Genomic DNA, 144,179 nt, shown 5'->3' with positions numbered 1-144,179 from the left:
AAAAATCAGAATAATTCGTTTGGATAGCAGCGCAGATTGTTGTCAATCTAAAGGATGGTTAAAAACGCGTCATATTCCTACGGGAGGCAATACTGGTCAAAACTAGAGGAATATTTCCTGTAGTGGTATGCCCAGAAACCATTACCTATTGATACATGAGCTGTTGAAGATCTCCATTTCAAAGCCTGCATTTTATCAGAGATGAGGCGGGATCCACAAGAGATGGAGTAATAAATTATGTAACACGCAATTGTGGGCAGATGCAAATCTTCGAGTAATCATGGAAGTGAGGCGCCAGGGTCGCTTCAGTATAGATGTCGCTTCAGTATAGGTGTATGGCAAGAACTGGTGACAGACTGATAGGCCCATACACTTTACCAGATTAACATGAGATGTGTATCACAGATTTCTGAACGATTAATTACCAGCGCTATTGGAGAACGTTACCCTTGCAAAAAGACAACGACAGTGGTTAATGCACTACGGGTACCATCCCATTTGCTATGGGTCGTGAGACAGTATCTTATCGCAACGTGTCGTAGGCGGATCTTGGAGGTCCGGTAACATGGCGTCTCCGTGCACTGGCCTTTTAATCCTTTGGATTTTTGGCTACGGGGTTATTTCAAGGCATTGGTGGATGCCCAACCCACCGATAATGTGCAGACGCTACAGGTGAGTGTGACCAACGGATATGATTCGATCCTAAGAGAGCCATGTTTATTTAACAGAGTGTGTGATTCATTGCGCAGGAACCATATGCGGCACTGCTTAAGATGCAGATGGGAGTGAGAAGACAGATTGGCCAATATCTCAACAAGTATTGCTTTGCCGGTGTATCGTTATTAGAATGAAAAATGTTCGCATCATAGCACAAAAAAGGTGAACACGTCCTGGGCAGTGTAAAGGATGTAAAAAAGACGGAAACTAACTTTTCGAGTTATCTGGCAGCTTCAAAACATTTAAATCAAAACATGTTGACATTTTCGCTTGTTTTCTTATTATTATTAGTACCCGTGTCATGTAATATAATGCATAGTGTCAAGTAAAGTAACATGATACATTATATCATGTCGTATAACATGATACATGCCATCATGTCATCCCAGATATCATTTCTCATGTTGTGCGACATGACGACAAGTCGTTAAAGTTTAGGATGCATGCATCCCAATTCTGGGCTACTTCCGTTATAAATGCACTCCCACTCTCGGATAATTCCTATTCTAGATGTATCCCACTATCTAGAAGGAAATAAATTTGCGTCCTTTTGATCTTACACTCCTCGCCACTCATGTAACAAGGTTTGGGTTTGGGGTCCCCTCAGAGAAAAAATCAATCCCCCCCCTCCCCATCCATAAATTAAAAAAAAAAAATGTTTTAGCGTCCCCCCCCCCTCAGGAGCAAAGCCACCCCCACAAAAAATTTCTTAGCTATTAAATCTATGATTTTCAGCCATATAATATCATTTAGTGTTTACTGTGGCTGGCGAATCTTCTGGATTTTGGGTACAGGATCAGGGACTTTAGCCTATAAATTGCAAGTCCATGCCCGAGGCAGGATTCTGTGTGTGTGCGTGTGTGTATGTGTGTGTGTGTGTGTGTGTGTGTGTGTGTGTGTCTGCGCGCGCGCGCGCGTTTGTGTGTATGTGTCCACTGTTGACGATGGCCTTAATAGCCGAAAGCTTTAATTGTGAGAGTCTTTTTATTCTTCCTATCTGCGACTCAGCATCTCCGCTGTATGGTGAGCAGCAACTTTCCTTCTCATAACATTGTTACATTCCATCCTGGATTTTCCATTGTTTGAATACATTTTTTGTCTATTTGAATCGCTTTAAACCGTTTCCGCCAATTCAGTTGACGTAAGAACGAAGTTTATATGCTACATTTAGCTCGATTTTAAACCATAGTACCGTGACAACGGATAAAGATTAGTGAATCTAAAAAAAAAATCGTTTTGCTTTATCCATTTATCTATCTTCATGCAACATTTGAACAGACCTCGGCATTGTGAAGGTTTTTTTTTCTCGTTTTGACCAACACTAGCTCTTGTAGAAACGTGGCATTTTCTTAGACACCCTCTATATCTTCCCTTCGAAACACTCCTCAAACCGTTAAAATCCTTTACAAGTAAGTACGAATTGAGACGTTTTATGTAACTAGTCATTTGTCAAAGCCATAAGCTCATCGCAAGATAAGACCTCGATCCAACCTATATGTTTCAAACTTGTAGTAATATCACTAGACAGTGTCATCTGAATTCTCAGGACGATACACGATGTAACCAGCCAGGTACTGGAATCCTTTTGCAGAGCAGTCAGCTTAGGGTGACCAAACGTCCCGGAAAACCGGGATTGTCCAGGTTTTCATCCCTGTGTTCCGGTGTCCCGAAAATTTGTTTCGGGACGGTCGTCCCGGAATTCAGTTTTTAAATACATTTCGTGAAGCTTTCTCAAAGTTTGGGATTTCGCTATATTAAAGGAAATACAAGAAATTAATATATTTTAGCTTATTTGTCTAAAACCTCCATTGTCCCATACTAGTAATCACAGTATCAATATTGATACACTCAGGCAATAATTTACTTTGAGCGGTACTTTGGCCAACAAGTAGTAAGTTGTATTATTGTAACAGAGCTATGAAACCGTCCGATTGTCACGCCACTTACACACTCATTGTCAGAACAGTGTAGTAGTTGATGTTTTGTCAGACAAACTGCAATAGTTTTTTCTCATAGTTGTGGTATTATTGCTGCAGTACTGTGAAACGCAATGCCGAAACCTGCCTGCAAGTTCAGTGACTGTTATTCCAAGGAATCGAATTTCGTTAAGAAAGGTCGTTTTGATTACGAAGCAGAGTGTTCCGTATGTAACTGTTATATTAGTATAAGTCATGGTGGACGTTCCGACATAGTTGATCACATCAGGTCAAAGAAACACATTAACAGATACAGTGCACCGAGCTGCAGTAAAACTCTACAAAATTATTTTGTGAAACATCAGTCAAGTGAAGAGATGAAAGTTCGAGATGAGCTTACACTAGCCTACCACACGGTAAAACATCACCAAACTTATAGATCTAGTGATTGTACTAATAAGCTTAACAGCATTATGTTTGATGATTCTTCCATTGCAAAAAAGTTTAGTTCAGCAAGAACTAAAGTGTCAGCCTTAGTGAAAGGAGTTATTGCTCCCCAGAGTGTAAAGGAAAGCCTTGAATACATCAGAAAGTCTTCTTTCTACGGGATATCTACTGCTGCCAGCAATCATAAGGCCACTAAAATATTTCCGTTTGTTGTTCAGTTTTTCGATATTAATCAGGAAATTCAGACCAAACTTTTGAAGGTGAGTTCCCTACCTAATGAAACATCTGACGAAATTTCAAGATTTTGCAAGAATACTATCGAAATGTTTGATCTTGAGAAAAATAAATGTGTGGCATTTTGTGGAGACAGCACCAACATAAACTTTGGTTGGTGTAAAAAGACAAGGCAAATGCAACGTATTTACCAAATTAAAGGCAACATTGCATGAGAACATTGAAGGCATAGGGTGCGCTGCACATGTTTTACAGACATCTGCTGACAGTTTAAGCTGTGTTGAAACTATCGTCATGAAGGTATACTCACACTTTTACATATATACTGTTATAACAGAGAGGCTTAAGGAGTTCTGTGATTATGTCGGAACTGAATATATGAATGTAATGTGTCACTCGAAAACTCGCTGGTTATCACTGTTTCCAGCAGTTGAAAGAGTAATCCGCCTGTTTGAACCGTTAAAAAGATTTTTTCCTAAATGAAGACAAAGCCCCCAAAATATTGGTTCAGTTTTTCAGTAACCCTTTAAGTGAAGCCTACTTGTGGTTCATTCACAGTCAGCTTAGCACTTTGCAGCATGGGATAAAGGAAATTGAGGGAAGCACGAAAAGTGTAATAGAGGTAAATAATGTTTTGAAAAATACTCTGGAAACTGTTACTAAGAGGAGAGAACAGCAGTTCATTTCTTTTAATGTTAAATCTGTCCCTAAAAGAGCAGAAGTATCAGAAGCAGCGAAAAGGAGTTTTAGAGAAGAAGTTAACAAGTTTTATGACACTTGTGTAGAATATCTCAGCAAGTGGAGCGCCTTATATTTACCCTCAGCGCCGGTGTTTGATTGGATGTTACTGAAGAGAGTGCCAAAATGGGAAAGTGTTAAAGAGACAGTTTCTTATTTGAAGAGTAAAGAGATTGAAATCGATGATTCCATTCTCTTTGATCAGTTCGGCATACTGACAAATGTTGTTGAAGAAAGTCTTCACAAGTGGAATGACGAAAAAAAAAAAAACACCATTGGAACGTCATGAGAAGTGGGTGAGTTTTTTTAAAAGCTGTGACTGTCTTCAGCATTACTCTGAGTTGGTAATAATTGCAAGGTATTTATTTGCAATCCCAGACCATAATGCCAATGTGGAAAGAATATTTTCGTTCATTAATATCCAGTGGACTGATGAAAGAAACAGAATGGAGGTGGACTCTCTTGAAGCAATCCTGCAGATCCTGTACAACTACAAAATGGATTGTGACGAGTTTTATGACTGTGTCTCAAAGAACAAAGACATGATCAAGAAGGTTGGAGGCAGTGAAAAATACCCTTTTCTCCAAGGACAGTCAATTCCATCTACAAGTGCTCAGTAATATTAAAGCTCATGTTAATATTAATTGATTAAAAGTTGAATGGCTGTAAAATTTTGTAAAATCGTAATACATTTCTTTATTACTGTATACGTTTATTAAATGAGATTATATCAATCTTTTGTATCCTCTTATTAGTTGTAATAACCGGGTTAACAAAATGTATCAACAAAACATTAATATTTAAAATTAAGAAACCTGGGTACATGTGTAATGAGGTGTCCATTGGCACCTGGGTGAATGCGTCCCGGTTTTCACCGAAAATAATTTGGTTACCCTAAGTCAGCTTCATCTCTGACAGCAGTTTCCTTTAGTGCAGATTGAAGAGGAAAGGTAATATACTGCAGCTCCCTGTCATTTCCAGTGTCCACCCCGATATCTGAGTGGTCAGCGTGGCGGATTGCCGTCCTATGGGCCCGGGTTCGGTTCGATTCCCGGCTAGGTCGCGCCCATCCGGCGCGCGGGTCGCCCAATGTGGCGTCGAATGTAATAAGACCTACACCAAGGCAGTCGGACCTGCCCCACAAGGGGCGGCCCGGCCCAAGAAGCCAAACGCTCATTTCATTTCCAGTGATTCGCTCATGATGGGTAAAACACGAGGTGTTTACCATTTGCTTTCGAAACAACGATATTGTTACCTTCAGAATAGTTCCCTTCGGTAGCAATACACAGGCGGAGTTGTTATTCCCAGTCTTGGTAGCAGCACTGAAATGCTTCAGCCGGTAGAGCCTTTTAACATGCTACTCAATTCTTTTGATTGTTCTTAAGAGCTCCAAAATGACATCCTTTTCAGTCTTGTTTCAATTTCGGGAAAAGATCAAAAAGACTCAAGGACTCAGATCAGGTGAATATGGGGGCTGTGGAATAACAGGAATGGCGTTTGAGATCAAAAGTTCCGTGGTGGGAGTGGCCGTGAGACATATGGCTCGTCATGATGCAGCATCCACTAGTCTGCAATGTACAAATATTCAGTCAAAATTTGATGTACAATGGAACTGTTTAACAGGTCAAGCACATCCTTATTGTTAGCCGGCCACTGTGGCTGAGCGGTTCTAGGCGCTTCAGTCTGGAACCGCTCGACCGCTACGGTCGCAGGTTCGAATCCTGCCTCGGGCATGGATATGTGTGATGTCCTTAGGTTAGTTAGGTTTAAGTAGTTCTAAGTTCTACGGGACTGATGACCTCAGATGTTAAGTCCCATAGTGCTCAGAACCATTTGAACCTTATTGTTATATGTCGGTCTGATCTCACAAGAGCACGGTTTTTTAAGTGTTCTCGGCCTTCCAAAAATGACTTGTGCCAGCTAAAACTTGTGCGCTTCATAAGGAATGTTCTCCATAGGATGTTTCAGGTCACACGCATTGATTCTCCAAGTAGCATAATGTTGCTACAAATTCCACTTTTCAATTTTCCCTAACACACAACAAAAACACAACTTCACTGGTGGCGCTCTCAAAATACACGTGATGGCTGTACGTAGCTGAAACTCGAACTGAGCATCTGAAAGGGATGAACACACTGATCTACACAAGTAGGACAACACGGTGTTACCAGATCGCTCGCATTGTTCTCAGTCTCATTACTTTACTAACACACTTCGTACCTCTAAACCAGGGGTAGTCACCCCGCAGGGTACTAATTATTAGCCTACGGAGCTGTTTCATACGAACGAAAAATAAAACTTTTATTTCACTTAAAACTCTCAAAAGAAAATTCCGTCAACCATCGTTTGTATCACATCCAATTACAAAACGAATATCTCAGTTCGTTGACTTAACTATCGTTAGATTTTCTTCTATATACGTTTGAAAAATAAATCACGGTGTTGGGTTTATTTAGAAAAGCCCGCGCGCCTCTCTTGGCGACATACAACGAACAGACAGCAAGAACATGAATTGCGAAACAGGATACGTCTGTCGCACTGCCATCTTACTGCAAAACCTACGTACCTTTATGTTTGTGCGTATGCGTGGTGCACATTCGATCGCTACAGACCTATTATTAGTTCAGCTAAGTAAAGTCAGCTTTCATTTTTTTCAATTAATCTGTGATGCTTGTAAGTAGCTTTAGCAGGCTTGCCTTTTTCTGTGCATTAAGTTATGGTGGGTAAATAAACCAACCGACATTAGCGCTGATTTTTGTACAAGTACCTACATTTAAATTTATTAATAAATAAAAACTTAATAGTAAGAATATGTTTTACTAGTGATGGTTAAAGATTCTGCTCTAAAAAGGTAGAAAAGGAACCCTTCTAGTACGACTTCATCCATTTGTCTCTTATTTTCAGCAACTAATAATGCTATCGACTTGAAATTCAAAATAGTTTCAAAAAACATTCATTGCAAAAATAACCGAAGTGGGATTCGAAATTTTACAGTAAGGTAGCTAGGCAAGTGAAGCATTCTAAAATAGTTTTCCGTTTTCTTTTATGCTTCAGTCTCAGGGATATGTCAAAAAAAGTCTTTGTTTCAGTTCAAAATGAAAACTTGGAATGGCCTCAGCTAGTAAGACTTCGAACTTAAGGACAGGAAAGTTGCAGAAGAGTTGCGAAGTGTCCAAAGCAGGTGAACTGTAAACTATTTTTGTGTAGCTTAAAACAAAACCGATGTACTTGATGTGCAAAGAATCTGTCTCGATTTCAAAAATGGTTCAAACGGCTCTAAGCACTATGGGACTTAACTTCTAAGGTCATCAGTCCCCTAGAACTTTGAACTACTTAAACCTAACTAACCTAAGGACATCACACACATCCATGCCCGAGGCAGGATTCGAACCTGCGACCGTAGAGGTCGCGCGGTTCGGACTGTAGCGCCTAGAACCGCTCGGCCACCTCGGCCGGCTGTCTCGATTTCAAAACAGTATGACAACAAGTGTATTTATTAGATTAAACATGCGATTCTGTTTGATAAGTAGAAAGGACAACTCTGACAAGATCTGGTGAACGACTTATGAAGGAAACCTTCTGCATAACAACAAATGTTATAAATAAACAGGGTGTGCTCCCTGCTGCCGTTGGATAAGCAGCTGCAGCAGCAAGTCGTATACTCCTAGATCACTCATTTGTTACATAGTTTAATTCTTAATTTCTTTGCGTGTTTTTGGTACTTGCATTGTTTAATTCATAAATTTCGTGCGTATTATAGTATTTGAGAGTTGTAGCATCGCGTTTTAGTACCTGAATAGTGTAAATTCGCATAGTCGTCTGTCTTCCGTTTTTGTTTTGAACGTCCAGTGTCGGTTGGTCACAGTCAGTGTGCTCCCTGCCGCAGTTGAATAAGCAGCTGCAGCAGCAAGTCGTATACTCCTAGCTCACTCATTTGTTACATAGTTTAATTCTTAATTTCTTTGCGTGTTTTTGGTACTTGCATTGTTTAATTCATAAATTTCGGGCGTATTATAGTATTCGAGAGTTGTAGCATCGCGTTTTAGTACCTGAATAGTGTAAAATCGCGTAGTCTCCTTCCGCCGCCGAGCAGTGTGTCAGCAGTGCGCAAGTAGCAGCATTACTGAATTTACTAGGCAATCTTGTATTTTAATAACCGTTTAAATTTTGTGTCGATTTGTTTGCGCTCTCTGTAGATTAGTTCAGACGTTCTTTGCACAACAGTCCCGGGTTCGATTCCCGGCGGGGTCAGGGATTTTCTCTGCCTCGTGATGGCTGGGTGTTGTGTGCTGTCCTTAGGTTAGTTAGGTTTAAGTAGTTCTAAGTTCTAGGGGACTGATGACCATAGGTGTTAAGTCCCATAGTGCTCAGAGCCAGCCAGTTTGCACAACAGTTTTTAGCATGGATAGGGACTGCAACTGCTGTGTTCGGATGCAGGCCGAGTTGGCATCCCTTCGCTCCCAGCTTCAGGCAGTGTTGGCTTCGGTCACACAGCTTGAGGCTGTTGCCAATGGGCATCACTGTGGGGGTCCGGATGGAGGTTTGTCGGGGACGGCCAGCTCGTCCCACGCATCCCCCGATCAGACTACGACTGTGGTTGCCCGGGATACTGCCCGCATTGAGGCTAATCCCTCACCTGTGGTAGAGTGGGAGGTCGTCTCAAGGTGTGGCAGGGGGCGAAAGACATTCCGGATGGCTGAACGGAAGGCCTCTCCAGTTTGTCTGACGAACCGGTTTCAGGCTCTGTCTCAGGCTGATACTGATCTTCGGCCTGATATGGCTGCTTGTCCTGTTCCAGAGGTTGCCCCTCAGTCTGCAAGATCCGGGCGGTCGCAGAGGGTGGGCTTACTGGTAGTTGGGAGCTCCAACGTCAGGCGCGTAATGGGGCCCCTTAGGGATATGGCAGCAAGAGAGGGGAAGAAAACCAATGTGCACTCCGTGTGCATACCGGGGAGAGTCATTCCAGATGTGGAAAGGGTCCTTCCGGATGCCATGAAGGGTACAGGGTGCACCCATCTGCAGGTGGTCGCTCATGTCGGCACCAATGACGTGTGTTGCTATGGATCAGAGGAAATCCTCTCTGACTTCCGGCGGCTATCTGATTTGGTGAAGACTGCCAGTCTCGCTAGCGGGATGAAAGCAGAGCTCACCATCTGCAGCATCGTCGACAGGACTGACTGCGGACCTTTGGTACAGAGCCGAGTGGAGGGTCTGAATCAGAGGCTGAGACGGTTCTGCGACCGTGTGGGCTGCAGATTCCTCGACTTGCGCCATAGGGTGGTGGGGTTTCGGGTTCCGCTGGATAGGTCAGGAGTCCACTACACGCAACAAGCGGCTACACGGGTAGCAGGGGTTGTGTGGCGTGGGCTGGGCGGTTTTTTAGGTTAGATGGCCTTGGGCAAATACAGAAAAGGCAACAGCCTCAACAGGTGCGGGGCAAAGTCAGAACATGCGGGGACCAAGCAGCAATCGGTATTGTAATTGTAAACTGTCGAAGCTGCGTTGGTAAAGTACCGGAACTTCAAGCGCTGATAGAAAGAAAATAAATCGAAGACAGTTTAAAAAATCGTGCGTAAGTTCATATTTTAGTATCTAGGGTTGGATGAATCCACAGATATGACCGATACAACCCAAGTGGCGATTTATGCCTGGGGTGTTGATTCCCATTTTAATAAAACAGAAGCCAGAGATAAATTCTGCTGAAATTTTTACAAAGGTACAGACGGTGTTTAGAAAGGATAGATTGCATGCAACCGGTGGTGGAGTGTTCGTCGCTGTTAGTAGTAGTTTATCCTGTAGTGAAGTAGAAGTGGATAGTTCCTGTGAATTATTATGGGTGGAGGTTACACTCAACAACCGAGCTAGGTTAATAATTGGCTCCTTTTACCGACCTCCCGACTCAGCAGCATTAGTGGCAGAACAACTGAGAGAAAATTTGGAATACATTTCACATAAATTTTCTGAGCATGTTATAGTCTTAGGTGGAGATTTCAATTTACCAGATATAGACTGGGACACTCAGATGTTTAGGACGGGTGGTAGGGACAGAGCATCGAGTGACCTTATACTGAGTGCACTACCCGAAAATTACCTCGAGCAATTAAACAGAGAACCGACTCGTGGAGATAACATCTTGGACCTACTGATAACAAACAGACCCGAACTTTTCGACTCCGTATGTGCAGAACAGGGAATCAGTGATCATAAGGCCGTTGCAGCATCCCTGAATATGGAAGTTAATAGGAATATAAAAAAAGGGAGGAAGGTTTATCTGTTTAGCAAGAGTAATAGAAGGCAGATTTCAGACTACCTAACAGATCAAAACGAAAATTTCTGTTCCGACACTGACAATGTTGAGTGTTTATGGAAAAAGTTCAAGGCAATCGTAAAATGCGTTTTAGACAGGTACGTGCCGAGTAAAACTGTGAGGGACGGGAAAAACCCACCGTGGTACAACAACAAAGTTAGGAAACTACTGCGAAAGCAAAGAGAGCTTCAGTCCAAGTTTAAACGCAGCCAAAACCTCTCAGACAAACAGAAGCTAAACGATGTCAAAGTTAGCGTAAGGAGGGCTATGCGTGAAGCGTTCAGTGAATTCGAAAGTAAAATTCTATGTACCGACTTGACAGAAAATCCTAGGAAGTTCTGGTCTTACGTTAAATCGGTAAGTGGCTCGAAACAGCATATCCAGACACCCCGGGATGATGAAGGCATTGAAACTGAGGTTGACACGCGTAAAGCTGAAATACTAAACACCTTTTTCCAAAGCTGTTTCACAGAGGAAGACCGCACTGCAGTTCCTTCTCTAAATCCTCGCACAAACGAAAAAATGGCTGACATCGAAATAAGTGTTCAAGGAATAGAAAAGCAACTGGAATAACTCAACAGAGGAAAGTCCACTGGACCTGACGGGATACCAATTCGATTCTACACAGAGTACGCGAAAGAACTTGCGCCCCTTCTAACAGCCGTGTACCGCAAGTCTCTAGAGGAACGGAAGGTTCCAAATGATTGGAAAAGAGCACAGGTAGTCCCAGTCTTCAAGAAGGGTCGTCGAGCAGATACGCAAAACTATAGACCTATATCTCTGACGTCGATCTGTTGTAGAATTTTTGAACATGTTTTTTGCTCGAGTATCATGTCGTTTTTGGAAACCCAGAATATACTATGTAGGAATCAACATGGATTCCGGAAACAGCGATCGTGTGAGACCCAACTCGCTTTATTTGTTCATGAGACCCAGAAAATATTAGATACAGGCTCCCAGGTAGATGCTATTTTTCTTGACTTCCGGAAGGCGTTCGATACAGTTCCGCACTGTCGCCTGATAAACAAAGTAAGAGCCTACGGAATATCAGACCAGCTATGTGGCTGGATTGAAGAGTTTTTAGCAAACAGAACACAGCATGTTGTTATCAATGGAGAGACGTCTACAGACGTTAAAGTAACCTCTGGCGTGCCACAGGGGAGTGTTGTGGGACCATTGCTTTTCACAATATATATAAATGACCTAGTAGATAGTGTCGGAAGTTCCATGCGGCTTTTCGCGGATGATGCTGTAGTATGCAGAGAAGTTGCAGCATTAGAAAATTGTAGCGAAATGCAGGAAGATCTGCTGCGGATAGGCACTTGGTGCAGGGAGTGGCAACTAACCCTTAACATAGACAAATGTAATGTATTGCGAATACATAGAAAGAAGGATCCTTTATTGTATGATTATATGATAGTGGGACAAACACTGGTAGCAGTTACTTCTGTAAAATATCTGGGAGTATGCGTGCGGAACGATTTGAAGTGGAATGATCATATAAAATTAATTGTTGGTAAGGCGGGTACCAGGTTGAGATTCATTGGGAGAGTCCTTAGAAAATGTAGTCCATCAACAAAGGAGGTGGCTTACAAAACACTCGTTCGACCTATACTTGAGTATTTCTCATCAGTGTGGGATCCGTACCAGATCGGGTTGACGGAGGAGATAGAGAAGATCCAAAGAAGAGCGGCGCATTTCGTCACAGGGTTATATGGTAACCGTGATAGCGTTACGGAGATGTTTAACAAACTCAAGTGGCACTCTCTGCAAGAGAGGCGCTCTGCATCGCGGTGTAGCTTGCTCGCCAGATTTCCAGAGGGTGCGTTTCTGGATGAGGTATCGAATATATTGCTTCCTTTTACTTATACCTCCCGAGGAGATCACGAATGTAAAATTAGAGAGATTAGAGCGCGCACGGAGGCTTTCAGACAGTCGTTCTTCCCGCGAACCATACGCTACTGGAACAGGAAAGGGAGGTAATGACAGTGGCACGTAAAGTGCCCTCCGCCACACACCGTTGGGTGGCTTGCGGAGTATGAATGTAGATGATGTAGATGTTTTACAAGCGCGGATTTACAGTCAACATGTTATGTAAAAGAGATTTATGCAGTAGCTATGCAACTGACGAAAAATCAAAGGCATATTCAGATGGCGAAGTGGTTAAGAAATCCTTAGTGAGGGTGTCGAAATTGTGTGTCCAGAAAAGAGTAAGGATTTCTTAAAAATAAGGCTGTCAAATTATTGCTAGATGTATCGACTGCAGGGGAAAATAAATCGAAGACAGTTTAAAAAATCGTGCGTAAGTTCATATTTTAGTATCTAGGGTTGGATGAATCCACAGATATGACCGATACAACCCAAGTGGCGATTTATGCCAGGGGTGTTGATTCCCATTTTAATAAAACAGAAGTGTCTAAACAGATGTGATGTCAAAAACCAGTCATTGTCATCCGGCTCCACCGAAGCGTCACTCGACAGAGGGATACCACAGGTGTTGTTCCCAAAGAGTAGCATTCGTTGGAGAAGGGATCAAGTGAAAGTAACCAATCCCCCTTAACATGCGAGAAAAAATTTTCCATTACGTCTTGGTTCAATCACGCACTTACAATATAGTTCGTATGCGGTGGCTGAGGATGTTGAACTAGTCTGAACACAGGGCGAATAGTTGTAATGAATGGAATGGAAGCAAAAGATTTGTGCAGCCCACGCACATTTTCTGGGAGCGCGTATGTGTATAAAGTTGCCTCAAAATTCTTTCCCGAAAGTCCTTATGCATTCCATAACGACATGCTAGCATGTTCTTATCATTGCATGCGCAGCTCAGTTTAGCTTCACACTGTGAATAAGGAAAGCAGGAATTTGTCTGTCACATTAAGAACTTTCCAAACAGATCGATTTTTTGCGCTGAGATCGCATACTAGCGCAACAGCATTGTAGCCAAAGGTTTTACATGGCGCAGATAATAGAATTTAACTGATCAGCTGTTATCCCCTGTACACATCAGAATTGCAGTAGAATGGTTGCTACAATCCTGAAAACAAACGCTTTCATTACAAGTGGCACATTAGTGTCCGAGCCTACAACGTAACCTTCAACGAAACCCATTGTGACACTGCTGTCTAGATTCATTTCGTCAAATGAGGGCGCACATACACATTCAAAGTTTTGGCAGTACATATGACTGGGCTTACAAAATCTGCAAGCACATCAGGAAAGCATCTTATAAAATTTATTATCCGTCTTTTCAGTGTTGTTAGTCCTGGAAGTAAGAAACCACACTTGTTCTTTAAAAATAAATAGCCGTTCTTAGATACAGTTGAAGTGTACTCACTTCGTAGATGTCTTCTTTTTGCCACCTGCTCGTTTCTTTCCACCCAACACGCAGTTTAAGTTTTCTTGAAAATATTTTCCTGGTGTTTTATTTTCTGAACACAATTATTGGCATTTACTTTCAGGCACGTTTTAGTGTGCCTCAGATTTGCAAACATAGCTACTAGTCTGCGGCTTCTGTTTTCTAATTCTTCAGCGCGTGTACTAAGTTTGCGAAGTTTGTTCACTAGCAATGTCATACTCACGGGTAGTTGTTTGATATTTTTTTAGACACATTAGTCAAATGTCCTTGGTCTTCCTTAACCTTTCGTACATTCAAATCAGATTCGTTTTAGTTTGTGTTGGCCGAGCCACACCGCAACATTCTGACACAGAGGGAGAAGTTACAAGTATCACATTATCACACATTTGCTTTTACCAAGAACATAGTTCTCTTCCTAATGTATCTTAGGTCGGTTTCCTGCATTCTGCACACAGCGTATCCTATTCACGTTAGCGTCTACAATAGATAAGTGACTTAAAACTTCCTTCTGTCAACAACACTGATGAGCCAGAACTTTATGACCACCGACCTACTATCGATATAATCCCGTCCAGGCGATAGCAGCGTCGCCTGGTGAGGAATGACTGCTAGCCAGATACAGGCACGGCGGGTGTATTACCGCTGATCATGCTCTCCGTGCGTAGAATGGGGAAGGCGCGCGATCTGTCTGAGTCTGACCGAGGTCAGATTGTGATGGCCCGCCGGCTCGGCACGAGCATTTCGGAAACTGCATGACTTGTCGGGTCTTCGACGAGTTCTGTGGTAAGTGTCTTCGAAACGTGGGGAAACCAAGGTGAAACCACCTCCAGACATTATAGGGTCGGGCGGCCACCCCTCTTTATAGATGGACGTCGTAGGCTGGGCTGACTGGTAAAACAGAATAGATGTCGAACTGTGGCGGAACTGACATCAGACTTTAATACTGGGCAGAGTACAAGTGTATCAGAGCACACAGTGCACCGTACACTCCTAACGATGGGCCTCAGCAGCCGACGACCCATGTATGTGCCAATGTTACGACCACGACATCGGCAACTACGACTGAAACGGGCGCTTGAGTATCGGTACTGGACGTCGGCTTCGTGGCAGAGCGTTGCATGGTCTGTTGAATCCCGATACCTTCTTCATTATGCCGACGGGAGGGCGCGAATCAATCGTCTTCCAGGGAAACAGCTGCTTGACACTTGTACTGCGAGACGAATGTGAATGTTATTAGCTAGTAACACTAAGTCATCTGCAAACCCCAAACAATTTAAGTTTATAAGACCTTTCTTGGTTCCATTGCCTATGTTTTTAGGATTTTCCTGTACCAATCCCTCACCGCGTACACCAGAGCACAGCTGTAAAGTAATTCTAGTAGTTAGCAACTCAGACATTTCTTCTCTGAACTTTACTTTAGATTTGCTGTTTGTTAGCGCTAACATTTTATTAATTTGTGATGGAGTCCGAAATTCCTCAGTATTTTCATCACTGAAGAGCTTTGGATACAATCACAAGCTTTTTTGAAGTCTACAAAGGTTGTGTCTTGTTTTTGTCTTCTTTTGTAGTAATCCATTACTGATTTCAAATCGATTATCTGTTCTCCTTCGCTTCTAGTTCCAATTCAAATTGATCTTTACAACGATTGTATAGAATTCTTGATATGAGTGTATGTGTGATATTTAAAAGGGAAATATTTGATTTGTTTGCTTTTTTGCATAAAGGATCGATTACAACTTTAGTAGTGATCTGGCAGTTCTTCTCTGTTCTAGATTTTCGCTATGCATTGGTGTACTGGTATATTCACAGGTTCTACTCCATATTTCAAAATTTCCACAAATGTTTGACTTCTCCACTTGCTTTAGAGTTTTTAAGCTCCTTCAAAAATTTTAGGCTTTATGGGTTGTGGACGGGTTTATATTTTCTGCTGGCGTTTTAACAGGGGTATCTGTGTTTTTTTGCAGTAGTTCTGGGCGGATATTCGCAATTTAGTAATTTGCTAAATGATTCGGCTAAGATTTCCGTATTGCTTGAAACGTCTTCTTATTTTTATCGCCGCGCAGGGTAGCCGTAAGGTCTCGGGTGCCTTGCCACGGTTCGCACGACTTCCCCCGTCGGAGACTCGAGTCCTCCCTCGGGCATGAGTGTGTGTGTTGTGCTTAACGTACTTTAGTTTCAGTTAGGTTAAGTAGTGTGTAATCCTAGGGAGGGATGCCCTCAGCAGTTTGGTCCCATAGGAACTTACTACTAATTTCCAATTTCCTTATTTTTATCCATTAATGTTGAAGGGTCACATCTTTGTAACTGTTTGCTAAATATTTTTTAGTACGCCGTCAAATTACTTTCTCGCTATCGTGCATCTTCATTGTAGAACAAAACATTTTTAAACCTAATTAAGTGATAAATCAATTATTTAAGCAAGCAATAGAAGCAGGTGATATGGCAAGCCATCGTGGGCTTAAATTTCAGCAAGATAATGGTCAGCAAGGTCACCGGATCTCTCACCAATTGAGAACGTTTGGAGCATTATGGGCTGGGACCTCCAATCAGTTTGGGATTTTGACAATCTAACGTGCCAGTCGGACAGAATTAGGCACAACGACATCCTTCAGGAGGACATCCAACCACTCTGTCAATCACTGCGAAGGCGAATAACTGCTTGCAGAAGGGACAGAGGTGGACCAACGCGTTACTGACTTGCTCAATTTGCGAAGTTCTTTCTCTTGAATAAATCATCCAATTTTTCTGAAATCGTACTGATTTGCTTGTCTGTATACGTACATCACATCTACCGATTTCCGTCCCATTCGGATAATTCCTTCGTGGTGCATCGTTCTTTTTTTGTCTTTGTTGTCTATTGTCTACTGTGTATTTTTGTCTTTATTGCGTACTGCGTATTTTTGTTTAAATGTGTATTATTCGCTGACGATGCAGTTGCGTACAAGAAAATATCGTCATTGAAAGATCGTGAGAAACTGAAGAAAGATTTGGGCAAAATTTGCACTTCATCTAAATCTGTACACAGACTCGGCAGGCCACCGTAAGGTGTGTGGTGGAGAGTACCTCGTACTAGTCATTTCCTTTCCTGTTCCACTAGCAAAAAGAGTGAGGAGGGAAAAACGACTAAATGCGTCCGTATGGTCTCTATTTTCTCTTATCTTCGTGGTCCTTACCCGAAATATGTGTCGGCGGCAGTAGAACTGTGCCGCGCGGAGTGGCCGCGCGGTTTGAGGCGCCATGTCATGAATTGCGCGGTCGCTCCCGCCGGAGGTTCGAGTCCTCCCTCGGGCATCGGTGTGTGTGTTGTTCTTAGAGTAAGTTAATTTAAGTAGTGTGTAAGTCTGGGGACCGATGACCTCAGCAGTTTGGTCCCTCAGAAATTCTCACACATTTGAATATTTAGTGGAATTGTTTTGGAGTCAGCTTCGCATGTCGGTTGTCTGAATTTTGTCAATAGTGGTCCTTGAAAAGAACATTGCTTTCCCTGTAGGGATTCCCATTTGAGTTCTGGAAGCATCTCCGTAATATTTGCGCACTGATCGAACTAACCAGTAACAAATGCAGTGGCCCGTCTCTGTAATGCTTAGATGTCTTCCTTTAATTCGACCTGATGGGGATCCCAAACAGTAGAGCAGTTCTCAAGAATGGATGGCACTAGTGTTCTATACGCTGTCTGTTTCACCACACTTTCCTAAAATTCTCCCCATAAACCGAAGTCGGCCATCGTTTTGCAAAGTTTCTCCTAGACATTTATTCAAGCAGCACACTACTAATGTTGTATTCGAACATTTCGGGATTGTTTTTCCTCCTCACCTGCATTAACTTACATTTTTATATGTTTACAGCTAGAAGCCATTCATCACATGAACCAGAAATTTTGTCTGTCATCTTGTGCCCTTCTGCAGTCACTCAACGACGACTCCTTCCCGTAAACCGGAGTATCATCAGCAAACAGCTGTAGATTGCTGCTCACACTCTCCGTCAGATCATTTATGCACGTGGAGATAAAAGCAGTCCTACCATATTTCCGTGGGGCACTTCCGATGATACCCTTGTCTCTGATGAACTCCCGCCGTTGAGGACAACGTATTGGATTCTATTACTTGAGAAGCCTTCAAGCCACTCACGTATCTGGGAACCTACCTCGTATGCTCAGACCTTCGTCAGTAGTCTGCAGTGGTCATCGTGTCAGACGGTTTTCGGAAATCTAAGTATATGTTGCTCTTCATACAGGGTTCACAGGGTATCATGTGAGACAAGGGCAAGCAGAGTTTCGCATGAGCGTTGCGTACTGTAACCGCGCTGATTTGTGAACAGAAGCTCTTTCATCCCAAGGAAATTAATTATACTCGAACTCAAAATGCGTTCAAGAATTCTGCAGCATAACGATGTTGAGGATATTGGTCTGTAATTGTGTGGGTATTTTCTCTTATTGTTCTTATACAGGGTCTTACAAAAAGGTACGGCCAAACTTTCAGAAAACATTCCTCACACACAAATAAAGAAAAGATGTTATGTGGACATGTGTCCGGAAACGCTTAATTTCCATGTTAGAGCTCATTTTAGTTTCCTCAGTATGCACTGTACTTCCTCGATTCACCGCCAGTTGGCCCAATTGAAGGAGGGACGAGGACACCTGCAATAGACGAGGCAATTCTTCGTGCAGTTGACGATAACCCTAATGTCAGCGTCAGAGAAGTTGCTGCTGTACACGGTAACGTTGACCACGTCACTGTATGGAGAGTACTATGGGAGAACCAGTTGTTTCCGTACCATGTACAGCGTGTGCAGGCAATATCAGCAGCTGATTGGCCTCCACGGGTACACTGCGGCGAATGGTTCATCCAACAATGTGTCAATCCTCATTTCAGTGCAAATGTTCTCTTTACGGATGAGGCTTCATTCCAACGTGATCAAATTGTAAATTTTCACAATCAACATGTGCGGGCTGACGAGAATCCGCACGCAATTGTGCAATCACGTCATCAACACAGATTTTCTGTGAACGTTTGGGCAGGCATTGTTGGTGATGTCTTGATTGGGCCCCATGTTCTTCCACCTACGATCAATGGAGCACGTTATCATTATTTCATACGGGATACTCTACCTGTGCTGCTAGAACATTTGCCTGTACAAGTACGACAAAACATGTGGTTCATGCACGATGGAGCTCCTGCACATTTCAGTCGAAGTGTTCGTACGCTTCTCAACAACAGATTCGGTGACCGATGGATTGGTAGAGGCGGACCAATTCCATGGCCTCCAAGCTCTCCTGACCTCAACCCTCTTGACTTTCATTTATGGGGGCATTTGAAAGCTCTTGTCTACGCAACCCCGGTACCAAATGTAGAGACTCTTCGTGCTCGTATTGTGGACGGCTGTGATACAATACGCCATTCTCCAGAGCTGCATCAGTGCATCAAGGATTCCATGCGACGGAGGGTGGATGCATGTATCCTCCCTAACGGAGGACAGTTTGAACATTTCCTGTAACAAAGTGTTTGAAGTCACGCTGGTACGTTTTGTAGCTGTGTGTTTCCATTCCATTATTAATGTGATTTGAAGAGAAGTAATAAAATAAGCTCTAACATGGAAAGTAAGCGTTTCCGGACACATGTCCACATAACATATTTTCTTTCTTTGTGTGTGAGGAATGTTCCCTGAAAGTTTGGCCGTACCTTTTTGTAACACCCTGTATACACGAGTTACCTGTGCTTTGCTCCAGTCGCTCGGGACTTTGCGCTGGGCGAGAGATTCGTGATATGTGCAAGCTGAATGGCAGCTTTGTTTAAATGTGAATAGATGTAAGATAATGCCTACGTGTAACAAAGACAAAGAAGCTAACTGATTGAAAGATGAGTAATGAACATGTCGAGCACGTCACATAGTGATATGAAATTCGACGATCACGGAGAATCAGTATTAGGGAATGCGAACGGAAGACGTAAATTTGTTGGAAGGTTTATAGGAAATACCACTGCATCTTAAAAGCATTTTGAAACTGAATGTTCGTGTAAGATTTTGAACCCGGTTTCTGCCCTGAAATATACACCCAGGCATTGAACATGACCCGTTAATAGCGCAGTCTGACTACTAACATGTAAGTTACGGAGATGCTTGAACTTTCTCACAGCGAATGCAAAGAGAGGTATTACTCGGAAACAATGTTTGAGGTCTGAATTTAGAAGTGACTGCAAACACCGTAGCGTATTGCCTGAATGTGTAATAAATTGCGCCTTATAGGTCCAGTTTGTACAGGAAAAATATGTTTGTCATTTGTAGCCTAGACTGCCTGATAACCTGGCAAGCTAGGAGCTTACGTGGTGGCAGAAACGAGTTTCTATGACGTAGTTTCTGCCGCAGTATATCTCTTAGTACTGCATTTACGTCATCATACCTGAAGCGCTGTAAAGTTGTTACGTAAGATCGCTACAAGAGCTGCTGATTTATGTATTTTAGAATCTTATTAGATTGTAATATAAGTGAATGAAGGACATTTGATGAATCTAAGTATTCATATATTGAGGTTGGGACCGGTGGTGCAATTCGTGGACAAAGGAATAAGTGTAAGATAATAAATTGGCGAAGACCAAACGCACAGGGTGACAATTATTGAACTGTATCAAAAAAAGGTAAACTAGTTACAAACTATTCCGTGCACACTCTTTATTCAACATGTAAACGTAACTACGTGTATATTCAGATTTAGGTTACGACATGTTCGATATGCCTGCCACCATTGGCGATGAAGTGGCGCAGACCAATACCGAAATTCTGCCTGACCCGCCGAAGTGTCAGAACACCGTTGCTGCCGATGACTTCCTGAATGGCTCTTTTCAGCTCATAAATGGTTTTCGGGTTATTGTTGTACGCCTTGTCTTTAATATAGCCCCACAAAAAGGAATCGCATGTGTTGTTATCCGGAGAATATGGCAACCAATCGAGGCCCATGCCAGTGGCCTTTGGGTACCCAAGAGCCAGAATGCGGTCCCCAAAGTGCTCCTCCAGGACATCAAACACTCTCCTGCTTCGATGAGATCGAGCCCCGTCTTGCATGAAGCACATCTAGTCGAAATCAGGGTCACTTGGTATAATGGTGATGAATTCATCTTCCAAAACCTTCACGTACCGTTCGGTAGTCACCGTGCCATCAAGGAATATCGCACCGATTATTCCGTGACTGGACATTGCACACTACACAGTCAACCGTTGAGGGTAACGTGACTTCTCGATCCCGAAATGCGGATTCTCAGTCCCCCAATGCGTCAATTTTGCTTATTGACAAACCCATCACGTGCAAATGGCCAACAACAACATGCCTGTACGCCAATTCCCATCATGTCTCGCGGCCAACAGTGCAGTTTGAACGTCCTATAGCAAACCGTTCAGAAGTTATGACAATTTTATTTCATATAATTCAATAATTTTCACCCTGCATGATAAATGCATCATCGTAAATCACTTGAATTTACTGGTGGTTATCTCAGAAACGGATACCGACCACCATGTGTTCTGATGAGATCAAAATAGAACACAAAAGCATAACGTTTTCCAAGAGAAGTAGGAATGCAAAATGCAACACGAAAAGGACATAATTCGACAAAACGAAACACCTGTTAATACAATCTCACCATAGTGCTGTAAATTGTCGGTCGAATGCGCCCATATCGAAGGCAGAAGACAAGAGTCTAAATCACAACCGCTCGATGGGCTGCCAGGAATTAGGCTTTGTGCTTACAAAAAGTCCCAAATGAAATCTGGGTAACCAGCGCTCTGATTATTCAGCATTGGTCAAAGCTTCCGCAGAGAAAAAACCTACCTATTGTTATTGCCAAGATGTGCCAAGTTTATGGGCGCAACCAAAGAGGTACCCTATACGAGGGCCGGAACTTAAATAGTGGCAACTATTTATTCACAACCGATACAAAAGTGTTACATGTTTACACCTGTTACTGTCCTTCAGAGTAGTTATTCGCAACCGATACAAAAGAGTTACATGTTTACACCTGTTACTGTCCTTCAGAGTAATCACCGGCGTTGTGTAGGACCCGTTACCAGCGATGTGGAAGGCGAAGTATACCGTTAGCAGAGCCTGTTCTGTTGATGGTGCGAATGGAGCGGTCTACTGCCTGGCGAATCTCTGGAACAGTTCTGAAGCGAATGCCACGAAGTGGGTCCTTCATCTTCGGAATCAAATCAAAGTCACAAAGACTTAAGTCCGGGGAGTATGGTGAATAGTACAGTACTTCCCAGTCTCATCGACCGAACAGAGCAGCCACAGCTTGCGCTGTATGCGCCCGTGCATTGTCGTGCAAAATGATGGGTGGGTTGCGCAGATTCCTCGCACGCCTCTTTAAGCTTTAAGACCCTGATGACACTGTCGTGCTGTACGACTTCTGGCACATTCAGTTTTGATCCAGCTCCGTTGTTTCTGTTTCGAAAACATAGTGACACCGTTAAGTTAGACCGCTCGCTCACAAGTGACTGTTTCCCTCGATTGTGCGCACGCCGGTGGCGTGGGACGAGCAAGTCCATTTGCTCGGAGTTAAGGTAGGTATATGAGGAACGTGTGCTGTCGGCGGCAATAGTAGATTCCATTGCACAGCAGTGTTACCACTATTTAAGTTCCAACCTACGTATAACCAACGTGGATTGCATTAGCAGCGCTCTGGACGGCAGCAACGAGGAACACTGGCCTCTATATTTTCACCTGTAACGTCAACACGCAGAGCAAATGGCTCTGAGCACTATGGGACTTAACTTCTGAGGTCATCAGTCCTCTAGAACTTAGAACTACTTAAACCTAACTAACCTAAGGACATCACACACATCCATGCCCGAGGCAGGATTCGAACCTGCGACCGTAGCGGTCCCGCGGATCCAGACTGTAGCGCCTAGAACCGCTCGGCCACCCCGGTCGGCAACACGCTGAACATATTAGTTAGGTGGATGCAACAGCAGCTATGTTTTTTGTTCAAAATCTGACGTAGAAGCATTTTTCTGAATCATAAATCATGTCCAGTTTATGTTCAAAGTGGTTGAAACGATGTTAAGGAATTGTCCAACAACAACAGGGAAGAATAATTTCCTCTTAAGATTATATGTTGTATTCCATGGACCGAGTTTATTCACTTTATAGTTTTCTCTGAATCTGGACAGGAATGTAATTAGTGTATTCTGACACCGTCGTTGTTAAAACATTACTTCACTAGTAGCTTACAGTATTTGTGCAAAATTAAATTAATGGAGAACAGAGTAAAACAGACCAGAGAAATGTACACAAAGTTAACATTTAATTGCGTAGGCTTCCGCGGCCAGAGGCAGTCGACATAAAGTTTTCTGGGTATGGTGCCGCGTCATATTGCATAAAACTACTGCTGGAGAAAACCAAAGTTTCGACCACGGTTGCAGTGGCCTTATTCTGGGTCAACTCAGCAGACATTGGTTTCCTCCAGCAGTAGTTTTATACAATATGACGCGGTACCATACCCAGAAAACTTTTATGTCGAAAGATAATATTGTTTAAAGGGCAATGATGGGCCTTTCTCATAAACGGGCCTACTTAAAGTAGAAACAGTGTCTCAGCAAGAGTCTGATATCGAATAACTGTAGGCCAAGGTAGCAGAAAACTATTATTAAACTTGTCAATTACTGTATAACACAAACGTATTTTATTTCATTTCTCTTCATTCCTACTACTTTGCAACAGAATTATTAGATTGTCAGTAGAGATTTCTTTTTTAGCTCTGTGCACAACATACAATAATATGATTCAGTTGTATTACATGCATTATCAAGCGGTTCTTGAAGGCCTGCGACTGTAAAAACGATGACTTTGCTCGTTAAATTAAAACTTGCTTTCACGTGTATACGATGATAGCAGCGGGTTGACATCACAATTGGCGTTTTCTGTAGGATGTTGAATCATGCAGCATGTTACACAAATTATGTATATTCAATCTAAATGAATTGCTTTTAGAGCATCTGTTAATTGCTCTTTTCCGAGAAACAAATATCTTGAAGCAATTGAGATAAAACTTGACAGTTTTGGCTTCCTTTAGAACTACTCAAAACCACACAAAAACAACACAACGCAAAAAAAGACTAGCTTACATATCTGGGATTTTCCGCAACAGGAACGATAATTAAGACTTCGAACCACGGTTTTAAATGTTTGTTTACTTGACTGTTGTTGCCTTTCACTGTGTTAAATGTACTTCTAATAAAGACGTAAGGCAGCACTTCCAAGCGTGAAATGCCATTCGAGTCAGAAGTAGAATACCGAATGCAAAAGTTACAAACGAATTCCACTGTATCTATAGCGAAAGATATATAAGTAGTCACAAAAATCGGCTTGTTTACATTATAGTAAAGTCACCAAAATAATGTAGCAGCTCTCACATCGCAAATATCACGCTTAAGATGACACAGTACATGGACTTCAGAATAGGAATTATATCCCCAAACGCTTCGTTTCTGTGACAGGCAGCAACAAGTGCTACCGTGTAACAAAAATAATCGTGTGATTCCGTGATAAAGGACGATTAGTATCAGCCAATCTAATGTTGCAAAACATGCCGGCTGAGTTTCTAGTTGGCTTCAAATATGGCGGCGCTCCAGTAGACTGTCGGCTAGCGTCGTATCGTCTTTGAGTTACTCGTGGCGTGCGAGTGCGCTATTATGAAAGACGCTCGCACTAAGGTGGCTCAAGTCTTTAAAAGTAATCACATACAAGACACTAGTGCGTCCAATTACACTGAAGCGTCAAAGGAACTGGTATAGGCATGAATATTCAAATACAGAGATACGCAAGCAGGCAGAATACGGCGCTGCGGTCGGCAACGCCTATATTAGGACAAGTGTCTGGTGCAGTTGCTAGATCCGTTACTACTGCTGCAAAGGCAGGTTAACAAGATTTAAGTGAGTTTGAATGTGGTGTTATACTCGGTGCACGAGCGATGGGACACAGCATCTCCGAGGTAGCGATGAAGTGGAGATTTTCCCGTGCGACCATTTCATGAGTGTACCGTGAATATCAAATCTCCGACTTCGCTGCGGCCGGAAAAAGATCCTGCAACAACGGGACCAACGACGACTGAAGAGAATCGTTCAACGTGACAGAAGTGCAACCCTTCCGCAAATTGCTGCAAATTTCAGTGCACGGCCATCAAACAAGTGCCAGCGTTCAAACCATTCAACGAAACATCATCGGTATGGGCTTTCGGAGCCGAAGGCTTACTCGTGTACCATTGATGACTGCACGACACAAAGCATTATGCCTCGCCTGGGCCCGTCAACACCGACATTGGACTGTTGATGACTGGAAACATGTTGCTTGGTCGGATGAGTCTCGTTTCAAATTGTACCGAGCGGACGGAGGTGTACGGGTATGGACACAACCTCATGAATCCATGGACCCTGCATATCAGCAGGGGACTCTTCAAGCTGGTGGAGGCTGTGTAATGGTGTGGGGCATGTGCAGTTGGAGTGATACGGGATCCCTGATACGTCTAGACACGACTCTGTCAGGTGACACATACGTAAGCATCCTGTCTGGTCACCTACAACCATTGTGCATTACGACGGACTTGGGCAATTCCAGCAGGACAATGCGACACTCCACACGTCCAGAATTGCTACAGAGTGGCTCCAGGAGCACTCTTTTGAGCTTAATCACTTCCGCTGCCCGTCGAACTCCCAAAATATGAACATTATTAAGAATATCTGGGATGCCTTGCAACGTGCTGTTCAGAAGAGATCTGCACCCCTTCGTACTCTTAGGGATTTATGGACAACACTGGAGGGTTCACGGTGTCAGTTCCCTCCAATACTACTTCAGACATTATTCATGCCACGTCGTGTTGCGGCACTGCTGCGTGTTCGCAGGAGCCCTACACGATATTAGGCATGTGCATCAGTTTGTTTGGCTCTTCAGTGTATAATATTTTGTTCCAGGTTTGGAGTCCTTATCAAGTAGGCATAACGGCAGGGACAGAACGAATTCAAAGACGGGCTGTTAGGATCGTAGCAGAAAGTGTAACATAAAACTGTAACATAAATGGGAATTCTTGGGAGAAATGTACTTCTACCGAAATTCTTTTGGGTAGATTTAGAGCACCTGATTTCGAAGAAGACTGTGCGACCAGTTGTCTCTCATCATCGTATACTTATCATAGGTATCATGATAATGCGAAAGGCCGAGGTATGTACAGAGGCATTCAGACTGTTATTTTCCCTGCCTCAATAAGCGAACAGATCAGGACAGAAAATCGATAATACTGGAACGATGTTCCCTCCGCTATGCACTACACAGTGCCTTACGGAATACACTGACTGGTCAAAGTATTCGGACACTTCTGTATAATACGGAATTGACGAGTAGATTTCACGAGAGGCCCGTCAGTGTAAAAGAAAGCCGAGAGTATTGCGTTGTCAGCAGAGAAGCGATAGCAGCACAATGGGTCGGTCGGGAAAGCTCAGTCAGTTCGAACGTGGATTGGTCTTTGGCTGTCACCTGAGTAACAAATCCACCACGGACGTTTGAACTCTTCTAAATCTGCCCAGTCCGACTGTTGGTGATGTAACTGTGAGATGGAGACGTGAAGGAACGACCACAGTCCGCAGCTCGTGGTCGTGCGGTAGCGTTCTCGCTTCTCACGCCCGGGTCCCCCGGTTCGATTCCCGGCGGGGTCAGGGATTTTCTCCGCCTCGTGATGACTGGGTGTTGTGTGCTGTCCTTAGGTTAGTTAGGTTTAAGTAGTTCTAAGTTCTAGGGGACTGATGACCATAGATGTTAAGTCCCATAGTGCTCAGAGCCATTTTTTTGAACGACCACAGCTAAACCAAACCAAGCAAATATTAACGACATAGGAGACATTCTGAGTAGCCGTCTTAGATTGTTTGCAGATGATGCTGTCATTTACCGTCTTGTAAAGTCATCAGATGATCAAAGCGACTTTCAAAATGATTTAGATAAGATATCTGTATGGTGCGAAAAGTGAATTGACCCTGAATAAGGAAAAGTGGGAAGTTATTCACATGAGTACTAAAAGAAATCAGTTAAATTTCGATTACGCGATAAGTAACACATATCTGAAGGCTGTAAATTCAACTAAATACTTAGGGATTACAATTACAAATAACCTAAATTGGAACGATCACAGAGATAATATTGTGGATAGAGCAAACCAAAGACTGCGATTCATTGGCAGAAAACTTAGAAAGTGCAACAGGTGTACTAAAGAGACTGCTTACACCACGCTTGTCCGCCCTGCTCTGGAATATTGCTGTGCGGTGTGGGATCCGCATCAGACGGGACTGACATAAGACATCGAAAAAGTACAAAGAAGGGCAGCTCGTTCTGTATTATCGCGAAATAGGGGAGATAGTGTTGTAACACCCCACCAGTCATTTACCTGGTTTTAGTGTGTGTTCACCCCAGCTAATTGACTAACAGATCAACAGAGAGTGCAAAACTGCCGCAATATCGGATAACGCAAAGAAAGTAATAAGGCCCTATGACACCTGATTGAACTGCAGTGGCAGTGTTGACATTAATTGATTCAGAATTGATCCCTTTTAATTAAAAAGGGTGCACAGTGATGTTATATTCAGATATTGAATACCAGATGCAAATGTTGCACATAAAATTAATTAAGAAAGTGACTTGGGATTTCAATTACTTGATTGAAAACAGGTGCAGCCGATTAGCACAAATTTATTTTAACTCACGACCTTCAATCATCACACTACATAACTCTCCTAACAGGTAGTGGGAATAAATTGCGTTTACTTGGAGTAAAGCGCGATAATTCAAAATTAATTCCTATCGACTGAAACAGGCGTAATGCGAAGTGTGAGAAGAATTCTACAATACACGGCCCACGAAACCCTCGTGGAAGCTTTGCCGAAGTGATCCAACAAATTAATCAGTGGCCTAACTCAAGCCGGAGCGGGCGCAATATTACTGAACTCAGTGTGGCAGGGCGTCGTTGTTGAGCGGACGTTGGCCGGCCTCGTGGTGCTGCAAGGCTGCGCTTGTCCATTCACTCCTAGCTATCTTGCTCAGTACATAGCTGAACAAAAACTCCAAGCTCCAAGCTCAATTGTTCCGTTTGCAAAGTCCTGATCTGTAGAGATGCTCACTCTCTCTCAGGCAAGCTGAGTAAAGAGCGCCACATCCGCACTGTAGGCAAGTTGGGAACAGAAAAACCTCCATGGAGACTTCTGCCAGTTCGCTCTTCGCCTCGATTTCCCCTCCAGCAAAATCACTTACGCCAATTGCAGTGCAAGTCGCATTAATTATGCGTCGCTTCCCAGCACCGACCAAAGCCCGCTCTGGGAAGTGAACAAATTCCCACAAAATTTCCCTTCCTCTCAACTTCTGCTATTTAGCTCCTCCCAGGCCACCCATCAACGTTAGCATCTGCATAAAACACCAATTTTTCCGAAATTCTGACTCCCAGGAGAGTACTTCAAATTCCTTGGTCCTACGTTCCCATTGGAGGCTGGTGTATTTCATTCTGTCGCTCTTCACCTGATTTACTTCAGACTCTGCGGACCATGAATTCAGCGTGAAGTTGCTATAGTCATGAACACGCATATTCCGGCCTCTGTTGACCGCTCCACCATAGCTTTACGTGGCTTTCTCGCATATTTCACTGAAAACGAGACGACGGACATTTATCAACAGGTGTACAAGTTCTCCGTCTCCTTCCCGGTACAGCAGCAAGGGGTCAAACACCCCCTCACTGTCACTCATCTTAAGGCAGCTGGAGGCCGCGCCTCAATACTGCTTTCTCAGAGCCGCCCTAAGCTCCCCAGCCGCGCGCCACCACCCGACCGTGGTCAACTCTGAATACTTCCCTTGGATATCCTAGCCTCCAGTAAATCGACGCATTTCCACAAAGTTTTCATGTCACGTGAATTACTTTAAAACCATCACCCAACATTAATTATTCCAAAACGTCTATACTATACCCTCTACAAGACGCATTGTGCCTTGTCAGTCGTTTTTGTTCAGTCCTACTGTTCGCCCAATGTGAGTTCAGTGATCTTTAATGACTTCATGTAAGGGGCATAGTTCTTGCCATCTTATAGTGTCACAGACATGACATGTGAATTGGAGTGGCAATCGTTAAAACAAAGGCATTTTTCGTTGCGACGGGATCTTCTTATGAAATTTCAATCACCAGTTTTCTCCTCCGATTGCGAAAACATTCTGTTGGCACCCACCTATATAGAGAGAAATGATCATCACGATAAAATAAGAGAAATCAGGGCCCGCACAGAAAAATTTAAGTGCTCGTTTTTCCCACGTGCTTTTTGGGAGTGGAGTGGTAGAGAGACAGCTTGATGGTGGTTCATTGAACCCTCTGCCAGACACTTTATTGTGAATAGCAGAGTAATCATGTAGATGTAGAAACATCATGTACTGACGGACATGAGTGTCGGACTTTGCAGAGGGTGTTGTAAAAAGTCAGAGGAATCACTCGTGTGTTCCAAAGTACTACCAGCAGAGCAGTTAGAATAATGATTGTGAGAAGGGAATTGAAAAGAATGGGGTTCCTCATAACCCTCACATTTCTGTAATCATTGCCGAACGGCGCGTGAGGTGGACAATGGAAGATTGTAAGCAAGTGATTTAGAGTGATGAATGAGACAAATCAAACACACTATATCCTGTGACAGTCCGGTGGAACTGTTTTAGTTTGGGAATGCCTGATGGATGTTGCCTGCCGCCATGTGTTGTGCCTACAGTGAAGTACAGAGGTAGCGTTATGGTATGTGAGTGTTTTTCGTGGTTATGGTGTGGCCACACCATTGAGCTTAAAAATACGCTAAATGTGTGAAGGGCATGAAAACATTTTACAGGATTATGTAGTGAGGAGAGGAACAGTCCTAGTCGAAGACTGAATCAGCAGGAAAATGCACCCTGTCAAGAGGCTGGGTCCGTGAGGCAATGGTTTGTGGATGGTAACGATTCTGAAATGGACTAACCTGCCTAGCGTCCCCATCTGAACCCAATGGAACACCTTTAAATGAGTTACAACGTCGTCTTCGATACAGACCTCAGTGTTAAACATCATTACATTCTATGTTTTCGGATCTTTAGGAAGAATGGCCTGCCATTTCTCCACAGACTTCCGGGCACCTCATGGGAAGTATCCCCAGTAGAGTTCAAGCAGTGATAAAGGCGAATGGTGGACGCACCCCACATTAACGGCTCCGAATATGTTCCCAGGTACTTTTGATCAGATAGTGTATATAAATTTAGATGACGTGATTAATCTTTAGCAGTTGAGATAAAACTGAACTGACCTGAGATAGAAGTGTTGGAACATGATAGAAGAAGTCCTGTGTACTTGGGTGTCTTAGCCGGCCGCTGTGGCCGAGCGGTTATAGGCGCTTCAGTCTGGAACCGCGCTGCTGCTACGGTCGCAGGTTCGAATCCTGCCTTGGGCATGGATGTGTGTGATGTCCTTAGGTTGGTTAAGTTTAAGTAGTTCTAAGTCTAGGGGACTGATGACCTCAGATGTTAAGTCCCATAGTGCTCAGAGCCATCTGAACCATTTGAACCTTTCACAATTCTTTGGCAGGAGCAGAATGAAGTGGGCTCAGTTCGTGGGTATCTCAGAATTTAACGAGATTTTGAAGCCATTTTGACTATTTTTCGACCGTGACTGTCTCAAGATATATGTAAAGGTATTTTTAAATTACCGCTACCAGTCACAAACTTTGTCAACTATTGTATTACTTTTTTATTTAGCGACATGTTTCGAGGTAAACCTCATCTTCAGGCTAAATGGCATTACATCCCACAGAAAAACTTTGCAAAGCAGGAATTTATAAAATTACATGCAGTCATTGCAACAAATATTACATTGGCCAAACGGGGAGAAATTTAAAACCCACTTTAAAGAACACATTGACTGTTTCAGACTTGGCAAACCGAATAAATCAGCTATAGGGAAACATATAAATGAAACAGGACACAGTATTACAATAGACAACGATCTCAAATCACTACATAACTTAGAAAAGAGCTGGAAAATAGACATCTTGGAAGAAATGGAAATATTCATCCATGGCCACATGGGGAGTAACGAGATCCTGAATGAAACGACAGACTTCAAAAATTCACATTTCTTTTCCAATTTCACTGCAGTACTCCTAGAATAAAAGATACATAACATGACAGTTGTTTGACTCTCGCCCTAGCAATAGGTTAGAAATATGTAAAATAAATTAGTTTATATCATCATATGTTCAATAATATTGTAAGAGGTTCTCAATTTGTAATGTATTTCCTCAACCTACGTCTGTAATACGATAACAAAACGTGCAGAAGACATGTAAACATCTGACACCACATAGAACGACGAATCGATAGTCAAATCGAAACCAGCCGTATTTCGACCGGCCTCTTGTCCACTGCACTACATAACTGTTTGTGATCGTGTTTCTAAGTTACTGCCGTGTTAGTGACAATTTGTAAACAGTGACCAGGAGAGGCACGGAAATGGAGGCACCCCAGCGCATCACTACGAGACTGCCACGCCAGAAGATAAAAGATGACCACAACAATTATGAAAAGACTATGTAACATCAGTATGGCCTTATTTTAAAGTTGTTTTTGTAATGCCATTTAGCCTGAAGATGAGTTTTACCACGAAACATGTCGCTAAATAAATAAATAATACAATAGTTGACAAAGTTTGTGACTGGTAACGGTAATTTAAAAAGAAAACCTTTACATATTAACGAGATTTCCTTGTAATGAGTTGCGTGCACCACGCTTATAACTGTGATTTGTTACCGAGCCAGTGTGGTTGAGATATTGATAGGCAACCCGTGGGTAGTTTCATATGCCACCTGGCCCGCGTCTCTAAGATTTAGGATATGGTGCTTCTCGGGCGTTTTCATGGATTCATTTTGCGCATACAGAGCTCGGAACAAATTTCGTACTACAGTGTTCGACCGAATTAAAGGATCACTTTTTTGAAACCCCGTAACTGCCTGCTATTGCGATACATAAGTTCGAAATTTGGCTCAAAGGAGCCTACAACCGTCCACTGTAATGATGCAAAAGCGTGGCGCCCTCTGACGTCAATCTCGGGCTCGACACATGCGAAAAAATGGCCACAGCTCGAAGTTCAAATGACCTGTAAGGTGTGTTAGTGGTGGCACATTGGCACGAAATTTCACCACAATTCTGCACAAGGACGCTGTGAATGTGTCACACGATGAGAAGGTCGTCACAGCTTCTCTTATCCATGTTTCACCCCTTCTTTTGGAGTCTCTTGAATGGAGGTCAGCACCGCAAAACCGAGCGTTGAAATCACAGTGATTTTGAAACTTCCTGGCAGATTAAAACTGTGTGCCGGACCGAGACTCGAACTCAGGACCTTTGCCTTTCGCGGGCAAGTGCTCTACCAACTGAGCTACCCAAGCACAACTCACGCCCCGTCCTCACAGCTTTACTTCTGCCAGTACCTCGTCTCCTACCTTCCCAAACTTAAAAGAAGCTCTTTTGCGAACCACTTGCCCGCGAAAGGCAAAGGACCCGAGTTCGAGTCTCGGTCCGGCATACAGTTTTAATCTGCCAGGAAGTTTCATATCAGCGCACACTCCGCTGCAGAGTGAAAATCTCATTCTGGGCACAGTGATTTTATTACGGAGGGCCAAGCAAAACATTTCAGACACAAGGTACTCAGGAGGTGGCGTAAAGAGGATTAACGAAACCGATCCTTTCCTTAGCCCGTTCATTGCCAAACACTTCGCGGTCGATAACGACAGTTCGCAGTGCGATGGGCAACAGGTAGATGTTTTTAACAACACTTCACGCTGCTGCCACCCTCGGAATTCTCTTGGTTAATGTGGGGCTGCATCTCCATTGACCACGATCACTACTTTCGAGTGCAGCACGATCGTAAAACCGCTGACGAATTTTGAACGCCGGTCGCTGTGGCCGAACTCTTCTAGGCTCTTCAGTCTGGAACCGCGTGACCGCAGGTTCGAATCCTGCCTCGGGCGTGGATGTGTGTGTTGATGTCCTTAGGTTAGTTAGGTTAAGTAGCTCTAAGTTCTGGGGGACTGATGAATTTCCCCATACTCCGAGGAGTGTAGGGGACGATGCGGGATACCCGCACCACTGCTCTAGGCAAGGTCCTAGCTGAGGTGGTTTGGCATTGTCTACCTCCGACCGTAATGATGATGAATGATGATGATGAAGACGACAAAACAACACCCAGTCATCTCGAGGCAGGGAAAATCCCTGACCCCGGCGGGAATCGAACCCGGGACCCCGTGTGAACATATGCGTGAATAAAACGGCAAGGGTCGCTCTTAGACTCCCAATTCGGCAACACCCTTGCTGCCACACGCACACCCTTGTCGAGCATGTTAGAAATGTGTCTTCAGAAATTTCGACGCCAAATAAGCCTGGCAGCTGTTCTATCGCCTGAGCTTCAGACAGCCCCTTCGACAGTCCTTGAGTGCGGTTTGCCTACCTTCAGGTGCTACAGCAGTCATCGGACCGAACTGGTGTCAACATTTCTGACAGGTACAGTTGCGATGTGATCAACAAAGTTGCGTGGGTGGCACCAAGGGTTTTGCCATAATGGGGTGTCTAAGAGCAACACTTTGGTGTTTTATTGAAGCACATATTAACGTTCCGCGTGATCACGCCACACGATGGCGGAAAACAGGAGGGTTAGAAAAGCACAAGTACGCTTTCTTACTTCGGATCACGTTCAAATTCGTCAGTGATTTTGAACGGTCCCTAATGGTTCCAACCTGTACACAAGAGCAAAAATTACTGTCGTGCTGCACTCCAAAGCAGTGGTCACTGTCAATGGGTATGCAGCCCCTCATTATCCTTAGAGAATTCCGAGGGTATCAGCGGCGTCAAAAACTGTCAACAACATTTACCTGTTGCTCACCGCTCTGCGAACTGTCGTTATCGACCGTGAAATGTGCGGCAACGAACGCCCCCTTTATGCCACCTCCCGACGCCTTTTTCATGTCTGAAATGTTTTGTTCGGCGACCGATAAGAAAGCCATGTGTCGCGGGACTGACCTCCATTAGAGAGACTCCAAAAAAAGGGGTGAAACGTGGATAAGAGGGCTGTGACACCACTAACACACCTCGCAGGTCATTTGAACTTAGAGCTGTGACCATTTCTTCGCATCTATTGACACCTTGCTGTTTGAAGCATTGCCGAGCCCGACATTGACGTAGGAGGGCGCCACGCTTTTGCACCACTGTAGAGAAAAATTGTAGGCTCCTTTGAGCCAAATTTCGAACTTACGCATCGCACCGGCAGGGAGTTACGGGGTTTCGAGAAAGTGATCCTTTAATTTTGTTGCGCAGTGTAACTGATATTTACGATCGCAGTAATTCTTAGCATAAGACAAAAAGGGACTACAGTGCCGTAAACAAACAACGTTAGTTTATCTATCACTAAAATGAAAAATTCTGTGTTACCCAACGTTATTTACGGCGAATGCGAATTTTTATGTCATTAGGTTTATCACAGAACAGTATTTATAAGCGTTGAAGCTTTTTACTTCCAAAAAATGGGATTTCTCAGAATTTGTTTATACACTATACCTCTGGTAGGTTAACGACGACAAAAAATAACTTTCTGCTGTGGGACACAATTAGACCTAGGAAACAATATCAATTGAACCAAGATAATGACCTTTTCTGGCGCAATAACAACCAGCAAAACAAGTCGAGGAAAAGTACGTAATAAAACTTTTTTAATTGTTGCAAGTCGCTACCGGACTCTGTAGTTCAGCCAGCTGTTGTTATCATTCAGAACGTGAATACAATAATGCGTGTAAAATTTATTTGTGATTATGGAACGCGGCTATACAGTATAATGTTCTTTGTTTTTTCGCAGGGTTGGAGCAGTTTTGTTTTTCTGATGTGTAAATAGCGTCAATCCAGAACCATCAGGTGTTTCATAGTAAGCCCAATGTAATATAAAAATGATTAAGTGTAATTTTGTGCATGCAGTCAATCGCGTGGACTCACAAGGAGACCATTAGTCCCGTTAATCATGGATTTTGATGAGTCTTAGTTAGGTTGTAGAGAAACCTTTCTCGAATACCTGGCTAGAGCCTTTCCTCGCAAAAGCCCTAAATTCTCGAGAAAAACAATACTGGAGTTTTATGAGTAGCTCCTATACTTGTAAATTTAAACACGATTTGACTATGTGAGTGTAGCACGGTGGCCAACGTTCACGGTTACCAGACTCTCGGTATGGTTTCAATTTTTACTTCTTTTTTCAATTTCATCGTAAAGAATATCATTAAACAGTCATTTTTGCCCTTGTAATTTTGTTATTAAATCTATCAATGCCCACAGTTTCTTCACATGTACATTCCGTTTGTGGTTCGTAGTTAAAATTTCTAATATTTTGACAGTTCCGAAGAGTTCGCAACGACGGACGAAGAATTAGTAGCTGCGGAACGATCCCTAATTTAGACCTCGATTGCATAATTAATACCGATCAAACTTGCTGCCAGTGCCAATCGACATACAACAGATCCCCTGCGGAACGGGGAACGAAAACCGGCCCTGTGCAGAAAAAAATCTAAAGAAGATTAGTCATTCTTTCACAGCGCAGTATGCTATAACTACGTCATGAAATATATTCGCTTGAGTTTTTTATTGTGCAAAAATCGTCCGTAAACTGTGATCGGATTGTTCGAAAAAGAGTTGACAACTCACAAATGAAGAAGTGTAATTGCGATCTGTACGATATCAGGGAAGTTCGCGAAATTGATGTACAAACTTTTTTTAAAAAATGGTTCAAATGTCTCTAAGCACTATGGGACTCAACATCTGAGGTCATTAGCCCCATAAACTTAGAACTACTTAAACCTAACTAACATAAGGACATCACACACATGCATGCCCGAGGCAGGATTCGAACCTGCGACCGTAGCAGCAGCGCGGTTCCGGACTAAAGCACCTAGAACCGCGCCACGGCGACCGGCGAAGAGCTTTTAAAATATGTCAATCTTCACATTATCCATTCATGGCTAGGGCAGACTGATCGGACACTTAACGACTAAATCTTTGTAGATTGAAAGATAGCATGCACCTGCCACGTAGAAATTATGCAACCCAAATGTACTCCACTTTGCCAATCTGTGATGTTCATTTTGACAATCAGGTTAAAATTTTCTCAAAAAAAAAAAAAAAATTCTAAACGCTCCCAACTTGCAGAAGACTAATAGAGAACTTGCTTCAAGGGAAGATTCCTTAAAAACACAGCCTTTTATTCTGCATCAGTTTAGCGCATCTGCTTTCACAGGAATGATCAAATACCGGTGGTTCGCGTCGAAATTGATAGAAGAAAGTAAGTGTTCATATAAATATAATTGCATAAGTGGTCATATAAAAATCAGGAAAATGGCATTACAGTGTGATAAATCATAAAGTATGTTCATTCAACAAAGGGTTTAATATTGGAAATATGGTGATTGCCCTTGCTTTTCCTGGTTCCCAAAGTTTCGACGTGTACTACATTGGGGTGAGGAATGCTGCGAATTCGATATGGACCTGCGTATAGAAGCTCAAATTTACTACATCTACTCTTTCCTTTGTTGGATAAATTGTGTGTACGTACTAATATCTTCTGTCCAATGTGAAAGTCATGGCGTGTACAAACCTGTTTTTGCTGTCTTCTTCGGCGCTCTGCGGCACGTTTGATGTTGTTGAGTGCAATGTCAATTATTTCATGGTGGCGTAGTCGACGAGATGTAGGAAAAGATACTAATTCTTTAATTTTGTTAGGTGGTTCAACATTTTTCAGTACAACAGTCAGAGATAGAATAGTAGATTCATTTGGTATGGAGTTAATTACATACTGGAATGAGAGTATGTGTGTATCCCAATCAATATGTTTTTTACGGCAGTATATTCTACATAGTTTACCAATTTCTTTCATTAGACGTTCACAAGGGTTCGAAGAAGCGTGATACTTGGATATATAGATCGGAGAGATGTTTCTTGTTCGTAACATACGTGTCCATATAGCAGATCGAAACTTTGGTCCATTGTCGGAAATTACTTTCAATAATGCCCTACATGAAATAGAAAATGTTTTACAAATGCTTTCGAAACAGATTTAGCAGTAGCTTTGCGTAACGGAGTAAAGGTTATGTATTTTGAAGTGAATTCAACAGCGACAAAGATGTAGCAAAAACCTCTATTAGATCTGGGAATCGGACCAAAAATGTCTACAGCGGCCATGTGTCTCAATTTAACAGATACAATGGGATGTAACGGAGGAATATGTGAAGTCGTGTCTGACTTAGCTTTCTGGCAGATTTTACATGACGCTAAAACTCGTCGAATACGTTTCTCCATGTTGGCAAAATAACAGTTCTGTCTCAGTATAAGAAAACATTTTCTGGCTCCATAATGTGCGTAACTTAAATGAGTATACCAAATTAATTTGTTAACAAGCTCGTCAGGAATACATAGTAACCAATTGATGCTGTCAGGGTGAGAGCGGAGAAACAGAATATTATTGCGTACAGTGTAATGGTTTCTAATGGTAACATTATTCCTATCTTGCCAAAGGTGTTTAATTTCTTTCTATACGTTGTCTTTACTCTGCTCTTGTGCTATGTCTCGTAATGACGACGAAATGAAATTTTCAAATGCAACTTGTTGAATATACATGACGCTAAAATTTGCTTGGCAGAAGTTGGTTGCGATGTCGTGCTGATTGTGCTGAGAGAACGGGATAGTGCGTCTGCTACAATATTTTGTGTACCGGGAATGTGAACAACTGTAAAATTAAATTCCTGTAAATAAAGTTTCCATCTGCTTAACCTGTCGTGTGTAAATTTTGCGGAAAGTAAAAACTGTATAGCTCTATGATCTGTGTAAACGGTAGTGTGTCTTCCATAAAGAAAATGCCTAAATCTCGTAAATGTCCATACAACACATAATGTTTCAAGTTCTGTAACAGAATAATTGCGTTTAGCAGGTGACAGAATGCGACTCGCAAAGGCGATGTTTGTAATTACTGTAGAACCATCTTCTTCAATTTCCTGAAAAATGTGTACGCCTAAAGCGGTGTTAGAACTGTCGGTGGCAATGGAAAAATTTCTAGTAAGATCTGGATGTGATAAAAGTGGTGCATTCAACAAAGCTTGTTTCAGATTGACAAATTCAGACTGCGCTTGGCTATCCCAGGACCAAATAGTGTTTTTACCCGTCAATTGACATAATCTAGGGGTGTCTAAAGTAGAGTAATGAATAAATTTACGAAAAAAGTTAATTAAACCCAAAAAGCTGCGTAGTTGTTTCTTCGTCGTAGGAACAGTAATGTCAAGTAAAACTTGAAGTTTTTCCGGGTAAGGCTCAATGCCTTCTGCTGAAATTACATGTCCAAGAAATTTTATAGAAGTTTTGTCAAAGTGCGATTTACTGAGATTAACTGTGAGTCCTTGTGCACGAAAAGTTCGTAACAGTTGTTCAAGAATCAAATTGTGTTCAGACCAGTTAGCTTCTGCAATAAGAGTGTCGTCTGCATACGTTGTGATTCTGTCTTTTAGTTCTGTCGGAAGTATAGTATTCAAACCGCGAATAAATGCTGCTGATGAAATAGTTAAACCGAACGGTAATTTACAAAATTGATAACAGTCACCAAAACAGAGAAAAGCCGTGTACTTTCTGCAGTTCGGATGGAGCTGAATTTGCCAAAATCCCGATTTCAAATCTAATGTGGACTAAATAGCAGTACCATGAAATTTCTGTAGAAGTTTTTCTAGTGTTTGAGGGCGATCTGTTTCATTAATAATAATGTCATTGATGTGACGCGAATCAAGTACGAGGCGAAGTGAACCATCCTTTTTCTTAACAATATGGAGCGGGTTTACGTACGGACTAACTGCCGGTTCAATAATTCCTTGGTCAAGCATAGCTTGCAATTCTTTCTTAACTTGATCTCTGTGAATCTATGGAATAGGATAATGTTTGGCTTTAAATGTATCGTGCTGTTTAACTCGAAATTCATACATAAAACCGGTCATAGTACCAGGGACGTTGTCAAAAACTGGAGCTTGTTGTGAAAGAATTTTGCGTAGTTGAGTACGTTCGTCGTCTGTATTTGCACTGCTCTGTTTAACTTTATCAGAAATCATTTGCATAACGTCATAATCGGCTTCGTCTGGAGTATTATAGTTGTGTACGTACGTATCTGTGAACAATGTGGAATGACAGTCTATGTTACGTGATGCAGAAATGACCTCAGTACGACTAATTGTTTGTTCTTCTACAGATAAAGAGTGCTGAAATTCTAATGCCAGTTGTACATTTTCATCCTTTAACATTAAATATGAATTTTGAAAGTCAATAACTGCGTCGTGTTGTACCAGCAAATTCGTACCTAAAATAACGTCTGTTGTCAATAAGGGAACAATCCAAAAATTTGAGTGAAACGTATGACCTGCAATACAAAATGATAAGTGTGTCTGTAATTTTACATCTACTCCTTTATTACATACTGCTCCTTTTACTTTAGTTTTGCCTAATGGTAACGTAGGATAGGTATTCTCTTTGTTACATTCGTTGAAAGTTTCCTCATTTATAACTGACATAGGTGATCCAGAATCGATTACTGCTGAAAATTTCGATGATCCAATCTTTACTTCAATGACAGGGTGTGAAACGGTTTTTTGAATAACTGGTATTTCCTGCAAAAGAGTGTCTCGGATGTCGTCAAAAGTAATAACATTTTCGTGAACAAGATTCTGTGTGTCAAAAGTATTGCTTGCGTTACTGGAAGATGCAACCTGTACTGTATCTAGTCAAATTCTATCTGACGTGCTACTATTTGCGGGAGGATGCTGTGGCATTTCGACTATTTGTACTGTTCTGTTATTTCTTCCTGACGTATTACGCTCGTGATGATACCGACTGTCTGGTTCATTCATGATGGTCTGTTGTTGCGGATGATTTTGCTGCTGGTAAGACCGACTGTTATTAAACGTACGCTGAAAATTGTGCTCATTACTTTTACGTCTGTCATCATAGTCATTTCTATACGGTGCATTGCGATATGAGTTGAAATGGTGTGTTTTCTGTACGTAGTGATTTCCTTGTTGCTGTGCGTTACTATTTGGCGGAGCCGACGCTATACGTGTAGGCGGCGAAACATTAAAGCTTGGTTGACCTTGCACATTACATTGTTGGTTAGGTATGCTAACCGGTTGGCTTTGTTGCTGTTGTTGGGAAAAACCTCTATTGTTACCAAAATGTGGTTCCTGTTGCTGATAATTTTGACAATACTGATAATTAAAATTTTGTCTGTTATTAAAGTTCTGGTGGTTGTCGTTCCTGGAGCGTCTATTACCTTTACTACTGAAATAGCGTGGCTGATCGTAATTACTGTATGTTGGTTGGCCTTGGTTATGATGTGAAAATTTTTTGTTTATAAAGGAATAATCTGATTGCTGAACTTCCAAAAGCTGTAGCAGATCTCTAAATGCCGAAATATTTTCTTTCTGCTGACCTGTTAAAAGTGATACTCGTAACGATCGTGGTAATTTAGAAATACACAATTGGATAAGTGCAGATTCACTTTATGGCTCACTTAAGTACTGGTTTTGTTGGACCATATGTTCAAAAAATTGCGTGACAGTGGGAAAATTTGAGTTCTCATAATTCGGTAAACTAATTAGTTGATCCTTGATTCCGCGCTGTGTCGTCTTCGACCAATACGCTGACAGAAAAGCATTCTGAAATTCTTCTACCGAATAGCATTGTCTCGCGATCGGTCTCATACGAGTTGCCGGTTCGCCTTCCAAAAAACTGCAAATAAATTCAAGTTTGTGTGTTACAGGCCAAGTTGGTGGAAAAGCAAAGCTAAATTGTTGTATCCAGTCCAAGGGGTGAATCTGTGTTCTGTCACTTTTAAATACTTTAAATTTTCTCACGGGTAGAAAGTGCTTGTAATCAAAATTTTCATCTTTGAATGTCTGAACAGGTTCAGGATTGTATGTTAATCTGTTTGTCTGTGACTGTTCGGAATCTAAGTCACGTACTCTCTGTAAATTACCTAAATTATACTGGCTGTGTGAGTCTGACAAATGTTCGCAAAGTGGCGTATGCTGTGATGTGCTAAAGGCTGAAACATTTTTCATCTCCGTCACTTCTTGCTGTAAAGATGTCAATTTTCTACGTAATGTATTATTGGACAAACCTATCTCACTCATCGTCTGTTGTAAATTTTGGAATTCGGGTGTTTGATTAAGTGAAACTGGTGACGTATCATCTGATATGGTGTCAATATTATTTTCGATAACATCAATACGACTGGCCAATTGATCATATTTTTCAATTTTTCAGTCAGTGCTTTTACCTGATCATCGTTTTTAGTATCACAAGCATTCATTTGTTTTTGTGTTTTACGTGTGGTTTTGTTCAATTTCTTAACGTCTGCTTTAATGGCATCGGAATCCTGTATCAATTCCAACTTTTCAAGTCTGTTGGTCATTGTCTGAAAGTCTAATGTGTGTGTGTCTGTTTTTGTTTTAAGATCGGAGATTTCATCATGCAATTCGGTGTTCAACTGTTTGATAGTGTTAATTTCGTCTGATACTGTAGCAATATATTGTTGTCTACGTATGTTTTTGCTTTCGTAAACAATTTACGCTTATCTTCCTGTCTTTGTACAGTAATTGTTTCCATGACTTGTTGCTTTATTTTATTCTGTTCCTGTATAAATTTACGGTAACGCGTTTCACTGTTTTGTAGGTGGTGATTAAAACGTTCGTCAATTTGGCTGTTCTGTTGGTCAAATTTCGCGTCTACTTTCGCATCCAGCGTGCGTGAAAGTTCTGCTGACATTAATTTAAACTCGTCGCGTAACTGTGTTGCGTTTTCAGAGCACTGTTTAGCGACTGCACAAATTTCATCTCTAAGTAATTTAGTTGTGGCTGCATGTGTATTACTTAATTCTTGTGCCACAGATCTAATTTCTTCACTACTGTTCCTAGCACAAGCCTTAATTTCCTCACATAATTGTTCCTTACTATCATGACATTGTACGGCAACGGCTGTAATCTGTTCACTAAGTTGTTTGTAATTGTTGTCTTGTTTTTCATTCGACTGTTTGGAATTGTTGACTAGTGTTTCATTAAGTTGCTGTTTGAGATTTTCATTATTTTCATTAAGTTGTTGTTTGAGATTTTCACTAAGTTGTTTGTTTGATTCATGAAGTTGTAGCAATAATGCCATAACTTGAGCCATGCCAATATTACCTACACTATTCTCTGTGCTGTTTAATGGCGTATCTGCAATTGTCACGTTTTTTTGTAACCATTTGGTCATTTTCTGATTCTTGAAAAGGTTCGCCAATTGGATGTGCACTGTTGGTCACTACCTCGGAATCAAATAAATCTGACGTATTTTGACTACATTGTTCATCTTCGTGAGAAAAATTTATGTGTTCAGTATGCAAATTTTGCAAACCGGGTGTGTCAAACTGGGCAGCGTTCATTGTATCGGAACGTGCCGCGTCATCAATTGTTAAATTTACTGTGGACATAATTGAATTTGTTTGCCCATCATTAGGTTTTTAACTCAATACTAGTGATTGGCAGGCATTGATTATCTGTAATTAGGGGATTATCGCTATTACACTGAGTGTCGCTAGTATTATCTGTCAAATTATTCGAGTCGGCTATTTCACTCATTGCACATCGTGATGTACTGTTAACAGTTTTTCGCGGCATTTTTCACAAATCAAAATTAAGCACAAAAATGAAACAAAGACGAAGTAAAAAATGGAACAAACACAATTACAACAAAGAGCAATAAATTGCCGATGATATGTAAAAAAAAAGTAACAACTTAGTAAATGCGCTGCGCCAGATGCAAACTACATTTAAGTAAATAAGAGCAGATATATTACTACTTCTCAGAAATTCACAAAGAAAATACGATCCTGGCCGGTTGTCACCAAGTGTAACCTCCCCACAAAATAACCTATCTGCCATTTATGAAAGGAAGCAACTGATTTTTCTATTGCAATAATCGGGATGATCATGGATGGGAGAAATTAGTAAATTCTTTAAATTGAAATAAATGGTTGTTAAAAGTTACTTTTTATGAGGAAGATTATTATTATTACAAGAGTTTTAAAACATTTACATGGGACTTGAGATAACATTACTACATATGCGCGAGGCTGCTTTTTAACTTATACATTAATACTCAGGCTCCGGCATCGCTACACTGCGACCGGGTCAGCCAACACGATACACCATACCAGACTAGAGCAGACTCCAGACTAGCAACAACTTACTGCTACAGCTACACAGTTCCTGCTGCAGTCAACACTGCTCTCTGGTCAGAGATTCTCTTATATGTTGTCTATTGCAGGCAGCGCATGAGCAATACATCGAAATTACATCTGCTCGGACCTCTTACAAGCTGACTGGAGGCCTATAATGTGGTCCGTCGAGTCAAGATTTTGCCTCTCTTCAGATGATGCAAAGCGTTAAGTGACCCACGGACTAATGAGGTGTTTAATCCGCCATCTGTAGAGGCCGGAGGTAGTTCTGTGATGTTTTGGTGGTGTTTGTATACCATGACTTCGGTCCACTCAGCCATGTTACCGTGACAATTGATCAGGTTATTTATTTCAACATTCTCAGTGACCAACTGTTGCTCTTTCTTTTTTAAATCTTCATGACGAGTAGGATGTGAACTCTCCCAAGATGAGAACAGTTGTGTTAACAGGACTGTACACAAACGATTCTAGTTTGATTAATATTCAGGTACCCTACTGCAGCTAAATTGCACCGCTAAAATTGCTACAATCCCATAGACAATGTCTGGGACTGTTTGGAACAGCAGGTGGGATGTAGCACCAGACACCCATGCAACTGCATGGTTCTGTGGGATTGTAGACTGTGCTACTTGATGCGGTGTAACAGTCCGTTAGTTGCCGGTGGTCGGTGAGTGCGGCGTGTCGACAAGACGACAAGCATGTGAAACTATTGCGGGACAGGCTAGCCTCACTCGACGTAGCTTGTCACTGTAGTGGTAATGCATGGTGCAGGCAAGATCATGTCTCCATCATTGGGGTTTCGGTGGGGTTGCTGGATACGTGACCAGGAGCGGCGCATTAGCACAAGTGCGCCGCTAAGTGGCATAAATTATCGTTGATTTTGTAGGAGATTCATCCGCAGTCCAGCGGTACCATAATGATGCAGGTGCTATGCCAGACAAGGAGCTGACATGACACCGCCAGCCGAAGGAGCGGTTTCGAATCCACACTGGGGTACCTCCTTCCTGCACTTACTCCATCCACCAGAGTTGGTGCTATAGTGCAGCGGGGCTGCCAATCCACCAGCAGCGAAACTCTTGCCAGGAGGCAGCAGGCCACTCCCCGTGCATGACAGCCACTTTCTCACAATGCAATGACCGTGTCCCTTGGCACTCTCCTTGGCTGCCTGGCTGCGGTCATTCATCGCAGAGTGGCTACCTACGGAAGTGCTGACGTCAGTGTTGTGGCTCATGTACACAGCTGCGTGCCTCAGCAACGCGGGGCGCCAGCACGTGTTGCAACCAGCTGGCTGGACGTTAGCCACCTGCTAATCTGTGCCAGTCCACTCATATGGGGAAGGGTCGTAAACGCCTCTCCACAACGTAGCAGAGCCAATGTATAAGTTGTAAATAAAGTGCGGGTATTGACAGCCGCTTCTTCCTGGGCCTCATTAGCCTGCCATCCAGTCTCACTCTTAGCCAGTCAGCCTCATAATAAAGTTGCTGCCCCAAGGAGCCCTAAGGTCGGCTGTAGGATCATCAATGAATGGTCTCAGCTGAATATTTCATACCTGAGTAAACTCGTGACTCCCTCCCTCCCTCAGCCAAGGCTATTATCAACCTGAAGATTATTTACATGTTATTAGCCTGACGCCTCGTGGGATGATTAATTTTTTGTCTGATGTACTTATATGAGTGACACTGAAAACGACGCGCAAGAAAGGCAAGAATGAGCATACAAAAAGCCATTAAAGAGAATGCTCGGATCAACATAACAGACAATACTGAATGGGAGAACTACAGAAGCTTGAAGAATGATCAGTGCTTCATTTTTGACGGTACGCACCGATACGCTGTACCATTACCTCTGACGAAAAAGTCATAACTGCAGATTCTGAGATGTAATACGATAGAACGTCTACTTCAGCTGAAGCAATGGAAAACAAATGTTGTATTCATACTTTTAAAATGCTCATAAAAGCATTAAATGACATTTGAAGAAGTAAAAATTTCAAAAAGACCCCCCTAGAAGGTCACAGTACTGGCACCTCTTTTCTTTTCTTCACTGAGAATAATCATAATGAGAAAAAAATGCTCCAAGATACACACGAGAGTGAAGATATCAGCATAAAACTGGAACAGCTCTAAGCTACCCAAACCAGAATAAAGTAACTGCAAAGTTACAGACAGACATGGTTGTCATCTGTCAAGAGCTAGACTCTTGCATCTGATAAACATGTTATGGTTATGTGACATTGTCAGTGGAGGAAGAAGGCGACCTTCTACATTTGAGAATTTAGTATTCTTTTAGAACAGTTTATTGCCTAGATCACAAGTTTTGTTATGTAGATATGGGATACGGGATTATGGATCTGAAGATGGCCACTGAAATGGCCAAAACTGGTTATCTGTGTTACAAAACTTGCGATCTAGACAATAAAGTGTGCTAAATGGATACTAGACACTCAAATGTTGTACGTGTGCTGGAAGCCGAAGACAATCCCCAAAGATGGTGGGGGGGGGGGGGGGGGGTTGAAAGCAAAAATTGCATCCTTATTACGCTGGAAGCATTGGTATCGACAAAATTACAATTCTGCCAGACTCGCGTTCTGCGTTGATGCTGTTTTTGAAGAATCATGTCGTGTATTAAGTGTGTCATGTCTGATTAAGCACCGCGCGGAGTAACCGCGTGGTCTTGGGCGCCTTGTCACGGTCCGTGCGGCTACTCCCGCCGGAGGTTGGAGTCCTCCCTCGGGCATGGGTGTATATGTTGTCCATAGCGTAAGTTAGTTTAAGTAGTGAGTAGGGTTAGAGATCGATGACCTCAGTAGTTTGGTCCCATAAGACCTTGCCACAAATTTCCAAATTTCTGATTAAGTGCCCATCTTGGTAGGCCTAATCAAATACTGAAGTGAAAGGATTACTTTGTTGTGTAAAAAGACCGTTGCGGTACGGTTGAAGGGTCATTATGGTGTAAGAAGATACACGTTGACGACGTGCTTATGATGGAGGCAGTGTACACAGACAGTTGATTTCTACATGTTGAGCTACTCCTGCAGAAGCAGCTGAGCCAGTTGGAACAGTAAACTGCTTCTTTCATACTCAAACACAAAATCATAAAAAATATCGGCACACCTGTTAGTGGACATTAATATGGGTGTGCCTGCCCTTCGTCTTTATGTCAGCTTGAACTGTACTGGAGGCATATTCAATTAGGTGTCTGAATGTCTGTGGAGAAATGGCGGACCGTTCCTCCTTAGCAGCCCAAACCAGAGAAGATGGTGATGATGGGTGCTGGGGTCTGGTGCTGACGTTCTAACTCATCCCAGTGGTATTCTGTTGGGGTCAGGTCGGGAATCTGGACAGGGCAATCCATTCCCGGATGCCTCACAGTTGCAGCTTTATGACAGGGAGTTTTCTCATACTGATACAAACAAATAGCTGCCTCCGAACTGTTCCTCTACTGTACGCAGTACACAGTGCTGAATAATATGTCCATATCCTTACGTATTTTGCGTTTTCTTAAGCGCAGTAAGGGGACAACATCCCAACCACAAAAAACACCCCCATACCGTAACGCCACCTCTTTGGCACTTCACTGTTGGCACTACTCACCACTGTTGGCACTACTCACCACGTTCTCCGGACACCATCAAACCCACGCGCTCCATCGGACTGTCACAGGGTAAAGCTTACTCACAACTTAGAATCAATCGTTTCCGGTCACCCAGCGTCCAGTGGCGTCTCTCTTTACATCGCCTCAACGCCACTTATCACTGACTAAAGAAATGTGTGGCTTAAGAGTAACTGTTTATCCATTGCGCCCGTTCTTTTTAAGTTTCTATGCGCATTCATTGAGCCAGAAGGACTGCTGTAGCACTTTGGTACTAGCAAGTGATTCCTTTGGCTGATTATATGCAATTTCTTACAACCACTCTCCGCGTTGTTCTATGGTCTTTGTACGCCATAACATGAGGAGTGCCTGGTCTTGGTTTAGCAATGGTTGTTCCTTCGCGTTTCCACTTCACAGTCACATCGCTAACAGTGAACTTGGACAACCTTAGAAGGTTTGAGATGTTCCTAATGGATCTGTAACACAGTGACATCCAGTGACTTGTCCTCGTTTGAAGTCGCTGAGCTCTTCTGGCCGACCTATTCTGCTTTATTGCTTCTCTGCTGATAACACTATACTACCCGATTCCTTTTATACTCGTGGGTCCATCTCTCGTGACATCTAGTGGTGAATTCCGCACATATTTGGTGGAGGAGGAGGAGGACATTAGTGTTTAACGTTCCGTTGACAACGAGCTCATTGCATATGGAGCACAACCTCGGTTAGTGGAAGGATGGAGAAGGAAGCCGGCCGTGCCCTTTCAAACGCACCGTCCCGGAATTTGCCTTAAACGATTTAGGGAAATCACATAAAACCTAAATCAGGATGGCCGGATGCGGGTTTGTACCGTCGTTCTTGCGTGTGCGAGTCCACTGTGGGAGAAACCTAACTGTGTTCCAAAAAGATAAATAAACACAGCTGGCGGTGGCATGTTTGCTGCTGTTATTAGGAGTTTATCTTGTAGCGAAATTGAAGCACACAGTTCCTCTGAGTTAGTATGGACAGAGATCATTCATTGTTGTTGTTGTGGTCTTCAGTCCAGAGACTGGTTTGATGCAGCTCTCCATGCTACTCTATCCTGTGCAAGCTTCTTCATCTCCCAGTACTTACTGCAACCTACATCCTTCTGAATCTGTTTAGTGTATTCATCTCTTGGTCTCCCTCTACGATTTTTACCCTCCACACTGCCCTCCAATACTAAATTGGTGATCCCTTGATGCCTCAGAATATGCCCTATCAACCGATCCGTCCTTCTAGTCAAGATGCGCCACAAATTTCTCTTCTCTCCAATTCTATTCAATACCTCCTCAATAGTTATGTGATCTCCCAGTCTAATCTTCAGCATTCTTCTGTAGCACCACATTTCGAAAGCTTCTAGACGATTTATCGTCCACGTTTCACTCCCATGCATGGCTACACTCCATACAAATACTTTCAGAAACGACTTCCTGACACTTAAATCATAACCCGATGTTAACAAATTTCTCTTCTTCTAATAACTGGATCGTTTTACCGACCTGCCAACTTAGATGATACAATTGCTGAAAGGTTCAAAGAAAACTTGAGTTTAAATTCAAACACGAAACCGACTCATAAAATTATAGTTTGTGATGACTGTAATTTACCCTCGATATGTTAGCGAAAATACAAGTTTAAATCTGGAGGTACGCATAAAACATCATCCGAAATTGTGCTAAACTCTTTCTCTAAACATTATTTCTAGCACTTAGTTCATGAGCGACGCGAACAGGAAACTGTTGTAAAAACATATTTGACCTCTTAACAACAAATAATACTGACCTAATAACGAGCATCAAAACGGATACAGGGTATAGTGAACATAGGGTTATCGTAGCGACATTGAATATTCTAACGCCCCCCCCCCCCCTTCCCAAATCCTCCAAAAATTTGAGAAAAATATACCTATTGAAAAAAGCAGGTAAAAATTTGCTTGACGCCTTCCTGAGACAATCTCCACTCCTTCCAAATTAATAATGTAAGGTAGAGCTTGAATTCAAAGAAATAGTATCCAGAGCCAATGAGAAATTTATACAAAATAAATTAGCAAACGACGGAGCTGGTCCCCCTTGGTACACAAAACGGGTCAGAACATTGTTGCGGAAACATCGAAAAAAGCATGCCAAATTTAAACGAACGCAAAATCCTCAACACTGGCCTGCTTTTACAGAAGCTCGAAATTTAGTGCGGACGTCAATGCGAAATGCGCATAGTAGTTTCCACAACCAAACTTTATCTCGGAACCTGGCAGAAAATCCAAAGAGTTTCTGGTCACATATGTAGTGTGCTAGCGGCAAGACACAGTCAATGCCTTCTCTGCGCGATAGTAATGGAAATACTATCGATGAAAGTGCTGGCAAAGCAAAATCACTAAACACAACCTTTCAGAATTCCTTCACCAAAAAGACGAAGCAAGTATCACAGAATTCGAATCAAGAACAGCTGCCAACATGAGTAACTTAAAAGTAAATATCCTCGCACTAATGGAACAACATAAATCACTTAATAAAAGCAAGCCTTCCGGTCCCGACTGTACACCAATTAGGTTCCGTTCAGAGTATGCTGATGCAATAGCTCCACACTTAACAATCTTATACAACCGCTCGCTCGGCGAAAGATTCGTACCCAAAGACACATCAATATTCAAGAATGGTAGTAGGAGTAATCCACTAAATAGCAGGCCCATATCATTAACGTCGCTAGGCAGCAGGATTATGTAACGTATTGTGTTCGAACATTATGAATTACCTCGAAGAGAACGATCTATTCACACGGATTTAGAAAACACCGTTCTTATGAAACACAACCAGCTCTTTACACACATCAAGTGTTGAGTGTTATTGACAAGAGATTTCAAACTGATTCCGTATTTCTAGATTTTCAAAAGGCTTTTGCACTGTACCACACAGGCAGCTTGTGGTGCAATTGCGTGCTTATGGAATATCGTCTTAGTTATGTGACTTGATTCGTGATTCCCTGTCAGAGAAGTCGCAGTTCATAGTAACTGATGGAAAGTCATCGAGTAAAACAAAAGTGATTTCTGGCGTTCCCAAAGATAGTGTTACAGGGCATCTGCTGTCCTTATCTATATAAGCGATTTAGGAGACGATCTGAGCAGACATCTTAGGTTATTTGCTGATGATACTGTCGTTTATCGTCTAGTAAACTCACCAGAAGATCAAATAAAATTCCAAACCGATTTAGAAAAGATATCTGAATGGTGCGACAATTGGCAGTTGACCCTAAATAATGAAGAGTGTGAGGTCATCCACATGTAGTAGACCTACTAAAGAGACTACGCTTGTCCATGTTCTTTTGGAAAACGGCTACGTAGTCTGGAATACTTACCCGATAGGATTAACGGAGTGCGTCGAGAAAGTTGAAAGAAGAGTAGCACATTTTTTATTGTCGCAAAATAGGGGAGAGAGTGTCACGGTCATGACACAGGATTTCAGATGGACACCGTTAAAAGGAAGGCGTTTCTCCTTGGGGCGGAATATTCTCACGAAATTGCAATCACCAGCTTTCTCCTCCGAGTGCGGAAATATTTTGTTAACGACGGCTTATGTAGGGAGAAACAATCACCAAAGTAAAATAAGAGAATCCAGAGTTCGCATGGAAAGATATGGGTGTTCGTTTTCCGCATGCTGTTCGAGAGTAGAATAACAGAGCATTATTGTGAAGGTGATTCGATGAACCTTCTGCCAGGCCCTTAAGTGTGATTTGCAGAGCATCCATGTACACTCCTGGAAATTGAAATAAGAACACCGTGAATTCATTGTCCCAGGAAGGGGAAACTTTATTGACACATTCCTGGGGTCAGATACATCACATGATCACACTGACAGAACCACAGGCACATAGACACAGGCAACAGAGCATGCACAATGTCGGCACTAGTACAGTGTATATCCACCTTTCGCAGCAATGCAGGCTGCTATTCTCCCATGGAGACGATCGTAGAGATGCTGGATGCAGTCCTGTGGAACGGCTTGCCATGCCATTTCCACCTGGCGCCTCAGTTGGACCAGCGTTCGTGCTGGACGTGCAGACCGCGTGAGACGACGCTTCATCCAGTCCCAAACATGCTCAATGGGGGACAGATCCGGAGATCTTGCTGGCCAGGGTAGTTGACTTACACCTTCTAGAGCACGTTGGGTGGCACGGCATACATGCGGACGTGCATTGTCCTGTTGGAACAGCAAGTTCCCTTGTCGGTCTAGGAATGGTAGAACGATGGGTTCGATGACGGTTTGGATGTACCGTGCACTATTCAGTGTCCCCTCGATGATCACCAGTGGTGTACGGCCAGTGTAGGAGATCGCTCCCCACACCATGATGCCGGGTGTTGGCCCTGTGTGCCTCGGTCGTATGCAGTCCTGATTGTGGCGCTCACCTGCACGGCGCCAAACACGCATACGACCATCATTGGCACCAAGGCAGAAGCGACTCTCATCGCTGAAGACGACACGTCTCCATTCGTCCCTCCATTCACGCCTGTCGCGACACCACTGGAGGCGGGCTGCACGATGTTGGGGCGTGAGCGGAAGACGGCCTAACGGTGTGCGGGACCGTAGCCCAGCTTCATGGAGACGGTTGCGAATGGTCCTCGCCGATACCCCAGGAGCAACAGTGTCCCTAATTTGCTGGGAAGTGGCGGTGCGGTCCCCTACGGCACTGCGTAGGATCCTACGGTCTTGGCGTGCATTCGTGCGTCGCTGCGGTCCGGTCCCAGGACGACGGGCACGTGCACCTTCCGCCGACCACGGCGGCGGTGCACAAATGCTGCGCAGCTAGCGCCATTCGACGGCCAACACCGCGGTTCCTGGTGTGTCCGCTGTGCCTTGCGTGTGATCATTGCTTGTACAGCCCTCTCGCAGTGTCCGGAGCAAGTATGGTGGGTCTGACACACCGGTGACAATGTGTTCTTTTTTCCATTTCCAGGAGTGTACATGTAGATGTAGAACCACTACGCTACCTCGCTCGGTCGCATTTGGTCAGATAGTGCAACGGAAGCATTATGCTGAAGTAACTCCGAACATTCCATCGCGACTGTGGTATCACTCTGGTGTGTTTGATAGGAAGTTCCTTGCGACAGTGTTCTACCTTCGCTTAGACAGGTTTTATTGGCTGCAATGGTCTGAATCACCTTTGGGCGAGAGCGACGCAGAGGGCGTAGTAGCCACATCAGCTGTTTGTTTGATCTCAGGGAACCACTCGTTGACTGCAGAGTATTGTGCAGTCTGGGTAGCAATTACACAGTGCTACGGAGATATTGTTAGTAATTAACGGTGTTGTAATACACGAAAGCATATTTAACGTTTTAGTCACTGGTCAAATAATGACATAATTTTCTAAGTTTTTTTTTATCCACATTAAAGACCAAAAAGGGTATGTTATGTGTGGGTGTGTACATATTGTGTGCGATAAATATGTATAGAATGTAATTTGTGTGATACACTGATTACGGTTTTACTGTAGTAGAATGAATGGTGTCCAGAGGCCAGAAATAAAAATAAAAAAATTAAGGCGACTGGTCCATTTCAAAGACAGAGGTATCAAATTGAACATTGGCTACAAACTGTATGCAACGATCATAAATACAAAGATAACAGAGAACAGGTCAGAAGAAGCAAGAAGTAATTTCCCTAAAGGTCGCTCATTCATACAAGCAAGGCGCCCATACGCAGGGGCAAGGAGGGGGTGCGGTCAGCATCTCATAGCTCTCAGGAAAAGAAAAAAATATAGTGTAGTCATGTGGTTTTCTTTCAAGAAAATGATTCAAAAGTGGATATTACGCAACTTACAGAAATCGTTTGCTGTTCACCGTAGTAGTACGAACAACTTTGAAAACTCTAAAATTAGAGTAAATTGTAAAATGAAATAATATATTTAGATGGCGTCTGTCTGCAACAAATATCAGGCTTTCATTATTTCGCCTGTAATATGTACACTACTGGCCATTAAAATTTCTACACCAAGAAGAAATGCTGATGATAAACGGGTATTGATTAGACAAATATATTTTACTAGAACTGACATGTGATAACATTTTCACGCAATTTGGGTGCATAGATCCTGAGAAATCAGTACCAAGAACAACCACCTCTGGCCGTAATAACGGCCTTGATACGCCCGGGCATTGAGTCAAATAGAGCTTGGATGGCGTGTACAGGTACAGCTGCCCATGCAGCTTCAACACGATACCACAGTTCATCAAGAGTAGTGACTGGCTTATTGTGACGAGCCAGTTGCTCGGCCACCATTGACCAGACGTTTTCAGTTGGTGAGAGGTCTGGAGAATGTGCTGGCCAGGGCAGCAGTCGAACATTTTTTGTGTACAGAAAGGCCCGTAGAGGACCTGCAACATGCGGTCGTGCATTCTCTTGCTGAAATGTAGGGTTTCGCAGGGATCGAATGAAAGGTAGAGTCACGGGTCGTAACACATCTGAAATGTAACGTCCACTGTTCAAAGTACCGTCAGTGCGAACAAGAGGTAACCGAGACGTGAAACCAATGGCACCCCGTACCATCACAACGTGTGCGTTCACCGCGATGTCGCCAAACACGGATGCGACCATCATGATGCTGTAAACAGCACCTGGATTCATCCGAAAAAAATGACGTTTTGCCATTCGTGCACCCAGGTTCGTCGTCGAGTACACCATCGCAGGCGCTCCTGTTTGTGATGCAGAGTCAAGGGTAACCGCAGCCATGGTCTCCGAGCTGCTGACTCAGGGATCGAGACGTGGCTGCACGATCCGTCACAGCCATGCGGATAAGATGCCTGTCATCACGACTGCTAGTGATACGAGGCCGTTGGGATCCAGCACGACCTTCCGTATTACCTTCCTGAACCTACCGATTCCATATTCTGCTAACAGTCATTGGATCTCGACCAGCCGGCCAGGGTGGCCGTGCGGTTCTAGGCACTGCAGTCTGGAACAGCGCGACCACTACGGTCGCAGGTTCGAATCCTGCCTTGGGCATGGATGTGTGTGATGTCCTTAGGTTAGTTAGGTTTAAGTAGTTCTAAGTTCTAGGGGACTGATGACCTCTGAAGTCCCTTAGTGCTCAGTGCCATTTGAACCACTTTTGATCTCGACCAACGCGGGCAGCAATGTCGGGATACGATAAACCGCAATCGCGATAGGCTACAATCCGACATTTATCAAAGTCGGAAACGTGATGGTACGCATTTCTCCTCCTTACACGAGGCATCACAACAACGTTTCACCAGGCAACGCCGGTCAACTGCTGTTTTTGTATGAGAAATCGGTTGGAAACTTTCCTCATGTCAACACGTTGTAGATGTCGCCACCGGCGCCAACCTTGTGTGAATGCTCTGAAAAGCTAATCATTTGCATATCACAGTATCTTCTTCCTGTCGGCTAAATTTCGCGTCTGCAGCACGTCGTCTTCGTGGTGTAGCAATTTTAATGGCCAGTAGTGTAATTATGAATCGAGGCATTGAGAGGAAGATACCCGGTTTCACGCGGTTGTGCAGAACAATTAGAACCTCGTCGAAACTTGCCGAACAGAAATACAGATAAAGTTCTCCGTGGTGGCAGTCCCAAGTCTTCGGTGCAGTTGCGAAGTGTGGATGATGGAGACCATGGACAGAACTCGAATTCTTTCTGTAGCAATGAAGTTTCTGAGAGTCGTCCAAGGTTTTCGTAGTCGGGATCACAGGAAAAAGGCTGTAAATCTTCTGAATAACAGAAAAGAAATCGAAGAATGCAGGCACAAACAGCTTAACCACGTTATTAGAATGGGCGATGAGCACCTACCAAAACGAATTTAGAGACTACATTTTGTAGTGTCGCAGCTTATTGTGATAAATGGTTTCATTTATTGAGACAAATGCGTGGAGTAGGCAACTGATGATCGTAGGGATCGCTGTGTTAAGAAGAAATCTACGGATACCAGTCATTGAGTGCTGGTCCTTATTTTGACTGGACCAGAGGTGGACTTATCCCTACACGTCGATCAGGGGGACTGAAGACGACCTAATGTAGCGCTGAAACTGGTTGCTCAAATAAAATATTAACAGTAAATGTAGACGGCTAAAGGTATTTTTATTCGACATCTTATATTGAACAGCCGACGTTTCGCTACCACCTGTATAAACAAGAACTTGCAGAGAGAACCTCTTAGCGAATTTATTCAGATCAGTTACCAAAATTTTGCTTTCAAAGCCGTTGAATGCCCCTCTCTTTGCTCTTATTAAGCTCATTTTCGCTTCCTTCAGCTTATGTTTGTCAGCTAGGTTTTGATTTCTCTTGAATCTGCGATGAAGCTCTCTTTGTTTGCTTAGCAGTTTCCTAACACGGTTATGAAACCACAGTGGGTCTTCCCGTCCCTTAAACCGTTGCTTGGAACATGGTTTTCTAAGGCACATTGAACAATGCTGTTGAATCTTCTTCCATTTGTGCTCCACCTTCATCCTCCTCACTGAATATTTGATGCTGACAACTCAGATACTCCGTATTTTGTATCCTGTAGCTCTTGCTAAGCAAAAATATTTTTCTACTTTTCTTAGCAATTCTTGTAAAACCCTTAGTCATGGTTGCTATTACAGCCTTATGATCACTGATACCTTCCTCTTCGTTAACTGATTCGACAAGTTCAGGTCCGTTTCTTGCTAGAAGGTATAAGACATTATCTTCAGGAGTTGGTTCTCTAATTGCCTGCTCGAAGTAATTTTCTGACAACACATTCAGAATAACGTTACATGAATCCCTGTGTCTGGCACCAGCTTTGATGTCATGACTCTCCCAGTCTACACCTGGAAAGTTGAAGTCACCCCCTTATTACGGCGCGTGATCAGGAAAATTACTAACGACATTCTGCAAATTCTCTCTGAAGTGCTCTAGCATTAGAGCTCATGACCGAGGTGGTCTATACAAGCAGCTGATTACCATTTTCGATCGATCTTTAATGCATAACTTCAACCATACTAATTCACATTCGGAATCAGTGATAATCTCGCTAGATATTATCGAACATTTACTGCAATAAATACGCCGCCATCATATGTGACAAACCTATATTTGTGATAAATATTCCAATCTGAACTTACAGTTTCGTTGCTGTTCACTTCTGGCATGAACCAGCTTTCTGTTCCTAGTACCAACCGGGCATTATAAACTTGAACAAGCGTATTGATTCTGCGATATTTCCTTGGATGCTCCTGAAGTTTTTTTTTTTTTTTTTTTTTTTTTTTTGGGCATTATAAACTTGAACAAGCGTATTGATTCTGCGATATTTCCTTGGATGCTCCTGAAGCTTTTTTTTTTTTTTTTTTTTTTTTTTTGTCATCAGTCTACTGACTGGTTTGATGCGGCCCGCCACGAATTCCTTTCCTGTGCTAACCTCTTCATCTCAGAGTAGCACTTGGAACCTACGTCCTCAGTTATTTTCTTGAGGTATTCCAATCTCTGTCTTCCTCTACAGTTTTTGCCCTCTACAGCTCCCTCTAGTACCATGGAAGTCATTCCCTCATGTCTTAGCAGATGTCCTATCATCCTGTCCCTTCTCCTTATCAGTGTTTTCCACATATTCCTTTCCTCTCCGATTCTGCGTAGAACCTCCTCATTCCTTACCTTATCAGTCCACCTAGTTTTCAACATTCGTCTATAGCACCACATCTCAAATGCTTCGATTCTCTTCTGTTCCGGTTTTCCCACAGTCAGTGTTTCACTACCATACAATGCTGTACTCCAGACGTACATTCTCAGATATTTCTTCCTCAAATTAAGGCCGGTATTTGATATTAGTAGACTTCTCTTGGCCAGAAATGCCTTTTTTGCCACAGCGAGTCTGCTTTTGATGTCCTCCTTGCTCTGTCCGTCATTGGTTATTTTACTGCCTAGGTAGCAGAATTCCTTAACTTCATTGACTTCGTGACCATCAATCCTGATGTTAAGTTTCTCGCTGTTCTCATTTCTACTACTTCTCATTACCTTCGTCTTTCTCCGATTTACTCTCAAACCATACCGTGTACTCATTAGACTGTTCATTCCGTTCAGCAGATTATTTAATTCTTCTTCACTTTCACTCAGGATAGCAATGTGAATCGTATCATTGATATCCTTTCACCTTGTATTTTAATTCCACTCCTGAACCTTTCTTTTATTTCCATCATTGCTTCCTCGATGTACAGATTGAAGAGTAGGGGCGAAAGGCTACAGCCTTGTCTTACACCCTTCTTAATACGAGCACTTCGTTCTTGATCGTCCACTCTTATTATTCCCTCTTGGTTGTTGTACATATTGTATACGACCCGTCTCTCCCTATAGCTTACCCCTACTTTTTTCAGAATCTCGAACAGCTTGCACCACTTTATATTGTCGAACGCTTTTTTCACGTCGACAAATCCTATGAAAGTGTCTTGATTTTTCTTTAGCCTTGCATCCATTATTAGCCGTAACGTCAGAATTGCCTCTCTCGTCCCTTTACTTTTCCTAAAGCCAAACTGATCGTCACCTAGCGCATTCTCAATTTTCTTTTCCATTCTTCTGTATATTATTCTTGCAAGCAGCTTCGATGCATGAGCTGTTAAGCTGATTGTGCGATAATTCTCGCACTTGTCAGCTCTTGCCGTCTTCGGAATTGTGTGTATGATGCTTTTCCGAAAGTCAGATGGTATATCGCCAGATTCATATATTCTACACATCAACTTGAATAGTCGTTTTGTTGCCACTTCCCCCAATGATTTTAGAAATTCTGATGGAATGTTATCTATCCCTTCTGCCTTATTTGACCGTGAGTCCTCCAAAGCTCTTTTAAATTCCGATTCTAATACTGGATCCCCTATATCTTCTAAATCGACTCCTGTTTCTTCTTCTATCACATCAGACAAATCATCACCCTCATAGAGGCTTTCAGTGTATTCTTTCCACCTATCTGCTCTCTCCTCTGCATTTAACAGTGGAATTCCCGTTGCACTCTTAATGTTACCACCGTTGCTTTTAATGTCACCAAAGGTTGTTTTCACTTTCCTGTATGCTGAGTCTGTCCTTCCGACAATCATATCTTTTTCGATGTCTTCTGCAGCCATTTCGTCTTAGCTTCCCTGCACTTCCTATTTATTTCATTCCTCAGCGACTTGTATTTCTGTATTCCTGATTTTCCCGGAACATGTTTGTACTTCCTCCTTTCATCAATCAACTGAAGTATTTCTTCTGTTACCCATGGTTTCTTCGCAGCTACCTTCTTTGTACCTATGTTTTCCTTCCCAACTTCTGTGATGGCCCTTTTTAGAGATGTCCATTCCTCTTCAACTGTACTGCCTACTGCGCTATTCCTTATTGCTGTATCTATAGCGTTAGAGAACTTCAAAGTTTACTAATATCATATTAACCTTTTCTATATCCGATCTACGAGGACGAGCAGTCTCCGAGAACATTGTGGCTGATGTTCCTTCGATTTTGGGAGGCTATTCGTCTTTGCTAACTAAAAAAACAAAAAAAACAAAAAAAAACATGTGCACGCCACACAAACTCCGCTACCCTCGTAGTCTCTTCCTGCTTGTAGTGCGCGCCTGCTCTATTAAGGAGACCCGTACAATTCTGCACCCGATAGCAGAGGTCGAGAAATTCGCATCCGATACCATCACAGAGTCATCTGAGTCTCTGCTTTAGACTTTCCACTACTCGAAACCAGAAAACTCTGATCTACCTTGGCTACGATGCTACAGATAAGTCAGAGTAGCTGCACCCCATGTGCGATGATGGTTGTCTTCGCCAAATCAGCCATCCGCCGGAAGGAACTGAAGAGGCCTCAGGACCCAAGCAGCAGGTGTCTTTCATGCCGACATATGTCACTGTCACTATTTGCAGCCGGTTGCATCTTGCGCACTCAATAGCCGCCGGCAGGGCTTCTTCCACGTAACGGCTATGCATGCAGAATAAAGAAGGATCAACGGAGAAAACTGTCAATCCAATTTTGAGAAAATTATTAACTGATTTTCAGAAACACGCTACTTTTAAACTTTGAAAGCGCGGTTCATTTAGTTTCATACTGTTGAACTTACCCACCTCACAATGACGTACAGAGCGAACAAAAAATATGAAACAGTGAAGAAAGTTCTAATGTCTTAGCTATCTAAAGAACTTAAGCTCCAAAAATCATATAGACGTCTTCGTGAAGAAATTAGATTCGGTTACTTTGGAATTAAGAGAAACCGAAAACTACCAAGCCATTTGGCATCCTACTCTGGTTAAAGACTTCCCCCGCGCTATGCACGCGTTACAGACAACAACCACACGCATCCTTCTTGCACCTACACGTTATCTAACTTCGTCTACACTACTGGCCATTAAAATTGCTACACCACGAAGACGACGTCCTAGAGACACGAAATTTAACCGACGGGAAGAAGATGCTGTGATATGCAAATTATTAGTTTTTCAGAGTATTCACACAAGGTTGGCGCCAGTGGCGACACCTACAACGTGCTGACATGAGGAAAGTTTCCAACCGATTTCTCATACACAAACAGCAGTTGACCGGCGTTGCCTGGTGAAACGTTGTCGTGATGCCTCGTGTAACGAGGAGAAATGCGTACCATCACAAAAAATGGTTCAAATGGTTCTGAGCACTATGCGACTTAACTTCTGAGGTCATCAGTCGTCTAGAACTTAGAACTAATTAAACCTAACTAACCTAAGGATATCACACACATCCATGCCCGAGGCAGGATTCGAACCTGCGACCGTAGCGGTCGCTCGGCTCCAGACTGCAGCGCCCAGAACCGCACGGCCAGTCCGGCCGGCCGTACCATCACGTTTCCGACTTTGATTAAGATCGGATTGTAGCCTATCGCGATTGCGGTTTGTCGTATCGCGACATTGTTGCTCGTATTGGTCGAGATCCAAAGACTGTTAGCAGAATATGGAATCGGTGGGTTCCGGAGGGTAACACGGTACGCCGTGCTGGATCCCAACGGCCTCGTATAGCTAGCAGTCGAGATGACAGGCATCTTATCCGCATGGCTGTAACGGATCGTGCAGTCACGTCTCGATCCCTGAGTCAACAGATGGGGACGTTTGCCAGACAACAACCATCTGCACGAAGAGTTCGACGACGTTTGCAGCAGCATGGACTATCAGCTCGGAGACCATGGCTGCTGTTACCCTTGACGCTGCAACACAGACGGGAGCGCCTGCGATGGTGTACTCAACGACGAACCTGGCTGCACGAATGGCAAAACGTCATTTTTTCGGATGAATCAACGTTCTGTTTACAGCGTCATGATGGTCGCATCCGTGTTTGGCAACATCGCGGTGAACGCACATTGGAAGCGTGTATTCGTCATCGCAACACTGGCGTTATCACCCGGCATGATGGCATTGGGAGCCATTGGCTACACGTCTCGGTCACCTCTTGTTCGCATTGACGGTACTTTGAACAGTTGACGTTACATTTAAGATGTGTTACGACCCGTGGCTCTACCCCTCATTCGATCCCTGCAAAACCCTACATTTCAGCAGGATAATGCACGACGGGATGTTGCCGGTCCTGTACGGGTCTTTCTGGATACAGAAAATGTTCGACTGCTGCCCTGGCCAGAACATTCTCCATATCTCTCACCAATTGAAAACGTCTTGTCAATGGTGGCCGAGCAACTGGCTCGTCACAATACGCTAGTCACTACTCTTGATGAACTGTGGTATCGCGTTGAAGCTGCATGGGCAGCTGAACCTGTACACGCCATTCAAGCTATGTTTGACTCAATACCCAGGCGTATCAAGGCCGTTATTACGGCCAGAGTTGGTTGTTCTAGGTACTGATTTCTCAGGATCTGTGCACCCAAATTGCGTGAAAATGTAATCACATGTCAGTTCTAGTATAATATATTTGTCCAATGAATACCCGTTTATCATCTGCACTTCTTCTTAGTGTAGCAATTTTAATGGCCAGTAGTGTACTTTCCATATTCACTGTCTGACAAGAAGAGTGTAGGAGCCAGAAGGAAAGAAGGACAAAATTAAACTGAACAGGTATTTGATATAATTTTAGTGATTAAAACATGGAGTCAAATTTACAAAGACTTTGGCAGTATATGCACAATTATCAGTGTGGCGGTGCACCATCTGGTTTGGATGAATCCACCGATTCGTTTGGGTAGGGTGTCATAAGGCCGTTGTATCCTCTTCTTAGGCAATCTGACCCATAAATGTTGTAACTGTTCCTTGATATCCTGGATACTCGCGCTGGGACGGAGTTTGTGTCCGAGCTGGTCTCACATGTATTCTGTCGAGGACAGATCTGGAGATCTTGCTGAGCACGGGAGTACTTCAACATCATGCAGACAGCTCATAGAGACAAGTGCCATGTATAGACAAGCATTTCCCTGTTGAAAAATGGCACCCCGATTCTGTCGCATTAGAGGTAACACATCAGGAGGCGGGATGACCATGAAGTACTATTCTGACGTCAGAGTTCTTACAGGTCACCACCATACTCGCCGACGAAGATCATCCGGGGTAGTGTAGAACCGCGATTCATTGCTCTACGTAATGCGACACTTGTCACCAGCAGTCCATTCTTCCTGGTCACAGTAAACGCAACCGTTTGTATCCGCCTGCTGCTTTCCGACAGATGGTGCGAGATTACAAAAAATCTTGCAAGGAGCCGATTACTTGTTCTCGAATGGCAGGCACGGATGTGGCGGGGTTACGATGTTCTTGGTGCACGTTGTGGCGATCGCCCCCTATGGTAGACACTGTTACGTTACCATTTGTTACGTTATATATACAGGGTGTTACAAAAAGGTACGGCCAAACTTTCAGGAAACATTCCTCACACACAAAGAAAGAAAGTATGTTATGTGGACATGTGTCCGGAAACGCTTACTTTCCATATAAGAGCTCATTTTTTTACTTCTCTTCAAATCACATTAATCATGGAATGGAAACACACAGCGACAGAACGTACCAGCGTGACTTCAAACACTTTGTTACAGGAAATGTTCAAAGTGTCCTCCGTTAGCGAGGATACATGCATCCACCCTCCGTCGCATGGAATCCTTGATGCGCTGATGCAGCCCTGGAGAATGGCGTATTGTATCACAGCCGTCCACAATACGAGCACGAAGAGTCTCTACATTTGGTACCGGGGTTGCGTAGACAAGAGCTTTCAAACGCCCCCATAAACGAAAGTTAAGAGGGTTGAGGTCAGGAGAGTGTGGAGGCCATGAAATTGGTCCGCCTCTACCAATCCATCGGTCACCGAATCTGTTGTTGAGAAGCGTACGAACACTTCGACTGAAATGTGCAGGGGCTCCATCGTGCATGAACCACATATTGTACTTGTAAAGGCACATGTTCTAGCAGCACAGGTAGAGTATCCCGTATGAAATCATGATAACGTGCTCCATTGAGCGTAGGTGGAAGAACATGGGGCCCATCAAGAGATCACCAACAATGCCTGCCCAAACGTTCACAGAAAATCTGTGTTGATGACGTGATTGCACCTAAGTCAACATTATCTTCCTTCAATTGAGCCAACTGGCGGTGAATCGAGGAAGCACAGTACATACTGACGAAACTAAAATGAGCTCTAACATGGAAATTAAGCGTTTCCGGACACATGTCCACATAACATCTTGTCTTTATTTGTGTGTGTGGACTGTTTCCTGGAAGTCTGGCCGTACCTTTTTGTAACACCCTATATATATATATATATATATATATATATATATATATATATATATATATATATACACTCCTGGAAATGGAAAAAAGAACACATTGACACCGGTGTGTCAGACCCACCATACTTGCTCCGGACACTGCGAGAGGGCTGTACAAGCAATGATCACACGCACGGCACAGCGGACACACCAGGAACCGCGGTGTTGGCTGTCGAATGGCGCTAGCTGCCCAGCATTTGTGCACCGCCGCCGTCAGTGTCAGCCAGTTTGCCGTGGCATACGGAGCTCCATCGCAGTCTTTAACACTGGTAGCATGCCGCGACAGCGTGGACGTGAACCGTATGTGCAGTTGACGGACTTTGAGCGAGGGCGTATAGTGGGCATGCGGGAGGCCGGGTGGACGTACCGCCGAATTGCTCAACACGTGGGGCGTGAGGTCTCCACAGTACATCGATGTTGTCGCCAGTGGTCGGCGGAAGGTGCACGTGCCCGTCGACCTGGGACCGGACCGCAGCGACGCACGGATGCACGCCAAGACCGTAGGATCCTACGCAGTGCCGTAGGGGACCGCACCGCCACTTCCCAGCAAATTAGGGACACTGTTGCTCCTGGGGTATCGGCGAGGACCATTCGCAACCGTCTCCATGAAGCTGGGCTACCGTCCCGCACACCGTTAGGCCGTCTTCCGCTCACGCCCCAACATCGTGCAGCCCGCCTCCAGCGGTGTCGCGACAGGCGTGAATGGAGGGACGAATGGAGACGTGTCGTCTTCAGCGATGAGAGTCGCTTCTGCCTTGGTGCCAATGATGGTCGTATTCGTGTTTGGCGCCGTGCAGGTGAGCGCCACAATCAGCACTGCATACGACCGACACACACAGGGCCAACACCCGGCATCATGGTGTGGGGAGCGATCTCCTACACTGGCCGTACGCCACTGGTGATCGTCGAGGGGACACTGAATAGTGCACGGTACATCCAAACCGTCATCGAACCCATCGTTCTACCATTCCTAGACCGGCAAGGGAACTTGCTGTTCCAACAGAACAATGCACGTCCGCATGTATCCCGTGCCACCCAACGTGCTCTAGAAGGTGTAAGTCAACTACCCTGGCCAGCAAGATCTCCGGATCTGTCCCCCATTGAGCATGTTTGGGACTGGATGAAGCGTCGTCTCACGCGGTCTGCACGTCCAGCACGAACGCTGGTCCAACTGAGGCGCCAGGTGGAAATGGGATGGCAAGCCGTTCCACAGGACTACATCCAGCATCTCTACGATCGTCTCCATGGGAGAATAGCAACCTGCATTGCTGCGAAAGGTGGATATACACTGTACTAGTGCCGACATTGTGCATGCTCTGTTGCCTGTGTCTATGTGCCTGTGGTTCTGTCAGTGTGATCATGTGATGTATCTGACCCCAGGAATGTGTCAATAAAGTTTCCCCTTCCTGGGACAATGAATTCACGGTGTTCTTATTTCAATTTCCAGCAGTAAAGTTTATATATATAAACTTTAATTTATCAGGTGAATTTTTCTTTTGTTAGAGCATGATTCTTTCTTTCAGGGATATTATCTTTTCTTATCACTTTTACTTAGGTGCATAAGTAAATATGAAACGGATTCTTGAAGGGCCGCTGTTATTCATGTACCAACTTTAGATTTTGAACGTGATGACTAAAATATAGTTGCCGTTAACTGAATTGAATGTAATTTTGTTAATTTCTATTTATTGATTGCAGAGAAAGGCTCGAGAGAATTTCGATTGTTGCCGTGGAGCGGCCAAGATAAAACTTACTGAAATCATGGAATCTGTATAATTTAAAAAATGAACTTTAACGTAAATTAATTATCTGTTGCAATTTAAAAAGGTTCATACAACGAAATCTCTCGCATTTACTGTTACTGTTTGGCCGGCCGTTGTGGCCGAGCGGTTCTAAGCGGTACAGTCTGGAACCGCGCGACCGCTACGATCGCAGATTCGAATCCTGCCTTGGGGATGGGGTGTGATGTCCTTAGAGTAGTTAGGTTTAAGTAGTTCTAAGTTCTAGAGGACTGATGACCTCAGAAGTTAAGTCCCATAGTGCTCAGAGCCATTTGAACCATTTGTTAACACTTTGAAAAATAAATTAATAATTCGGCGCCTAATGGCCGACCAGAGGCTGCATCGGAAGATGAGCTTCCCGCAGCGACAAATCACTGAAAAAATGCTTGTTAAAAATAATTAGTCGCTGCGACCATTTGAAGCGACAACTATTACAAAGAAATTCATTTTGTGATAACAGTAATGAGTTCATTTTAGCAGAATACCGAATAACTTACATAAAATATGTGTAGTCGCTCAATGGCTGCCTTCCGTATCGCGAAACAAAACAGTGTGAGTACCGTAAAAGTACGTCCTTCCTTCTCGGCCGTACAATCGCGTCTCTTTACGATCCTTTTTTATTTTCATAGACATGTTTTGGTGGTTGTTAGTGTTTAACGTCGCGTCGACAACGAGGTCATTAGAGACGGAGCGCAAGCTCGGGTTAGGGAAGGATTGGGAAGGAAATCGGCCGTGCCCTTTCAAAGGAACCATCCCGGCATTTGCCTGAAACGATTTAGGGAAATCACGGAAAACCTGAATCAGGATGGCCGGAGACGGGATTGAACCGTTGTCCTCCCGAAGACATGTTTTGAAGAAAGATGCTACTTTTAATAATGTTTCAAGAACATTAACTGCATCTTTTATACTAATTATATTCATAAAATACGTTAACTACGGCTTACAACCGATAAAAATGTCAATATTTGTGTGAAGTCCCGTCACAACACAGTCGACATGACTCTTGACAACAAGTTAGCCTGCCCTCACGTACCCACGCAGTCGGGCCACTGTGATATCCTAATGCCGTACGCAACTAGATATTGTATGAATCGACCAGCCGGCCAAATGGAGGTCCGCTGTGAGACCCCTGTCATGTGCTGATACCATTGTTTCAAACGACTACGTTGTGTCTCCGTGTCCTTTGCAGTGATCATTCAACATCTGACGCTTTCACCTGTCAGACGCAGTAACAACACCTCTTGCGAACAACAGTAATGTACTCTAGCCGCTGTCCTGACCTGTCACAGAGGAATGCAGCTCTAACCATTTACAGGCACGCTGATCGTGCGTACCTATTGGCTGTCACCTGAGTAACAAATCCACCACGAACGTTTGAACTCTTCTAATTCTGCCCAGTTCGACTGTTGGTGATGTAACTGTGAGATGGAGACGTTGAAAGGTCTCTGTTGGATTCCTTTCATGTTTAATTTCTTAAATCTGTTGCCATTTATGGAATAAATTCCTCTTCTAAATGTACTGTGGCGTTTCTGACTATCTGGGAGGAGACTGAGCAGTGGAACGTGTTACCTTTACACATAAACAAGAACGATCTGTCACACTACTACATTTTAAAGCACAGTTTATATGTAATTCTTATATGTAATTCATGTCACACAGTTTCATACGGAACCTACATCCGCTTTCTTTTATATACTGTATATGATAAGATACTGTCATCCCCCTTCCCTTTTGTGTGAGAGGATGAATGAGCATATGTATTTCTAGTTGCATGCTTGAGGGTAGCAGACAAGGCTGTCTGCTAGAGAACAGTAGGACCAACGTCGGAACAGGTAGCTACGCTTCCTAAAAGCAAAGAGGTTTCTATCCTTAGTATGGTCCTGTCCGTCCGTTGTCATGTTGGTATAGGAAGCTGCCCCTCTGGCCACTTCCGTTGTCTTTGTGAGCGACCCTCAGGAAGCACGCTCGGCTGTAGGGCAGTGGCAGTCTGGCGGTGGCGAGCGTCTGAAGTGGTAAGATCTCCGGCTAAGCGCGTCTCTGCTAAGTCCATAGGACAATGGATTTGTTAAGTTCAGCCTAACTGAAAATTTAATCATCTTTATCTCGGGTTTAGCTCTAAAATATCTAAGGTTATCTTAAATTGCAGCGTAGTGTAATTCTCGTGTGAAGTTCAGATTATTTTGGGGTAGTTGGTTTGTCATTACTTTGCGAGTAAAGTGGAACCACGTGTTGATCAGTAACTCTAACTAAGTTCATCAATCTTAAATGTGAATGCTTGTGTGATTATAACGTCTCGTCTGGACAATATTTTACAATATAGCAACTTTTCTTTATGCTTTTCTTTATGTTCAACCCACGTGGAGTGTACTTTGCGAGACCAGTACCACGTGCTTATATAACTGTTTGACCCATCAGGTTAATAGTAAGACGTTAGTAACCAGTTCAAGGTTTTGCTTTTGTCAATTGCTTTTCGATCTAATGTATTTTAATTATCAAAATTATTGTGGAGTTGTACGCTTTGTGTAAACCAAATTGACCACGTGGAGCATGTGGTGTAATCATCAAAGTAGCCCTCAGCTATTCTTTTTGCGAAGACTTCACAAAGAGTTAATATGAATTTAGTATACCAGTGTGTGGTAATTACATGACGGACAGGATTGTGGTATGAACGTAATTTCTTTGGGTATAAAAACTGAATCTGTTGGTTGTGGTTAATTTCTTCTTGCTTATGTTTCAATGTTCTTCGTGAGTTATTCTATGAATGCAGTGTCGTATGCAGTCTCCCAATCTTGGCTCCATATTTTATGTGTTCCGTAAGATTACAATCTCACATTTTTCAATCGTAAATAAGGCACCAGCTCAGTTATAACTCACGTATAATATGCTGAAATTTCAATGAACAATCTTAAAATAAATTTCCAAATATAAACTGATTTCTTTCTTTTTATTTAAATTCTCTTTATATATATATATATATATATATATATATATATATATATATATATATATATATATATATATATTACCGGTTTTGTATGACTATTAAAAGATTATCATTAATGTTAGTCTGCTTGGTAAACCTAGACTAAATATCTGATGAAACAGTTGCGCAGTAATCCACGGTTAACGTCCCCGGACAGATCACGGCTTTTAACCCACTTTCATTGTCAATTAGCACCGATATCAGCATAGCAAAATTCATGTAGCAATATTACAACGTGAAGGAACGACCACAGCTAAACCAAACCAAGCAAATATTAACGACATAGGAGACATTCTGAGTAGCCATCTTAGATTGTTTGCAGATGATGCTGTCTTTTGCCGTCTTGTAAAGTCATCAGATGATCAAAACGACTTGCAAAATGATTTAGATAAGATATCTGTATGGTGCGAAAAGTGACAATTGACCCTGAATAGGGAAAAGTGGGAAGTTATTCACATGAGTACTAAAAGAAATCAGGTAAATTTCGATTACGCGTTAAGTAACACATATCTGAAGGCTGTAAATTCAACTAAATACTTAGGGATTACAATTACAAATAACCTAAATTGGAACGATCACATAGATAATATTGTGGATAGAGCAAACCAAAGACTGCGATTCATTGGCAGAACACTTAGAAAGTGCAACAGGTGTACTAAAGAGACTGCTTACACCACGCTTGTCCACCCTGTTCTGGAGTATTGCTGTGTGGTGTGGGATCCGTATCAGACGGGACTGACATAAGACATCGAAAAAGTACAAAGAAGGGCAGCTCGTTCTGTATTATCACGAATAGAGGAGATAGTGTTGTAACACCCCACCCGTCACTTATCTGGTTTTAGTGTGTGTTCACCCCAGCTAATTGACTAACAGATCAACAAAGAGTGCAAAACTGCCGCAATATTGGATAACACAAAGAAAGTAATAAGGCCCTGTGACTCCTGATTGAACTGCGGTGGCAGTGTTGCATTAATTGATTCAGAATTGATCCCTTTTAATTAAAAAGGGTGCACAGTGATGTTATATTCAGATATTGAATACCAGATGCAAATATTGAACATAAAATTAATTAAGAAAGTGACTTGGGATTTCAACTACTTGATTGAAAACGGATTCAGCCGATTAGCACAAATTTATTTTAACTCACGACCTTCAATCATCACACTACATAACTCTCCTAACAGGCAGTGGGAATAAATTGCGTTTACGTGGAGTAAAGTGTGATAATTCAGAATTAATTCCTATCGACTGACCCAGGCGTAATGCGAAGTGCGAGAAGAATTCTACAATACATGGCCCATGAAACCCTCGTGGAAGCTTTGCTGAAGTGATCCAACAAATTAATCAGTGACCTAACTCAAGCCGGAGCGGGCGCAATATCACCGAACTCAGTGTGGCGGGGTGGCGTTGTTGTGCAGACATTGGCCGGCCTCATGGTGCTGCAAGGCTGCGCTTGTCCATTCAGTCCTAGCTATCTTGCTCAGTACATAGCTGAACGAAAACTCCAAGCTCCAAGCTCAATCGTTCCGTTTGCAAAGTCCTAATCTGCAGAGATGATCACTCTCTCTCAGGCAAGCTGAGTAAAGAGCGCCACGTCCACACTGTAGGCAAGTTGGGAGCGGGAAAACCTCTACGGAGACTTCTGCCAGTCCGCTCTTCGCCTCGATTTTCCCTCCAGCAAAATCACTTACGCCAATTGCAGCGCAAGTCACATTAATTATGCGTCGCTTCCCAGTGCCGACCAAAGCCCGCTCTGGGAAATGAACAAATTCCCACAAAATTTCCCTTCCTCTCAACTTCTGCTATTTAGCTCCTCCCCGGCCACCCATCAAGGTTAGCATCTGCATAAAACACCAATTTTTCCGAAATTCTGACTCCTAGGAGAGTACTTCAAATTCCTTGGTCCTACGTTCCCATTGGAGGCCGGCGTATTTCATTCTGTCGCTCTTCAGCTGATTTACTTCAGACTCTGCTGACCATGAATTCAGCATGAAGTTGCTATAGTCACGAACATGCATATTCCGGCCTCTGTTGACCGCTCCACCGTAGCTTTGCGCGGCTTTCTCGCATATTTCACTTAAAACGGGACGACGGACATTTGTCAACAGGCGTACAAGTTCTCTGTCTGCTTGCTGGTACACCAGCATGGGGACAACCACCCCCTCACTGTCACTCATCTTAAGGCAGCTGGAGGCCGCGCCCCATTACCGCTTTCTCAGAATTTGAGCCGCCCTAAGCTGCCTATTGTCACTTCCATTCGTCGCTCCCCAGCCGCGCGCCACCACCTCACCGCGGTCAACTCTGAATACTTCCCTGGGATATCCTCGCCTCCAGTAAATCGACGCATTTCCACAGTGTTTTCATGTCGCGTGAATTACATTAAAACCATCACGCAACATTAATTATTCCAAAACGTCTATACTATACCCTCTACAAGATGCATTGTGCCTTGTCAGTCATTTTTGTTCAGCCCTACTGTTCGCCCAATATGAGTTCGGTGATCTTTAATGACTTCATGTAAGGGGCATAGTTCTTGCCATCTTACAGTGTCACAGACATGATACGTGAATTGGAGTGGCAATTGTTAAAACAAAGGCGTTTTTCGTTGCGACGGGATCTTCTTATGAAATTTCAATCACCAGTTTTCTCCTCCGATTGCGAAAACATTCTGTTGGCACCCACCTACATAGGGAGAAATGATCATCACGATAAAATATGATAAATCAGGGCCCGCACAGAAAAATTTAAGCGCTCGTTTTTCCCACGTGCCTTTCGGGAGTGGAGCGGTAGAGAGACAGCTTGAAGGTGGTTCATTGAACCCTCTGCCAGACACTTTATTGTGAATAGCAGAGTAATCATGTAGATGTAGAAGCATCCTGTACTGACGGACATGAGTGTCGGACTTTGCAGAGGGTGTTGTAAAAAGTCAGAGGGATCACTCGTGTGTTCCAAAGTTCTACCAGCAGTGCAGTTAGAACAATGACTGTGAGAAGGGAATTGAAAAGAATGGGGTACAATGGTCGAGCAGTTCCTCATAACCCTCACATTTCTGTAATCATTGCCGGACGCCGCGTGAGGCGGACAGTGGAAGACTGTAAGCAAGTGATTTAGAGCCATGAATGAGACAAATCACACACACTATATCCTGTGACAGTCCGGTGGAACTGTTTCAGTTTGGGAATGCCTGATGGATGTTGCCTGCCGCCATGTGTTGTGCCTACAGTGAAGTACAGAGGTAGCGTTATGGTATGTGAGTGTTTTTCGTGGTTATGGTGTGGCCACACCATTGAGCTTAAAAATACGCTAAATGTGTGAAGGGCATGAAAACATTTTACAGGATTATGTAGTGAGGAGAGGAACAGTCCTAAGCGAAGACTGAATCAGCAGGAAAATGCACCCTGTCATGAGGCTGGGTCTGTGAGGCAATGGTTTGTGGATGGTAACAATTCTGAAATGGGCTAACCTGCCTAGCGTCCCCATCTGAACCCAATGGAACACCTTTAAATGAGTTACAACGTCGTCTTCGATACAGACCTCAGTGTTAAACATCATTACATTCTATGTTTTCGGATCTTTAGGAAGAATGGCCTGCCATTTCTCCACAGACTTCCGGGCACCTCATGGGAAGTATCCCCAGTAGAGTTCAAGCAGTGATAAAGGCGAATGGTGGACGCACCCCACATTAACGGCTCCGAATATGTTCCCAGGTACTTTTGATCAGATAGTGTATATAAATTTAGATGACGTGATTAATCTTTAGCAGTTGAGATAAAACTGAACTGACCTGAGATAGAAGTGTTGGAACATGATAGAAGAAGTCCTGTGTACTTGGGTGTCTTAGCCGGCCGCTGTGGCCGAGCGGTTATAGGCGCTTCAGTCTGGAACCGCGCTGCTGCTACGGTCGCAGGTTCGAATCCTGCCTTGGGCATGGATGTGTGTGATGTCCTTAGGTTGGTTAAGTTTAAGTAGTTCTAAGTCTAGGGGACTGATGACCTCAGATGTTAAGTCCCATAGTGCTCAGAGCCATCTGAACCATTTGAACCTTTCACAATTCTTTGGCAGGAGCAGAATGAAGTGGGCTCAGTTCGTGGGTATCTCAGAATTTAACGAGATTTTGAAGCCATTTTGACTATTTTTCGACCGTGACTGTCTCAAGATATATGTAAAGGTATTTTTAAATTACCGCTACCAGGCACAAACTTTGTCAACTATTGTATTACTTTTTTATTTAGCGACATGTTTCGAGGTAAACCTCATCTTCAGGCTAAATGGCATTACATCCCACAGAAAAACTTTGCAAAGCAGGAATTTATAAAATTACATGCAGTCATTGCAACAAATATTACATTGGCCAAACGGGGAGAAATTTAAAACCCACTTTAAAGAACACATTGACTGTTTCAGACTTGGCAAACCGAATAAATCAGCTATAGGGAAACATATAAATGAAACAGGACACAGTATTACAATAGAAAACGATCTCAAATCACTACATAACTTAGAAAAGAGCTGGAAAATAGACATCTTGGAAGAAATGGAAATATTCATTCATGGCCACATGGGGAGTAACGAGATCCTGAATGAAACGACAGACTTCAAAAATTCACATTTCTTTTCCAATTTCACTGCAGTACTCCTTGAATAAAAGATACATAACATGACAGTTGTTTGACTCTAGCCCTAGCAATAGGTTAGAAATATGTAAAATAAATTAGTTTATATCATCATATGTTCAATAATATTGTAAGAGGTTCTCAATTTGTAATGTATTTCCTCAACCTACGTATGTAATACGATAACAAAACGTGCAGAAGACATGTAAACATCTGACACCACATAGAACGACGAATCGATAGTCAAATCGAAACCAGCCGTATTTCGACCGGCCTCTTGTCCACTGCACTACATAACTGTTTGTGATCGTGTTTCTAAGTTACTGCCGTGTTAGTGACAATTTGTAAACAGTGACCAGGAGAGGCACGGAAATGGAGGCACCCCAGCGCATCACTACGAGACTGCCACGCCAGAAGATAAAAGATGACCACAACAATTATGAAAAGACTATGTAACATCAGTATGGCCTTATTTTAAAGTTGTTTTTGTAATGCCATTTAGCCTGAAGATGAGTTTTACCACGAAACATGTCGCTAAATAAATAAATAATACAATAGTTGACAAAGTTTGTGACTGGTAACGGTAACTTAAAAAGAAAACCTTTACATATTAACGAGATTTCCTTGTAATGAGTTGCGTGCACCACGCTTATAACTGTGATTTGTTACCGAGCCAGTGTGGTTGAGATATTGATAGGCAACCCGTGGGTAGTTTGATATGCCACCTGGCCCTCGTCTCTAAGATTTAGGATATGGTGCTTCTCGGGCGTTTTCATGGATTCATTTTGCGCATACAGAGCTCGGAACAAATTTCGTACTACAGTGTTCGACCGAATTAAAGGATCACTTTTTTGAAACCCCGTAACTGCCTGCTATTGCGATACATAAGTTCGAAATTTGGCTCAAAGGAGCCTACAACCGTCCACTGTAATGATGCAAAAGCGTGGCGCCCTCTGACGTCAATCTCGGGCTCGACACATGCGAAAAAATGGCCACAGCTCGAAGTTCAAATGACCTGTAAGGTGTGTTAGTGGTGGCACATTGGCACGAAATTTCACCACAATTCTGCACAAGGACGCTGTGGATGTGTCACACGATGAGAAGGTCGTCACAGCTCCTCTTATCCATGTTTCACCCCTTCTTTTGGAGTCTCTTGAATGGAGGTCAGTACCGCAAAACCGAGCGTTGAAATCACAGTGATTTTGAAACTTCCTGGCAGATTAAAACTGTGTGCCAGACCGAGACTCGAACTCAGGACCTTTGCCTTTCGCGGGCAAGTGCTCTACCAACTGAGCTACCCAAGCACAACTCACGCCCCGTCCTCACAGCTTTACTTCTGCCAGTACCTCGTCTCCTACCTTCCCAAACTTAAAAGAAGCTCTTTTGCGAACCACTTGCCCGCGAAAGGCAAAGGACCCGAGTTCGAGTCTCGGTCCGGCATACAGTTTTAATCTGCCAGGAAGTTTCATATCAGCGCACACTCCGCTGCAGAGTGAAAATCTCATTCTGGGCACAGTGATTTTATTACGGAGGGCCAAGCAAAACATTTCAGACACAAGGTACTCAGGAAGTGGCGTAAAGAGGATTAACGAAACCGATCCTTTCCTTAGCCCGTTCATTGCCACACACTTCGCGGTCGATAAGGACAGTTCGCAGTGCGATGGGCAACAGGTAGATGTTGTTAACAACACTTCACGCTGCTGACACCCTCGGAATTCTCTTGGTTAATGTGGGGCTGCATCTCCATTGACCGCGATCACTACTTTCGAGTGCAGCACGATCGTAATTTTTGCTCTCGTGTACAGGTTGGAACCATTATGGACGGTTCAAAACCGCTGACGAATTTTGAACGCCGGTCGCTGTGGCCGAACTCTTCTAGGCTCTTCAGTCTGGAACCGCGTGACCTCCAGGTTCGAATCCTGCCTCGGGCGTGGATGTGTGTGTTGATGTCCTTAGGTTAGTTAGGTTAAGTAGCTCTAAGTTCTGGGGGACTGATGAATTTCCCCATACTCCGAGGAGTGTAGGGGACGATGCGGGAGACCCGCACCACTGCTCTAGGCAAGGTCCTAGGTGAGGTGGTTTGGCATTGCCTACCTCCGACCGTAATGATGACGAATGATGAGGATGAAGACGACAAAACAACACCCAGTCATCTCGAGGCAGGGAAAATCCCTGACCCCGGCGGGAATCGAACCCGGGACCCCGTGTGAACATATGCGTGAATAAAACGGCAAGGGTCGCTCTTAGACTCCCAGTTCGGCAACACCCTTGCTGCCACACGCACACCCTTGTCGAGCATGTTAGAAATGTGTCTTCAGAAATTTCGACGCCAAATAAGCCTGGCAGCTGTTCTATCGCCTGAGCTTCAGACAGCCCCTTCGACAGTCCTTGAGTGCGGTTTGCCTACCTTCAGGGGCTACAGCAGTCATCGGACTGAACTGGTGTTAACATTTCTGACAGGTACAGCTGCGATGTGATCAACAAAGTTGCGTGGGTGGCACCAATAATGGGGTGTCTAAGAGCAACACTTTGGTGTTTTATTGAAGCACATATTAACGTTCCGCGTGATCACGCCACACGATGGCGGAAAACAGGAGGGTTAGAAAAGCATGAGTACGCTTTCTTACTTCGGATCACGTTCAAATTCGTCAGTGATTTTGAACGGTCCCTAATGGTTCCAACCTGTACACAAGACCAAAAATTACTGTCGTGCTGCACTCCAAAGCAGTGGTCACTGTCAATGGGTATGCAGCCCCTCATTATCCTTAGAGAATTCCGAGGGTATCAGCGGCGTCAAAAACTGTCAACAACATTTACCTGTTGCTCACCGCTCTGCGAACTGTCGTTAACGACCGTGAAATGTGCGGCAACGAACGCCCCCTTTATGCCACCTCCCGACGCCTTTTTCGTGTCTGAAATGTTTTGTTCGGCGACCGATAAGAAAGCCATGTGTCGCGGGACTGACCTCCATTACAGAGACTCCAAAAAAAGGGGTGAAACGTGGATAAGAGGGCTGTGACGACCTCTCATCGACACGTCGACAGTGTCGTTGTGCAGAATTGTGGTGAAATTTTGTGACAATGTGACACCACTAACACACCTCACAGGTCATTTGAACTTAGAGCTGTGACCATTTTTTCGCATCTATTGACACCTTGCTGTTTGAAGCATTGCCGAGCCCGACATTGACGTCGGAGGGCGCCACGCTTTTGCACCACTGTAGAGAAAAATTGTAGGCTCCTTTGAGCCAAATTTCGAACTTACGCATCGCAACGGCAGGGAGTTACGGGGTTTCGAGAAAGTGATCCTTTGATTTTGTTGCGCAATTTAACTGATATTTACGATCGGAGTAATTCTTAGCATAAGACAAAAAGGGACTACAGTGCCGTAAACAAACAACGTTAGTTTATCTATCACTAAAATGAAAAATTCTGTGTTACCCAACATTATTTACGGCGAATGCGAATTTTTATGTCATTAGGTTTATCACAGAACAGTATTTATAAGCGTTGAAGCTTTTTCCTTCCAAGAAATGGGATTTCTCAGAATTTGTTTATACACTATACACCTGGTAGGTTAACGATGACAAAAAATAACTTTCTGCTGTGGGACACAATTAGACCTAGGAAACAATATCAATTGAACCAAGATAATGACCTTTTCTGGCGCAATAACAACCAGCAAAACACGTCGAGGAAAAGTACGTAATAAAACTTTTTTAATTGTTGCAAGTCGCTACCGGACTCTGTAGTTCAGCCAGCTGTTGTTATCATTCAGAACGTGAATACAATAATGCGTGTAAAATTTATTTGTGATTATGGAACGCAGTTATACAGTATAATGTTCTTTGTTTTTTCGCATGGTTGGAGCAGTTTTGTTTTTCTGATATGTAAATAGCGTCAATCCAGAACCATCAGGTGTTTCATAGTAAGCCCAATGTCTATAGGAAACGTCATCCTTGATCTCGTTCTTATAAAAATGATTAAGTGTAATTTTGTGCATGCAGTCAATCGCGTGGACTCACAAGGAGACCATTAGTCCCGTTAATCATGGATTTTGATGAGTCTTAGTTAGGTTGTAGAGGAACCTTTCTCGAATACCTGGCTAGAGCCTTTCCTCGCAAAAGCCCCAAATTCCCGAGAAAAACAATACTGGAGTTTTATGAGTAGCTCCTATACTTGTAAATTTAAACACGATTTGACTATGTGAGTGTAGCATGGTGGCCAAGGTTCACGGTTACCAGACTCTCGGTATGGTTTCAATTTTTACTTCTTTTTTCAATTTAATCGTAAAGAATATCATTAAACAGTCATTTTTGCCCTAGTAATTTTGTTATTAAATCTATCAATGCCCACAGTTTCTTCACATGTATATTCCGTTTGTGGTTCGTAGTTAAAATATCAAATATTTTGACAGTTCCGAAGAGTTCGCAACGACGGACGAAGAATTAGTAGCTGCGGAACGATCCCTAATTTAGACCTCGATTGCGTAATTAATACCGATCAAACTTGCTACCAGTGCCAATCGACATACAACAGATCCCCTGCGGAACGGGGAACGAAAACCGTCCCTGTGCAGAAAAAAATCTAAAGAAGATTAGTCATTCTTTCACAGCGCAGTATGCTATAACTGCGTCTTGAAATATATTCGCTTGAGTTTTTTATTATGCAAAAGCCGTCCGTAAACTGTGATCGGATTGTTCGAAAAAGAGTTGACAACTCACAAATGAAGAAGTGTAATTGCGATCTGTACGATATCAGGGAAGTTCGCGAAATTGATGTACAAACTTTTTTTAAAAAATGGTTCAAATGTCTCTAAGCACTATGGGACTCAACATCTGAGGTCATTAGCCGCATAAACTTAGAACTACTTAAACCTAACTAACATAAGGACATCACACACATCCATGCCCGAGGCAGGATTCGAACCTGCGACCGTAGCAGCAGCGCGGTTCCGGACTAAAGCACCTAGAACCGCGCCACGGCGACCGGCGAAGAGTTTTTAAAATATGTCAATCTTCACATTATCGATTCATGGCTAGGGCAGACTGATCGGACACTTAACGACTAAATCTTTGTAGATTGAAAGATAGCATGCACCTGCCACGTAGAAATTATGCAACCCAAATGTACTCCACTTTGTCAATCTGTGATGTTCATTTTTACAACCAGCTTAAAATTTTCACAAAAAAAAATTCTAAACGCTCCCAACTTGCTGAAGACTAATAGAGAACTTGCTTCAAGGGAAGATTCCTTAAAAACACAGCCGTTTATTCTGCATCAGTTAAGCGCATCTGCTTTCACAGGAATGATCAAATACCGGTGGTTCGCGTCGAAATTGATAGAAGAAAGTAAGTGTTCATATAAATATAATTGCATAAGTGGTCATATAAAAATCAGGAAAATGGCATTACAGTGTGATAAATCATAAAGTATGTTCATTCAATAAAGGGTTTAATATTGGAAATATGGTGATTGCCCTTGCTTTTCCTGGTTCCCAAAGTTTCGACGTGTACTACATTGGGGTGAGGAATGCTGCGAATTCGATATGGACCTGCGTATAGAAGCTCAAATTTACTACATCTACTCTTTCCTCTGTTGGATAAATTGTGTGTACGTACTAATATCTTCTGTCCAATGTAAAAGTCACGGCGTGTACAAACATGTTTTTGCTGTCTTCTCCGGCGCTCTGCGGCACGTTTGATGTTGTTGAGTGCAATGTCAATTATTTCATGGTGGCGTAGTCGACGAGATGTAGGAAAAGATACTAATTCTTTAATTTTGTTAGGTGGTTCAACATTTTTCAGTACAACAGTCGGAGATAGCATAGTAGATTCACTTGGTATGGAGTTAATTACATCCTGGAATGAGAGTATGTGTGTATCCCAATCAATATATTTTTACGGCAGTATATTCTACATAGTTTACCAATTTCTTTCATTAGACGTTCACAAGGGTTCGAAGAAGCGTGATACTTGGATATATAGATCGGAGAGATGTTTCTTGTTCGTAACATACGTGTCCATATAGCAGATCGAAACTTTGGTCCATTGTCGGAAATTACTTTCAATAATGCCCTACATGAAATAGAAAATGTTTTACAAATGCTTTCGAAACAGATTTAGCAGTAGCTTTGCGTAACGGAGTGAAGGTTACATATTTTGAAGTGAGTTCAACAGCGACAAAGATGTAGCAAAAACCTCTATTAGATCTGGGAATCGGACCAAAAATGTCTACAGCGGCCATGTGTCTCAATTTAACAGGTACAATGGGATGTAACGGAGGAATATGTGAAGTCGTGTCTGACTTAGCTTTCTGGCAGATTTTACATGACGCTAAAACTCGTCGAATACGTTTCTCCATGTTGGCAAAATAACAGTTCTGTCTCAGCATAAGAAAACATTTTCTGGCTCCATAATGTGCGTAACTTAAATGAGTATACCAAATTAATTTGTTAACAAGCTCATCAGGAATACATAGTAACCAATTGATGCTGTCAGGGTGAGAGCGGCGAAACAGAATATTATTGCGTACAGTGTAATGGTTTCTAATGGTAACATTATTCCTATCTTGCCAAAGGTGTTTAATTTCTTTCCATACATTGTCTTTACTGTGCTCTTGTGCTATGTCTCGTAATGGCGACGAAATGAAATTTTCAAATGCAACTTGTTGAATATACATGACGCTAAAATTTGCTTGGCAGAAGTTGGTTGCGATGTCTTGCTGATTGTTGCTGAGAGAACGGGATAGTGCGTCTGCTACAACATTTTGTGTACCGGGAATGTGAACAACTGTAAAATTAAATTCCTGTAAATAAAGTTTCCATCTGCTTAACCTGTCGTGTGTAAATTTTGCGGAAAGTAAAAACTGTATAGCTCTATGATCTGTGTAAACGGTAGTGTGTCTTCCATAAAGAAAATGCCTAAATCTCGTAAATGTCCATACAACACATAATGTTTCAAGTTCTGTAACAGAATAATTGCGTTCAGCAGGTGACAGAATGCGACTCGCAAAGGCGATGTTTTTAATTACTGTAGAACCATCTTCTTCAATTTCCTGAAAAATGTGTACGCCTAAAGCGGTGTTAGAACTGTCGGTGGCAATGGAAAAATTTCTAGTAAGATCTGGATGTGATAAAAGTGGTGCATTCAACAAAGCTTGTTTCAGATTGACAAATTCAGACTGCGCTTGGCTATCCCAGGACCAAATAGTGTTTTTACCCGTCAATTGACATAATCTAGGGGTGTCTAAAGTAGAGTAATGAATAAATTTACGAAAAAAGTTAATTAAACCCAAGAAAGCTGCGTAGTTGTTTCTTCGTCGTAGGGACAGTAATGTCAAGTAAAGCTTGAAGTTTTTCCGGGTCAGGCTCAATGCCTTCTGCTGAAATTACATGTCCAAGAAATTTTATAGAAGTTTTGCCAAAGTGCGATTTACTGAGATTAACTGTGAGTCCTTGTGCACGAAAAGTTCGTAACAGTTGTTCAAGAATCAAATTGTGTTCAGACCAGTTAGCTTCTGCAATAAGAATGTCGTCTACATACGTTGTGATTCTGTCTTTTAGTTCTGTCGGAAGTATAGTATTCAAATCGCGAATAAATGCTGCTGAAGAAATAATTAAACCAAATGGTAATTTACAAAATTGATAACAGTCACCAAAACAGAGAAAAGCCGTGTACTTTCTGCAGTTCAGATGGAGCTGAATTTGCCAAAATCCCGATTTCAAATCTAATGTGGACTAAATAGCAGTACCATGAAATTTCTGTAGAAGTTCTTCTAGTGTTTGAGGGCGATCTGTTTCATTAATAATAATGTCATTGATGTGACGCGAATCAAATACGAGGCGAAGTGAACCATCCTTTTTCTTAACAATATGGAGCGGGTTTATGTACGGACTAACTGCCGGTTCAATAATTCCTTGGTCAAGCATAGCTTGCAATTCTTTCTTAACTTGATCTCTGTGAATGTATGGAATAGGGTAATGTTTGGCTTTAAATGTATCGTGCTGTTTAACTCGAAATTCATACATAAAACCGGACATAGTACCAGGGACGATGTCAAAAACTGGAGCTTGCTGTAAAAGAATTTTGCGTAGTTGAGTACGTTCGTCGTCTGTATTTGCACTGCTCTGTTTGACTTTATCAGAAATCATTTGCATAACGTCATAATCGGCTTCGTCTGGAGTATTATAGTTGTGTACGTACGTATCTGTGAACAATGTGGAATGACAGTCTATGTTACGTGATGCAGAAATGACCTCAGTACGACTAATTGTTTGTTCTTCTACAGATAAAGAGTGCTGAAATTCTAATGCCAGTTGTACATTTTCATCCTTTAACAATAAATATGAATTTTGAAAGTCAATAACTGCGTCGTGTTGTACCAGCAAATTTGTACCTAAAATAACGTCTGTTGTCAATAAGGGAACAATCCAAAAATTTGAATGAAACGTATGACCTGAAATACAAAATTATAAGTGTGTCTGTAATTTTACATTTACTCCTTTACTACATACTGCTCCTTTTACTTTAGTTTTGCCTAATGGTAACGTAGGATAGGTATTCTCTTTGTTACATTCGTTGAAAGTTTCCTCATTTATAACTGACATAGGTGATCCAGAATCGATTACTGCTGAAAATTTCGATGATCCAATCTTTACTTCAATGACAGGGTGTGAAATGGTTTTTTGAATAACTGGTATTTCCTGCAAAAGAGTGTCTCGGATGTCGTCAAAAGTAATAACATTTTCGTGAACAAGATTCTGTGTGTCAAAAGTATTGCTTGCGTTACTGGAAGATGCAACCTGTACTGTATCTAGTCAAATTCTATCTGACGTGCTACTATTTGCGGGAGGATGCTGTGGCATTTCGACTATTTGTACTGTTCTGTTATTTCTTCCTCACGTATTACGCTCGTGATGATACCGACTGTCTGGTTCATTCATGATAGTCTGTTGTTGCGGATGATTTTGCTGCTGGTAAGACCGACTGTTATTAAACGTACGCTGAAAATTGTGCTCATTACTTTTACGTCTGTCATCATAGTCATTTCTATACGGTGCATTGCGATATGAGTTGAAATGGTGTGTTTTCTGTACGTAGTGATTTCCTTGTTGCTGTGCGTTACTATTTGACGGAGCCGACGCTATACGTGTAGGCGGCGAAACATTAAAGCTTGGTTGACCTTGCACATTACATTGTTGGTTAGGTATGCTAACCGGTTGGCTTTGTTGCTGTTGTTGGGAAAAACCTCTATTGTTACCAAAATGTGGTTCCTGTTGCTGATAATTTTGACAATACTGATAATTAAAATTTTGTCTGTTATTAAAGTTCTGGTGGTTGTCGTTCCTGGAGCGTCTATTACCTTTACTATTGAAATAGCGTGGCTGATCGTAATTACTGTATGTTGGTTGGCCTTGGTTATGATGTGAAAATTTTTTGTTTATAAAGGAATAATCTGATTGCTGAACTTCCAAAAGCTGTAGCAGATCTCTAAATGCCGAAATATTTTCTTTCTGCTGACCTGTTAAAAGTGATACTCGTAACGATCGTGGTAATTTAGAAATACACAATTGGATAAGTGCAGATTCACTTTATGGCTCACTTAAGTACTGGTTTTGTTGGACCATGTGTTCAAAAAATTGCGTGACAGTGGGAAAATTTGAGTTCTCATAATTCGGTAAACTAATTAGTTGATCCTTGATTCCGCGCTGTGTCGTCTTCGACCAATACGCTGACAGAAAAGCATTCTGAAATTCTTCTACCGAATAGCATTGTCTCGCGATCGGTCTCATACGAATTGCCGGTTCGCCTTCCAAAAAACTGCAAATAAATTCAAGTTTGTGTGTTACGGGCCAAGTTGGTGGAAAAGCAAAGCTAAATTGTTGTATCCAGTCCAAGGGGTGAATCTGTGTTCTGTCACTTTTAAATACTCTAAATTTTCTCACGGATAGAAAGTGCTTGTAATCAAAATTTTCATCTTTGAATGTCTGAACAGGTTCAGGATTGTATGTTAATCTGTTTGTCTGTGACTGTTCGGAATCTAAGTCATGTACTCTCTGTAAATTACCTAAATTATACTGGCTGTGTGAGTCTGACAAATGTTCGCAAAGTGGTGTATGCTGTGATGTGCTAAAGGCTGAAACATTTTTCATCTCCGTCACTTCTTGCTGTAAAGATGTCAATTTTCTACGTAATGTATTATTGGACAAACCTATCTCACTCATCGTCTGTTGTAAATTTTGGAATTCGGGTGTTTGATTAAGCGAAACTGGTGACGTATCGTCTGATATGGTGTCAATATTATTTTCGATAACATCAATACGACTGGCCAATTGATCATATTTTTCAATTTTTCAGTCAGTGCTTTTACCTGATCATCGTTTTTAGTATCACAAGCATTCATTTGTTTTTGTGTTTTACGTGTGGTTTTGTTCAATTTCTTAACGTCTGCTTTAATGGCATCGGGATCCTGTATCAATTCCAACTTTTCAAGTCTGTTGGTCATTGTCTGAAAGTCTAATGTGTGTGTGTCTGTTTTTGTTTTAAGTTCGGAGATTTCATCATGCAATTCGGTGTTCAACTGTTTGATAGTGTTAATTTCGTCTGATACTGTAGCAATATATTGTTGTCTACGTATGTTTTTGCTTTCGTAAACAATTTACGCTTATCTTCCTGTCTTTGTACAGTAATTGTTTCCATGACTTGTTGCTTTATTTTATTCTGTTCCTGTATAAATTTACGGTAACGCGTTTCACTGTTTTGTAGGTGGTGATTAAAACGTTCGTCAATTTGGCTGTTCTGTTGGTCAAATTTCGCGTCTACTTTCGCATCCAGCGTGCGTGAAAGTTCTGCTGACATTAATTTAAACTCGTCGCGTAACTGTGTTGCGTTTTCAGAGCACTGTTTAGCGACTGCACTAATTTCATCTCTAAGTAATTTAGTTGTGGCTGCATGTGTATTACTTAATTCTTGTGCCACAGATCTAATTTCTTCACTACTGTTCCTAGCACAAGCCTTAATTTCCTCACATAATTGTTCCTTACTATGATGACATTGTACGGCAACGGCTGTAATCTGTTCACTAAGTTGTTTGTAATTGTTGTCTTGTTTTTCATTCGACTGTTTGGAATTGTTGACTAGTGTTTCATTAAGTTGCTGTTTGAGATTTTCATTATTTTCATTAAGTTGTTGTTTGAGATTTTCACTAAGTTGTTTGTTTGATTCATGAAGTTGTAGCAATAATGCCATAACTTGATCCATGCCAATATTACCTACACTATTCTCTGTGCTGTTTAATGGCGTATCTGCAATTGTCACGTTTTGTGTAACCATTTGGTCATTTTCTGATTCTTGAAAAGGTTCGCCAATTGGATGTGCACTGTTGGTCACTACCTCGGAATCAAATAAATCTGACGTATTTTGACTACATTGTTCATCTTCGTGAGAAAAATTTATGTGTTCAGTATGCAAATTTTGCAAACCGGGTGTGTCAAACTGGGCAGCGTTCATTGTATCGGAACGTGCCGCGTCATCAATTGTTAAATTTACTGTGGACATAATTGAATTTGTTTGCCCATCATTAGGTTTTTAACTCAATACTGTAGTTCAATTCTTTTATCTTGGCGGCTCGCGCATGCCCGCCTAGACGCGGGAGATTGCTGCGTTGCCAGTTGCACACGACGCACGCGCCAATAGAAGCAGCGCCATAGTATAGCATAGTTCGCAAGCTTACGTTTAGGGGGGAGCGCGCAGTTCGTGAAGTAAAGCCACCACGGCCGCATTAACCCTTTCGCTGCTACAAAGACGTGCTCCCTGCATTCCGCGCTGTGAGCGATTTTGTCACTGCACTGCTCGCCTGTGCAGACACATTGTGTTCCCACTGCTTTAACACTCTTTATCATTCGATTCCACAAAAACTATTTGGCTCAAAAATTAGATTTTTACCTATCTTCTTGACTGATAAATGACTTAATTTTGTTTCGATGTTCAACGCAGTTATTACGCAGCATTAAATATAGTAAACCATTGCACGAAATTTTGAAGAGTTTGCAGAGGTAAAAGTCCATAGAGTATACTTTCCGGATGGTCGATTTTAGTTGCCACAATGTTGAGAATGAAATGTGAACAAGATACCTATATATTTCTTTTAATTTAAGTACCACATAAGTGTCGTATGTAATATTGAGAAATATTCCACCTTTCGCGACTGTAACAAAAGTTTTACTTACACTGGGCACGTTTGGCTTTATTTTAAAGCACTTCAATCACTCAAAAGGAAGTAGAAAAAGTACATTAAACAAAACTGTGGACTTACAAAAACATTAGGACTTGAATATACCGTCTGTCAGTGAAGTGCTCAGAGCTATGTCAAATATAATTTTGTGTGTGGCACATACAAACAGCATTTATTTGCTAAAACACTGATGAGCCAACACAAACGTTGAATATTGTGCTACCGCAGCACAAAACCACGAAAGGTGACTTGGCAATGGAGGACACAAAATACATGATGCTTCAAAAGAGAGAAACGCGTCTGGTCTAAGTAAATCGCTTATTACAGTTGCAGAAGAGGGATATATTTCAATACCATTGGTAAAACTGCGACTGTGGAACAAAAACAAGAAATAGAACATGAATACCATTGTGTATGTGCCATACCTTTCACCGATGGAAGTGCTTTAAAATAAAGCCAAACGCGCCGTGTGTAAATAAAACTTTTATTACAGTCGCGAAAGACGGAATATTTCTCAATATTACATACAACACCTATGTGGTACTTAAATTAAATGAGATATTGTTATACAGTAAATATTATATGAAATTTAGGTATCTTGTCCACATTTCATTCTCAACATTGTGGCAACTAAAATCGACCATACGAAAAGTATACGCTATGCACTTTCACCTCTGCAAACTCTTCAAAATTTCGTGCAATGGTTTACTACATTTAATGGTGCACATCAAAACAAAATTAAGTCATTTATGGGGGGAAGGTATCAGTCAAGAAGACGTGTAAAAATCAAATTTTTTGGCAAAATAGTTTTTAGAAATCGAATGATAAGTGTGTCAAAGCAGTGGGAACACCATGTGTCTGCACAGGCGAGAAGTGCAGTGATGACAAAATTGCGCACAGCGCGGAATGCGGGGAGCACGTGTCTGCAGCAGCGAAAAAGTTAATGAAGAGGCAAAGCACTAGAAATTTCATTCAAACGAATAAAATTCGTGAAGTAAGCCACTCCAATATTGTTTTTAAATAAAGAAAATATTAAGCACTGCACAAGGTTTGAACTCATAATCTTTCACTTGGCAGCCCAACACCTTAACCGTTCCACTATCTCACCTCATCAGACAGTGTAACTCCATAAGGACTCTAACAGCTCACGCAACTACTTATAAACACTGTTGGTATGACTATGCATTACTCACGCTTCGTCGAAGTACGATAGGAAATAAACAATTACCGGTGTTGTTTATTGCGAAAAAGCAGTTCGTGAGATTGAAACAAACATCTTTCCTTGCTATCGCCTGAATTAGGAGTCTTATTGCTTGTTTGGTTTAATTAATAGAATATGAAGCAATTGGTATAAAGAATGCTTTTTCCAAACTTTCTATAAAAGAAAGTCTGCTATCAAGACTGAAACGTCCCCTTTGAACATTTCTACATGACTGTGCTTAACCTGACACACAATATTTTGTTAGCGCAACGCAATCTGACTTTCAATAATTCGTACAAAAGAATGGGCCCTGACTAACATTAAACTATACCTTTCGCAAATCACTTACCTCACAAAAATCTCCGCTGCTCAAGCTACTGCAATACAGCGAGCGCCACTACTGCCAGCTAAATAAAAGATTCAAACTACTGAAGGCACTAACTACTGATAGGGATAGTTAGCAAATGAAAGATATTAATAGAGAACAAACAATGTATTTACCTTAATATCATCACAAGTCATAATATATATATCAGTTCATGACAAATTACAAATCTCCGCCATCTCTCTCCCCACATCCACCACTGCTGGCGGCTCACCTCCAACTGCGCAACGCTACGCGCTGTTCACATCCAGCTGCCGCTGCCCAACACTACAATGGCAGACAACAATGCAAACTAGCCACAGACTGCACACAGCACAGCCAGTGATTTTCATATTGAGCGCTACGTAACGTTGCCAATAAGAAAACATAAACAGCCTACTTACATAGAGAAAACATAAACAGCCTACTTACATAGAGAAAACATAAACAGCCTACTTACATACAGAAAACATAAACAGCCTACTTACATAGCCCCCATGCTCCCCACAAAAAATTTTTACAAATGGTGTTGGGCACTGGCCAATACAGATTTGACAAAAATTTTTCACAATTACAGTAACAAAGATATAAAATGCACACACTTATTGATACAATGTTGGTCAAAAGCTAAAATTTTCTCACAGTCTATAAAGACAGTCTTGATCATTCATCACAGTGAAACTGCCGTTTCTTTTCTCAAAGTCTGAGCAGTAAAAGACAATGCACACAGAAGTAGTGGATTTCCATGCAGTCTTGAAGAAGTAGTGTTGTCCTTCCAACGGAAAGACAGTGCTGACTCTTGACATGCTGACAGGTAATGGGCCACAACAGAGCAAACCGACAGCAGAGTTCATTCGACGTTTTGAAGAATATTGTTAGGTAGGTCATCACAGAGCAGACCCACTGTAGTCCTGGTAGAGATTACGGTATTGGTGGGCCACCAGAGGTGCAGACCCACTGCAGTCCTTGTAGAAATAATGGTATTGGTGGGTCATCAAAGATGCAGACCCACTGTAGTCCTTGTAGAAATAATGGCGTTGGTGGGTCATCATAGATGCAGACCCACTGTAGTTCTTGTAGAGATAGCCAGCAGCCATCTGTTGTGACTGTGCAGGTGCACAATCACCACTGAAGAGTCTTGCGGAGAATATAGCAAGTCCATAAACCACCACTTGTGCACTCACAAAGTTTTTGGAATTGTCCTTAGAACCAGCAATGCTGTTATCCAGTCCCTTGCTGAATTATTAACACACTTGCAAACACTAACAGTCCCTACTTCTCACATATTGTCCATATACTATGACCAACAGAAACGTGTGCAGTGAAATGTAACTTACAAGTTAATAATGTCATGAACTGGTGACAATTACAATTTTATAACATAAGAATACAATTACAAAGGTACAAAATACATCATTAAAAACATAATAATACAGATAACATTTGTAGTACAGGCTTTACAAAAGAATAGAAATAAACATATACATCAGTGTTACAAAAATAGTGACATAAGTACATACATAAAATAATGAGAATAGTTTTCGAAACATTAATTTCACACATGAACATTGAAACAGAACAGAATTGTAAACAATTTTACAAAGAAAATAACATATTATTAATGCAACTTATATTTGAGGATAACAATATTCCTCCTCATAGTGAATATAGCTTAGTATTAGAAGAGAAAAAAATTCTATGAAACAGTACACAGAGGCAGGAAGAAAACAAATACTCAAGGGTACACAAACTCATAGTGGGATAACACCAATAGGAAAGGACAGGGTTCGTTTTCAGTGTAACATTTGGTACTGCAGTCCAACCCAAAACTTCATATATCTTTCCTCTTATTTCATCCTTTGTTTCCACCAAAAAAAATTCTAACTAAGCATGCTTTCAGTGTTCATATGTTCACACGTTTCTTACCTCATTTTTATTTTCCATTATCTTACCTCATCATTTATTTCCAAGAAAATCCTACCTAAACCTGTTTTCTCAATGCATTTCTTCCAATTCATCGCAACTCATTCTCTTAGAGGCTACCCCCTCTTAAGCTAACTTAAATCTACTGAGCTCAGATGCTAAACTAAGGGACGAGGCAATGCAGCAGCACAAAATAAGTAACACAAACAGCAATGACCAAAAAATTGGAAAATTGCAAAGCAAGCTACAGTAAATCTAAATTAACAGATAAAATGCAAAATTACAACTAATATGAGCCAATGAGCAGCAACAAAAAAAAAATCTGTTGTAAAACTGGCTTAACAGAGTAATGTAATGTGAAATTTAGTAGCACTATGCCTGGCAAACAGCAACAGCAAATGCAATAACTTATATCTAAACATGACATAGCTCAAGCAGAAAAAATAATACAGTAAAAACAACAATGCAGATAAGGGAAATGTATATTCACATCTTAATATCTATGTAATTAAAGTGGTGCACCACAACAACTTATTGTAAAAGAAATATTACCATGTACTTGAAAAGAATATTATGTATGCAGTTACTAGTTCCTTCTTATTGTTCTTTCCTTTCCAAGTGCTCCTTTTTTAAAGAATGTGGATCATAAAATAATTATTTAATAGATCTGTTGACAGAAAGTGTTCACATTAGCAAATGCAATTTATTTTATAAAAGCAATGCTGCAACACAGCTGGAAACCAGATATCAAGTGAAATAAGCAATTACGCAAACCAAAGCATAAAAACATCATTCAATAGTCATGTGGCATTTCGTAAGTCAGTAGCTCTCAACTCTCATAGAAAGACACTTGTCATTATCAGGTTTGCAGATGTACGAATATTTCCCATTAATTCATAAGCATTTCAGCAATTAGCACAAAGTGCGAGTAATCATATGTTTTCAAGTAACGAGGGTGTCGCATTAGCGATGAAAGGCACACCCTAATGGCTTGCTCTCCAGGTGTTTTCCTGTGCTCTGAAAGGCACGCGCTAATGGCTTTTTCTCCAGGCGTCTGACACAGCTGGGTGCCCACGACGCATTATGTGTAGGTGGTCCGTTAACTTTCTTACGGAAATATTTACGACAGCAGTTTCCGCTACAGAGACAGTCGCATATAAAGATATTTCACAGGTCAAGAATTTGCGTTACAAATCTGTAGAAACAAAATGCTATTGATATAACAGTGTCCAAAAAAAATTTTCGCCTGCATTGTAATACATTCACGAATATACACACACATTTCATAACTCTTAAAGTACGTTTCTTGGTTTCCAACATCCTTTTCATAAATCAGAGTCCCTAAACACTACTCATTATTCCTTACCTCATTATACATATACATATTCGTCGACACTTCTTCAATATTTCATCATGAGAAATACGTAGCATAATAAACATTCCTCAACAACATAATACACATCGTCGTCGTAATAATAACATCATAACACCTCAGTCAAATCTCAAAATCGTCGTAACTTCCTCCAATAATTTCCAAGCCTAAAAAAATTCTCTGCTCATGTCAAAAGTGTCAGCTGCCTCAAACGTACTTTAAAAATCATGAATCCATACCAAATACATCATTCAAAGCTCTCATAGTATCACAATGGTTCCAAAAAAATATGAACAGTTTACAAAGTACAGACAAAATACAGTTTCATAAGTGTGAAGTTATCCAACTGTGTAATTACGTAAACATCTGTCACTGATATAGTAAAATAAATGTTTGTCTCTCTCAGTTAAATGATCAGATAGCTGTGTAATTTGCGTGTTAGAGAAATATGGTACCGATGTGTAAAGTTGTATAAGCAAATACCATATTAGCTAGGGTTCCTTGTGGTTGCCACACACATGGTACACAAAGTAAGCGTGTACCCCCCTGAGGATTTATGTAATTATACCCTCAGGTGTTACAGATTACAGCAATGAAATGAAATATATCACGGAAAACTTTCTTTGTAATTCAAAAATCTTTAAAATTAAATGTTTTAAGTATAAAATTGATCACTGAAATGCGTGTCCTGTAGCGCTAAATGTGCATCTTGTTGTAAGATAATCTCTGTGGAAGTGTCGTAGTTATTTTCCTCCGAAAGCTAAGTTCTGCAGAAGCCAATGTACTTACCTCATGATAAACAAAAGTGAAATGCTTTGCGTATAGATATCGTAGTTATTATGCTTATTGGCGTGATGAAGAAAGTACTGTACAGTAACGTATTGTTGTGCCACGAAAAAGCTGTCTCATTGTTGCTATACCACAAAAGTTACTACTAAAACATGTTTTTCTTTCCAGAAGAATTCAGAAAACTGTGCAGATATAAAACAGATACACCGCAAAAGTAACATTGTAAATTGTCACTCATTAGTAGCGTCGTGATAAAAATCGTGTAGCTGTCACATAAACTAACCTCTGTGTCATCTGATCTGGTATCTCTCAGAAAGCACTTTAAATACAGAATGTATTTTCAGGTAACCAAAATGTTGCATTAAAATCTCATTAGCAGTACTGGTAAATGTTCTAAGTATGTGAGCCTTATAGTCGTTACGTAATCGTACAACTAACAAGCAAGAATGTACACACACAATAACACTGTGACGTCTGTCCACTATAACAATGCATTCGTCATTTCTGTTTAAATAAGTTCTCTTGGTTCTGGATTGGATATTTAACTTCAAACATTGTTGAATGTTAACAGATTCTAAGTCTGACAAAGCATATTAGTAATGTGAAGCGAAAAATTTTATGACAAAGACTAAGTTAAAAAGCAGATTATCTTTCAATAAACGGTTTTACATGTGAAATGTGGTGTAAACCTTTACTCTTCCTAGTACGCAGAGTTTCAACTTCAACGCAATTATCATGTGGTATACGTCGGATTCTGTAAGGTCCATTGTAAACTAGAAAGAATTTGTGACTCAAGTGTTTCTTCTTATGTGACAATGAATGAGCTTTAATGAGAACTTTCTGACCAATATACAACTTCTTTGCATTTGCTTTACCGTGTAGTTTTCTCCTATTGTCTGCTGCAGATTTTATATTTTTAAGAGCCAAATCAATTATGTCTTTGTGTCGAAGTTTACGTGTATTCGGGAAAGGTACAAGCTCTCTGATTCTGTTCGGTGGTTCTTCATTCTTCAGTACAAGAGTAGGTGGTAAAGCAGTGGAGTCGTGAGGCATTTCATTCAGCACGTTTTGAAATAAGTGTAAATATCTGTCCCAATGCTGATGCTTTCTGTGACAATAAAGTCTACAAAGCTTATTGATTTCTTTCATAATCCGTTCGGAGGGGTTACAATGTGGTGAGTACAATGAAATAAAAACAGGTTTGATTTTATGGTTGCGAAGCATGCGTGACCAAACAGCAGATCTGAATTGCGGTCCGTTATCTGAAATGACTTTACTAACGTGTCCAACTTCACGTAAGAAATTTTTAACAAAGGCGTTGGATACAGACCGTCCAGTGGCTTTACGTAACGGTGTGAAAGAAACAAATTTTGAAGTAAGTTCAACAGCTACTAGAACGTACGAAAATCCATTAGATGTTCTGACAAGCGGTCCCAAGAGATCAACAGCCGCAAATTCTTTTAATTTAGAAGGAATAATAGGAAACAACGGAGCACGATGTGAGACAGTGGATGGTTTCGCCTTTTGACAAAGTTTACAAATAGACAAGACTCTTCGAATTCGCTTTTCCATATTGTTAAAGTAACAAGTCGTTCGAAGAATATGATAACATTATCGTGGGCCAAAATGTGCGTAGCTGAAATGAATGTACCAAATGAGCTTATTAACAAAATCGTCAGGAATGCAAAGTACCCATAGCTTGTCATCAACAGTGCAGCGTTTGAAGAGTATGTTGTTTCTAACCAGGTAATAATACCGAATCTGTGTGTGTGTCTTTTCATGCCATTTCCTCTTGATGTCTTTCCAAATCGGATCTTTATCTTGTTCATGAGCAATGTCCTTTAAAGATGTGGTGATGAAGTTTTCAAAGGCGACTTTCTGAATGTAAAGAATACTGAAATTTTTCTCGAGGTTGCCTTCTGTGTTACTTTTCTCAAGCCCAGCCGGTGCGCGTGACAGTGCGTCCGCAACAATGTTCTCCTTACCGGGAATGTAGATTATTGTGAAGCGGAATTCTTGCAGAAACAATGCCCAACGTTTTAACCTATCATGATTTAATTTTGAAGACATAAGAAATTGTAATGCACGATGATCACTGTATACTTTTACGTGCTTACCAGAAAGAAAGAAACGGAATTTGTTAAATGCCCAAACGATAGCTAAAGCTTCTAATTCAGTAATGGAATAATTTTTTTCAGATTTTGTTAGCACTCGGCTAGCAAAAGCAATGGTTTTCTGAATGGTAGTGGCATTTTCTGTGGCTTCTTGAAATAAATGGGCACCAAGACCGACTTTAGAAGAATCCGTGCTAAGGCAGAAATCTTGTGACAGATCTGGATGAGCTAAGATTGGCGCGTGAAGTAACGCTTCTTTCAAAGAATTGAATTCCAACTGTGCTTGTTCGTCCCAGTTCCAAATAGTATTTTTTCCAGTGAGAGAACAAAGTTTTGGTGTAACAAGAATTTGCATATTCAGAAAACGACGGTAAAAATTTACGAGACCTAGAAAACTGCGGACTTGTCTTTTTGTGGATGGAACTGGAATGGCTCTGATTGCTTCTAACTTTTCAGGATCCGGCTGAATGCCTTCAGAAGAAATAATATGTCCCAAAAACTTCACCTTTGTCCTACCAAATTCAGACTTTTCCAAGTTAACTGTAATTCCAGATTCTGCAAAAATACGTAACAAACTGTTGAGGATACGATTATGTAGTTCCCATGAAGCTTCTGCTATTAGAATATCGTCCACATATAAGGTGATGTGACGTTTTAAGAACTCAGGTAATATCGAATTTAGCCCGCGAATGAATGCTGCTGAAGAAATGTTCAAACCAAAAGGAAGTTTCCGAAACTGATAACAAACGCCGAAACAAAGGAAAGCTGTGTATTTTCTACATTCTGGATGAAGTTCGATCTGATAAAAGCTGGATCTGAGATCAATGGAAGACAACACTTTTACACCATTAAAATTTTGAAGAAGTTCTTCCATCGTCTGCGGCCTGTCTGTTTCAGGAATAATGATAGTATTGATTTGTCTCGAATCTAAGACAAGCCTGATCGATCCATTTTTCTTCTCAACAACATGTAATGGATTGTTGTATGAGCTTACTGCAGGCTCAATAATGCCCTCGTCGAGCATAGATTGTATTTCTGTTCTAACACGGTCCCTATAATGTGCTGGAATTACATATGGTCTAACACAAAATTTAGTATGCTCACGAACACGAAATTGGTATTGAAATCCCTTGACTGTTCCTGTTTTATGAGTAAAAACTGTGGAATGTGCTTGTAAAATCTCAAAAAGGTCCTGCCTATCAGTGTCATTACAATTCTCAATTGTTTGAATTTTATTCTGAATTAACTCATTAATTTCAAATATGCCATCGATGTCATCCCTGTCAGTACTTGCAGAGTGATTGTTAGTGTCTAGTTCCGTAGAAAATTCCGAACTGTTGTCTAACAGAACGTAAAGCCGATTAATTTCCTCATCATGGTTTGAGAGCCAATCTTCAAATTTCAAAGCTATTGACTTACCTTCTTTTTCTAAAGTTATTTCAGCATCGTGAAAGTTTAAGATTGCTTTGAATTCATTCAAAAAGTCTATTCCCAATATAATTTCCGTCGGCAATAATGGAACAATAAGAAAGTTCGTAGAGAAGCTGTGGCTTTGACAAAAGAATTCTAAGTTGGTTTGTTGGCGTACATCTACACTTTTTCCAAAGATTGCACCTTGTAATTTAATCTTACGTAACGGAAGTGTGGGGCAATCGTTCGATTTGTTGCATTTGCTAAAGGCTGTTTCACTGATTACTGAAATGGGACTGCCAGAGTCAAGTACTGCCGTAAATTTTACGTCATTTACTGTAATGTGAATCACAGGATATGCAATGTTGTTATGTTTTATGTCGTGTTCCTGGAGTAAGATGTCCCTAATGTCTTCCATTTTTACGTAATTACTAGCTACGGCAGCTGCGTCGTCAGTTTCATAAGTATGTTTTGTGGCTGCCAGCGGTGTGAGTCATTGCCTATTGTCTCTTTGTTGGCGCGCGTCGTTATTGGGGTTTGGAGACCTAACTTCTACAAATTCACCTCCTCGAGAGGGCCCTGCTCTGTTTGAAGCTCGCCAGTTCTGATACAATTCAGGTCTGTCGTTACGATCATATCGTCTGTCGTCATGTCGGTAGATGCCATAGTTTCTTTCTTGTCGGTCACGTGGTGGAGAATTTCTCCCTGAATCGAAACTGCGCGCTGGACCGTTGTGTCTAAAGTTATTCTGTCTCCCCTGATAATATTTATTTTGGTTCCCATATTGTCTGTTTCTCTGATTGTCTCTGTGATAGTCATTACCACGGAGAGGTGATCTTTCCCTGTAGTTATTACTACTCTGCCAACGGTTGTCATACGGGTGGTGTCTATTTTGGTCACGATTTGTGTTGTGAGAATAGCCTTGTCGTGTCCAGTTATTACTTCTCTCATCGCGGATTTGCGACGGATGTGACCTGTAATTGCTGTGTTCCTGGTTTCGCGTTCCGCGATTGTCAGTGTCAATTTCTAATTCTTGTAAGAGTCCCTGAAATGCTTCAATGTCGTCTTTGCAACGTCCTGCCAAAATAATATGTCGTAAATGTTCAGGCAGTTTGATTAAGCAAATGCGGATGAGTTCTGAGGGGCTGTATGGGTTTGAAAGATACTGATTCTTATGCAACATGTCTTCAAAATATTTCATAAGACTGGAAAATTCAGATTGTTCGAAACGTTTCATCATTATGATGCTATGTTTTACACGGTCTTGTGTGGCTTGAGACCAATATGCTGAGAGGAAGGCATGGTAAAACTCTCCTTCACTGTGGCAATCGTGAATTACCGATCGCATTCTTACAGCTGGTTCATTCTCCAAGTAGCCACACATAAATTCTAATCTGTGTTCCAACGACCAGTTGGGAGGAAAACAATGAGAGAATTGATGGAGCCATGCTTGTGGATGAATGTCGTTGCCAGAATTCTTAAATGTTTTGAATTTACGTGTAGTAATGAACAGCTTATAGTCAAAGTCATCATGTCGGCGAGTCGCATATCGGTCATTGTTAGGTCGTGTCGGCCGTTCCATCTCAAAATTCGGTGCACATTGCCAATTTCTTTCATAACTTCCGAAATGCCCTGTGTTATTATTTTGCGGCTTTTCCGTATTTCTAAGTCCCTCTTCCCGTGTTGGAGCGCAAGTGTCTTCTGAAATACGTAATTCTTGTACTACTTGTGCCAGCTGATCTTGCACTTCCCGGATTTCTCTTTTGTACTGTATATTGATTTGATTCTGATTTTGTTTGAATTTCCTAATTTGTTCATACTCTTCTGTGTCAGTGAAGGCTACAGGTGTTGTGTCATTCAGATCATCATCTACCTTTGTAGATAAGTTATTTAGCTGATCCGAAAGTTCAACTACTTTCTCTGACAATGAACTAATTTCCTCCATGTGTCTTTCTACTGTGTCCTTTAAGTTTTCCTGAGTTTTTGCAAGTTGCGTAACCGAATCGGTAGATGCAACTGAGTCAAATTTAGCTTGCAAGGTCTCATGATTTTCATGAACAATAATTTGCAGTTCTTTTATGGCTGCTTCGTGATTCTGTAATGCATTTTCATGCCGCGAAAAAATAGGTTGAAAATGCTCACAAATTTGTGTTTTTACGTCATTACAGACTTTTTGACATTTCGATTCAATGTTATGTAACTCAGTAGTTAAATCTTCACGCGTTTGTTCAAGAGTTTGTTCCAATGAGTCTAACTTTTGAAGCTGTTGTTGTGTTTGTCTCTGGTGTTGTTCCATTGTGTCTAACTTTTTAAGATTTTGTTCCACTGTGTCTAACTTTTGCTGTGTTTGTCTCTGATTTTGTTCCATTTGTTGCATTAATTGCAATAATAATGTATTAGTGTCTGGAATCTGTTTCTCTACGCTTTTCGGCAGTGCATTTGCACCGACAACATTCACATTTTGACAAGCAGAAAATGTGTCTTGACTTATTTGAGAAAACGGTGATGACCCAAAACCTGAATCTACAGTATTTGCGAAATTGTGTCCTGTCATTTCGGATTCCTGAGGCGAGCTGTTGCCGACCGATCGATCGATAATGCTTCCCTCTTCACTAATTGTTTCACTGTCCACGCCATTGTTTGCCGCCCGCTCCATTTCCCTATGCACAATTACCAAATTACTACTTTGAACATCAGTTAATTCACTACTCGGTGGCGCTAACACACTGCTTTCGTCTTCACTGTCATTTCTCAGTTTACTTTGGAGCCTAGTATTACGTTTTTCACACGCCATAATTGTCACAATATTTCACACGACAACGCAGAAAAGCACAATTTGAAGATCAAAAATAAGAGAACACATTAACATAACACTGAAAATAATATCTAGTTAATTACAGCTGCGAAATACTTGGTGCAAATCTATATGCATGCCACAACTGTTTTACTGTACAACAATGAAAGACTGCAACTACAAAGGAGATTTTCTCTACAATTACGCGCTAGCAATAAACAAAATCTACACTAATTACACAAACTACAAGAAAAAATCAGAAGATTCCAGTGAGGTATCCTCGGCTAAGGGTCGACATATGAAACGTCCCCTTTGAACATTTCTACATGACTGTGCTTAACCTGACACACAATATTTTGTTAGCGCAACGCAATCTGACTTTCAATAATTCGTACAAAAGAATGGGCCCTGACTAACATTAAACTATACCTTTCGCAAATCACTTACCTCACAAAAATCTCCGCTGCTCAAGCTACTGCAATACAGCGAGCGCCACTACTGCCAGCTAAATAAAAGATTCAAACTACTGAAGGCACTAACTACTGATAGGGATAGTTAGCAAATGAAAGATATTAATAGAGAACAAACAATGTATTTACCTTAATATCATCACAAGTCATAATATATATATCAGTTCATGACAAATTACAAATCTCCGCCATCTCTCTCCCCACATCCACCACTGCTGGCGGCTCACCTCCAACTGCGCAACGCTACGCGCTGTTCACATCCAGCTGCCGCTGCCCAACACTACAATGGCAGACAACAATGCAAACTAGCCACAGACTGCACACAGCACAGCCAGTGATTTTCATATTGAGCGCTACGTAACGTTGCCAATAAGAAAACATAAACAGCCTACTTACATAGAGAAAACATAAACAGCCTACTTACATAGAGAAAACATAAACAGCCTACTTACATACAGAAAACATAAACAGCCTACTTACAAGACATTGCTTTTGTTCTATTACTTTATTTATGACTGTACGTTTCTAAAACTGAAGACACTCGTCCGTGCTCTGCACTGCAGTTTAGATGTGGCAACGTCGTTCTCTGTTCATTGGCTGACTGTGTTTTGTGACGTCAGATGCGCAGAACGAACCTAAACTCGGCCGTCAAGATATATGACGCGCACTTTAGTGATCGGCAGGCATTGATTATCTGTAATTAGGGGATTATCACTATTACACTGAGTGTCGCTAGTATTATCTGTCAAATTATTCGAGTCGGCTATTTCACTCATTGCACATCGTGATGTACTGTTAACAGTTTTTCGCGGCATTTTTCACAAATCAAAATTAAGCACAAAAATGAAACAAAGACGAAGTAAAAAATGGAACAAACACAATTACAACAAAGAGCAATAAATCGCCGATGATCTGTAAAAAAAAAAGTAACAACTTAGTAAATGCGCTGCGCCAGATGCAAACTACATTTAAGTAAATAAGAGCAGATATATTACTACTTCTCAGAAATTCACAAAGAAAATACGATCCTGGCCGGTTGTCACCAAGTGTAACCTCCCCACAAAATAACCTATCTGTCATTTATGAAAGGAAGCAACTGATTTTTCTATTGCAGTAATCGGGATGATCATGGATGGGAGAAATTAGTAAATTCTTTAAATTGAAATAAATGGTTGTTAAAAGTTACTTTTTATGAGGAAGATTATTATTACAAGAGTTTTAAAACATTTACATGGGACTTGAGATAACATTACTACATATGCGCGAGGCTGCTGTTTACCTTATACATTGTCCGCCCCGGTAGCTGAGTGGTCAGCGTGACAAACTGTCAATCCTAAGGGCCCGGGTTCGATTCCCGGCTGGGTCGGAAATTTTCTCCGCTCAGGGACTGGGTGTTGTGTTGTCCTAATCATCATCATTTCATCCTCATCGACGCGCAGGTCGCCGAAGTGGCGTCAAATCGAAAGACCTGCACCAGGCGAACGGTCTACCCGACGGGAGGCCCTAGCCACACGACATTTCCATACCTTATACATTAATACTCAGGCTCCGGCATCGCTGCACCGCGACCGGGCCAGCCAACACGATACACCATACCAGACTAGAGCAGACTCCAGACTAGCAACAACTTACTGCTACAGCTACACAGTTCCTGCTGCAGTCAACACTGCTCTCTGGTCAGAGATTCTCTTATACGTTGCCTATTGCAGGCAGCGCATGAGCAATACATCGAAATTACATCTGCTCGGACCTCTTACAAGCTGACTGGAGGCCTATAATGTGGTCCGTCGAGTCAAGATTTTGCCTCTCTTCAGATGATGCAAAGCGTTAAGTGACCCACGGACTAATGAGGTGTTTAATCCGCCATCTGTAGAGGCCGGAGGTACTTCTGTGATGTTTTGGTGGTGTTTGTATACCATGACTTCGGTCCACTCAGCCATGTTATCGTGATAATTGATCAGGTTATTTATTTCAACATTCTCAGTGACCAACTGTTGCTCTTTTTTTTTAAAGTCTTCATGACGAGTAGGATGTGAACTCTCCCAAGATGAGAACAGTTGTGTTAACAGGACTGTACACAAACGATTCTAGTTTGATTAATATTCAGGTACCCTACTGCAGCTACATTCCACCGCTAAAATTGCTACAATCCCATAGACAATGTCTGGGACTGTTTGGAACAGCAGGTGGGATGTAGCAGCAGACACCCATGCAACTGCATGGTTCTGTGGGATTGTAGACTGTGCTACTTGATGCGGTGTAACAGTCCGTTAGTTGCCGGTGGTCGGTGAGTGTGGCGTGTCGCCACATTGGTTAAGACGACAAGCATGTGAAACTATTGCGAGACAGGCAAGCCTCACTCGACGTAGCTTGTCACTGTAGTGGTAATGCACGGCGCAGGCAAGATCATGTCTCCATCATTGGGGTTTCGGTGGGGTTGCTGGATACGTGACCAGGAGCGGCGCATTAGCACAAGTGCGCCGCTAAGTGGCATAAATTATCGTTGATTTTGTAGGAGATTCATCCGCAGTCCAGCGGTACCATAATGATGCAGGTGCTATGCCAGACAAGGAGCTGACATGACACCGCCAGCCGAAGGAGCGGTTTCGAATCCACACTGGGGTACCTCCTTCCTGCACTTACTCCATCCACCAGAGTTGGTGCTATAGTGCAGCGGGGCTGCCAATCCACCAGCAGCGAAACTCTTGCCAGGAGGCAGCAGGCCACTCCCCGTGCATGACAGCCACTTTTTCACAATGCAATGACCGTGTCCCTTGGCACTCTCCTTGGCTGCCTGGCTGCGGTCATTCATCGCAGAGTGGCTACCTACGGAAGTGCTGACGTCAGTGTTGTGGCTCATGAACACAGCTGCGTGCCTCAGCAACGCGGGGCGCCAGCACGTGTTGCAGCCAGCTGGCTGGACGTTAGCCACCTGCTAATCTGTGCCAGTCCACTCATATGGGGAAGGATCGTCAACGCCTCTCCACAACGTAGCAGAGCCAATGTATAAGATGTAAATAAAGTGCGGGTATTGACAGCCGCTTCTTCCTGGGCCTCATTAGCCTGCCATCCAGTCTCACTCTTAGCCAGTCAGCCTCATAATAAATTTGCTGCCCCAAGGAGCCCTAAGGTCGGCTATAGGATCATCAATGAATGGTCTCAGCTGAATATTTCATACCTGAGTAAACTCGTGACTCCCTCCCTCCCTCAGCCAAGGCTATTATCAACCTGAAGATTATTTACATGTTATTAGCCTGACGCCTCGTGGGATGATTAATTTTTTGTCTGATGTACTTATATGAGTGACACTGAAAACGACGCGCAAGAAAGGCAAGAATGAGCATACAAAAAGCCATTAAAGAGAATGCTCGGATCAACATAACAGACAATACTGAATGGGAGAACTACAGAAGCTTGAAGAATGATCAGTGCTTCATTTTTGACGGTACGCACCGATACGCTGTACCATTACCTCTGACGAAAAAGTCATAACTGCAGATTCTGAGATGTAATACGATAGAACGTCTACTTCAGCTGAAACAATGGAAAACAAATGTTGTATTCATACTTTTAAAATGCTCAGAAAAGCATTAAATGACATTTGAAGAAGTAAAAATTTCAAAAAGACCCCCCTAGAAGGTCACAGTACTGGCACCTCTTTTCTTTTCTTCACTGAGAATAATCATAATGAGAAAAAAATGCTCCAAGATACACACGAGAGTGAAGATATCAGCATAAAACTGGAACAGCTCTAAGCTACCCAAACCAGAATAAAGTAACTGCAAAGTTACAGACAGACATGGTTGTCATCTGTCAAGAGCTAGACTCTTGCATCTGATCAACATGTTATGGTTATGTGACATTGTCAGTGGAGGAAGAAGGCGACCTTCTACATTTGAGAATGTAGTATTCTTTTAGAACAGTTTATTGCCTAGATCACAAGTTTTGTTATGTAGATATGGGATACGGAATTATGGATCTGAAGATGGCCACTGAAATGGCCAAAACTGGTTATCTGTGTTACAAAACTTGCGATCTAGACAATAAAGTGTGCTAAATGGATACTAGACACTCAAATGTTGTACGTGTGCTGGAAGCCGAAGACAGTCCCCAAAGATGGTGGGGGGGGGGGGGGTTGAAAGCAAAAATTGCATTCTTATTACGCTGGAGCATTGGTATCGACAAAATTACAATTCTGCCAGACTCGCGTTCTGCGTTGATGCTGTTTTTGAAGAATCATGTCGTGTATTAAGTGTGTCATGTCTGATTAAGCACCGCGCGGAGTAACCGCGTGGTCTTGGGCGCCTTGTCACGGTCCGTGCGGCTACTCCCGCCGGAGGTTCGAGTCCTCCCTCGGGCATGGGTGTATATGTTGTCCATAGCGTAAGTTAGTTTAAGTAGTGAATAGGGTTAGAGATCGATGACCTCAGCAGTTTGGTTCCATAAGACCTTGCCACTAATTTCCAAATTTCTGATTAAGTGTCCATCTTGGTAGGCCTAATCAAATACTGAAGTGAAAGGATTACTTTGTTGTGTAAAAAGACCGTTGCGGTACGGTTGAAGGGTCATTACGGCGTAAGAAGATACACATTGACGACGTGCTTATGATGGAGGCAGTGTACACAGACAGTTGATTTCTACATGTTGACCTACTCCTGCAGAAGCAGCTGAGCCAGTTGGAACAGTAAACTGCTTCTTTCATACTCAAACACAAAATCATCAAAAATATCGGCACACCTTTTAGTGGACATTAATATGGGTGTGCCTGCCCTTCGTCTTTATGTCAGCTTGAACTGTACTGGATGCATATTCAATTAGGTGTCTGAATGTCTGTGGAGAAATGGCGGACCATTCCTCCTTAGCAGCCCAAACCAGAGAAGATGCTGATGATGGGTGCTGGGATCTGGTGCTGACGTTCTAACTCATCCCAGTGGTATTCTGTTGGGTTCAGGTCGAGAATCTGGGCAGGGCAATCCATTTCCGGATGCCTCACAGTTGCAGCTTTATGACAGGGAGTTTTCTCATACTGATATAAAAAAATAGCTGCCTCCGAACTGTTCCTCTACTGTACGCAGTACACAGTGCTGAATAATATGTCCATATCCTTACGTATTTTGCGTTTTCTTAAGCGCAGTAAGGGGACAACATCCCAGCCACAAAAAACACCCCCATACCGTAACGCCACCTCTTTGGCACTTCACTGTTGGCACTACTCACCACTGTTGGCACTACTCACCACGTTCTCCGGACACCATCAAACCCACGCGCTCCATCGGACTGCCACAGGGTAAAGCTTACTCACAACTTAGAATCAATCGTTTCCGGTCACCCACTGTCCAGTGGCGTCTCTCTTTACATCGCCTCAACGCCACTTATCACCGACTAAAGAAATGTGTGGCTTAAGAGTAACTGTTTATCCATTGCGCCTTTTTAAGTCTCTATGCGCATTCATTGAGCCAGAAGGACTGCTGTAGCACTTAGGTACTAGCAAGTGATTCCTTTGGCTGATTATATGCAATTTCTTACAACCACTCTCCGCGGTGTTCGATGGTCTTTGTACGCCATAACATGAGGAGTGCCTGGTCTTGGTTTAGCAATGGTTGTTCCTTCGCGTTTCCACTTCACAGTCACATCGCTAACAGTGAACTTGGACAACCTTAGAAGGTTTGAGATGTTCCTAATGGATCTGTAACACAGTGACATCCAGCGACTTGTCCTCGTTTGAAGTCGCTGAGCTCTTCTGGCCGACCTATTCTGCTTTATTGCTTCTCTGCTGATAACACAATACTACCCGATTCCTTTTATACTGGTGGGTCCATCTCTCGTGACATCTAGTGGTGAATTCCGCTTATATTTGGTGGAGGAGAAGGAGGACATTAGTGCTTAACGTTCCGTCGACAACGAGCTCATTGCATATGGAGCACAACCTCGGTTAGTGGAAGGATGGAGAAGGAAGCCGGCCGTGCCCTTTCAAACGCACCGCCCCGGCATTTGCCTTAAACGATTTAGGGAAATCACATAAAACCTAAATCAGGATGGCCGGATGCGGGTTTGTACCGTCGTTCTTGCGTGTGCGAGTCCACTGTGGGAGAAACCTAACTGTGTTCCAAAAAGATAAATAAACACAGCTGGCGGTGGCATGTTTGCTGCTGTTATTAGGAGTTTATCTTGTAGCGAAATTGAAGCACATAGTTCCTCTGAGTTAGTATGGACAGAGATCATTCATTGTTGTTGTTGTGGTCTTCAGTCCAGAGACTGGTTTGATGCAGCTCTCCATGCTACTCTATCCTGTGCAAGCTTCTTCATCTCCCAGTACTTACTGCAACCTACATCCTTCTGAATCTGTTTAGTGTATTCATCTCTTGGTCTCCCTCTACGATTTTTACCCTCCACACTGCCCTCCAATACTAAATTGGTGATCCCTTGATGCCTCAGAATATGCCCTATCAACCGATCCGTCCTTCTAGTCAAGATGCGCCACAAATTTCTCTTCTCTCCAATTCTATTCAATACCTCCTCAATAGTTATGTGATCTCCCAGTCTAATCTTCAGCATTCTTCTGTAGCACCACATTTCGAAAGCTTCTATTCCCTTCTTGTCTAGACTATTTATCGTCCACGTTTCACTCCCATGCATGGCTACGCTCCATACAAATACTTTCAGAAACGACTTCCTGACACTTAAATCATAACCCGATGTTAACAAATTTCTCTTCTTCTAATAACTGGATCGTTTTACCGACCTGCCAACTTAGATGGTACAATTGCTGAAAGGTTCAAAGAAAACTTGAGTTTAAATTCAAACACGAAACCGACTCATAAAATTTTAGTTTGTGATGACTGTAATTTACCCTCGATATGTTAGCGAAAATACAAGTTTAAATCTGGAGGTACGCATAAAACATCATCCGAAATTGTGCTAAACTCTTTCTCTAAACATTATTTCTAGCACTTAGTTCATGAGCGACGCGAACAGGAAACTGTTGTAAAAACATATTTGACCTCTTAACAACAAATAATACTGACCTAATAACGAGCATCAAAACGGATACAGGGTATAGTGAACATAGGGTTGTCGTAGCGACATTGAATATTCTAACACCCCCCCCCCCTTCCCAAATCCTCCAAAAATTTGAGAAAAATATACCTATTGAAAAAAGCAGGTAAAAATTTGCTTGACGCCTTCCTGAGACAATCTCCACTCCTTCCAAATTAATAATGTAAGGTAGAGCTTGAATTCAAAGAAATAGTACCCAGAGCCAATGAGAAATTTATACAAAATAAATTAGCAAACGACGGAGCTGGTCCCCCTTGGTACACAAAACGGGTCAGAACATTGTTGCGGAAACATCGAAAAAAGCATGCCAAATTTAAACGAACGCAAAATCCTCAACACTGGCCTGCTTTTACAGAAGCTCGAAATTTAGTGCGGACGTCAATGCGAAATGCGCATAGTAGTTTCCACAACCAAACTTTATCTCGGAACCTGGCAGAAAATCCAAAGAGTTTCTGGTCATATATGTAGTGTGCTAGCGGCAAGACACAGTCAATGCCTTCTCTGCGCGATAGCAATGGAAATACTATCGATGAAAGTGCTGGCAAAGCAAAATCACTAAACACAACCTTTCAGAATTCCTTCACCAAAAAGACGAAGCAAGTATCACAGAATTCGAATCAAGAACAGTTGCCAACATGAGTAACTTAAAAGTAAATATCCTCGCACTAATGGAACAACATAAATCACTTAATAAAAGCAAGCCTTCCGGTCCAGACTGTACACCAATTAGGTTCCGTTCAGAGTATGCTGATGCAATAGCTCCACACTTAACAATCTTATACAACCGCTCGCTCGGCGAAAGATTCGTACCCAAAGACACATCAATATTCAAGAATGGTAGTAGGAGTAATCCACTAAATAGCAGGCCCATATCATTAACGTCGCTAGGCAGCAGGATTATGTAACGTATTGTGTTCGAACATTATGAATTACCTCGAAGAGAACGATCTATTCACACGGATTTAGAAAACACCGTTCTTATGAAACACAACCAGCTCTTTACACACACCAAGTGTTGAGTGTTATTGACAAGGGATTTCAAACTGATTCCGTATTTCTAGATTTTCAAAAGTCTTTTGCACTGTACCACACAGGCAGCTTGTGGTGCAATTGCGTGCTTATGGAATATCGTCTTAGTTATGTGACTTGATTCGTGATTCCCTGTCAGAGAAGTCGCAGTTCATAGTAATTGATGGAAAGTCATCGAGTAAAACAGAAATGATTTCTGGCGTTCCCAAAGATAGTGTTATAGGGCATCTGCTGTCCTTATCTACATAAGCGATTTAGGAGACGATCTGAGCAGACATCTTAGGTTATTTGCTGATGATGCTGTCGTTTATCGTCTAGTAAACACCAGAAGATCAAATAAAATTCCAAACCGATTTAGAAAAGATATCTGAATGGTGCGACAATTGGCAGTTGACCCTAAATAATGAAGAGTGTGAGGTCATCCACATGTAGTAGACCTACTAAAGAGACTACGCTTGTCCATGTTCTTTTGGAAAACGGCTACGTAGTCTGGAATACTTACCCGATAGGATTAACGGAGTGCGTCGAGAAAGTTGAAAGAAGAGTAGCACATTTTTTATTGTCGCAAAATAGGGGAGAGAGTGTCACGGTCATGACACAGGATTTCAGATGGACACCGTTAAAAGGAAGGCGTTTCTCCTTGGGGCGGAATATTCTCACGAAATTGCAATCACCAGCTTTCTCCTCCGAGTGCGGAAATATTTTGTTAACGACGGCTTATGTAGGGAGAAACAATCACCAAAGTAAAATAAGAGAATCCAGAGTTCGCATGGAAAGATATGGGTGTTCGTTTTCCGCATGCTGTTCGAGAGTAGAATAACAGAGCATTATTGTGAAGGTGATTCGATGAACCTTCTGCCAGGCTCTTAAGTGTGATTTGCAGAGCATCCATGTACACTCCTGGAAATTGAAATAAGAACACCGTGAATTCATTGTCCCAGGAAGGGGAAACTTTATTGACACATTCCTGGGGTCAGACACATCACATGATCACACTGACAGAACCACAGGCACATAGACACAGGCAACAGAGCATGCACAATGTCGGCACTAGTACAGTGTATATCCACCTTTCGCAGCAATGCAGGCTGCTATTCTCCCATGGAGACGATCGTAGAGATGCTGGATGCAGTCCTGTGGAACGGCTTGCCATGCCATTTCCACCTGGCGCCTCAGTTGGACCAGCGTTCGTGCTGGACGTGCAGACCGCGTGAGACGACGCTTCATCCAGTCCCAAACATGCTCAATGGGGGACAGATCCGGAGATCTTGCTGGCCAGGGTAGTTGACTTACACCTTCTAGAGCACGTTGGGTGGCACGGCATACATGCGGACGTGCATTGTCCTGTTGGAACAGCAAGTTCCCTTGCCGGTCTAGGAATGGTAGAACGATGGGTTCGATGACGGTTTGGATGTACCGTGCACTATTCAGTGTCCCCTCGACGATCACCAGTGGTGTACGGCCAGTGTAGGAGATCGCTCCCCACACCATGATGCCGGGTGTTGGCCCTGTGTGCCTCGGTCGTATGCAGTCCTGATTGTGGCGCTCACCTGCACGGCGCCAAACACGCATACGACCATCATTGGCACCAAGGCAGAAGCGACTCTCATCGCTGAAGACGACACGTCTCCATTCGTCCCTCCATTCACGCCTGTCGCGACACCACTGGAGGCGGGCTGCACGATGTTGGGGCGTGAGCGGAAGACGGCCTAACGGTGTGCGGGACCGTAGCCCAGCTTCATGGAGACGGTTGCGAATGGTCCTCGCCGATACCTCAGGAGCAACAGTGTCCCTAATTTGCTGGGAAGTGGCGGTGCGGTCCCCTACGGCACTGCGTAGGATCCTACGGTCTTGGCGTGCATCCGTGCGTCGCTGCGGTCCGGTCCCAGGTCGACGGGCACGTGCACCTTCCGCCGACCACGGCGGCGGTGCACAAATGCTGCGCAGCTAGCGCCATTCGACGGCCAACACCGCGGTTCCTGGTGTGTCCGCTGTGCCTTGCGTGTGATCATTGCTTGTACAGCCCTCTCGCAGTGTCCGGAGCAAGTATGGTGGGTCTGACACACCGGTGACAATGTGTTCTTTTTTCCATTTCCAGGAGTGTACATGTAGATGTAGAACCACTACGCTACCTCGCTCGGTCGCATTTGGTCAGATAGTGCAACGGAAGCATTATGCTGAAGTAACTCCGAACATTCCATCGCGACTGTGGTATCACTCTGGTGTGTTTGATAGGAAGTTTCTTGCGACAGTGTTCTACCTTCGCTTAGATAGGTTTTATTGGCTGCAATGGTCTGAATCCCCTTTGGGAGAGATCGACGCAGAGGGCGCAGCAGCCACATCAGCTGTTTGTTTGATCTCAGGGAACCACTCGTTGACTGCAGAGTATTGTGCAGTCTGGGTAGCAATTACACAGTGCTACGGAGATATTGTTAGTAATTAACGGTGTTGTAATACACGAAAGCATATTTAACGTTTTAGTCACTGGTCAAATAATGACATAATTTTCTAAGTTTTTTTTTATCCACATTAAAGACCAAAAAGGGTATGTTATGTGTGGGTGTGTACATATTGTGTGCGATAAATATGTATAGAATGTAATTTGTGTGATACACTGATTACGGTTTTACTGTAGTAGAATGAATGGTGTCCAGAGGCCAGAAATAAAAATAAAAAAATTAAGGCGACTGGTCCATTTCAAAGACAGAGGTGTCAAATTGAACATTGGCTACAAACTGTATGCAACGATCATAAATACAAAGATAACAGAGAACAGGTCAGAAGAAGCAAGAAGTAATTTCCCTAAAGGTCGCTCATTCATACAAGCAAGGCGCCCATACGCAGGGGCAAGGAGGGGGTGCGGTCAGCATCTCATAGCTCTCAGGAAAAGAAAAAAATATAGTGTAGTCATGTGGTTTTCTTTCAAGAAAATGATTCAAAAGTGGATATTACGCAACTTACAGAAATCGTTTGCTGTTCACCGTAGTAGTACGAACAACTTTGAAAACTCTAAAATTAGAGTAAATTGTAAAATGAAATAATATATTTAGATGGCGTCTGTCTGCAACAAATATCAGGCTTTCATTATTTCGCCTGTAATATGTACACTACTGGCCATTAAAATTTCTACACCAAGAAGAAATGCTGATGATAAACGGGTATTGATTAGACAAATATATTTTACTAGAACTGCCATGTGATAACATTTTCACGGAATTTGGGTGCATAGATCCTGAGAAATCAGTACCCAGAACAACCACCTCTGGCCGTAATAACGGCCTTGATACGCCTGGGCATTGAGTCAAATAGAGCTTGGATGGCGTGTACAGCTACAGCTGCCCATGCAACTTCAACACGATACCACAGTTCGTCAAGAGTAGTGACTGGCTTATTGTGACGAGCCAGTTGCTCGGCCACCATTGACCAGACGCTTTCAGTTGGTGAGAGATCTGGAGTATGTGCTGGCCAGGGCAGCTGTCGAACATTTTCTGTATCCAGAAAGACCCGTACAGGACCTGCAACATGCGGTCGTGCATTCTCTTGCTGAAATGAAGGGTTTCGCAGGGATCGAATGAAAGGTAGAGTCACGGGTCGTAACACATCTGAAATGTAACGTCCACTGTTCAAAGTACCGTCAGTGCGAACAAGAGGTGACCGAGACGTGAAACCAATGTCACCCCATACCATCACAACGTGTGCGTTCACCGCATTGTCGCGAAACACGGATGCAACCATCATGATGCTGTCAACAGCACCTGGATTCATCCGAAAAAAATGACGTTTTGCCATTCGTGCACCCAGGTTCGTCGTTGAGTACACCATCGCAGGCGCTCCTGTTTGTGATGCAGCGTCAAGGGTAACCGCAGCCATGGCCTCCGAGCTGTTGACTCAGGGATCGAGACGTGGCTGCACGATCCGTCACAGCCATGCGGATAAGATGCCTGTCATCACGACTGCTAGTGATACGAGGCCGTTGGGATCCAGCACGACGTTCCGTATTACCTTCCTGAACCCACCGATTCCATATTCTGCTAACAGTCATTGGATCTCGACCAGCCGGCCGGGGTGGCCGTGCGGTTCTAGGCACTGCAGTCTGGAACAGCGCGACCACTACGGTCGCAGGTTCGAATCCTGCCTTGGGCATGGATGTGTGTGATGTCCTTAGGTTAGTTAGGTTTAAGTAGTTCTAAATTCTAGGGGACTGATGACCTCTGAAGTCCCTTAGTGCTCAGAGCCATTTGAACCACTTTTGATCTCGACCAACGCGAGCAGCAATGTCGCGATACGATAAACCGCAATCGCGATAGGCTACAATCCGACCTTTATCAAAGTCGGAAACGTGATGGTACGCATTTCTCCTCCTTACACGAGGCATCACAACAACATTTCAACAGGCAACGCCGGTCAACTGCTGTTTTTGTATGAGAAATCGGTTGGAAACTTTCCTCATGTCAACACGTTGTAGATGTCGCCACCGGCGCCAACCTTGTGTGAATGCTCTGAAAAGCTAATCATTTGGATATCACAGTATCTTCTTCCTGTCGGCTAAATTTCGCGTCTGTAGCACGTCGTCTTCGTGGTGTAGCAATTTTAATGGCCAGTAGTGTAATTATGAATCGAGGCATTGAGAGAAAGATACCCGGTTTCACGCGGTTGTGCAGAACAATTAGAACCTCGTCGAAACTTGCCGAACAGAAATACAGATAAAGTTCTTCGTGGTGGCAGTCCCAGGTCTTCGGTGCAGTTGCGAAGTGTGGATGATGGAGACCATGGACAGAACTCGAATTCTTTCTGTAGCAATGAAGTTTCTGAGAGTCGTCCAAGGTTTTCGTAGTCGGGATCACAGGAAAGAGGCTGTAAATCTTCTGAATAACAGAAAAGAAATCGAAGAATGCAGGCACAAACAGCTTAACCACGTTATTAGAATGGGCGATGAGCACCTACCAAAACGAATTTAGAGACTACATTTTGTAATGTCGCAGCTTATTGTGATAAATGGTTTCATTTATTGAGACAAATGGGTGGAGTAGGCAACTGATGATCGTAGGGATCGCTGTGTTAAGAAGAAATCTACGGATACCAGTCATTGAGTGCTGGTCCTTATTTTGACTGGACCAGAGGTGGACTTATTCCTACATGTCGGTCAGGGGGACTGAAGACGGCCTAATGTAGCGCTGAAACTGGTTGCTCAAATAAAATATTAACAGTAAATGTAGACGGCTAAAGGTATTTTTATTCGACATCTTATATTGAACAGCCGACGTTTCGCTACCACCTGTATAAACAAGAACTTGCAGAGAGAACCTCTTAGCGAATTTATTCAGATCAGTTACCAAAATTTTGCTTTCAAAGCCGTTGAATGCCCCTCTCTTTGCTCTTCTTAAGCTCATTTTCGCCTGCTTCAGCTTATGTTTGTCAGCTAGGTTTTGATTTCTCTTGAATCTGCGATGAAGCTCTCTTTGTTTGCTTAGCAGTTATCTAACACGGTTATGAAACCGCAGTGGGTCTTTCCCGTCCCTTAAACCGTTGCTTGGAACATGGTTTTCTAAGGCACATTGAACAATGCTGTTGAATCTTTTTCCATTTGTGCTCCACCTTCATCCTCCTCACTGAATATTTGATGCTGACAACTCAGATACTCTGTATTATGTATCCTGTGGCTCTTGCTAAGCAAAAATATTTTTCTACCTTTCTTACCAATCCTTGTAAAACCCTTAGTCATGGTTGCTATTACAGCCTTATGATCACTGATAACTTCCTCTTCGTTAACTGATTCGACAAGTTCAGGTCCGTTTCTTGCTAGTAGGTATAAGACATTATCTTCACGAGTTGGTTCTCTAATTGCCTGCTCGAAGTAATTTTCTGACAACACATTCAGAATAACGTTACATGAATCCCTGTGTCTGGCACCAGTTTTGATGTCATGACTCTCCCAGTCTATACCTGGAAAGTTGAAGTCACCCCCTTATTACGGCGCGTGATCAGGAAAATTACTAACGACATTCTGCAAATTCTCTCTGAAGTGCTCTAGCATTAGAGCTCATGACCGAGGTGGTCTATACAAGCAGCTGATTACCATTTTCGATCGACATTTAATGCATAACTTCAACCATACTAAATCACATTCGGAATCTGTGATAATCTCGCTAGATATTATCGAACATTTACTGCAATAAATACGCCGCCATCATATGTGACAAACCTATATTTGTGATAAATATTCAAATCTGAACTTACAATTTCGTTGCTGTTCACTTCTGACATTAACCAACTTTCTGTTCCTAGTACCAACCGGGCATTATAAACTTGAACAAGCGTATTGATTCTGCGATATTTCCTTGGATGCTCCTGACCTTTTTTTTTTTTTTTTTTTTTTTTTTTTCATCAGTCTACTGACTGGTTTGATGCGGCCGGCACTTGCAACCTACGTCCTCAATTATTTGCTTGATGTATTCCAATCTCTGCCTTCCTCTACAGTTTTTGCCCTCTACAGCTCCCTCTAGTACCATGGAAGTCATTCCCTCATGTCTTAGCAGATGTCCTAACATCCTGTCCCTTCTCCTTATCAGTGTTTTCCACATATTCCTTTCCTCTCCGATTCTGTGTAGAACCTCCTCATTCCTTACCTTATCAGTCCACCTAATTTTCAACATTCGTCTATAGCACCACATCTCAAATGCTTCGATTCTCTTCTGTTCCGGTTTTCCCACAGTCCATGTTTCACTACCATACAATGCTGTACTCCAGACGTACATTCTCAGATATTTCTTCCTCAAATTAAGGCCGGTATTTGATATTAGTAGACTTCTCTCGGCCAGAAATGCCTTTTTTGACATAGCGAGTCTGCTTTTGATGTCCTCCTTGCTCCGTCCGTCATTGGTTATTTTACTGCCTAGGTAGCAGAATTCCTTAACTTCATTGACTTCGTGACCATCAATCCTGATGTTAAGTTTCTCGCTGTTCTCATTTCTACTACTTCTCATTACCTTCGTCTTTCTCCGATTTACTCTCAAACCATACCGTGTACTCATTAGACTGTTCATTCCGTTCAGCAGATCATTTAATTCTTCTTCACTTTCACTGAGGATAGCAATGTCATCAGCGAATCGTATCATTGATATCCTTTCACCTTGTATTTTAATTCCACTCCTGAACCTTTCTTTTATTTTCATCATTGCTTCCTCGATGTACAGGTTGAAGAGTAGGGGCGAAAGGCTACAGCCTTGTCTTACACTCTTCTTAATACGAGCACTTCGTTCTTGATCGTCCACTCTTATTATTCCCTCTTGGTTGTTGTACATATTGTATATGACCCGTCTCTCCCTATAGCTTACCCCTACTTTTTTCAGAATCTCGAACAGCTTGCACCATTTTATATTGTCGAACGCTTTTTCCAGATCGACAAATCCTATTAAAGTGTTTTGATTTTTCTTTAGCCTTGCTTCCATTATTAGCCGTAACGTCAGAATTGCCTCTCTCGTCCCTTTACTTTTCCTAAAGCCAAACTGATCGTCACCTAGCGCATTCTCAATTTTCTTTTCCATTCTTCTGTATATTATTCTTGCAAGCAGCTTCGATGCATGAGCTGTTAAGCTGATTGTGCGATAATTCTCGCACTTGTCAGCTCTTGCCGTCTTCGGAATTGTGTGTATGATGCTTTTCCGAAAGTCAGATGGTATATCGCCAGATTCATATATTCTACACACCAACTTGAATAGTCGTTTTGTTGCCACTTCCCCCAATGATTTTAGAAATTCTGATGGAATGTTATCTATCCCTTCTGCCTTATTAGACCGTAAGTCCTCCAAAGCTCTTTTAAATTCCGATTCTAATACTGGATCCCCTATATCTTCTAAATCGACTCCTGTTTCTTCTTCTATCACATCAGACAAATCTTCACCCTCATAGAGGCTTTCAATGTATTCTTTCCACCTATCTGCTCTCTCCTCTGCATTTAACAGTGGAATTCCTGTTGCACTCTTAATGTTACCACCGTTGCTTTTAATTTCACCAAAGGTTGTTTTGACTTTCCTGTATGCTGAGTCTGTCCTTCCGACAATCATATCTTTTTCGATGTCTTCACATTTTTCCTGCAGCCATTTCGTCTTAGCTTCCCTGCACTTCCTATTTATTTCATTCCTCAGCGACTTGTATTTCTGTATTCCTGATTTTCCCGGAACATGTTTGTACTTCCTCCTTTCATCAATCAACTGAAGTATTTCTTCTGTTACCCATGGTTTCTTCGCAGCTACCTTCTTTGTACCTATGTTTTCCTTCCCAACTTCTGTGATGGCCCTTTTTAGAGATGTCCATTCCTCTTCAACTGTACTGCCTACTGCGCTATTCCTTATTGCTGTATCTATAGCGTTAGAGAACTTCAAAGTTTACTAATATCATATTAACCTTTTCTATATCCGATCTACGAGGACGAGCATTCTCCGAGAACATTGTGGCTGATGTTCCTTCGATTTTGGGAGGCTATTCGTCTTTGCTAACTAAAAAAAAAAAAAAAAAAAGAAAAACATGTGCACGCCACACAAACTCCGCTACCCTCGTAGTCTCTTCCTGCTTGTAGTGCGCGCCTGCTCTATTAAGGAGACCCGTACAATTCTGCACCCGATAGCAGAGGTCGAGAAATTCGCATCCGATACCATCACAGAGTCATCTGAGTCTCTGCTTTAGGCTTTCCACTACTCGAAACCAGAAAACTCTGATCTACCTTGGCTACGATGCTACAGATAAGTCAGAGTAGCTGCACCCCATGTGCGATGATGGTTGTCTTCGCCAAATCAGCCATCCGCCGGAAGGAACTGAAGAGGCCTCAGGACCCAAGCAGCAGGTGTCTTTCATGCCGACATATGTCACTGTCACTATTTGCAGCCGGTTGCATCTTGCGCACTCAATAGCTGCTGGCAGGGCTTCTTCCACGTAACGGCTATGCATGCAGAATAAAGAAGGATCAACGGAGAAAACTGTCAATCCAATTTTGAGAAAATTATTAACTGATTTTCAGAAACACGCTACTTTTAAACTTTGAAAGCGCGGTTCATTTAGTTTCATACTGTTGAACTTACCCACCTCACAATGACGTACAGAGCGAACAAAAAATATGAAACAGAGAAGAAAGTTCTAATGTCTTAGCTATCTAAAGAACTTAAGCTCCAAAAATCATATAGACGTCTTCGTGAAGAAATTAGATTCGGTTACTTTGGAATTAAGAGAAACCGAAAACTACCAAGCCATTTGGCATCCTACTCTGGTTAAAGACTTCCCCCGCGCTATGCACGCGTTACAGACAACAACCACACGCATCCTTCTTGCACCTACACGTTATCTAACTTCGTCTACACTACTGGCCATTAAAATTGCTACACCACGAAGACGACGTCCTAGAGACACGAAATTTAACCGACAGGAAGAAGATGCTGTGATGTGCAAATTATTAGTTTTTCAGAGCATTCACACAAGGTTGGCGCCAGTGGCGACACCTACAACGTGCTAACATGAGGAAAGTTTCCAACCGATTTCTCAAACACAAACAGCAGTTGACCGGCGTTGCCTGGTGAAACGTTGTCGTGATGCCTCGTGTAACGAGGAGAAATGCGTACCATCACAAAAAAATGGTTCAAATGGTTCTGAGCACTATGCGACTTAACTTCTGAGGTCATCAGTCGCCTAGAACGTAGAACTAATTAAACCTAACTAACCTGCCGCGCAGGATTAGCCGAGCGGTCTAAGGCGCTGCAGTCATGGGCTGTGCGGCTGGTCCCGGCGGAGGTTCGAGTCCTCCCTCGGGCATGGGTGTATGTGTGTTTGTCCTTAGGATAATTTAGGTTAAGTAGTGTGTAAGCTTAGGGACTGATGACGTTAGCAGTTAAGTCCCATAAGATTTAACACACACACACACACCTAACTAACCTAAGGACATCACACACATCCATGGCCGAGGCAGGATTCGAACCTGCGACCGTAGCGGTCGCTCGGCTCCAGACTGCAGCGCCCAGAACCGCACGGCCACTCCGGCCGGCCGTACCATCACGTTTCCGACTTTGATTAAGGTCGGATTGTAGCCTATCGCGATTGCGGTTTATCGTATCGCGACATTGTTGCTCGTATTGGTCGAGATCCAAAGACTGTTAGCAGAATATGGAATCGGTGGGTTCCGGAGGGTAGCACGGTACGCCGTGCTGGATCCCAACGGCCTCGTATAGCTAGCAGTCGAGATGACAGGCATCTTATCCGCATGGCTGTAACGGATCGTGCAGTCACGTCTCGATCCCTGAGTCAACAGATGGGGACGTTTGCCAGACAACAACCATCTGCACGAAGAGTTCGACGACGTTTGCAGCAGCATGGACTATCAGCTCGGAGACCATGGCTGCTGTTACCCTTGACGCTGCAACACAGACGGGAGCGCCTGCGATGGTGTACTCAACGACGAACCTGGCTGCACGAATGGCAAAACGTCATTTTTTCGGATGAATCCACGTTCTGTTTACAGCATCATAATGGTCGCATCCGTGTTTGGCAACATCGCGGTGAACGCACATTGGAAGCGTGTATTCGTCATCGCAACACTGGCGTTATCACCCGGCATGATGGCATGGGGAGCCATTACACGTCTCGGTCACCTCTTGTTCGCATTGACGGTACTTTGAACAGTGGACGTTACATTTCAGATGTGTTACGACCCGTGGCTCTATCCCTCATTCGATCCCTGCAAAACCCTGCATTTCAGCAGGATAATGCACGACGGGATGTTGCCGGTCCTGTACGGGTCTTTCTGGATACAGAAAATGTTCGACTGCTGCCCTGGCCAGAACATTCTCCATATCTCTCACCAATTGAAAACGTCTTGTCAATGGTGGCCGAGCAACTGGCTCGTCACAATACGCTAGTCACTACTCTTGATGAACTGTGGTATCGCGTTGAAGCTGCATGGGCAGCTGAACCTGTACACGCCATTCAAGCTATGTTTGACTCAATACTCAGGCGTATCAAGGCCGTTATTACGGCCAGAGTTGGTTGTTCTAGGTACTGATTTCTCAGGATCTGTGCACCCAAATTGCGTGAAAATGTAATCACATGTCAGTTCTAGTATAATATATTTGTCCAATGAATACCCGTTTATCATCTGCATTTCTTCTTAGTGTAGCAATTTTAATGGCCAGTAGTGTACTTTCTATATTCACTGTCTGACAAGAAGAGCGTAGGAGCCAGAAGGAAAGAAGGACAAAATTAAACTGAACAGGTATTTGATATAATTTTAGTGATTAAAATATGGAGTCAAATTTACAAAGACTTTGGCAGTATATGCACAATTATCAGTGCGGCGGTGCACCACCTCTGGTTTGGATGAATCCACCGATTCGTTTGGGAAGGGTGTCATAAGGCCGTTGTATCCTCTTCTTAGGCAATCTGACCCATAAATGTTGTAACTGTTCCTTGATATCCTGGATACTCGCGCTGGTCTCACATGTATTCTGTCGAGGACAGATCTGGAGATCTTGCTGAGCACGGGAGTACTTCAACATCATGCAGATAGCTCATAGAGACAAGTGCCATGTATAGACAAGCATTTCCCTGTTGAAAAATGGCACCCCGATTCTGTCGCATTAGAGGTAACACATCAGGAGGCGGGATGACCATGAAGTACTATTCTGAAGTCAGAGTTCTTACAGTCACTGCCAGCCGTGACCTGAGGTCACACGATGTCAGGAGTGACGCTGCTGTGCCTCATCAAAACAGTGGGAGAATGGGACCTCTTCCCAGGTCACCACCATACTCGCCGACGAAGATCATCCGGGGTAGTGTAGAACCGCGATTCATTGCTCTACGTAATGCGACACTTGTCACCAGCAGTCCATTCTTCCTGGTCACAGTAAACGCAACCGTTTGTATCCGCCTGCTGCTTTCCGGCAGATGGTGCGAGATTACACAAAATCTTGCAAGGAGCCGATTACTTGTTCTCGAATGGCAGGCACGGATGTGACGGGGTTACGATGTTCTTGGTGCACGTTATGGCGATCGCCCCCTATGGTAGACGCTGTTACGTTACCATTTGTTACGTTATATATACAGGGTGTTACAAAAAAGTACGGCCAAACTTTCAGGAAACATTCCTCACACACAAAGAAAGAAAGTATGTTATGTGGACATGTGTCCGGAAACGCTTACTTTCCATGTAAGAGCTCATTTTATTACTTCTCTTCAAATCACATTAATCATGGAATGGAAACACACAGCAACAGAACGTACCAGCGTGACTTCAAACACTTTGTTACAGGAAATGTTCAAAGTGTCCTCCGTTAGCGAGGATACATGCATCCACCCTCCGTCGCATGGAATCCTTGATGCGCTGATGCAGACCTGGAGAATCGCATATTGTATCACAGCCGTCCACAATACGAGCACGAAGAGTCTCTACATTTGGTACCGGGGTTGCGTAGACAAGAGCTTTCAAATGCCCCCATAAATGAAAGTTAAGAGGGTTGAGGTCAGGAGAGTGTGGAGGCCATGAAATTCGTCCGCCTCTACCAATCCATCGGTCACCGAATCTGTTGTTGAGAAGCGTACGAACACTTCGACTGAAATGTGCAGGGGCTCCATCGTGTATGAACCACATGTTGTACTTGTAAAGGCACATGTTCTAGCAGCACAGGTAGAGTATCCCGTATGAAATCATGATAATGTGCTCCATTGAGCGTAGGTGGAAGAACATGGGGCCCATCAAGACATCACCAACAATGCCTGCCCAAACGTTCACAGAAAATCTGTGTTGATGACGTGATTGCACCGAAGTCAACATTACCTTCCTTCAATTGAGCCAACTGGCGGTGAATCGAGGAAGTACAGTACATACTGACGAAACTAAAATGAGCTCTAACATGGAAATTAAGCGTTTCCGGACACATGTCCACATCACATCTTTTCTTTATTTGTGTGTGAGGACTGTTTCCTGGAAGTCTGGCCGTACCTTTTTGTAACACTGATGACCTCAGAAGTTAAGTCCCATAGTGCTCAGAGCCATTTGAACCATTTGTTAACACTTTGAAAAATAAATTAATAATTCGGCGCCTAATGGCCGACCAGAGGCTGCATCGGAAGATGAGCTTCCCGCAGCGACAAATCACTGAAAAAATGCTTGTTAAAAATAATTAACCGCTGCGACCATTTGAGGTGACAACTATTACAAAGAAATTCCTTTTGTGATAACAATAATGAGTTCATTTTAGCAGAATACCGAATAACTTACATAAAATACGTGTAGTCGCTCAATGGCTGCCTTCCGTATCGCGAAACAAAACAGTGTGAGTACCGTAAAAGTACGTCCTTCCTCCTCGGCCGTACAATCGCGTCTCTTCACGATCCTTTTTTATTTTCATAGATATGTTTTGAATAAAGATGCTACTTTTAAATTATCGCTGCATATCAGTTGTTTCAAGAACATTGACTGTATCTTTTATACTAATTATATTCATAAAATACGTTAACTACGGCTTACAACCGATAAAAATGTCAGTATTTATGTGACGTCCCGTCACAACACAGTCGACATGACTCTTGACAACAAGTTAGCCATCCCTCACGTACCTACGCAGTCGGGCCACTGTGATATCCTAATGCCGTACACAACTAGATATTGTATGAATCGACCAGCCAGCCAAATGGAGATCCGCTGTGAGACCCCTGTCATGTGCTGATACCATTGTTTCAAACGACTACGTTGTGTCTCCGTGTCCTTTGCAGTGATCATTCAACATCTGACGCTTTCACCTGTCAGACGCAGTAACAGCACTTCTTGCGAACAACAGTAATGTACTCTAGCGGCTGTCCTGACCTGTCACAGAGGAATGCAGCTCTAACCATTTACAGACACGCTGATCGTGCGTACCTATTCGGAACATCATTGACATCCGACCGTGTCTTCTTGGTGCTTCACATGTTTTGTCAGGCAGTGCGTTAGGTAGTCTGCGGGAACTTTTCCTTCGGAATCCAGCAATGTCTACCGCGGCGCACAATATATGTGACATTTTTCGATGCTTCAAGCATTCCACCGACTATACTATATCCATACACTGTGATGTGTGGTAGACAAAGGTACATGTTTGGGTTGTTGATATCTACACCCCATAACGAACTGACGATTCTGTATGGGATGGCTATTCGCCGGTGATTGTTGTCCAGCTCTGAACTGGGCATTTATAGTTGCGGCATTGTGGTGCGCCTAGCCATTGTTGCAATCTGCGAGTGTCGATCTCTCAACGATGGGAAACTGGTAAATCTCGTCATATTAACGTCACAAGGGACAACATCAAAGGTTGCTCTACGCCTGCATTACATCTACGAAAGCAGTAAGCTTATTACAGACAGTCACGCTTATCTTAACAGACGCGACTCTGTAAATTTGTGTAACAGACGATATGATGCTGCAGCTGCGCAAAGGGAAACAAGACATGGAGAATCAAACGCAGAGCCCAGTAAAACGTGAGAAGAATAGCATTTAAAAAATGTGTGTTGAAACTACAGCAATATTGAGAAGTGCGCCGCTCTGACAGGATAATGCAAAACACGAATAATTTATGAACAATTGTTCTCCGGTATTCAGGCCGAGGCATAGAGGAGAGGCATTGGACTCTCATTCAGGAGGATGGCGTTTCAAACCTCTACCCATCCTGTGCTCTGTGTCTAGCAACAACGTCGTAGGACGGATGTTAAACCCTAATCTTCCGTCCTTCCTTCCTTTCCCGGTAGTCAACCACGAATGAATCATACACGTTATATTTTATTTCAACAACGTGACTCGTCCTCGCAAAGTTGTGATAACATTCATCCTCCGTGCGTCACAGCAGAACTGTCCAAAACGAAAACATACAACGTTGCCGAAATATCGCCTAATTACGGCGACGCGGCTGGTAAAACTCGAAACGAATATTAATTACCTATACGTGGAAGATACGTAAGACCTCCCGCGACTGATTCGATAAAGGTTCGATGACCAGAGAAGTTTGGAAAACACTGTCGTACATTGGACAGTATTAAAGATCGGTGCCTATCGGTTATCAGTACTCGGTTACGAACACCACTGTCGAGGTATCGCCAAGATAACTGTGATACAAAAATAGTGCTTGGTGTCCCAATGTGCCTTTCAGTGACTATAATTCCGAACGTCAAACTTTTTTCTTCCGGCAAATGTTTCGCAATTCTTATCTTGTTTTCTGTTTGCTAAGAGCCGTTCTGTAATGTCCTTTTATACTTAGGGGACAGTCTTCTGACCTCGTGCTCAAAATCTGCTATTCTGATCAATTAAAGGATGAAACAGCTCCCGTTAAGGTTCTGCTGATGGAAAAGCAGTGATTAATATTCAGTTATGTAATGGATTAATTAAACTGTAACAAGGATAGCGGAGAGTTTTTCTTCTTCACGCTGGTTTCTATTACGTCGCTGCACATTGAACAAACTGAAAGCCAAAAAAAAGTAGAAGAAAATGGAGTAAACTCTGTTCTGCGACTAATTGAATAATAATATGCTATGTGTGGTGCCATAGACCTCTTAATCACCTGAAACCCGATTTCATAACTTCAAAAAGGAAGTATTGGTTTTTAAGAAATTAGATAGCCTAAGGGAGCCGAGTGCATACAGTTATTATGAGATCAAGAGACAGTAGCTTGTTGGCTAAATGAATTGTTTTCTAACTGTATTAAAATTTTAGCTTTACGAGAGTCTGAGTGTTGCTATCGAGTGATACGCACATTTATCACATAGTGTGTCTGGTTGTGTTCGATGCAAGTCCAAAGGATGCATAGGCCCACCAATAGTGGACGAAGGAACTAACCCAACTGCCCTAGGTTTTAAATAGACGAAAAATTTAGAATTGGTTGAAAATTTGAAGAGATGGAGAGAGAATCTGTACTCCAATTTTCCCCCACTTCTATGATGCTACAGACCAATTGCTCTATGTACGAAATGGCGTGAAAATGAAAAGAATAGTGGTCAATTGAAAACAGACAGGATGGTGGACCTAGTCCAATTTTTCCTAAGTACAAAATGCAAGATGATGGACCTTAGAATAGTTTTATGATGTCACAATCCAAGATGGCGATCCGAGATGCAGCACCTTGAGATGCAAGGACAGCCTTTATGACATCAAAATCCAAGATAGTCATCAAAGATGGCGGACCTGTAGATACGATGTCAGAATCCGAGATGACGATCCAAGATGAGACTGTCTACGTCACTCTCATGAGCACGGTTGCCATATCGCTTAAATCCAAACTGGCAGATCTGTGGATGCGAGGACAGCTTCTATGAGATCAGAATCCAAGATCGCAGATATGAGGATGGAAGGACAGCTCTGAGACTGTCTAAATGTCATGAACATCGTTAGAAGGAGACTTAAATCCAATATGGCGTACCTGGGGATACAAGAACAGCCTGCATGGTTGCCAGGTTACTTGATCAAAGTTTGGAACCCAAGAGCAGACGTCTCCTAAGTTTTAAATAGTGCAGCATACAAAAAATCCACAGAACCTAAGTTTAAAATGGCGATTAGATTAGGTTAGATTAGTACTTGCTCCATAGATCATGAATACGACACTTCGTAATGATGTGGAACGTGTCAGGTTAATAAAAGGTGTCTATACACGATATTACATTACACAAAATATTACATGACACTCAACATTTTTTTTTTTTTTTTTGTGGGGGTTGGGGAAATTAACTACCCGCTTACTATATCCAAAAATTCAACTAATGAGTAGAAGGAGTTGCCATTAAGAAATTCTTTTAATTTCCTTTTAAATGCTATATGGCTATCTGTCAGACTTTTGATGCTATTAGGTAAGTGACCAAAGACTTTTGTAGCAGCATAATTTAGCCCCTTCTGAACCAAAGTTAGATTTAACCTTGAGTAGTGAAGATCATTCTTTCTCCTAGTGTTGTAGCCGTGTACACTGCAATTACTTTTGAATTCGTTCGGATTGTTAATAACAAATTTCATAAGTGAATATATATATTGTGAGGCTTCAGTGAAGATCTCTAGCTCTTTAAATAAGTATCTGCAGGATGATCTTGGATGAGCTCCAGCAATTATTCTAATTACACGCTTTTGTGCAATGAACACTCTTTTACTCAATGATGAGTTACCCCAGAATATGATGCCATACGAAAGTAGAGAATGAAAATAGGAGTGGTAAGCTAATTTACTCACATGTATATGGCCAAAATTTGCAATGACCCTTATAGCACAAGTAGCTGAACTCAAACGTTTCAGGAGATCCTCAGTGTGTTTTTTTCAGTTCAACCCCTCATCAATGCATACACCTAGAAATTTTGAATATTCTACCTTAGCTACCGATTTCTGATCGAAGTCTATATTTATTAATGATGTCATTCCATTTACTGTGTGGAACTGTATATACTGTGTTTTGTCAAAGTTTAATGAGAGCCCATTTGCAGAGAACTACTTAATGCTTTTCTGAAAAACATCGCTTACAATTTCACCAGCGAGATATTGAAAGACTTCAGTTGTCTCAAGTTTATGCTGGCGAGGAATACAAAACAACTTACCCTGCCAGAATGAGATTTTCACTCTGCAGCAGAGTATGTGCTGATATGGAACTTCCTGGCAGGTTAAAACTGTGCGCTGGACCGGACTCGGGACATTTGCCTTCCACGGGCAGGTGCTCTACCATCTGAGCTACCCAAGCACGACTGACGACCCCTCCTGCACAGCTTCTGTGCAGATTGGAAGGTAGGAGACGAGATACTGCCGGAAGTAAAAGCTGTGAGGACGGTTCGTGAGTCGTGGTTGGGTAGCTCAGTTGGTAGAGCACTTGTCTGCTAAAGGCAAAGGTCACAAGTTCGAGTCTCTGCCCGGCATACAGTTTTAATCTGCCAGGAAATGATACCTTTACCGTGCGTTTAAATGGCAGGAAACCCACTGGCACAACCTACATGTTTGTCAGAACTAGACCATTTGTCTTAAGTTTAAAGCTGTGTAGCTCACAGAAGCAACCTCAGTGATTGCCTGACAGATATTACTAACGTATGTGCGTGTGCGTGCGTGCGTGCGTGTGTGTGTGTGTGTCTTAAGATAAGATACAAATGGGGCAGGTACGCAGTTGCATTTTTTTGTTTAAACATTTGACGCTTGCAAAACTCATGAGGACTCCTCCAACACGGATTCTGTAACTGTGCGCCTGTCAATGTACCTCGCGGTGCCGTTGTCTGGTTGAGTCACCATTGCTGCTAGCCACTGGGCTAGCTTCTCTGTCCACTGTGCTTGCTGTATAACTGCCGATAGGCATCGGAGTGCTGAGTCATACAATGCACCGCTAGTTTGGATGCCTCGTCATGTAGTTCGAAACGTGACACAGTCCAGCTGCAGGGCTAACAGCGGCCTACCGACAGACGGCATATCAGGGCTCCTCTGCTGTTGCACAACTTCAACGCCATGTCCTGCAGGCTCAAGAGACTAGTGCGATATGGCTCTAATGGTGTGACTGCAGCCTGTTCTCTGCATGATGTCACATGATACCGTCTTTTTTTTCTCCTAGTACAATGCCGTTGTGATGTGAATCTCTGAAGTGATGGGACATGCAGGACATTCCACCATAGGAACCTGCTTAGCAGGCACCTACACATAGACGTTACTAAGGCCCTTAAATTGTACTGATTTCTAGAACTGGACGACATGTCCAAACATGATACAGCCTACTGTTATAGCACATTGCATTGTCCCAGTGAAATCTCTCTAACGTTTGTGAAAACTATCCCAGGTCTCTTAGTCGTCTGTGGTGCGACGATATTAACATTCAAGTGTAGAAAATTCATTTGCAGCGCCTGACATACTTCCGTGTGTGCTACTCGCAGCAGGTTTCTCTGTACAGAGCTCCACACACATTGGTTGCAAACCTCAAGGTGATGTAATTCCAGTATAGTAATCCTATAGCGACTGCATCAAATACACACCTTTCTTGATATAGGTCCGAATTATTCTTTAAATAACATCGATTTTTGCTGTCGTGTATAGGCCTTGAACGGGCAACGGCCTTGCCGCAGTGGATACAACGGTTCCCGTCAGATCACCGAAGTTAAGCGCCGTCGGTCGTGGCCGGCACTTGGCTGGGTGACCATCCTGGCCGCCATGGGCTGTTGCCATTTTTCGGGGTGCACTCAGCGTCGTGATGCCAACTGAGGAGCTACTCGACCGAATAGTAGCGGCTCCGGTCAAGGAAAACCATCGTAACGACCGGGAGAGCGGTGTGCTGACCACACGCCCCTCCTATCCACATCCTCATCTGAGGATGACACGGCGGTCGAATAGTCCCGATGGGCCACTTGTGGCCTGATGACGGAGTGCTTTTGCTTGCTTGTATAGGCCTTGAAGCAAATTAAATTTAGCAGTGGTCATATCGAAGCTGAGTTATAGCTGGTACATATTGGCGGTGCAAGTGAACACCTGCTTAACAACTGTTACACCCAATACAGCGGTGATTCTGCATAACACAAACCCTTGGTAGGTTCTGGAGATATGTGGCATCAAATGTTTATGAAATCCTCATCTGAATCTGGTAAGCAACTGCAATTTTACGTTGTTCCAACTGATTACCCCTTAACCTTTAATAAAGTCTCTAAGTCAAATGGGGCTCTAGCTAAGGCACCATTTGGTAATGATTGAGGCTAGGATGTAAACGACCTAGAAATCACCATAATATACATAAAAATGCTTTTATGACCAAAAATTTACAAAAGTATGCACAATAACATAAAAATATGACTTAACAACATTAAAAATTTCGGTTGTGAAATAAATTAGCAAGTCAGTTTATCATATTGAAGTATTTGTTTGAGAATAAAAGGCACATGAGAATCAAGCTAAACTACGGAGTTTGATGTTTTAGTACGCTTTTTATTAGCATTATCAGAACACAGTCATCCTATAATTTTTTGTACATCCTCACTTTTATATGAGTTCTGAGTTCCAATGTTATAATGAATACCTAGATGCAAATTTTCAAATAAAATACATTTCATATCGTCAGCCAAGGAACTTCTTTCTACTTCACCTGACACAAGACGAGCATGTTTAAAATGTCAATGTCGTTTGAATCTAATTCTGAAAGATTAAGAGAGGACGGTACACAAAACAAAATACTGAAATGAAACAGAGTTTATAACACACCCTTCGTTTTTTATAACAGGTTTTCCATTTTCTGTGACACTTCTTTTCCCACTTTATCATAAACAGCTTCTAATTTACTCAAAACTGTTTCATTTGATCTATGTGCTTCATTACTGGCACTTCTGACTGCTCCAAAGCTGTTGTGGCAATAGGAATATATCCAATACTTGACTTTATTGTCGAAAGTTTGCCTAAAGTTTCAGCATTAGACACTAATTCTTGGGCTAATCGCTGCTACTGACTCAATCAATGATGCTTTTCACAATGTTGAACTTCTGGCGCTAATAGCTACAGGTTTCAATCCATAACACATGTCTAGTCAAAATAGTAGACGGTAGTACAGTATTTTACCATTAGTGGAAAAGACTTCCTCATCATACTGGGACACGAACAGTTGTACTTTTACTTGAATATTTTGCATCACTTTAGGAAATTGTTGTGAACTATACTATACACACTTCCGACTTCAGTAAGATTGAAAAAAGTAATGAGACACTTGTCTGCAGTTCATGGTCCAGAATTGTTTACGCAGCTACCTGCTCATAGAATAACAGAATATACAAACTCACTGTTGCGTAAGGATGGAGTCCATATCGCGAATTTAAAAGAAATGGCGGGCGGGGGGGGGGGGGGGGGGCGGGGGGGGGGCGGGGGGAAGGCAGATATTCACCATCCCGCAGGGAACAAAATGAGGTGTGAGCTTCTAAAAATGTAACACAGGAGAAAGAAATTGTATGATAAAAGTTCTTTACCTCTTGAAAGAATGAAAATATGACGAATATGACCATTTACTGACTGAAAAGAAGCTCTCTCATAGAGAAAAAATATGCCTTAACGAATTACAGTGATTCATTTAGTTTTTTAATAACAAGCATCTCTATGAATTAAAGGAACATGCCAGTTTTATCAAAAGTTATACGCCCTACCGTAAATATCTTACCCCTAATAATGACATTGAACAACATGCCAAAACTCTAAACGTGATAAAGAGGATGATTTAACACAATCCTACAATCCATAGGTCTAGATTTTAAAGTACTGTATTGGGTATTACCTTGACATTATGCATTATAACACGATGGTACCTATTCATAATTCACAAACATTCCGTATCTGGTGCAGTGTGAATGGTTGACAGATTTTACACTTCCTACAATATACCTCCCTGGCATCACAGTGGAAGTAGGTCATTTATGCTCAAGGTAGAATCCAAGATGGACAGACGTAAATGTCCAAGATGGCCACCAAGCTTGAAATTCAAGATAGGAACCGAAGATAGGACTTTTGTACAGCCGTATGACTTCACAAGATGGTAATCCAGGAAGTCATCAATGACGTCACAAGCCAAGATGGTGATCCAAGATAGCTGTCCTGGGGATATGGGCGCGGCCTGCAATTTTGCTAGTCCACAGTAGTTGTTCCGATTACTGTGGCACTGCACATGCCTACCTCACCTCTCGTCTGCATTGTCCAGGCTTAGTAGTTATCAGGTGAACTCGATGCTTGCTTGGTTTAGTTCAGTTTCTTTCATTACTGCGCCCACACGCGTGGCAAGTAGTTGGCGGCCTGGCACTGGGACTTTAATGGTTGCGTCGTCGCTGAATACTTCTTCCTCGTACGTGTCCATATCACGCGGAGTGAAACAGCGAAGTCGTTGTGTGTTGCACAGTGGATCCCTCCACAAAAATTTGTTCATTTCTTGGAAAGGTATGCGTGCTTGTGGTAGTTTTGATGCTGTGACAGAAGACCAATTTTACGGCCCGGGACACATTGTTTACCCGTCGTAACGCGCTTATTCAGCGGAGAGGAAATCCGTCGATCAGCACCCGACGATAAAATAGGTTCCTTATAAAACACTTCTCCATTTATTAAAAAATGAGTGTAGTTTAGTATAAATTTTTGTATATTTGCACATGCGTACTAAAAGTCAACACACTTTACTTTTGAAGAAAAAAAAAACTCACTTTTACACAGGTTCCTTGCCGAATTGCCGTCCAACTCTATTAATCACTTGTTTGGCATAAAGTGTCTGCTTTCATATGCTGTTACTCTTTACAAAAAATAGTTCAAATGGCTCTGAGCACTATGGGACTTAACTGCTGTGGTCATCAGTCCCCTAGAACTTAAAACTACTTAAACCTAACTAACCTAAGGGCATCACACACATCCATGCCCGAGGCAGGATTCGAACCTGCGACCGTAGCGGTCACGCGGCTCCAGACTGTAGCGCCTAGAACCGCACGGCCACTACGGCCGACTACTCTTTACACAAACCGTTATTTACACAGTTAAAATTTTAATACATACATAAATTACATATTAGTGCTGACATTCCACTCACACTTACTGCATAAATAGTCATATAAGTTCAGTTTGTAAATAATAGGTTCATTTACTTTCATATTATAGGATGAATATGCGTAACCTTAGTTACATCGATCATCCTTATACACATATATACACCCTTCTGTTTGGATATCACAAGTCTTGATATAATTCCGTTCACATTATTCACGGGAGCTTGCGTGCTATTTATTTATGAAGCAGGTTGGAAAGCATGGGCGTCTACTTCAAATACAGTACGCGCTGCTTGTCTGACTACGCTTAGCATCGCCTCTAGGAATGAAGGAAGGCATCAATTTGACTACAGGCCCATCCGATTGCTAAGGAAAGGACGTATAACTCATATATCGTGTTACAAGAAGACTCTCAGTCGTCATTGTTCATGGTAGATGCTTGTTGTCTTCCTACTACATGAAATACACATTGTTAACTTCAGACGACGTGCAACGTAAGTACTCATGACACGTGTTTAATTGCCATAAATGTTGTTGTCATTCGACGTGCAGAAATAATAATCCTGTTTATAATGATCACGTACACATACACATACATATATATTGTAAAGAGTAAACGGGTGTTGGGAGTTTCTGAAGTGTGTATCGGCCCTTTACTTGTTCGGTAGCATAAAACCTGGGTCATTACGACGTCACTTACCACATTGCTACTGCGTATACTTTGAATCGTTCATTCATATCACTTATGTATACAATATTTCTTACAATTAAATTTAATTTGCTTGAGGTGCGGCCCGTTAAACTTGTATGGTACCATGCCACCCTCGAAGCTTATCATCACGCCGCGTCGATGTGCTGGTCGCTGAAAAGAGAAAACTTAAAACTAAGATATAACTAAATGTGTAGTAGCTCAGTGGCCATTGATTCACTCATTGTTTCACTCAGTATGCAGCCGTTTTATTCGCCTGTTCTGGGGTTAGAGACCTTTGTCTCGACCAGTCCTCTCGTAAATCAATCGATAAGCTCCAGGATATGGGAATTATATAGGGTCCTGTATAAAATAATTGCCACCTCTTGTTCAACTTTCCTATTTTTGTTGAACTAGGATGTGTTCGTAACAGAACTCGTTGGCCTTCAGTAAATTGTTTAAAACGCAACAGTTTCTGGTCGTAGATTTTCTTCTTATATTCAGCCCTGTTTTCCAGTGTGATTACTGCTTGTTCAGTTTTCTCGTCTACTGTCATTTCCACAGCTGGTATTTTTGGTGGGGGTGACTCTCATTCGTCCTTTTGTGTAGTGTAAAATATTAATTCATTTGGTGTGAAATCAGTGGAAAAATTTGTAAGACTGTTAATGACCTGCATGAACGGTGTTACGTACTCCACCCATTTTGTGTGTGTGTGTGGTATGTGTGTATGTGTATGTTCTTATGAACCGGTTAAATTCCTTGAATACTCTTTCTACTGGCGATGCCTCGGGGTGGAGTCTTGATACTAAGATGTGTATTATACCCTGTGATGTCACAAATTGCTTCCATTTCTGTCGTATAAAATATGACGCATTATCACTAACTATCACTCGTTGATTTCCTATCCTCCTCATGTAATCTTCTTCGATCCTTTTCTTGGTGGAGGTCGCTGTTGCGCTACATATAGCGTACATCTTGATATGTTCTGTAAAAACATCACATAGTGCTACTACGTACCTTACTCCTCTCTTGCCTCTTAGATAGGGGCTAGCTAGGTGTAGAGACACTAAATCTATAGGTTTCTTAGTTAAAATCGGGTGAAGCTCGTTATGTTTGGAAGAGTTAGAATGTTCTGCCTTCTGACACACTATACATTTTCGTAGTATTTGAAATACTCATCGTCTTAAATTTGGAAAGTAGCAGTGTTTACCTATAATCACGGTACCTTTGCTTACCCCGTAGTGTCCCCACACTTCCTGGGTGTACAGTATGAATTTCTCAATGTACTTCGCAGGAAGACACGCACCATTGTTCTGAGTCACAATGTTTGCGATGGAATAAAACACCTTTATATTCCCTGTACCACATTTTTAGTTGTTCGTTGCCTTCCTGTGTTAGTTTTTGTTTGACCTTGCTCCATCTTAGGTCCTGTTGTTGCAGGGGTTTCATTTGTTTACAAAACTTACAGTAGTCAGATCGCGTATTTTACTTTGCATAAGAAGAGTTCTTATTTCAGAAACCTGTTCCCAAAATTTACTAAATTCACCTAGATTCTGAGGTAACCTTGACAGAACATCGGTAATGATGTGCTGACTGCCCTTGATATAAATAATTTCCAAGTTGAATTCTTACAGATATAGACATCACCTTGCCAATCTCCTGTGCAGTGACCTGCACGTCAACAAGAATGTAAGGGATTGGTGATCGCAATATACTTTTGTACTCTTCCCACATAAAAAGTACTCAGATTTTTTGAATGCCCAGACCACTGTCAAACTTTCTAATTCTGATACAGAGTGTGATCTTTCTGCATCAGTTAATGTGCGGCTAGCAATGTCTTACCGTCTTCCTCTCTCACATGGAGCAGACATGCCCCCAGACTCTGCAAGTAGGCATCTGTGCACAGATGGAAGTCTTTCTCCATTTCGGAGTGGCTAAGTATTTTGCATTCACTAATGCCTATTTAATATTATTGAAATCCTCTTGGCACTTCTCATCCCACAGCCATGGTTTGTTTTTTGCGTAATAAATTAAGCGGGGCATCACTACTCATCAGTTGTTTGGGTATGAACTTACGGAAGAATGACGCTAATCCTAAATAAGCCATAAGTTGTTTCTTGTTCCTAGGTGCAGGACAATTGCATATGACATCGCGTTTCTTAGGATCTGATAATGTGACTAAGAAATTTTACATTCTCCCTGCCCGAGTCAGACTTTTTTAAATTGGCTGTCACCCTGTACTCTGAAAAACGTTGTAAAACTTTCTCAATCAGCTGTATGTGTTCTGACCAAGTGGGGTGGCGATTAACAAGTCATCAACATAGACTGTAACCTTGCTAAGTAGCTCTGGTCCTAATACTTTATTTAATGCTTCGATGAATGCACCTGTACTATATTCAGACCAAATACCAGGACGCAGAATTCAAAGATTGCACCATCACATAGAAAAGCTGCGTACTTTCTACTTTCTGGATGGAGTTGTATTTGCCAGTAGGACAGTCAGAAGTCCAATGTGGTAAAATACGAGGTATTATGAAACTTCAACAGGTGTTCGTCCAGGTTGTCAGACCCGATTCGAACTGGTACTGGGATCTTATTAATACCTAGAGCATCCAGAACCAATCTTACTGATCTCTCTGGTTTCCTTACAGGCAATATGTGACTACAATAAGGTGAAAAAGAAAGTTGAATAATTGCCCATTTAATCATTCGATTGATTTCTTCTTGTAGTGCCTCTCCTTTCGTCCAAGGAATAGGATTGGTGATACACAAAAAGTTTCATGTGAGCAAACATCCATTTTGTACCGATAATCCTTGATAACTCCAGATTGTTTTCCAAATACATGTGTATACTTACATATGAGTTCTGTAAGCTCCTGTTCATTTAAGGTGCTGGACTCACTTACCTTTTGTCCTACCATTTCATAGTTTACATCTGATTCTGGCACTTGTTCATTATAGTAAGTGTTTACAAATAATACAGTAAGAGATACAAGCTGAACTGTCACATCAGATTCCTCCTTCTGCTTGACCTTCTTGTCTGATGCTTTTATTAAATCGACAGAAAATACTCGCACGGTTACACTGGAGTAGCATTTACCACTTCCTATGTCAATTTGCGTCTTATAAGTCCTAAACGTATTCATCGCAAGCAAAGAATATACTATTAATTTGTCAATGATGAGGAAATTACATGTGACAGTAAAGTGTCCTATTTTCAATGTAATAAGTGCTTGTAACTTCACTACTTTTGATTTGTTTCTAGTGGCCGTCTGTATTCTACAGTTCTGCACTGGGAATGTGGAAATTTTACCTCTTTTCTTTAACTCTTGGAAAAATTCAGTTGACATTAAGTTTGTCGTTGCACCTAAGTCTAGATTAAGCGTACTTCCGTGTCAACTATCGTTGTCTTTATAACCGCCTGTACCTGCTCTTTGTACAAGTTTTCTTGAACTTCCTCCTCATGCCAATACAAATCATCTATCGTGTCACCTTGTTCGTTGTATCTCACAAAACATGTGTTTGTTAGTGTATTCCCCCCATTCCCTACCTGGTCAGCAGTGTGGGGCCTCACTGCGACCGGTTAGATTTTTTCCTCGGTGCGGGAAAATTAACAGGAGTAATTTCAGCAGTGGCGTAGCGTGGTTGTAAAGGTTGGGGAGACTCTACAGTTATTATATGGAGACAAAATAGTACAATAAACAATTAATAAAAACAAATGAAACAAAATGCATCAAATAAAACAACAACTACTACTACTACCACTACCACTGCCGCCACTAATAATATTAATAATAATAATAATAATAACTAACTTGTTCAAGAAACGATGACAAATTTGTAGAACTCCAGCAGCAAGAGAAGAAGCACTTATATTTTCTTGTACACAATTGCAATGCGCCTGTCTTTTCTTTACACGAATAAGTCTACAACTCGGTCTACAAAGATCTGATCACTGGATAGCGCTCCATGTAGTGTCTTTTCTATTGCTAACGTGCTCAAACACGACAGCCGTGTGTTGGACATTGAATTCAGTAAGTAATTCTTCACTCGTTTAAGAGTACTCATGCTTCGTTCTATGCTTGCTATAATTGCGGGTAGGGTCAAAACCAAACGCAGGAACTTCGTTGTTTCTTCATAAACAGAGTTTAAATCAATGTTGACAATGTACTTTAAGAGGATTCTTGGAGATAAGTGTTTTTTCTCATCAGTGTATATGTTACACACATCATTCTCAACTTGTTCTTGTTCGTAAAAAGGGTAGTGTTCTAATAACTGAAGCAGTTTGAACTTTGGGAATTCTTTTTGATAGTTTGGGAAACACTTTTCGTTCAGAAGTTCAACAAACTGAATTTGGGATAAAGTCTTTAAATCTTCTTTCCATCTGAACAATTTGCAAATCCATTTCTTGTAAGTTAGTGCCCTGAGAGACGTCTTTTGACTGTCATAGAATGGTAAGTTGCCATTCAAACACAAGCTGCATTTAATGCATTCATCAACGAATGTTTCCGTTCTTAACTGTCATACGTTTCTCAAAACAGTTCTTATTTAGTCGTGGCAGGTAGTTATGGTTCAAATGGCTCTGAGCACTATGGGACTCGACATCTTAGGTCATAAGTCCCCTAGAACTTAGAACTACTTAAACCTAACTAACCTAAGGACATCACACACACCCATGCCCGAGGCAGGATTCGAACCTGCGACCGTAGCAGCCTCGCGGTTCCGGACTGCAGCGCCAGAACCGCACAGCCACCGCGGCCGGCCAGGTAGTTGACAGATTTTGACTGAAGAACATTAAAGAGATGATTAACATAAACAAAGCACCCTCGGTAGAAGGAAAGCAAATAGACAAACGTAGGATCATCCATTCGCCGTTTCATTCCCACAGCAGAGCTCAAAGATTCTGGAGCCCATTGAGAGTCTGTATCATCAGTTATACAATTAAATATAATTAAAAACACTTTATAACTCAGAGAAATGACTGGATATTGTTGAAACTGCCCTGGAACGTAAGTTTCAACGAGTGTTGCTTGCATGTGGCAGTTTAAATCCTTTCTTAGCTAGTAACACAGTTCGTTTTGTTGATCTTCTGAAAAACGAATGGAATGTAGTACGATCACTTACAAACTTGCGTACTTGTCATATTATTTTGGAGGCATGTAACAGTAACAAATGTAACAGTAACAAATTCAGGTGGTGTGAGTAACAATGAATAAACAGCGCATAGAAACAGAAGTGCTTCACCAGTTGTTGTAGTCCTCTTTCTCTGTCCGCCATTACTTAAGCGCCATCGTATGTTTGACTAACCATTTTTCCTCCTACATTCCATTCTTTCAATACGAATCTTTCCTCAATTTTGTGTGCAATACAGTATCTGAATATTATAAGCATTTGACTCTTGCATGACGCGTCAAATGTTTCACCAGCCTGAATCGAAATGAAATTGCAGTTCTGAATTTCAGATTTTATTTTCTCATTAACTATCAGAGTTATCATTTCTATTACATCATTCTGTATATCTGGAGAAGTTCCTTGAAAGGTTGCAGATGATGACAGATGGTCTCAGATTAACTGCTCTCCTTGAGCTAGTAAATCCAACAATTCCAGATAGCTACCGTTGTTGCTAGAGGATTCGTCTTTTCGATGGCCACAAAAGACTAGTTCTTGTTTACAAATAAATACGAGTAGAATTGCCTGAATAAGACGAGCCAATACTCTCCAACTGGATGCAACTTGTTCGTTGTATTTTATTGCTGTCAGACGAGCTGCTTCAGAAAGGGCGTGCTCAGTTCTACTTTTACCGAATAACTGAAATGATTCTTTGTTCTGCAGGTGACGTTTTGATATCCGATGCTTTTGCGCTTTGCTGTCAAAGTTCTTTATTGTACATATGCCCTAATCGCACCATTCCTTTTCACCGCCAAACAGAAGACATATATAACATTATAACTGCATTCACAGTCAGCCAAGTACACTTTTCGTACCAGGGTGTCTGAAAAGTGCGTTTTTGTTTGGCTTCACTTAAGACTAGGAGTAGATCGTTTGTCCTTCAGTTCCCACTTTTTTCGTTCGTTAATGTAGAAAAAGGCGTTTTCAATAAAAATTCTATAAGGTGTTCAGTTGCTGGCTCACTCATGTTGGCGACACAACGAAAATATGCACTAAAATCACACAAGAACGACTATGAACAGAAACCGCGCGACAGTTCACTTCCATGTTAAAATCCAGCATAGAAGCGGCAGAGACTAGTCTCGATATCTGCTAGCAAGCACAGCACACCAGCCTTCGTGGATGAGGGGTGGGGAGCCGAGAATGCCACTAAAGCGCAGGCGCACACAGCCAGGTAAGCGAAGGGAAGCGGAGACGGAGCAGTCGAGTCTCAAACAGGCAAATACACCAATATACTCAGGGTGCGGCGCGGGCTACAAAGCTGACGTCTTCGTACATTTAGAGCTCTTAGTAGAAGGTTGTTTATATTTTTGTTATGAATTACTATTGCATCTTTTTTAAGCAGGGGAGACTAAGTCTGAAAGTCTCCCCTCACGCTACGCCACTGAATTCCAGGGAGCTGTAGTGTGTACCAATGGCTGCACGTGACCCATCTCCACGCGGATTCATACTGGTAGTTGCGAAATTATAGTTCGCGCTGTTATGTTGTCCAAAGGTTCGGCTGCAGCACAGCGCGCTGCATTTGATTGTCGCCGACGCTTGTCAATGCACCGGCTGATTGTTATTACTTACGGGCAGCGGATAGCCTTGTACTGGCGGACCGTAGTTAGCTTGTCCGTTGCCATTGTTCCTGTTGTTCTGATAACCTAGCTTAAATCTTTTGTTTGTCCCATTCCATTACCATATCCGTTCCCTTATTGTGCGTGCTGTGTTGGATTGGTTGCCATGCTTGTTGTGTAGTAACATTATAATTTGCAGGTTGGTTCCCAAAGATGAGTTGAAGCGTTTGTTTATCTGCTTCTTTATGTTGCCATGGTGCCTCTTTATAAATCACAACAATGGAATCCAAAACTGACAAAAAGTACTCAGTGTGTTCTGGTGTGGTTACTAATTTTTCCCTTATGTATGGCGGAAGTCGGCTCTTTAATATCCTTAATATATTCACCTATTATATGAAATTGGCCGGATATCTGATTTTATTTAAACACTTTTCGAAATAACCCCGCAAGCTTCTATGCTTGCTATTAAATGGAGCCGGATTAAAGACTTCACGTCTTAAACTTTCTTGAACGGCGTTCGACCAGTAGTTGTCTAAGAAAGCACCTTCAAATTGTTCGTAACTGTGACAATGTTCTGCCATTTCAGTGGCCCACAAAAGAACGTCACCTTCGGTTTAACCAACAACAAATCTTATCTTTTGAGCCTCCGACCGGTTACCCGGAAATACGTTGCGGAACGCACTGATAAAAAACTACCGGGCTCATCCGCTTTCCATCTGCCGAATACGTGGGAAACTGCCCATGTCTAAGCAACCCTTCATCAGCGGAGATGGACGTTAAACATGCGGCATTATCTGACATCGGTGTGCTGTTACAAGTGTGCAGAGCACTGTGTGGCAATTGCGCATGTGTTGTAGGTACTGCGGGAGGTAAATTACGAATTTTTCAATCTTCACTCGCTATCCGGCTTGTGACAAGATGTGGATAACTACTACACGCATCCGTCTTGGGCACAGGTAGTTGAATATTAGCAACCTGACCTACTTCATTTGTTGATTCGGTTTCCCTATTCTTCACGGCCTCTTCTACCGCGTCTACAAATACTTTGTATTCAGATACTACCTTCTGCGCTAATGTAGCACTTTGAAGTACCTGCTTCTGCTCTTTTGGTTATGTCGTCTAAATTTTTCCTTATCTGAGTTCTTTCTCTTCTGGCACATTCAAACGCTAATTCCAAGCTTTCTGCTCTTAATGTTAGCTCTTCTACTGTCAGTGGTAACTTGTGTAACTTGTTGACAGTAGTAGTCACTTTCTTTATTGTAGTACACATTTGGTTTTGATTTGCTCTTATACTATTATTCGTGTCCGCGATTTTTTTAATTCACTTTCGAAGTGTTCTTGATTGTCACTAACTGAACCTATCTTTTCGTTCAAATCATCAATATTTTTTTAACGTCAGAAATAACCTCCTGTTTTAATTGTTTTTTTCATTTCTCTCTGTGTGTAAATTTTCTATTAGATCATTGAATTTTTGTGTGACACTGTTTTGGAAATCTTCCAACGCCTGTTTTTTGTTCTGTTTTGAAATCTGAAAAACCTTGTGACAAATCGTTACATTTTGTGTTCAAGCTACTAAGCTGATGTGTAACTGCATTCAAATTCGTGTTCATATCATGGAATTTAATGTTCACAGTTGTCAGTAATTGCAGTAACAGCGCATTGGTAGTACTGTTGTCGTTGATATAAGCTGTGCTTTACGCTGATAAGTCCATCAGGTGGGTTTTGTGCATGATAGGAAACCATTGGACTGAATTACTTCATTCATCTATTTCTTCCTATAAATGGTACATTCTGGAAACGTCTCAATGGTAAGCTCTTAACAATCGTCATCTATAACGTCACTCATGGCCTGCAACCTTTCCAAAGAATCAGAAACAGGCTCAAACATTTTTATTTCACTTGTGCTTTTCACAGGACTGGAATATTTATCTTCATTCTCCGACATTTCTGATACCTTAATTTCACTTAAGAGCTAAGTTTATCCGCTATGTCGGTAACACATGAATATTTTAGCTCAATTCACAGAGAAAAACTCACTTTCCAGCCCGTTGTGGATGTTCAGTATGAAACAGTTTTAGATGGGTGTGTGCTTTATTATTAAAAACTGTAACAGTTCGAACTTCGTGTACAATGTGCGAGTGACTACCAAGTATTGTTGGAGAGCAAAAACATGAAGCTACAGCATTATAATATGATACATAAAAGGAGAAGAAAAGTCCTCTAAGTAGAAACTGGATCTTGAACGTTCTTCCTCAGCACCGAGTGTACCTCGATAGTTTTTACAATTAAATCAAAACTTTAGCGCAGGTTTTCGAGCATCTTAATCGTTTTTAGAAAAACGAACCTTACCACATTATAGCACTTCCATTCCTCTGTAAGATGGATTTTAAATTTTGATGGGCTTCGATCATTATTCCCATGTACCTTTCACGTATAGTCGTACATAATATTAATTATTAGGCACACTTATATTCGTGACTGTGTTTGACAAGCACATCGTACCATATTTCATCTTCTGTGCGATCGATGGATGAATGAATAAATGAACGCAGTAGTTGCATGACATCCTAGTATTATTATTGGTTAATCACAAGAGTAAGTGTAGGCTTAATTACTTTTAAAACCTCAAAATAAAGTTCAAAAGTAAAATCAAGGAAGTTATTCCTGAAAAACTGACACATAGAGGTCCTGGCAAGAAATGTTCTTGGAAATAAGGCAAACAAGCTACTGTTAAAAAGAGACAATAATTTAGTGTAAAAACCATATGCTGTTAATTAAATCTTTTATTGTAATTAAAATATATGTGTTACCTGCTTAAGAAATATGAAAGTGTTATGGAGGTTAGGCTATCATTACTAAAAAAAGAGTTACATACCTGTTGAAGCAAAATATTCATTTTACAGGGTCTAGGCTGTTGAGACCGTTTGTTTACTCATAATGCGATTCTTTGCACTAACTAGTATAGGAGGTGTGACTTTAAATGCATATCTTGAGAACTGCCTACTGGTGATATTCATTAAATCGCAAATTGCTGGAACATGTTTTCAAAACTGAATTTATCGTTTTTTGCTACTGTTGGCCACATACTTAATCACACTTCATAAGTAAGATTTCGGAGCGATAAGGTGCGTAAACTACAATGAGACTGACGCACTGAAAGTCTAATAAAACAAGAGTTCAGTTCTGCATGGAGGCATACCTTTGACATTTCAAGAATCTTCCACTTTGTTGATATCCACAAGTCACGACAGCATGCCGTGCTTACTTCTTTCCTCACTGCACATCTTCATAGGCTAACAAAAAAGACAGATGTACATTTTCTGTAAACTTAAACATTAAACCAGTAAGAATCAGTACCAGGAAAAAAACAAGCGTTGTTTTCCGAGTTCATCAGCTACCGACGGCTGGCTCTGAGCACTATGGGACTTCACTTCTGAGGTCATCAGTCCCCTAGAACTTAGAACTACTTAAACATAACTAACCCAAGGACATCACACACATCCATGCCCGAGGCAGGATTCGAACCTGCGACCGTAGCGGTCGCGCGGTTCCAGACTGTAGCGCCTAGAACCGCTCGGCCACGTCGGCCGGCAGCTACCGACGCAAATACAGTAAAAGTGTACTTAAATGGATAACGAAAGCACCCTTTTCACACCATATACTTCTTTTCCTGGTTATTTGAAAGATATAAACAAAAAGAAAGATACATTTTCTAGGGAAAATGCGTCTTATTACTGGATAAAATACGAATTTAAGACCAGAAAACGTTTTAAAATGCCTCTCTGACACTCTCTTATTAGCATAAGCACCGTAGTATATATGACAGAAATAACGAACAGTAAGCAGTCGTAAACAATCTCCTTGTTAACAATAATCTGCTAACATGGGGGCGCCACGTTCAGAACATCGTACAGAGTAAGTCTGTAGCGCCATCTCGCATTCTTGCCTTATTTTTGCCTTCATGTAGATAATTCGGTTGTTTATGTAATCTCTGGTTATTTATTTTCATTCGTTGTCGTGTTCTGGAATGTTATTAAAATTTTTTATCTAGTATTTATGTTTGAAGTCGGTCTGTTCGTTTAATATGTCGCAGCGATAATTTTTCACGTATATATCAGTTTCTAATCTTCTAGGGCAGTGGTTCTCAACCTTTTTGAGACAATTGTACCCCCGTGTGCAATCGGATATTACCTAGTACTCCCCCCCCCCTCTTCCTCCTGCCCTCCGCCCATCATTATCATCATAAGCATGTAACTAAACTTTAGAATGAAAAAGAATTTTCTTTGAATAGATTCATTTTTAAAATGAGGAAATATGAATGATATTTAGTTGTTGTAGGAATTTTATTAAACCACAACCTATTTCTAGCAACCTTCTTTTATAGAATGATGAAGCGTTTCTCAGTGCATTGTGAACGCTACCCACTAGTCCTCAGAAAAGAAAGTTGACAATTCACACTGAGAGTAGACACTTTTTACGAAACATGCATCATCAGTACCACCCTTCTCCACAGCGATAATTGCTTCACCCGGATCCTGCAGTCCAATTGAAAATCAACCAAATGGAAATGTGTGTTACGCTAAGGACTACTTTTTTCTAAATCACTTGATTGTTGGGCTCCTTACTTCTGAAATGGCGGAAATTGGAAAACTTCAGGATACCAATGCTTTGTGTCTTATCATTGCTACTACTACTACTAATAATAATAATAGTAATAATAATAATAATAATACCAGGATCAAACAATAAACACCAGATATTACAGCAAGCATATTATTAAAGATCCCAATACCACAATAGATAAATACAGACTTTGCAAACAACAAATAGAAACGGTAGATCACATCACAAGCGGATGTACAATACTAGCAAATACAGAATACCCCAGAAGACATGACAATGTAGCAAAAATAATACATCAACAGCTTGCCTTACAACATAAACTTATAAAACAACATGTTCCCACATACAAGTATGCACCACAAAATGTACTGGAGAACGATGAATACAAATTATACTGGAACAGAACCATTATAGCAGATAAAACAACACCACATAACAAACCTGACATCATACTCACCAATAATAAGAAGAAATTAACACAACTAATCGAAATATCCATACCCAATACAACAAATATACAAAAGAATACAGGAGAAAAAATTGAAAAATACATCCAACTGGCTGAGGAAGTCAAGGACATGTGGCATCAGGGTAAAGTTGACATTATACCAATTATACTATCAACTACAGAAGTCATACCACACAATATCCACCAGTACATCAATGCAATACAGCTACATCCAAACTTATATATACAACTACAGAAATCTGTAATTATTGACACTTGTTCAATTACCCGAAAGTTCCTATGCAATGTAACGTATACCGTACAGTTAAAAGGAAGTCACGCTTGATCAAAGTCCGCGTCATCTTCCATTTTTAACCAGACATAACGTCTGAGACATGAAAGAAACAATAATAATAATAATAATAATAATAATAATAATAATAATAATGTAGTATAGGCCTTAAGCAAGGTAGTAGGCGTTACATAGTTACTATTGTGTTGTACTGTCAATTAGTTCGTTTCTTGTTGGGAAGTGAATATTGAAGCAGTTTTGGTCTATTGCGGGAACTATAAGGGGCAGTCAAATGAAAACGAGACAGATGGGAAAAAAGTAAGAAAACTGATTATTACTTAAAAAGTAGTCACAATAATACACTTATCCCGGCCGGCCGAAGTGGCCGAGCGGCTCTAGGCCCTTCAGTCTGGAACTGCGTGACCGCTACGGTCGCAGGTTCGAATCCTGCCTCGGGCATGGTTGTGTGTGATGTCCTTAGGTTAGTTAGGTTTCAAAATGGTTCAAATGGCTCCGAGCACTATGCGACAACTTCTGAGGAGATCAGTCGCCTAGTACTTAGAACTAATTAAACCTAACTAAACTAATGCCCGAGACAGGATTCGAACCTGCGACCGTAGCGGTCGCTCGGCTCCAGACTGTAGCGCCTAGAACCGCACGGCCACTCCGACCTGCTTAATTAGGTTTAAGTAGTTCTAAGTTCTAGGGGACTGCTGACAATAGATGTTAAGTCCCATAGTGCTCAGAGCCATTTGAACCATTCGAACACTTATTCCTCTGTTAACACATATATCCCACTGTGAGGCAAAACGGTCAATACTTTTCATGGAACAATGTTTGCAGTTTCCTTCGGAACTATAATTGTACCCAGGCGTGCATTTCTTCGTCCGAAGCAAATGGACGGCCACGAATGTTTCTTCGGGGCTCGGGGCAACTTGTATAGGGAAATCGTGTGAGGAGAGATTAGGGCTGTAAGAGCTTCCTAGGCAAACTTCAGCAGCGTAGTCGAAACAACAGACACACCAGCTCCGGGAGCCCTGATGACCTTTTTCTTTGACGGCAAGGGCCGCCCGCTGCTCATTGACTTTCTGGAACAAGGCACCGCAATTAACGCACAGCGGTAGGTGCGCACTTTGCAGAAATTGAAGCTCCCCGTCAAGTAAAAACGCCCAGGGATGTTGACGGAAAGTATAATTCTGTTGCAGGCTAGTGACGGCAGAAATTTCGCTGCGAATCCCTTACACATCCCCCATATGGACCCATCTCTCTCCATGCGATTTCCGTATCTTTGAAGCACTGAAAAAAGACGTTCGTGGCCGTTGATTTGCTTCGACCGAGAAGGTACATGTCTGGGTACAATCGTGGTTCCGTAGGCTACCGCAAAAATTTTTCGATGAAGGCACTGATCGTCTTGTCTCGCAGAGGGATGATGTTTGAATTGATACACAGTTTACTTAATTTTTTGCCATCTGTCCCTTTTTAACCTGACTGCCCCTTTTTACTTAGAACACGGAGAAGGCATTTTCGTGGGATATTTAGGCATATTTGGTGCACTTGTCTCATAGGTGCATGTTATGTGTAGTGGATGGTCTATGTGTGGAGGATGTTGTTCATACATTAGTTTCACAAGCTGTAACCTCCACCACACTGCCACGCGTTAATGCTAGCACAGAACAGTCTCCATAGTTCGAGGTGAACGGGAACGGGACCATCTCGAACTGCTGAACATCGGACTATTGAAGTTTATGTGGAAACAAAAATAAAACAATGTTTATAAGAATACACCACATGGACAACGCCCCACTTGCTTTTTCTTCCTTTCTTTTTTCCTCTAGCTCTGACTTGTTTACAGTTTTCCGGATGAGAGATGCTTCAGAGCATTTCTTTGAAGAAAACTGTTGCAATTTAATTCGGTTCCTTGGCCAGTCACCAATAGTAACTTCGTCGACATCATATTCGAGAACAACCTTCTAATAGTTTCTCCATTGTCAAGTCGTTTCAATGCTTCTAATTTAATATTCAAGGCACAAATTTACTTTTCTTTGTTGCATCACTCATTTTTAGGCGTACAAGCCAAACAGTCAACAAAGAACAGAGAAACAGCGCTGTACTTTACCAATAATAAAAAACCTGAAACAGCACCTTCAACAAAAGGTGTGCTTATGTTGTTGTTGTTGTGGTCTTCAGTCCTGAGACTGGTTTGATGCAGCTCTCCATGCTACTCTATCCTGTGCAAGCTTCTTCATCTCCCAGTACCTACTGCAGCCTACATCCTTCTGCATCTGCTTAGTGTATACATCTCTTGGTCTTCCTCTACGATTTTTACCCTCCACACTGCCCTCCAATACTAAATTGGTGATCCCTCGATGTCTCAGAACATGCCCTACCAACCGATCCCTTCTTTTAGTCAAGTTGTGCCACAAGCTCCTCTTCTCCCCAATTCTATTCAATACCTCCTCATTAGTTATGTGATCTACCCATCTAATCTTCAGCATTCTTCTGTAGCACCACATTTCGAAATCTTCTATTCTCTTCTTGTCTAAACTATTTATCGTCCATTTTTCACTTCCATACATGGCTACACTCCATACAAACACTTTCAAAAACGACTTCCTGACATTTAAATCTATACTCGATGTTAACAAATTTTTCTTCTTCAGAAACGCTTTCCTTCCCATTGCCAGTCTACATTTTATATCCTCTCTACTTCGACCATCATCAGTTATTTTGCTCCCCAAATAGCAAAACTCCTTTACTACTCTGTCTCATTTCCTAATCTAATTCCCTCAGCATCACCCGATTTAATTCGACTACATTCCATTATCCTCGTTTTGCTTTTGTTGATGATCATCTTATACCCTCCTTTCAAGACACTGTCCATTCCGTTCAACTACTCTTCCAAGTCATTTGCTGTTTCTGACAGAATTACAATGTCATCGGCGAACCTCAACGTTTTTATTTCTTCTCCATGGATTTTAATACCTACTCCGAACTTTTCTTTTGTTTCCTTTATTGCTTGCTCAATATACAAATTGAATAACATCGGGGATAGGCTACAACCCTGTCTCACTCCCTTCCCAACCACTGTTTCCCTTTCATACCCCTCGACTCTTGTAACTGCCATCTGCTTTCTGTACAAATTGCAAATAGCCTTTCGCTGCGTGTATTTTACCCCTGCCACCTTCAGAATTTGAAAGAAAGTATTCCAATCAACGTTGTCAAAAGCTTTCTCTAAGTCTACAAATGCTAGAAACGTAGGTTTGTCTTTCCTTAATCTTTCTTCTAAGATAAGTCGTAAGGTCAGTATTCCCTCACGTGTTCCAACATTTCTACGGAATCCAAATTGATGCTCCCCGAGGTTGGCTTCTATCAGTATTTCCATTCGTCTGTAAACAATTCGCGTTAGTATTTTGCAGCTGTGACTTATTAAACTGATAGTTCGGTAATTTTCACATCTGTCAACACCTGCTTTCTTTGGGATTGGAATTATTATATTCTTCTTGAAGTCTGAGGGTATTTCGCCTGTCTCGTACATCTTGCTCACCAGATGGTAGAGTTTTGTCAGGACTGGCTCTCCCAAGGCTATCAGTAGTTCTAATGGAATGTTGTCTACTCCGGGGGCCTTGTTTCGACTCAGGTCTTTCACTGCTCTGTCAAACTCTTCACGCAGTATCATATCTCCCATTTCATCTTCATCTACATCCTCTTCCATTTCCATAATATTGTCCTCAAGTACATCGCCCTTGTATAGACCCTCTATATACTCCTTCCACCTTTCTGCTTTTCCTTCTTTGCTAAGAACTGGATTTCCATCAAAGCTCTTGATATTCATGCAAGTGGTTCTCTTTTCTCCAAAGGTCTCTTTAATTTTCCTGTAGGCAGTTTCTATCTTACCCCTAGTGAGATAAGCCTCTACATCCTTACATTTGTCCTCTAACCATGCCTGTTTAGCCATTTTGCACTTCCTGTCGATATCATTTTTGAGACGTTTGTATTCCTTTTTGCCTGCTTCATTTACTGCATTTTTATATTTTCTCCTTTCATCAATTAAATTCAATATTTCTTCTGTTACCCAAGGGTTTCTTCTACCAGCCCTCGTCTTTTTACCTATTTGATCCGCCGCTGCCTTCACTATTTCATCCCTCAATGCTACCCATTCCTCTTCTACTATATTTCTTTCCCCCATTCATGTTAATTTTTCCCTTATGCTCTCCCTGAAACTCTGTACAACCTCTGGTTCTTTCAGTTTATCCAGGTCCCATCTCCTTAAATTCCCACCTTTTTGCAGTTTCTTCAGTTTTAATCTACAGTTCGTAACCAATAGATTGTGGTCAGAGTCCACATCTGCCCCTGGAAATGTCTTACAATTTAAAACCTGGTTCCTAAATCTCTGTCTTACCATTATATAATCTATCTGATACCTTTTAGTATCT

The sequence above is a fragment of the Schistocerca piceifrons genome, chromosome 1, assembly GCF_021461385.2.
Source record: "Schistocerca piceifrons isolate TAMUIC-IGC-003096 chromosome 1, iqSchPice1.1, whole genome shotgun sequence".
NCBI classification, from domain to species: domain Eukaryota; kingdom Metazoa; phylum Arthropoda; class Insecta; order Orthoptera; family Acrididae; genus Schistocerca; species Schistocerca piceifrons.
This window is presented reverse-complemented; position numbering follows the sequence as displayed.